This window comes from Mercenaria mercenaria, chromosome 18, assembly GCF_021730395.1.
Source record: "Mercenaria mercenaria strain notata chromosome 18, MADL_Memer_1, whole genome shotgun sequence".
In the NCBI taxonomy this organism is placed as follows: domain Eukaryota; kingdom Metazoa; phylum Mollusca; class Bivalvia; order Venerida; family Veneridae; genus Mercenaria; species Mercenaria mercenaria.
In genome coordinates this window covers 61,387,387-61,531,565 of record NC_069378.1, presented here as the reverse complement: position 1 = coordinate 61,531,565, position 144,179 = coordinate 61,387,387, and the positions used below count along the sequence as shown (strand labels likewise).

Genomic DNA, 144,179 nt, shown 5'->3' with positions numbered 1-144,179 from the left:
TACAAAGATATATCTCTTAATAATCAATCATCAATAAAGCTTATATCTGGGATGAAAATGACCTTTACTAGGCGGGTAAAGTGCACCCAGAGATAATTTGTTTCATCAAAATCCATTCAGTGGTTTTGAAGGAAATATTATTTAAAGAAACTGTTTTTGGTTCTGGTGGTCATGTATTTTGAGTCAGAAAAAAATAACAATATTTGTAGACGGTCACACAAGGACAATTTGTGTGAACTTATATCAAAATCGAGCTTACAGTTTTATACAAGCAGATTGTCTAAGTCTCTACTGCATACATATAGGGAAAAGTGACCATGCCTTCGTGAGCCATGTTATTTGAGGCATTGGGATAATTTGAACAATCTTGGTGGAGGGTAACACAAGACCATTTGTGTAAAATAATTTTAAAACCAGGCTAGCAGTTGATACATCTTTAAGTTTGCATAACATCCATAAATTTAGTAATTACTGAGATATATAAAATGGAAAGTGCGCAAAAACTTTAAATTCTTAGTAAAATGGGGACATAATTCATGGAATATTGGAGCAAGAGTTATGAACTTTGTGTCATATGATTCGAGTGATGATGTTGAACAACTACTTTTAGTTTGAATCAGATCCGGTAATAAAATAGAGAAAGTTAAATTACATTAAAAATTAGCATGAAAATTTAGGTAAAAAAGGGGTAAACTTATTATAAGGTATTGGCGCCAAATATTTGCCCTTGTGCAAAATGATGTGGTTAGTGATGTGGAAAAATTATAGTAAGTTTGAATTATATCCATTTTGTTATAACAGAGATATAATGAATAAGCAGCACAAATCAACTAAAATGCTGTCAAAATTTGATGAAGATCCATCAAGCGGTTCATGAGAAGAAGGTTCTTTAAGGTTTTTTTTTTTATTTTTTGGTAAACCGTTTGCATAAACTTAGAGGGCCAGGCTTGGATGCTACCGACCTGAAAAAAAGTTCATAAAAATTAGGTATTAAATGTGGCCTTTAGTAGAAAGAGAATAACTGTACTGAATTGACGAAATAATAGGTATTGACCTCAATTGATCCTGTAGAATTTTAACTAGAGTTCAGAAAAGATGTGTGATCTCTAGGCTGTTATCAATGCAACCCTTGATAACACCGTGGTTACCTTGAGCACATGTTATCAAAATAAATATGATATTTGATAAAAAATGTAAAATCCCGGAGATGTATGGTCTTGACCTATATACAAGGCATTTGAACCACATCAATATTTATAAGTAAGATAGTTATGAAACAGAATGTGTACAAAACATACACACGTATTATATACAGTTCAACGAAACAATTCACACTTATATAAACAGTCACACGCTAAGTAGACATTCATAACCATTATTAAGTTTGCCAAATTATGATTTATAATTAGGGACACATACTACTTTTCAATAACAGCAACGTATATGTTTGCACTTAATTGATAAATATAGGTATTCTACTATGCCAACGAAGCACTAAAATATCATCAACCCTGCTCTTTCATTTACAAACACACTCATTAACACATATTTGAAAACATTTGAAATTCGATTATCTTCATCTCCTAAAATTTGGATTTTATAAATACAGAAGTTACGAAAGTATATAAGCATGAGAAAGACATGCCCACTAGCGATATAATAGTGTTTTAACTCTGACTTTGCACCAGCATAAACATAATTACTACCAGCTCATAAAATTTGATGTTTTGCCACAACATCACATTTCAAACTAAAAGGGATCTATCTGCCTAGCGAAAACAGTGAAACATTTAAGGCGTCAGAACTTAGATAAACATATTTCATGAAAATTAAGTTTTGATATGTTATTTAACATGCTTTACATTTAAATGTAATAATGTGTTCCAATGTCAATTCTGGGATATTAAATTAAACATATTTTTAAGGAAGAGAACAAAGTATTGTTTATACTCTGGCCTTAACCCAGTCACTGGGCACTTCCTTTAGCATATCGACGGTGTCGGTCGAAAATCCCGAATAATGAAAATGCCTATTTTTTTCTTTGCCGAATAATGTTTAGTATTTTCCCGCGCCGAATGAATTCCTTGATTAAAAAAAAGCCGAATAGTGTTTTTCAATGTTTTCTGAAGTTACGAGGGCCTTTTTATTAGTCAAACATGTAGCACAACCAAATACCAATTAGCATTGCAAGTATGGATGTTCTGTGTTGTTTACATTTTTTCAGAAATTGATCTAAAAAAATCAATATTCGGTATATTTTGTTTGAACTAGAAAAGGCGGAAACACTAAAAATTAGTGTTTTTTTCTCTCTCTCCTGAAAACCACCATGTTATTTTTCGGGATTTTCGAACGACTTCTCTTAAGCTATTTGTCTGAGCTATTGCAAAACAATTTTGAGACAGCTGCGAGTTATTTTGGTTAAGTCAAGAATAAACACCATAAAGTGGCAAAAATACAGCATTAAGAATAACCATAAAAAATTCATAAAACAAAGCCTTTTAGAATTCTACACTTTCCTCCCTTCCCCAGGAGTCCTTAGCTAATTCACATTAAGAGAAATTCATTTAAGTGCTCATAAACAGGTGTTTAGTTTTGTATTTAAGCTCTGGCAGTTAAATCGAACAGAACTAATTACACAAGGCGATCGGTAACACCCCTGGATACTCCCCGAAATCACTAGAACATAAGGGGTTTCAGCTACGGAGGTCGTGTTAAGGAAAAATGTGGTCAGCAAGAGGTGTGGTTCTTTAACAATGTACTTTCTCTCACTGATCTCTATGGTTATGTAAAGTATCCGGTTTAAACCTTACATAGTATTCAAGTTATGCCACAGACAAGGTTTCAAAAAAGGGAGACAACTAAAAAATGGGACATCTTTAATCTATGTTTCCTAGTCACTGCACCCCCTCTCATGAACCTCAATCAATATGTAAAGTATCAACTCAATAATGAAGTGGTCAATATGTAGAATTCAAGGTATGCCCCAAACAAGGTTTTCAAACAAAGGGAAATAAATCAACAAGAGCACGTAGAAGACGAGGAACAGAAGTTATTTGTTCATTGTGCATTTGTCGTTTGACGAACTGACCTCAAATTAATAATTATACGTCATTCACCAGTGATAAGTGACCTCCGTATCAAATATGTTCTTAGATCAAGGCATTCTCTCGATATCTGGCCAAAAATGTTCTGCCGTTCTTAGACATAGAGACCTTTACCTTTGACCTACTGACTTCAAAATCAATAGGGTTCATCTGCTGGTCATTACCAACCTACGTAATAAGTTGCGTGATCAAAGGCTCAATAATTTTCAGTTATTGTCTGGAAACCGTTTAACTGTTCCGGGTCCCTGTGACCTGGATCTACTGACTTCAAAATAAACAGGGGGCATCTGGTCATGACAAACCTTGTCATTATTAACATCTCTATCAACTTTCATGATCCTCGGCCCAAACGATCGCGATGTCATTCGGAAACTGTTTTATTGTTCCGGATTATCGTGATTTTGACCTTTGACCCTGTTTATCAATCGGGATTATCTGCTGGTCATGACAAACCTCCCTATCAATTTTCATGATGCTAGGCCCAAGCGTTCTTATGTTATCTTCTTGAAACCATTTAAATGATCCAGGTCACTGTGACCTTGACCTTCGACTTACTAATCTAAACATCAGTTTGTTCATCTTTGTTCGGGCCGACACAATTATTTGTCATATGGCGACTTTCCAGCTTTGATGGTGGATGAAGACCCCAGGTACCCCTTCATGCGTTATTCCATCAGAAGCGGGCATCTTGGCAGAACCACAGACCTTTCGTAAGTCAGCTGGATGGCTTCCTCACATGGAGAATTGAACGCCCCGAGTGAGGTTCGAAAGGATCAAGTGATTTGAAATCAGCGACCTTAACCAATCGGCTTCGGAGGCCTCCATAAGACACCTGCTGGTGATGACAAACCTCGATATCAACTTCATGATCCTAGATCTAAGCATTTTTAAGTTGTCATCTGGAAACTGTTAAACTGTTCTAGGTCACTGTGACCTTGACCTTTGACCTACCAACTTACACAAATTAATAGGTTTTTTTGCTCCAAGCCCTCTTGAGTTAATGTCCGGGTCACTGTGACCTGGATCTTTGACCTACAGACAAAATCAATAGATGTCATCTGCTGGTTATAATGAACCTTCCTATCACATTTCGTGATCCTATGCACAAGAAATCTTGAGTTATCATCCGAAAACTGATTGATCTACGGACCGTTCGACCGGCATCTGCAAAACAATATACTCCTCCTTCTTCGAAGAGGGGAGGGGGTTGGGGGGGGGGGGCATAAAATGGGACCATCTAGAGTTATAAAAGTATAATGTTACTACTTGGTATATTCAATTCGTTTTGAGATAATCTCCAGACAAGAAGTGTGACAGACTGACTTAGTGGATACCATATCCCTCTTAGGAGAGCATAATAGTGCTTCATGGATGCAATCATGTAAAGAATCTTCTTGGCGAATATGACACCGTTCATTAAGGTTTTCTTTCTTAGCTCTGGCTGCTCTGTATCCAAGCTAACCAGTGTTTACAAAATTGAAAAAGGACTATGAAGTGATTAAAGTTAACTTGTGGTCAATGACCAGTTTTCTAAAGCTTTCTTTTTCATTTTAAACTTTGATTTAATCATGTTTTATTGCTAATCTAGAACATGCAGTACATAGTACATACATATTTGTAACACATTAAAAAAAAAACAAAAAACGTATGATGAAGACGATTTACGTAAAAAGCAAGTGGGTTGGATGCCTCTAAAATGTTTAAGTGGAAACATTTTAACAAATTATACGCAGGTAGGCCCTAGTAGACGAAACACAGCAAGTATGGTAAAATTCTGGCAAGTTTCTCCACTGTTCAAATATTGATGCCAGACCAAACGCCTTTACCAATACTGCATCTTGAATCTATTGTTCAGGTGAGTTTTAAAGCTTATTCTGCTCAAATGCAGTCAGTTTGGTTGCCTTCATGTATTGTTTTTAAATGGCTTCTTAAATGGTGTGCCCATTTAAATTTGAAACCACATATCTTGCATTCATGTTTTCTTAAATCTTCATGGGTTAGCAAATGACTTTTCAATTGATGCTTCAGTTTGAAAAACTTTGAACATACTTCACATTGAAATGTTTTCACATCTGAGTGACTTTTCATGTGCATAGATAAATTTTTAGATGGAACTGATTTTCCACAAACATCACACTGCTTGTAGTCCCTCTGTCTTTTATTGCCCCTTTTATGGGCTCTTAACAATATATAAGTTTTGAACGTTTTGCTACACATGTCGCATTTGTATGGTCTTTCATCGGAATGGCTGGCCATATGGCGATACAGGTAGGCAAGCTTAGGGAATGATTTACTGCAGATTTTACACGTAATGTCTTCCCTCCTGTGCATCTTCATATGATCTTTCAGTGCCTCCTTCGTGAACACTTTCCTACAAAATCTGCATGTCATAGCTATTTCTCCGTGAACATTTACAACGTGTTCTTTTAAGAATTTGTGAAATGGAAATGACTCGCCACATTTATTGCATGTAAACACTGAATCTCCTAAATGGATGCGACCGTGTACTTTTAGTCCACTGGCGTCTGCTAATGCCTCTTTGCAAATCTGACACTTGTACATTTTGATATCAAAATGTAACCTTATATGATACGCTATTTGCTGCTTAGATTTAAACGTTTGTCTGCAATCAAAACACGTGTACAGCTCTTCAACTTTCAAAGGAAATGCTTCTAAGTTATCTTCTGTTAAAGTCGTTTCTACCTTTTCATTTAATGCATCTTCCACAAAGTGATCCATGTCATTTCTTGTTGTGACATGCTTAATCTTATGACCTGTCTTATCATCGTCCACGCTTTTATGAGATCTCTCATGATTTACTAAAGAACTCTTATTAAGGCAGCTCCTACCACATGTCTTGCAATCAAAACGCCCGTTTCTTTTATGCATGCGTAAATGTTTTTTTAAATAGGAACCTTTAACGAAAGCCTTATGACAAATGCCACAGAAATACAGGCTATTTTCAATCTTACGATGCATTTTTCTCATATGATATCTCAAAACTTGCCTGCTACAATATTGTTGCCCACATATATTACACAAGTACTGCACTTTTTTTTTTCTACTATCTCTTTGATTAGTGTAAGTTGTTCTCTTCCTATTAAGACCATTCCTATCCACAGTAAGGTTCTTCATATCTGTTCCTTTAAAAAGTTCAACTTCTTGTTGGCTACCACGGCCACTCAAACAATTTCCCTGACTTTTTCCTTCACCTTCTTTCCTTGTTGTTAAGACCTTATGATATTCTCTTTCTTTATGGTATTATTTATATTCTCCAATATCATATAATGTAACTTTTTCATGTGTTCTATGAACGTTTTCTTATTTCTTAAACTTTTATGACAATATATACAGTTAGAATGAATGTGAAATCGTATGTTCTGAATTGCCTTCCTGAAAATTGCTTTCAATATCGCCATTACTGTTAACTTCCTTTACATTATCAAATCCAAGTGCAACTGTCATGACTGTGTTGTCCTGATTTGTATTGAAAGTGTCATCATGTTCCTTTGCTGTATGAGCTTCTTCAATATCATGCTCATCTTCTTGCGTTTTACGTTCATTTTCATACAATTTCTGATTCTTTTGGATATCCCCGTTATCCTCCAACATTTTAATGTGAATTATCAAATCTGCCTTCTGTTTGGAAACTTGACCACTTCAAATAAACAGGAGTTATAGAGAAAATTTTAAAATGTAATATCGTATGTATTTTCAATCTTACATCGGTTTCAAATCTTTTCTGGAATTTTCTGAAAATGTCTGAATCCCGCAGAGGTTCTACAGCTTTCGCATCTCAGTTCCCTTTTCTGAAGACACTGTTTAAGTACCTCATAATAGGAATGTGCATCAACTTCTTTTTCAAAGACTGCAGATAGAGAACCTGTAATGAAAAAACAAGATAACAAGAGCACCGCAATATGGAGCAATACACGCCCAAAGATATGACTTTTGACAAGTTATCACATTTCAACATAATGTGAACACAATAACGTTGTGATGATTAGTCACTTAAGAATCTGCGATAAACAAGATTATGACATCATTTATGATATGTTGCAATCTGACACCCTGTTCATTACCAAACACAAAATCTTCAACTTAATTTTTATATCTTGTTTGAATGGAAATGTTAGAATGAAAATAAAAAAGATCCTTCGCAAAATTGTTCCAGCTCATGTAATTTAGTTGGGTACAAATACGGATATACTTAGACTGCCCAGCAATATCTACTGCTGTTATAGCGAATTGGTAAAATGTGTGAGGGGTCATGGGTTCGAGTCCCGGTTACATTTTAATTATTGTATCATGTTGCAGCATGCATCTGTAGGTCATCAAACTGTTCCAGATGTTCTATACTTTTAGTGAACAATATAATGGATCATTATTCAGCAATCCCAATCCATGTTACTGCTGAACGTTAAATGAAATATATCCAAATAGAAAGTTTCGATTCAACAGTTGTCTTTGATAAAAAGTTGTTTACGAATTTTCTGACAGGTAGACCAAATCATTAAAAAAAGAAAACCCAATCAAGCACATGCATGAACACCAGAATAGGTAATTTAATCATAAGCACCTCGTCTGAGAATAATCAGAATATATCGGCTTAGTTTCTTAATCAATGCGAAAGTATCAATCCCTCAACGGAAGATATGAAAAAATAATATCACATAAGTAGAAAAACGAAATAGCACTAGCTGTTGCGCATGTGATATGAAATAATGGATTATACCGCATGCGCAGGTATTGAAAATAACGGTTTTGCGCATCAGATATAAAATCACTGGAGAATATGATATATTATTCGAGTTAAACTTATGGGTAATTTAAAAAGAATGATGAAAAGCATTTAGTTATAAAGAGTAAGGTAATTAGAAAGAGGAAGAACAGAGAAACCAGAGAAAGGTAAAGGGGAATACTGTCTCCGTAAGAAAAAGGAATCTTTTACTCTCAGATATGTAATTCCGAACATGCACGAATATTATAGTATTGGACATCCTGGTCGGAAAGAGATGGGTTTCTAAAGAGCACTATGTTAAGATCAATCTCATAATTTTGTAGATTATGAAGAAAGACATTTCGAAAAAGAAATGAAAGTTTGATTCAGTTTGTCCGCACGTGCATAAGGGGGATATGTCTTAGAAGCTGGGCATAGGCTGTCGATCACCAATGTCGCAATTTTGAGAATTAGGCAATAAATTATGCGAGTTGGAGAAACTAATGTGTCAGATTCTTTTGGGTATGTATGTGCGGTCGGCGGATCAATTAATTTAGAAAACGTCTTGCAACTTGTGTATGTGTGTGTCGAAGATCGGACAAATTAGCGCCTATTACAGGACACTTTTAACGACATGCTTGTTTGTAGCATACGTAATTAAAACAGTAAACCGTTCATAATAGTATACAGCTGTTTTGACCTTCATTACTTAAGTTAGCTGTTTTCGCAAACATTGTGTGGTAATCTTTAACTAAAATGATCCCCGGCATATCTGAACTCAATCTTTCACACTTAGAATTACATGTCAGGAAAGCCCATTCCAAATGCAATCAATATATGTTCTAACTAAAGTGAAATCTTCCGTTTTGTAGGTAAAATGCTTTTTAAGAGGTAGGTAAAATGCTTTTTAAGAGGCACCACAAAATTACAATATTCTTTTGTGTTTCAATTATGGCAATTATATACGAGTTGCATGAAAAATACGAGACATGCAAGAATTTAGTTTCATATTGACAGCGAGATATATTAAGCCAAGACAATGTGTTTAATGTCTTAAAATTGTATTGAAATAATGTAGTAATATGTACATAAATCAGTGTATTTAGTTAAATTTCATTCACATTTTGTTTCTACAGTGTAAGACAGTTAGGCCTATTTATCTATATTTCTAAAAATATACTGAAAAAATTTTTTTTTTTTTTTTTTTTTTTAGTTGGATTTAACGTCGCACCGACACATGATAGGTCATATGGCGACTTTCCAGCTTTAATGGTGGAGGAAGACCCCAGGTGCCCCTCCGTGCATTATTTCATCACGAGCGGGCACCTGGGTAGAACCACCGACCTTCCGTAAGCCAGCTGGATGGCTTCCTCACATGAAGAATTCAACGCCCCGAGTGAATACTGAAAAAAGACTGACTGAATAAGTTCGCAGATAAAGTTGTGAAAACACATTTATTCAGGTAGGTCCTAAATTGTCCACCTGAAAAGCTGTATATTACCGATATAGATCTAATATAAGAATGATTTTCATGAAGTTTTTGTGGGCGAAAAACGTAGGTCACTAGGTCGTGGTGGGTCTTTAAAGTCCATGTATACGCTGGAACAACTGATATTAGACCTTCCTGATGTATGTCAGCGTGTTTTCCTCTTACACCGTTAAATTTATATCTTGTGTGTATATCGATCGGTTTATTTTTAAACCCTGTTATACGCTCCAAGCAGTTTATTTGTTACACTTCATTATTCAGTATGTATACAAGACGTTAACAGGCCATTTCTTTTGGTGTTTTTAAACGACTGTTTATGTTTTCCTAGTGAACAATAACCACACCAGTGAAATGTGTATACATGTTAAACTATAAATCATGACGTTCAAGAATCGAGACAGTTTTGATCCTAATAACTTGAGACGTACAGGTAAATGTCAGTCTGTGGAATCGGTCTGCCTAACAGTCGGAAAATCGAGACTAGATATACATCTGTACTACCGATTAAGTAAAAACCCTTACTGGTTATTTTATTTACCTCTAGCGAAGAGTCAAACAAAATGCTTGTCTTGCATATGTTAAAAACGATAGAAAATCTTTGATTTCAAACTTTCCTCGCGTTGGTGTTTGCCGCCATCTTAGGTTGTGGGTAAAGTTGATACGAACGTATTATTCACAGTCATCTTCTACGCTGAACATCATTTAATCAGACTTATATATCTATTTTAAAGCAGATAACGAAATAAACAGACATCGAGTGAGAAGAGAAGTCTCTTTACCTAGACGAACCATTGATCTGATCTTCTAACTTAGACCACACTTGAATTAATTGAGTGTATTACTTTACATAAAAGTGCTTACTCAGTAAACGTATGACTTCGTCTGCGAAGCGGGCGATCTAAATTAAACATCTAACCAATATCATATTATCCACGGTGTCCAACAGACATTGATCAGATTCAGACATCTAGACGTTGGATTTAGCTTTGATAAGAAATATGTCCAATGCTGTTTTGTCTGTTTAACAACTAATTGGTATAATTGTAAATCTAATATAGATCTGTAAAGTCCTTTTCAAAAAGGCCTGAAAGGCGCTTATATCATTCGCATATTAAACAATTACCATCAAATATATGATTTTCTAAATTCAGAACTGGATATTTTACAGTAAATAAACTCTTCAGAAGGAAAAACAAATCTACCACGTATAAATTATTCTTAGATTCTTAGGAGTTTTCTTCTGTATACTTACTTAAATGACTAAAATTTATAAATGTAACACCTCTTCTTCTTCGGCTACGCGAGTGTGTGGGTGGGTAGAGAAAGTAAAAGACTGCCATGTTTCCTAGGCTACTCAATCCACCTTGTGCTTCAGGACTAAAGTTGCATAAAAAAAAACCCTTTAACTTTAAGTCTCTTCACTCGAATTATAGTGTGATTAAACCCCAAGACGTTTAAAGAGGGAAAAATAATATAGAAATAGAAAGTGTTTCACTAAAAACCTTTTTTTTTGGGGGAAAATACATTTTTTAATAATCGCTGTAGCAGAGGGAAATCTAAATTTGCCAAATGACTGTAGTGTCGGGACGTCTTGTGTTTTACGTTGAAACAAACGTACTGTTTGGATCACAATACAGGGGGATTGATTTTTTAAAAAACGTTTTGTAAAATAAAATGATTTACAATCCCATAATTTTGTCTTCCAACTTTAAATTTTTAATCTTTTAAGATATCATGGCAGACCCCGGGTGTCTGGAAAGTAATTATTTGTTACAAATTTGCGCTTGTCTTTGAAAGTTTTCTAGTTTACCTATATCCTTCTGATGATAAGGTTCATATACGCTAGAAAAGTATTCTAAGCAGCTGCTTTAGCAGAACCTTAGGTAGAAAAGTATTCTAAGCAGCTGTTTTTCTGAACCTTGGGTAAAAAGTTTTCTAAGCAGTTTGCTTAGTAAAAAGTTGGGTAGAAAAGTATTCAAGCAGCTGTTTTCAGCCCCTTAGGTAAAAGGGGGAATCTACAGTGCCTTTGTAGAACCTTAGGGGAAAGGTTTTCAAGCAGCTGCCTTTTATTAGAACCTTGGGTAGAAAAGTATTCTAAGCAGTGCTTGAGAATCTTAGGGGAAAAAGTATACTAAGCCCTGTCTTTCTAAAAATTTAGGTGGAAAAGTATTCTAACAGCTCCCTTTAGTAGAACCTTAGGTGAAAAGGTATTCAAAGCAGTTCCCTTAGTAAATCTTATTTAGAAAAACGTTTTCTAAGCTGCTGCCTTAGTAAACCCTTAGGTAGAAAGTATTCAAACAGTGCTTAGTAGAACCTTAGGTAAAAAGTACCTAAGCAGCTGCCTTATTAGAACCTTGGGTAGAAAAGTATTCTAAGCAGCTGCCTTAGTAGAATCTTAGGTGGAAAAGTATACTAAGCAGCTGTCTTTTCTAGAAAAACTTAGGTGGAAAGTTATTCTAAAGCAGTCCCTTTATTAGAACCTTTGGGTAAAAAAAGTTTCTAAGCAGCTGCCTTAGTAGAACCTTAGGTAGAAAAGTATTCTAAGCTGTTGCCTTAGTAGAACCTTAGGTAGAAAAGTATTCTAAGCAGCTGCCTTATTAGAACCTTAGGTAGAAAAGTATTCTAAGCAGCTGCCTTAGTAGAACCTTAGGTGGAAAGGTATTCTAAGCTGCTGCCTTAGTAGAACCTTAGGTAGAAAAGTATTCTAAGCAGCTGCCTTAGTAGAACCTTAGGTAGAAAAGTATTCTAAGCAGCTGCCTTAGTAGAACCTTAGGTAGAAAAGTATTCTAAGCAGCTGCCTTATTAGAACCTTAGGTAGAAAAGTATTCTAAGCAGCTGCCTTAGTAGAACCTTAGGTAGAAAAGTTTCTAAGCGCTGTTTTTCTAGAACCTTGGGTAGAAAAGTATTCAAGCGCTCCTTGTAGAACTTGGGTAGAAAAGTATTCTAAGCAGCTGTCTTTCTAGAACCTTAGGTGGAAAAGTATTCTAAGCAGCTGCCTTAGTAGAACCTTAGGTAGAAAAGTATTCTAAGCAGCTCCCTTAGTGAATTTAGGTGGAAAATATACTAAGCAGCGCCCTTTCAAAAAAAATTTGGGGGGGAAAAAGTTTTCTAAGCAGCTCCCTTAGTAGAACCTTGGGTGCAAAGGTAATTCAAAGCATTTCCTTAGTAAATCTTGGTGAAAGTTTTTTAAAGCTGCTGCCTTAGTAGAACCTTAGGTAGAAAGTATTCTAAGCAGCTGCTTTAGTAGAACCTTAGGTAGAAAAGTACTCTAAGCAGCTGCCTTATTAGAACCTTAGGTAGAAAAGTATTCTAAGCAGCTGCCTTAGTAGAATCTTAGGTGGAAAAGTATACTAAGCAGCTGTCTTTCTAAAAAACTTAGGGGGAAAATTTCTAAGGTCCCTTATTAAAAAACCTTTGGGTAGAAAAGATTCTAAGCGCTGCTTGTAGAATTTTGGGTAAAAAGTATTCTAAGCTGTTGCCTAGTCAAACCCTTTAGGCAGAAAATATTCTAAGCAGCCCCTTATTAAACCTTAGGCAAAAAAGTTTTTAAGCAGTCCCTTAGTAGAATTAGGGGGAAAAGGTATTCAAACTGTGCTTAAGGAACTTAAGTGGGGAAAGTATTCAAAGCAGTCCCTTAATAGAACCTTAGGTAGAAAAACTATTCTAAGCAGCTGCCTTATTAGAACCTTAGGTAGAAAATTATTCTAAGCAGCTCCCTTATTAGAACCTTAGGTAGAAAAGTATTCTAAGCAGCTGCCTTTAGCAAAACCCTTTAGGTAAAAAAGTATTCTAAGCAGCTTTTTTTTCTAAAACCTTGGGTAGAAAAGATTCTAAGCAGCTGCCTTAGTAAAGCTTAGGAAAAGTTTTCTAACAGCGTTTTTCTAAATTTTGGGTAAAAAGGGTAATCTAAGCGCTCCCTTTGTAGAACCGGGGGGAAAAGGTTTTCTAACATGCCTTATTAAACCTTAGGTAGAAATTTTCTAAGCGCTGCCTTATGAATCTTAGGGGAAAAATAACTAACAGCGTTTTTCAAAACTTAGGTGGAAAGTTTTTAAGCAGCTGACTTAGTAAACCCTTAGGTGGAAAGGTATTCTAAGCGTCCCTTTGTAAAACCTTAGGTGGAAAGGTTTTCTAAGACTGCCTTGTAGAACCTTGGGTAAAAAGTTTTAAGCACACCCTTAAGAACCTTAATAAAAAAAGATTCAACAGCGCTTGTAGAATTTTTGGGGTTTAAAAGATATAAGCAGTGTCTTTCTAAAAAATTAGGGGGAAAAAAGTATTCAAAGCGCTCCCTTAGTAAACCTTAGGTGGAAAGGATCTAACGGGCCCCTTATTAGAACCAGGTAAAAAAGTATTTAAAGCTGCTGTTAAAGAACCTTGGGTAGAAAAGTATTCAAAAGTTTTTCCTTAGTCGAACCTTAGGTAAAAAAAGTATTCTAAGCACCCCTTTTATTAGAACCTTGGTAAAAAGTATTCTAAGCGCTCCCTTTAGTAAAACCCTTGGGGAAAAGGAACTGTAGTGTCTTTCTAGAAACTTAGGGGAAAAAAGTTTTTTAAGACTGTTAGTAAACCTGGGTAGGAAAGTATTCAAAGCACTGCCTTGTAGAACCTTAGGGGGGAAAATTTTCTAAGCAGCTGCCTTAGTAAACCTTAGGTAGAAAAAGTTTCAAAGGGCACTGCCTTAGTAAATCTTAGTAAAAAAGTATCAAGCAGTGTTTTCTAGAAACTTGGGGAAAAAGAATTTTTAAGCAGCTGCTTAGTAGCCCCTTAGGTGAAAAGTATTTAAGCAGTGCCTTTAGAAACCTTGGTGGAAAGGTTTTCTACAGCTGCCTTGTAGAACCTTAGGTGAAAATTTTTCTAGCAGCACCCTTAGTAGAACCTTAGGTAGAAAAGTATTCTAAGCAGCTGCCTTAGTAGAATCTTAGGTGGAAAAGTATACTAAGCAGCTGTCTTTCTAGAAACTTAGGTGAAAAGTTTTAAGCAGCTGCCTTAGTAAAACCCTTGGGTGGAAAGGTATTTAAGCACTGCTTATTAGAACCTTAGGAGAAAAGTATTCTAAGCTGCGCCTTAAAAAACCCTTTGGGTAGAAATTTTTAAGCTTTTCCCTTAGTCAACCTTAGGTAAAAAAATATTCTAAACTGCCTTATAAACCTTAGGTAGAAAAGTATTTAAGCAGCTGCCTTTAGAACCTTAGGGGGAAAGGTATATAATAGCTGTTTTTCTAGAAACTTAGGGAAAAAGTTTTTAAGCACTGCTTTAGAAACCTTAGGTAAAAAGTCTCTAAGCAGCTCCCTTTATTAAAACCCTTGGGTAGAAAAAAAATTCTAAGCAGCTCCTTATTAAAACTTAGGGAAATTTTCTAAGCACTCCCTGTAGAATCTTAGGGGGGAAAAGATACTAACAGCTCTCTTTTCAGAAACTTAGGTGGAAAATTTTTTAAGCACTGACTTAGTAAACCTCAGGTGGAAAAGGTTTTTAAAGCGGCCCTTGAAACCCCTTAGGGGGAAAAGGTATTCAAAGCAGTTTCCCTTGTAGAACCTTAGGTAAAAAAAGATTCAAAGCGCTGCCTTAGTGAACCTTAGGTGGGAAAAGTATTCTAGCACTCCCCTTAGTGACCTTTGGGTGGAAATTTTAAGCAGCTGTTTTCTAGAAAATTTAGGTGGAAAATATTCAACCCCTTCCCTTATAAAAACTTGGGTGGAAAGGTTTTCTAAGCATGTCTTTCTAGAACCTTAGTGGAAAGTATTCTAAGCAGTCCTTAGGGAACCCTTGGGTGAAAAGTATTCTAAGAGTGCCTTAGTAAACCCTTAGATAAAAAAAGTTTCAACAGCGCCTTAGTAAAACCCTTGGGGAGAAAATTCAAAACCTGCTTTCTAAACTTAGGGGGAAAAAGTTTTTAAACACGCTTTTGACAGGTAAAAAAAGTATTTAAGCAGCTCCCTTATTAAAATTTGGGTGGAAAAGTATTCAAGCACTCCCTTATTAACCTTCTGGAAAGGTTTCTAAGCAGTGCCTTATTAGAACCTTAGGTGGAAAGGTATTTAAGCAGTCCCTTATAAAAACCGGGTAGAAAGTATTCAAAGCAGCTGCCTTAGAAACCTTAGGGGGAAAAGTATTCAAAGCGCTGTTTTTAGTAAACCCTTTGGGTGGAAAAGTATCTAAGCAGCTGCTTAGTAAACCTTAGGGGAAAAGGGTATTCTAAGCACTGCCTTAGTGAACCTTAGGTGAAAAGTACTCTAAGCACTGCCTTATTAGAACCTTCGGTAAAAAAGTATTCTAACAGTGCCTTTTTAGAACTTTAGGGAAAAAGGTATTCTAAGCAGCTGCTTATAGAACCTTAGGGGAAAGGTATTCAAAGCAGCTGTTGTAAACCTTGGGGGAAAATTTTTAAGAGCTGCCTTATTAGAACCTTAGGGGGGAAAGGTTTTCTAAGCGTGCCTTAGTAAACCTTGGTAGAAAAGTTTTCTAAGATGCCTTAGAGAACCTTAGGGGGAAAAGTTTTTAAAGCAGCTCCCTTTGTAGAATCTTATGTGGAAAAGTATTCAAAGCAGCTGTCTTTCTGCCCCTTAGGTGGAAAAGATTTAAGCACGCTTTAAAAATCTTGGGGGAAAGGTATTCTAAGCACTGCCTTAGTAGAACCTAGGTAGAAAGGGTATTCTAGCGCTGCCTTTGAAACCCCTTTGGGAAAAAAAGTATTAAGCAGCTGTCTTTCTAGAACCTTAGGTGGAAAGGTATTCTAAGCAGCTGCCTTAGTAGAACCTTAGGTAGAAAGGTATTCTAAGCAGCTGCCTTATTAAAACCTTAGGTAGAAAAGTTTTCTAAGCGGGTGCCTTATTAAACCCCTTAGGGGGAAAGGGGTATTTAAGCAGCCCCTTAGTAAACCTTAGGGGGAAAGGTTTTTCTAAGCACGCCTTAGTAAAAACCTTAGGGGGAAAAGTATTCTAAAGCAGCTCCCTTTTGTAGAAACCTTAGGTGGAATATTCTAAAGCAGCTGCCTTAGAAAAACCCTTTTAGGTAGAAAATCCAAAAGAGCCTCCCTTATAAGGCCTTGGGGGAAAGTAGTCAAAGCACCCCTTTATTAGAAACTTCGGTGGAAAGTTTTTTGCGCTGCCTTATTAGAACCTTAGGTAAAAGGTTTTCTAAGCAGTCCCTTTAGTAGAACCTAGGTGGAAAGGTATTCAAGAGTGCCTTAGTAGAACTTGGGAGGAAAGGTTTTTAAGCAGCTGCCTTTAGAACCTTAGGTGGAAAAGGTTTCAAGGGCCTCCCTTAGTGCCTTGGGTAAAAAAGTATTCTAAGCATTCCCTTAGTAAACCTTAGGTGGAAAAGTTTTCTAAAGCAGCTCCCTTTGTAGAATTTAGGGGGGAAAAGTATTTAAGCAGCTTCTTTCTAGAACCTTAGGTGGAAAGGTATTCTAAGCAGCTGCCTTAGTAAAATCTTAGGTGGAAAGGTATTCTAAGCAGCTGCCTTAGTAGAACCTTGGGTTTAAAAGGATTCTAAGAGCTGCCTTGTAGCCCCTTTTTAGGTAAAAAGGTATTTAAAGCAGCTGTTTTCAGCCCTTAGGTGGAAAGGTTTTTAAAGCAGTGCCTTAGTAAAACCCTTAGGTAAAAAAGTACTCTAGGCTGCCTTTTTAACCTTAGGTGGAAAAGATTCTAAGCAGCTGCCTTTTGTAGAACCTTGGGGGGAAAAGTATTTAAGCGCTGCCTTATTAGCCTTAGGTGGAAAGGTACAGAGCTGCCTTATTAAAACCCTTGGGTAAAAAGGTTTAAAAGCAGCGCCTTAGTAGAACCTTGGAGAAAAGTATTCAAAGCAGTGCTTGCAGAACCTTAGGTAGAAAAGTCTTAATCGTTGCCTTATTAGAACCTTAGGTGGAAAAGTATTCTAAGCAGCTGCCTTAGTAGAACCTTAGGTGGAAAAGTATTCTAAGCAGCTGCCTTAGTAGAACCTTAGGTGGAAAGGTATTCTAAGCAGCTGCCTTAGTAGAACCTTAGGTGGAAAAGTATTCTAAGCAGCGCCTTTGTAAATCGTGGGGGGAAAAGTATTCAAAGCAGCTTCTTTCTAAAACCCTTGGGTGGAAAGGTTTTAAAAGCAGCCCCTTAGAAAAAACTTGGGTGGAAGGTATTTTAAGCAGCTGCCTTAGTAAACCTTAGGTGGAAAAGTATTCTTAGCAGGTCTTTCAGAACTTAGGGGGAAAAAGGTATTCAAAGCCTCCCTTAGTAAATCTTAGGGGGAAAAGGGTATTCTAAGCAGGCCTTGTAAAACCCTTAGTAGAAAGGTTTCTAAGCAGCGGCCTTTGTGCCCTTGGGTTTAAAAAAAATATTTTGAGCTTTTTCTAGACCTTAGGTGGAAAGGTTTTTAAAGAGCTCCAGTAAAACCTTGGTAAAAAAGTTTTTCTAAGCAGCGCCTTGTAAAACCTTAGGTAAAAAATATTCTAAGCGCTTTTTACAAACTTAGGTAGAAAATACTCTAATCAGTTGCCTATTAAAACCCTTAGGGGGAAAAAGTTTTCTAACCCCCTTTAGTAGAACCTTAGTGGAAAGTTTCTAAGCACTGCCTTAGTAAAACCCCTTAGGTGGAAAGTATTTAACAGCTGCCTTAGTAGAAATTTAGGTGGAAAAGTATTTAAGCGTCCCTTTGAAAATTTAGGTGGAAAAGTATTCTAAGCAGCTGTCTTTCTAAAACCCTTAGGGGGGAAGGTATTCAAGCAGGCCTTAGAAAAAATCTTGGTGGAAAGTTTCTAAGCGTGCCTTAGTAGAACCTTAGGTAGAAGGTATTCTAACAGCTGCCTTTGTAGCCCTTTTGGGAAAAAAAGTATCAAGCCCTGTTTTTCTAAAAACTTAGGGGGAAAAGTTTCTAACCCGGCCCCTTAGTAGAATTCGGAGAAAAGTATTCTAAGCAGCTGTCTTTGTAGAACCTTAGGTAGAACAGTGTTCTATACAGCTGCTTTATTAGAACCTTAGTAGAATACTAATATGACTAACAATGCTTTAATCATCACAGCGTATTTGTGACTCAAAACTACGTGGGTATTTAGCCCCCTGTACGCATAAAAAAATAGCGCTTTCAAACTTCATTAAAATTTTTTAAATTAACAGTTTTAAAACGAAGTGTACAATGCACAAATGTCTTGTTTAAATTTACTACATACTGAGTTGTTATTCTTTTGTGAAAAAATCCATTTTTTTTTTCCCCCCGAATAGAACTCTGTTGCAAGTAATTACCTTTTCCAAACCCTTTTTAAAATAAAGAGGAAACAGTTCTAATTTTAAATAAAAATTTTTACATAAAGAAAATATAAATTAAAAATAATTTATGCAAAACAGTCCCTTTCCCTTTTATACACTATGGCATTTAAAAACTCGCCCGGGAATAAATTTTCGGGGGGCTGGCCAATTACCCCCCAACTATAACCCCCCCATCGTTTTAAAAACATTGTACTGACTGTTTTGCTATAAATTATTCTTAATTAAGATACTTTTAAAAAAACCCAAAGCCCTACTGCTTTATCAGAAACTTTATTTAAATTGAGGAGACCCCGACTTTAAAGAAAATCAGGCTCTTAGCATCCTTGAAAAAGCTAGTAAAGGCCAAAATTCATGCAGTTGGGGCCAATAAAAGCCTTTCTTTATGGGCATCTGCATAATTAAGAGTTTTGGTTTTACGGCGAATCAACACAAAATGGTCATATATCACCTGCATAAATTTATTCATCTGGGAAAAGGCGAAGCAAATCAGGCTTATAGTGCAGGAGGGTTAAAAACACACAAATTTCGGGTCGTACAAAATGACGCAGCCATGCTATTTGCCCCCACCCATAGCCCCTCATAAATGACAGTTGCAAAACAAAGAAAAAACAATCTGAACTTTGAATTTTATTATGTAAAAACTCCTGAAACAAAAATTCTAAGCCTCTGTTACAAAAACCATCGCTGCTTCGGAAAAACTAGATTTGTCAAAAAAGGAGTTTAAACCCCCCACAATATAGCTTGTCAAAGAACAAAGCCAATGCCAAAGTGAACTTGCTTGATCTTGAAAATGACCTTAAAATCCATTGGGCAATCTGGTGGTCATGATCAATTCCTATGAAGTTTCATTTCCGGCCCAAAACCCCTTCCCAATTTTATTGTCTGGAAAAGTTTAAATGACCTTGACCTTTGGAACCCCAAATATAATTATTGATCTTTCTCTGGTCATGACAACAAATTCATGACCTATCCCGAGCGCTGTGAAGTTACTTCCGAAAACCATTAATTTTCCCGGGGGTCACGTGACCTTTACCAATGCCCTGTGATCAAAAAACATTGAGATCATCTGTGGTCTAGCCAACCCCTATCAATTTTCATGCCCTTTGGGCCCAAGCTTTCTCAAGTCATACCTGGAAAAACCGTTCCGCTGCTGCGAGTACTGGCCCTTGCTTTGCCCTTACGACCCCAAAGCCCGAACTTTACTGTTTTATGTGTTACCCCTGTGTACACAATTTTATTAAAATTTGGTCAAGTCTTTCAAAGGTTTTCATCGAAACCATTTTAGCTGTTGTGAGTCACTGTGACCTTGACCTTTGACCTACTGACCCCAAAGTCGAACTTGACCTGTATTTTTTAATGTTACACCAGTGATTCAAAAAATATTTCAGTGAAGCCTTTTTTAGAGTTATCATCCGGAAACCATGAAACCAACCAACCGAAAGACAGCTGACAAGCTCACTCTTCTAACCCCCAACCCCCCAAACTTCGTTTTGTGGGGATATAATTAAAATTTCAAAAACAAGAAGCTGCGTTCAATAAACGCTTGATGCCCCCGGTGGCATCCTTGTCAATACACAGCAACACAAGTCCAAAACGAGGTAAAGTTCAAGGTCAAACTGAGGTCAGGTGACGACTGAAGATGAGGAATGGTCACAGGTTACATCTGCATTAGTATCAAGTCATTCGAGTAAGGGGTATTGATGATGCTAGACGAAACAGTCCCATTTGGTTAACCAAGAGATGGCCCATATAAAGCAACCTAAGTCAAAAATGAGGTCAAGGTCAAGGTCAAACTGAGGTCAGGTGATTTCTGAAGATGAGGAATGGTCACATGTTACATCTGCATTAGTATCAAGTCATTCTAGTAAGGGATATTGATGCTAGACGAAAAGGTCCCATTTGGCTAACCAAGAGAATGATGGCCCATATAAAGCAACCCATGTCCAAAATGAGGTCAAGGTCAAACTGAGGTCAGGTGATGTCTGAAGATGAGGAATGGTCACAAGATACATCTGCATTAGTATCAAGTCATTCTAGTTAGGGGTATTGATGCTAGACGAAACGGTCCCATTTGGTTAACCAAGAGATGGCATATATAAAGCAACCTAAGTCCAAAATGAGGTCAAGGTCAAACTGAGGTCAGGTGATGTCTGAAGATGAGGAATGGTCACAGGTTACATCTGTATTAGTATCAAGTCATTCTAGTAAGGGGTATTGGTGCTAGACGAAACGGTCCCATTTGGTTAACCTCGTAATGAAGGGACGGACGGACAGGTCAATCACTATATGCCTCCTGCATCAGTAGATGCCGGGGGCATAAAAATGTGTAGTAAAATATCTATACAAAGTGTAAATTTAATCTCTGGTGAATATCAAGGAATTTTGTGTAAAAAATATTCTAAACATATATTTTTTTAAACATATTCAATAAACAAGAGGGCTATGATGGCCCTATATCGCTCACCTGTTATCATTGCACTTGTGGACAAGAAGGTCCTCAGAAAAAATATCTAAGTCCAAAGGACAGGAACAACAAAGGGAAGAAATTTAAACAAAAAAAAAAAAAAAATCTTACAAGGTATAGATATGTTAAAATACACCTAAAAATTGGCGGTACCATCCATGTTGTACCACAGACAACTGGTCTCGAGTTTTCCCTACGGCCAATAATAAAAAAGTTACTAAAAATAAGTTATTTATAGTAACGTAAAAGGGAAGTAATAAAAAGAAAAAAATATTGTAAGTGGATAAAAGAAGGATCTACCAAATAAATCTGTTGACATAAATGAAATTTCAGATCAGTGTCTTCATTAGTTATGGAGATATAATAATTTTAATTTGAAATAAAGGGAGGTAATTTTACATAAAATCAGTCCACAGTTATCTACCCTGATTGTCTCAGTCCAACTAATAACAATAATGAAATTTCAAATAAGTCCTGTAAGTACTTACTGATATATTAAATCATAATTAAAATCCATTTTGATTACAATCAGGGGAGGTAATCAGATATAAAATAACTGGAACCTATGACTGGATCTGATTTGTCATGGAATCCAAGATTTATTGTTGTTGAAGATATTCTGGAAGTTTGTATCAAATAAAACCATAAATGAAGTCTCTATATGGCTGCAAAAGCCAAAATAGCCAATTTTGGACCTTTAAGGGGCCATAACTCTGGAACCCATGATGGAATCTGGCCAGTTGAAGAAAGGAAGCAAGATCTTGTGGTGATACAAGTTGTGTGTAAGTTTGGTTAAAATCAAATCATAAATGAAGCTGCTATTGTGCAGACAAGGTCAAAATAGCTAATTTTGGCCCTTTCAGGGGCCGTTACTCTGGAAACCATTAAGGGATCTGGCCGGTTCAAGAAAGGAACCGAGATCTTATGGTGACACAAGTTTTGTGCAAGTTTGATTAAATTCAAATCACAAATGAAGCTGCTATTGTGCAGACAAGGTCAAAATAGCTAATTCTGACCCTATCAGGGGCCATAACTCTGGAACCCATAATGGGATCTGGCCAGTTCAAGAAAGGAACCGAGATCTTATGGTGATACAAGTTGTGTGCAAGTTTGGTAAAAATCAAATCATAAATAAAGCTGCTATTGTGCAGACAAGGTCAAAATAGCTAATTTTGGCCCTTTCAGGGGCCATAACTCTGGAACCCATAATGGGATCTAGCCAGTTCAAGAAAAGAACCGTGATCTTATGGTGATACAAGTTTCGTGCAAGTTTGGTTAAAATAAAATCATAAATGAAACCACTATCGTGCAGACAAAAAATTGTTGACGGACGCACGGACTGACGACGGACGAAGGGTGATCACAAAAGCTCACCTTGTCACTATGTGACAGGTGAGCTAAAAAAGTAAAATCCCTGAGATGTATGACTCATAGGCATATACAAGACCTTTGAAACACATCAATACGAGACAGTTATCAATCAAAATCGATAAAAAACATACACTTAAATACAGTTCAAAAAACATTTCACTTATCGTGCATTAATATTAATGAAAGTAGTCCAGGCAAAGTGAATTTCCACTAGACTAGTGCAATACTGATTTTGAATTTTCTGGTAGGTTGTATTTATTTGTGCAAGACAAGCCATATTTTTCACATTTAATTTATACTTTGTATTATATATAGCCACTTGCTAATATACATTAATAATATAAATTTGTCAAAATCATCATTTATAATTAGGGATTAATACAACTTTTCAATAACAGAAATGTGGGTGTTCGCAAGCACTGAAATGTTTTATATTAAAAGTTATTAAAATATCAACTCTGCACTTTCTTTTACTAACATACTGTAGTAAACATATCTGAAAACATCTGACATGATGAAATCAAATGATCTTCATCTCCTAAAATTTTAATTTCATAAATGCTAATGAAATAAAGTTACAGAAATACATCAGTTGCTTAAACATACAAGAGGGACATCCCTATATCATTCACCTGTTAAACTTGGTCTAAGAATCTAAGAATTCTGGCCAAGTTTCATGAAGATAGGGTCATAAATGTGGTCTCTACAGTGTCAAGAAGCTTTTCCTAAGATTTGCATGGTGACCTAGTTTTTGTCCCCACATGACCCAGTTTTGAACTTAGCCTAGGAATCATCAAGATAAATATACTGACCAAGATTCATGACGATAGGATCATGTGGCCTCTAGGGTGTTAACAAGCTTTTCCTTTGATTTGACCTGGTGATCTAACTTTTGACCCCACGTGACCCAGTTTCAAACTTGGCGTAGAGATCATCAAGATAAACATTCTGAGCAAGTTTAATGAAGAAATGGGCATAAATGTGTTCTCTAAAGTGTTAAAATGTTTATCTTTCGATTTGCATAATGACCATGTTTTTGGTCCCACAATACCTGGTTTAGATCTTGTCCTAGAGATCATCAAGATAAACGTTCTGTGAAAGTTTGTATCAAATCAATACATCATTGGAACCTCTATATGGCTGAAGAGGGCAGAAATAGAAAATTTTGCGTCTTTCAGGGACAGTAACTCTAGAACCCATGATGGATCAAAGGGAACCGAGATCTTTCATGACTCAAGTTGTGTGTAAATGTGGTTAAAATCAAATGCAAAATGTGAATTCTATCGTGCTCACAAGGTAAACAAGAGCTGTCGGAGGACAGCAACGCTCGACTATTCAACAGCCTTGTCGATTGAATGAATACGAGTCGAAAAAGGGACATAATTTAGTAAAAAAGCAAAACAGGGTTATGGAACCTGCATAGTGCTTATCAGCTGAGGACAGTGGACAAGTGTGTGAAGTTTCAATCCATTCCCATTAGTGGGTACTAAGATACCAGCTTACATAATAGGAATTTAACCAAAAACTCCTAAGTCGAAAAAGGGGCATAATTTTGTAAAATGCGAAGTTGAGTTATTGACCCTTTGCATTGCATGTCATATCATGACAGTGAACAAGTGTGTGCAATTTCAATCCTTTCCTATTAGTGGATACTGAGATACCAGCTTACATACAAAAACTTAACCAAAAATTTCTATGTTGAAAAAGGGGCATAATTTTGAAAAAAAAGCAAAATAAAGTTATGGGACCTGCTTTGTGCATGTCAGATCATGACAGTGAACAAGTGTGTGAAGTTTCAATCCATTCCAATTAGTGAGTACTGAGATACCAGCTTACATACAAAACCTTAACCAAAAAATTCTAAGTCGAAAAAGGGGCATAATTTTGTAAAAAAGCAAAATAGAGTTACGGAACCTGTGCAATGTAAGTCAGTTTATCACAGTAAATAAGTTTGTGAAGTTTCAATCCATTCCCACAAGTGGTTACTGAGATACCAGCTTACATACAAAACCTTAACCAAAATTTTCTAAGTCGAAAAAGGGGCATAATTTTGTAAAAAAGCATAATAGAGTTATGGAACCTGTGCAATGTAGGTCAGTTTATCACAGTGAATAAGTGTGTGAAGTTTCAATCCATTCCCACAAGTGGTTGCTGAGATACCAGCTTACATACAAAAACTTAACCAAATCGGGACGCGGATGCGGATGCGGACGCCAACGCGGACGCCGACGCATGGGCGAGTCCAATAGCTCTACTATTCTATGAATAGTCGAGCTAAAAATTAACAGATTCTGTTTATTTCAAGGGTCAATTAGGGGCAGTTGACTCCCCAACCCATGACTGAATCCAACGGATTCATCATGGAATCCAAAATTTTATTGTTGTTTAAGATTTTTGCAAGTTTGTGTCAAGCCATAAATTAAGTCTCTAAATGGCTGCAAAAGCCAAAATAGCAATTGTGGCCCTTTCATAGGATATGGCCAGTTTTCCAAAGGAAATGATTGATTGGTTGGGTTTAACGTCGCACCGACACATTTTTAGGTCATATGGCGACTTTCCAGCTTTGATGGTGGAGGAAGACCCCAGGTGCCCCTCCGTGCATTATTCATCACCAGCAGGCACCTGGGTAGAACCACCGACCTTCCGTAAGCCAGCTGGATGACTTCCTCACATGAAGAATTCAACGCCCCGAGTGAGGCTCGAACCCATATCGATAGGAAAGGAGGTATTATGCTAATACAAGCTGGGTGCAAGTTTGATAAAAATTGATTACAAACTGTGGTCTTTATCGTGTTCCTGAGCCAAGAATAGCAAATTTTAGACCTTAACTGGTCCATAATTCTTGAATCCATGAGGGATTTCGGCCAATTTTTGAAGGGAACCGAGATATTATTGCAATTTAAGTTCTGTGCAAATTCATTTACAACTGATTGCAAAAGGTGATGTTTATCGTATTCACAAGCTTACAAGAGGATTATGATGACCCTGGATCACTCACCTGAGTAATATAAGCTACATGTATCAAATGTCAAACTGATGATAAAATATTAAGAAAGTCAGTAGGTCACATTTATGGTCAATGAAATTCAGTATTATAATTTGTGTGCAAAATTGTGTATGTCATCAAAATTTCAAGGCTGTATCTTAAACAAGAGGGCCATGATGGCCCTATATCGCTCACCTGTTATCATTGCACCTGAGGACAAGAAGGTCCTCAGAAAAAATATCTAAGTCCAAAGGACAGGAACAACAAAGGGAAGAAATTTAACCAAAAAGAAAAAAAAATCTTACAAGGTATAGATATGTTAAAATACACCTAAAAATTGAAGGTACCATCCATGTTGTACCACAGAAAACTGGTCTCGTGTTTTCCCTATAATTTTCCTACGGCCAATAATGAAAAAGTTACTACCATATTTTGGTGTGTATAGGTCGCGGTAATGTATAGTACGCATCTAATTTTTGCCCTAGAAATGGGCGGAAAATTGAAGTGTATTAGTCGCAGTTAAATTTCAGATTTTTACCGGCAAAAAAGTTATGGAGGCGGCCATATTGCTGCCGCGGACTGAATCATTATCAGAACCTGATTGGTGGAAATCGCACAGTGTTATTTTCGATCCCAACCGTTTCGTACCAACGGTAGTATTGGTAACAGACTGCACCTCAAATCAAAGAAATACGGCTTTTTGACACTAATTGGCAGCAGTCAGTTTGTGTTTACATTCTGCAATTATGCAAGTTAAAGTGTGAATTGTTTGCACAGCAATTATAACACCTTTCCGCATCATGTAATTAACCGCGTTCTTCTGATTCTGAGTAAAAAGATTAACAAAATATCTCTTTTTGGAGTTTTTTTTATTATTTAAAAATTAAAAGTAAAAAAAAAATATCTTTCAAGTTTTTTAAAAAATTACGCTAAAAATTAGTATAAACAATGTTTGGAACGGAGGACGATCTGTCCAGATTTTATCCAACCCGGAGTACATGTACCTGTCATGGCGTCCAGTAAAATGGAAGTAGAAACTAACGTAATTCAAACTGCAAAAACATCATTGAATTAAAGTCATTCGTAATTTTAATAGTCTATATGGGTTATTTACGATATATTTTATTGAAAATAACCGCTATTGGTTGAAAAGCCGCCGATATTGATATATTTTATCCATTTTGTTCGTTTGTAACAAATGCACGTAATTTTGCGAGAGCTACGGTCAGAAAATTGGCCCGAAACAAATTCTGCTGGCAATGTTCTGTCGTATAGGTCGCAGGAACTTTTTCAGGCAGCAAAATGGGTAGGAAAAGTGCGACCTATACGCACCAAAATACGGTAAAAAAAAGCTATTTATAGTAACGTAAAAGGAAGTAATAAAAAAAAATTGTAAGTGGATAAAAGAAGGATCTGCCAAATAAATCTGTTGACATAAATGAAATTTCAGATCAGTATCTTCATTAGTTATGGAGATATAACAATTTTAATTTGAAATAAAGGGAGGTTATTTGACATAAATCAGTCCATAGTTATCTACCCTGATCATCTCAGTCCAACTAATAACAATAATGAAATTTCAAATAAGTCCTGTAAATACTTACTGATATAAATCCATTTTGATTAAAATCAGGGGAGGTAATCAGATATAAAATAACTCTGGAACCTATGATTGGCTCTGATTTGTCATGGAATCCAAGATTTATTGTTGTTGAAGATATTTTAGAAGTTTGTATTAAATAAAACCATAAATGAAGTCTCTATATGGCTGCAAAAGCCAAAATAGCCAATTTTGGACCTTTAAGGGGCCATAACTCTGGAACCCATAAAGGAATCTGGCCAGTTGAAGAAAGGAAGCAAGACCTTGTGGTGACACAAGTTGTGTGCAAGTTTGGTTAAAATCAAATCATAAATGAAGTTGCTATTGTGCAGACAAGGTCAAAATAGCTCATTTTGGCCCTTTCAAGGGCCATAACTCTTGAAACCCATAATGGGATTGGGCTAGTTCAAGAAAGGAACTGAGATCTTATGGTGATACAAGTTGTGTGCAAGTTTGGTTAAAATAAAATCATAAATGAAGCTGCTATTGTGCAGACAAGGTCAAAACAGCTAATTTTGGCCCTTTCAGGGGCCATAACTCTGGAACCCATAATGGCCAGTTCAAGAAAGGAATCGTGATCTTATGGTGATACAAGTTGTGTGCAAGTTTGGTTAAAATAAAATCATAAATGAAACCACTATCGTGCAGACAAGAAATTGTTGACGCACGGACGCACTACGGACGAAGCGTGATCACAAAAGCTCACCTTGTCACTAAAAGCAAGAAAGTAAGTCAAGGTCACAGTCAAGTGACATCATATTACTTGGGGTCATCAGGTAATTATAATCAAACTGTCTTGGAAATAGGATCAGATGATTTTTTAAATATTTTTCCTATATAACTCACATAATAACTAAGTAACCTCAGGGCAGGGCCTCTTTTAACCCCAGGGGCATAATTTGAACAATTTTGGTGGAGGACTACTAGACAATGCATCATACCAAATATCAAAAGCCTAGGTCGTAAAAAATTGGTTTCAGACAAGACGATTGATTTTTAAAGCTTTTTCCTATATAAGTCTATATAAAACTTGGGACCCCCAGGGCAGGGCCTCTTTTCACCCAAGTGGTACAATTTGAACAATTTTGGTTGAGGACCATAAGATAATGCTACAAACCAAATAGCAAAGGTCTAAGTGTTGTGGTTTCAGACAAGAAGATTTTTAAACTTTTTTTCTATATTAGTCTATGTAAAACGTGTGACCCAAGGGGCAGGGCCATATTTGACCCTAGGGGGATAATTTGAACAATCTTGGTAGAGGACCACTAGATGATGCTACATACCAAATATCAAAGCCCTAGGCCATGTGGTTTTGTACAAGAAGATTTTCAAAGTTTTCCCTATATAAGTCTATATTAACAATGCGACTCCCGGGGCGAGGCCATATTTGACCCTGTGGGGATAATTTGAGTAACTTTGGTAGAGGACCACTAGATGATGCTACATACCAGACATCAAAGCCCTAGGCCCTGTGGTTTTGGACAAGATTTTTGAAGTTTTTCCTTACGGTTGCCATGGCAACCAGAGTTCTGCATGGAATTAAATTTTTTGAATAATTTTGAAAGGGGGCCACCCAAGGATCATTCCTATGAAGTTTGGTGTAATTCTGCCTAGTGGTTTTCAAGAAGATTTTTTTTTAGAAATTGTTGTCAGACGATGGACGACGGACATCAAGTGGTCACAATAGCTCACCTTGTCACTTCGTGACAGGTAAGTTAAAACAGCCATAACTATGGAACCCATGATGGAATCTAGCCATTTCTCTAAAGGAAACAAGATAATATACAAATAAAAGTTGTGTGCAAGTACTGTAAAAACTGATTGCAAGAATTGGTCTCCATAGTGTCCGCAAGCCAAAAATAACAATTTTTGTCCTTATAAGGGGCTGTTACTCTGGAACCTGTGTTGAGATCTGGCTAGTTTTCAAAACGAACCAAGATATCATGCCAATACAGGTTGTGTGCAAGTTAGATAACAAGAGGACCATGATGGTCCTGAATCGCTCACCTCTTCCCACATGACCCAGTTTTGAGTATGACATTGTTTTTTCTATTATTTGACATAGTGACCTAGTTTTTGAGCTCATGTGACCCAGTTTTGAACCTGCCCTAGATATTATCAAGATAAAAATTCTGACCAATTTTCATGAAGATCCATTGAAAAATATGGTCTCTAGAGAGGTCACAAGGTTTTTCTATTATTTGACCTATTGACCTAGTTTTCGAAGGTACGTGACCCTGTTTTGAACTTTACCTAGATATCATCAAGGTGAACATTCTCACTAATTTTCAAGAAGATCTCATGAAAAATATGGTCTCTAGAGAGGTCACAAGGTTTTTCTATTTTTATACCTACTGGCCTATATTTTGACCGCACGTGACCCAGTTTTGAAACTGACCTAGATATCATCAAGGTGAACATTCAGATCAATTTTCATGAAGATCCATTGAAAAATATGGCCTCTAGAGAGGTCAAAAGATTTTAATAATTTTAGACCTACTGACCTAATTTTTGAAGCAGTTGACCCAGTTTAAAACTTGACCTAGATATCATCAAGATGAACATTCAGACAAACTTTCATACAGATCCCATGAAAAGTATGGCCTCTAGAGAGGTCACAAGGTTTTTTTATTATTTGACCTACTGACCTAGTTTTTTAAGGCACGTGACCCAGTTTCAAACTTGACCTAGATATCATCAAGGTTAACATTCTGACCAATTTTCATGAAGATCCATTCAAGGGTATGGCCTCTAGAGAGGTCACAAGGTTTTTCTATTTCAAGACCTACTGACCTAGTTTTTGATCGCAGTTGACCCAGTTCAAATTTGACCTATATATCATCAAGATAAACATTCAGACCAACTTTCATACAGATCCCATGAAAAATATGGCCTCTAGAGAGGTCACAATGTTTTTTCATTATTTGACCTACTGACCTACTTTTTGACGGCATGTGACCCACTTTCGAACTTGACCTAGATATCATCAAGATGAACATTCTGACCAATTTTTATGAAGATCCATTGAAAAGTATGGCCTCTAAGGTTTTTCTATTTTTAGATCTACTGACCTAGTTTTTGACCGCACATGACCCTGTTTCGAACTTGACCTAGATATCATCAAGATGAACATTCAGACCAACTTTCATACAGATCCCATGAAAAATATGGCCTTTAGAGAGGTCACAAGGTTTTTCTATTATTTGACCTATTGACCTAGTTTTTGATGGCACGTGACCCACTTTCGAACTTGACCTAGATATCATCAAGATGAACATTCAGACCAATTTTCATACAGATCCCATGAAAAATATGGCCTCTAGAGAGGTCACAAGGTTTTTCTATTATTTGACCTACTGACCTAGATTTTGATGGCACGTGACCCACTTGCGAACTTGACCTAGATATCATCAAGGTGAACATTCTGACCAATTTTCACGAAGATCTCATGAAATATATGGCCTTTAAAGAGGTCACAAAGTTTTTCTATTTTTAGATCTACTGACCTAGTTTTTGACCGCATGTGACCCAGTTTCGAATTTGAACTAGATATCATCAAGATGAACATTCAGACTGACTTTCATACAGATCCCATGAAAAATATGGCCTCTAGAGAGGTCACAAGGTTTTTCTATTATTTGACCTACTGACCTAGTTTTGATGGCACGTGACCCAGATTCGAACTTGATCTAGATATCATCAAGGTGAACGTTCTGACCAATTTTCATGAAGATCTTGTGAAATATATGGCCTCTAGAGAGGTCACAAGGTTTTTCTATTTTTAGACCTACTGACCTAGTTTTTGAAGGCATGTGACCCAGTTTCGAACTTGACCTAGATATTATCAAGGTAAACATTCTGACCAATTTTCATGAAGCTCTTGGTTAATATATGGCCTCTAGAGAGGTCACAAGGTTTTTCTATTTTTAGACCTACTGACCTAGTTTTTGATGGCACGTGACCCAGTTTCGAACTTGATCTAGATATCATCAAGATGAACATTCTGACCAACTTTTATAAAGATCCCACAAAAAATGTGACCTCTAGAGTGGTCACAAGCAAAAGTTTACGGACGGACGGACGAACGCACGCACGCATGGACGATGGACGCTGCGTGATCACAAAAGCTCACCTTGTCACTATGTGACAGGTGAGCTAAAAATCAATTTCAAAATGTGGTCTCTATCATGTTCACAAGAAATTGTGGACAAACGACGGACGGACGACAGTTGATCGCAAAATCTCACTACATGACAGTTTTGTTTTGTTGGACGTCGCACCGACACATGATAGGTCATATGGCGACTAAACACTACATGACAGGTGAGCTAAAAAGGGAGTTAACTCAACAAGAGTGTCATGAAGGCCCTGTATTGCTCACCTGACCTATTGACCTAAAAATCATCAAGATTAACATTCTGACCATGTTTCATTAAAATATGACCCCCAATGACCAAATATAAACTCATCCATGATTTTACTGAGGGTATCTTTCTGACCAAGTTTCATTGGGATTAGGCCAAAACTGTGACCTCTAGAGTGTTAACAAGCTTTTCCTTTGATTTGACCTGGTGACCTAGCTTTTGACCCCAGATGACCCAATATCGAACTCGTCCAAGATTTTATCAAGGGTAACATTCTGACCAAGTTTCGTTAAGATTTGGCCAAAATTGTGAAATCTTGAGTGTTAACAGTCAAATTGTTGACGACGATGGACGACTGACGACGTACGACAACGGACACAGGGCAATCACAAAAGCTCACCTTGAGCACTTTGTGCTCAGGTGAGCTAAAAATGGTAGATTCATTATTTAGTGTTACTTGTCACTGCACACCCTCTCACGGACATCAATCAATATGCGAAGTATTAAGTCAATATCTCACATATTTTTCAAGTTACGCCCCACAACATGGTTTTAAAAAAGGGAGATAATTCAACAAGGGCTTTTAGAACATGAAATGCCCCAATGACGCATTCAGTAACTGCACAAGGAACAAAAAATATCTGACCCGTCACTGTACACTGGACGTTTGAAGTACTGATCTCAAATCAATAATTGTAAGTCATTAGTGACCTCATGATCAAATATGTTCTTAAACCAAAGCAATCTCTTTAGTTTTTTTCAAACATTTTCTACTCTTCTTGGAAAATGTAAACTTGACTTTTGACCTACAAGGAGGCTTGTTCCCTTCATGTACTCTTTTTAAATGGTTTCTCAGATTATGTGCCCATTTATATCTGAATCCACATATCTCACATATATGCTCTACTGAATCGTCATGGGATAACAAATGACTTTTCAACTGATGCTTCATCTTAAAAAACTTGGAACATACTTCACACTGAAATGTTTTCACATCAGTGTGACTTTTCATGTGCTGTCTTAAACTATTAGATGCAACTGATTTTCCACAAACATCACACTGTCTGTATTTTCTCTGATTTGTATGCACCTTTTTGTGGTCTCTTAAATCGGTGTAACACTTATACGTTTTGCTACACATGTCACATTTGTGAGGCCTTTCATCGGAATGGATAGCCATATGGTTATATAATTTGTCAAGCCTAATGAATGATTTACTGCAGATTTTACACGTAATGTCTTCCTTGCTGTGCATCTTCATATGATCTTTCAATGCCTCCTCTGTGAACACTTTCCTACAAAACTTGCATGTCACAGCCATTTCTCCGTGAACATCTATAATGTGTTCTTTTAAGAACTTGTGAAAAGGAAATGATTTGCCACATTTATTGCATGCATACCCTGCATCTCCTAAATGAGTGCGACTATGTTGTTTTAGGTTTCGGGAGGACGATAATGTCTCTTTGCAAATTTGACACTTGTATATTTTGATACCGAAATGCAACCTTATATGCTGCTCTATTCGCTGCTTATTTTTAAATGTTTGTCTGCAATCAAAACATGTGTACAGCTCTTCAACTTTCGAAGAAAATGCTTCTGCATCATCTTCTGTAAAATTCGATTCTACCTTTTTACCCGATACATCGTCCATTACATGTTCTGATTCATTTCTAAATGCAGTATGATTATTCCTACGGCCAGTCTCATTGTGATTCACACCTTTGTGAGATTTCTCATGATATAACAAAGTCTTCTTACTAAGACAACTTCTACCACATATCTTGCAATCTAAACGCATGTTTTTGTGCTCAAGTACATGCATTTTTAAATAGAACATATTAGTGAAAGGCTTATGACAAATGCCACAGAAATAACGAAAGGCATTGATCTTACGATGCATTTGTCTCATATGATACTTCAAAACTATCGGGCTACAATATTGTTGCCCACAAATATTACACACATTCTGCACTTTTTCTTTTTTGCTATCTTTTTGATTAACAGTTTCTTTTCGACTAACATTTTCCTTTAGGCGATCTATTTGATCAACATTCTCCTTCTGGCTATCTTTTTCATTAACATCCTCCTGTTGGCTATCTTTTTGACTAACATTTTTCTTTTGGCTATCTATTTGATCAACATTCTCCTCCTGGCTATCTTTTATATTTTCATTTTCCTTTTGGCATTCTTTCTGACTAAGATTTTCCTTTAGGCTGTCATTTTTATCATTCTCCTTTTGGCTATCTTTTTGATCAACATTTTCCTTTTGGCTATCTTTTTGACTAACATGTTCCTTTAGGCTATCTTTTTCAGCATTTTCCTTTTGGCTATCTTTTTCATTAACATCCTCCTTTTGGCTATCTTTTTGACTAAGATTTTCCTTTTGGCTACCTATTTGATCAACATTCTCCTTTTGGCTATCTTTTTTATTTTCTTTTTCCTTTTGGCACTCTTTTTGACTAACATTTTCCTTTAGGCTATCTTTTTTATTAACATTTTCCTTTTGGCTATCTTCTTGATTAACATTTCCCTTTTGACTATCTTTTTGTTTAACAGAAGTAGTTTTTATTGCCCTATGATAACCCTTCCTTTCCACAGTAAGGTTCTTCTTATCTGTTCCTTTAAAAAGTTCAATTTCCTGTTTGGTACCACCATCAGTCAAACAATTCCCCTGACTTTTTCCTTCACATTCTTTCCTTGTTACTAAATCCTGTTTCATCTTTACTATCTCTACGCTATTATTCAAATCCTCCAATATCACATTATGTAATATTTTCATGTGTAATGAGAACATTGTTTTATTTGTAAAACTTTTTTGACAATATGTACACTTAAACAGACAGTCTCTAGAATGTGAAATCCCACATTCCAATTTGCCTATGTAATAATTGTTTTCAATATTTTCATTACGATTATCTTCCTTTACATTATAAATAGTGTTGTCCTGAGTCATATTGACAGCCTCATCTTCTTCCTCTACAGTACAAGCTTTTTCATTCGCTTGGTCATCTTGTGATTCATGTTCATTTTCATACAGTTTCTGCATGTTTTGAATATCCTCGTTATCTTCCATCACTTCGAATTATCAAATCTGCCTTATGTCTGGAAAAGTTGTTCACTAAAAACTGACCTTTGAAGATTTTTTTAAAATGTAGTATCAAAAGTCCACTCCATTTTTCTACAAAGAGAACCTGTAACGAGAAAATGTAACGATAACAAGATTTTTGCAGGAGACAAAAATGCACTTGAATTCAATGTTAGAAGTTGAAATCGAGCATATCTAAATAATCTTAGGAAACTTGAATCATTAATATGAAGGGAGAGTAAAGCAGGGCTCTTGCGAGTGGGCGACTCGAGTGAAATAGGTGCTCTGGAACTTCAAACTTCGCTCAAATCTAACCTCAAAGTGAAATGCAAGTTGTCCGATTTTCCTTGATTTCCGCACCCACTAATTACTGCTACCCGGACTGTTGACAATTTGCATGGTGTCATAACGAGTGGTTTCAAATGTCAAACTGATGATTTTTAGAATTTTTTTGGAAGATTTTCCGATATACAATCAAGTAACCCCTGGGGCGGGGCCAATTTTACCCCGGGGGTCATGATTTGAACAAAGTTTGAGGAAGTCTACTAGGCAATGTTACATATCAAATATCTAAAATCTAGGCCTTCTGGTTTATTTTTAGCAAATTTATGAAGTTTTCCCTATGTACAATCAAGTAACCCCTGGGGCTGGGTCAATTTGACCCTGGGGGGTCAAGATTTGAACAAATTTTGTAGAGGTTCACTAGGCATGTAGGCAATGCTACATGTCAAATATCTAAGCTCTAGGCCTTCTGGTTTATTTTAAGAAAATTTTGAAGATTTTTCTATGTACAATCAAGCAGGGGTGTGGAAATGCCAATATTTTTCACTTGTCCACAGACAAATGAAACTTAAAAATCTACTTGTCCGCAGTAAAAACTTACTTGCCTGGATTTTCAACATTTAAGCATGCAAATAATTCTTTATTTTGGACAATAATCTACAAGTAGTAACAAAAGCAAACATAATAAAGTGTAATACTGTAGCTGTTTCAAAAACTAAGCTTTTGATACTTTAGCTTGTGTTCGTCCGCGAGGCCGTCAAACATTTAAAAGAAATACCTAAAAGACTGCCCATCATGCCATGTGAAGCAATGTGAGAAAGCACGAAACTTTCTGACTGTTAGAAAACATGAAACTTCCTGACACGTACTAGTGAGCTCTTTGTGCTTTGAGTGTTAACTTCCACTTTTGTTGGTAGACAAAGTTGCATGCATTTGTAACAACAAATTTGTCCAAAACTTTGTGATAATGTTTATGTTTCCGGTTTCTATTAGCTGAGTTATCGTGTGCAAAAATCACGCGAGATCGTGACAGGGAACCAATCAGAACGCAGAGAAAGAGATGCTAAATTTAGTCACATTACGGTTTTCCCAAACTGGAAAAATCAAGAGGTCTTTGGCCGATAAAACATCCGTTTCGTACGTCAAATTCTTTTATAAACTCCATAAACTTGGAGCACTGTTCAGCATTTCTAAATCATTCTTTCCTTTTTTCATTTCAAACCAGAAAATTTATGCCTGTCCACGGACAAACGGAATGCAAAAACCCACTTGTCCGCTGTCAAAAAGTCCCGCGTCGGACAAGTCGGACATAGGAATTCCACACCCGTCAAGTAACCCCATAGGGCGAGGTCAATTTGACCCCGGGGGTCATGATTTGAACAAATTTTGTAGAAGTCTTCTAGGCAATGCTACATGTCAAATATCTAAGATCTAGGTCTTCTGGTTTATTTTTAGAACAATTTTGAAGATTTTCCTATGAAAAATCAAGTGACCCCTGGTGTGGGGTCAATTCTAACCCCGGGGGTCATGATTTGAACAAATTTTGTAGAGGTCCACTAGGTAATGCTACATGTCAAGTATCTAAGCTCTAGGCCTTCTACTTTATTTTTAGATTTTTTTTAAAGATTTTCCTATGTAAAATCAAGTGACCCCTGGGACGGGGTAAATTCTGACCCTGGGGGTCATGATCTGAACAAATTTTGTAGAGCTCTAGGCCTTTGGTTTATTTTTAGAAAATTTTGAAGATTTTTCTATGTACAATCAAGTAACCCCATGGGGCGGGGACAATTTGACCCCGGGGGTCAAGATTTGAACAAATTTTGTAGAGGTCCACTAGGCAATGCTACATGTGAAATACCTAAGCGCTAGGCCTTCTGGTTTATTTTTAGAAATTTTTTGAAGATTTTTCTATGTAAAATCAAGTAACCCCTGGGACGGGGCCAATTTTACCCCAGGGGTCATGATTTTAACAAATTTTGTAGAAGTCTACTAGGCAATGCTACATGTCAAATATCTAAGATCTAGGCCGTCTGGTTTATTTTTAGAAATTTTTTAAAGATTTTCCTATGTAAAATCAAGTGACCCCTGGGGCAGGGTCATGATTTTAACAAATTTTGTACAGATCCACTAGGCAATGCTACATGTCAAATATCTAAGCTCTAGGGCTTCTGGTTTATTTTTAGAAAATCTTGAAGATTTTTCTATGTACAATCAAGTAACTCCATGGGGAGGGGGTCAATTTGACCCCGTGGGTCATGTTTGAATAAATTTTGTAGAGGTCCACTAGGCAATGCTACACGTGAAATATCTAAGCTGTAGGCCTTCTGGTTTATTTTTAGAAAATTTTGAAGATTTTTCTATGTACAATCAAGTAACTCCATGGGGAGGGGGTCAATTTGACCCCGTGGGTCATGTTTGAATAAATTTTGTAGAGGTCCACTAGGCAATGCTACACGTGAAATATCTAAGCTGTAGGCCTTCTGGTTTATTTTTAGAAAATTTCTGAAGATTTTCCTATGTAAAATCAAGTGTCCCCTGGGGCGGGGTCATGTTTGAACAAATTTTGTAGAGGTCCACTAGGCAATGCTACATGTCAAATATCTAAGCTCCAGGCCTTCTGGTTTATTTTTTTTTTTAAATTTTTGAAGATTTTCCTATAGAAATCTATGTAAAATCAAGTGACCCCTGGGGCAGGGTCATCATTTGAACAACTTTAGTAGAGGTCCACTAGGCAATGCTACATGTCAAATATCTAAGCTCTAGGGCTTCTGGTTTTTGAGCAGAAGATTTTTTAAGATTTTCCTATGTAAAATCAAGTGACCTCTTGCCGGGGGGGGGGGGGGGGGTCAATTGTGACCCAGGGGTCATGATTTGAACAACTTTAATAGAGGTCCACTAGGCAATGCTACATGTCAAATATCTAAGCTCTAGGGCTTCTGGTTTTTGAGAAGATTTTTTAAGATTTTCCTATGTAAAATCAAGTGACCCCTGGGGCGGGGTCAATTTTGACCCCAGGGTCATGATTTTAACAAACTTGTTAGAGGTCCACTAGGCAATGCTTCACACCAAATATCTGAGCTCTAGGGCTTCTGGTTTTTGAGAAGATTTTTAAAGTTTTTCCTTTTGGTTGCCGTGGCAACCAGAGTTCTGCATGGAATTCAATTCTTTGAACAAATTTTGTAGAGCTTCACCCAAGGAACATTCCTGTGAAGTTTGGATGAAATTGGCCTAGCGGTTTATGAGATGTCGTTTAAAGTAAAAGTTTACGGATGCTTGACGCCGGACGGTGAGTGATCCTTGTAGCTCACCATGAGCCTTTGGCTCTGGTGGGCTAAAAATTGGACCTTTTTTTTTTGTTTTTATGAGTTTGAAAACATTGTAAAAAATAAAGTCGTTTATGTGAAATTTAACAAGTGTTTTGTTAGTGATGTCAGGTTCCAATGTACTGTCTATAGATAAAACTTATTTTTTAAAAAAAGTTTTGGGAACAAAACATACAGGCATTGAACTGTGAAAAGCACATAATGCTCTTCTCTCCATTCACATATATTTCATCCACAAGATTAAAAATCACTGACCAGAGTTTATTACTAGGAAAAAAAAACTATTGGCTATGAATTATCAATAAACATCAAAAAGGCCCCAACTACAATTCCTATTCTATACCAGTAGTGCTAAAAGATTAACCATAAAAATGTCATGGACTGTTAACTTAGCAGTTCAGTAAATAAAACAGGAGTTTTCGAGAATTTTGGCAAACTGTGATTTTCTCTAGGTAAAATTCTCAACACTAACTTTTAAAGATGGCTAGACTTTTGGGTTTTAAACAAGCTTTGTAAATGTAAATTTTTTATGAATTTCATTACCCCATACCAGACGTTTGTCTTAGCAGTATTTGTGCCTTGAAGTTGGACACATTCTTCCTTCTAAAAAGAACCATAACTTTCTTTAGTTCGTATATATAGCATATTTGTAGAGTTTTCGCATGTCAAGATTTAATTTTAATGCATTCTAAGACATTCATTCAGAAATCATGAATTATCAACAATTCTTGAAATTTTAATAGATCTTAAAGAACATAATCTTCTTAAAACAGATCCATAATTCCGGATAATTCCAGCAGCACTCCTTTAAATTTAAGGGGCACTGGTGATTTTTCAAGGGAGCTCTGCCTTCAAGGTAGCATCTAAGTTCATATTATCAATAAAAATATCTGTCGATTAGCCTTGAAAAATGGGTTAAATCCTTACAGGCAGTGGTTGGGAAAGAAATTTTTGCAATGTGAAAAATCCCCCATTGGCCCTGAAATCAATGGGGCATTTTCAAACTCCATGGGGCTTTTTAATTTCAATGAAAAGTATTGACTAGAAAATAGAAAAAAATATGAATTACTAAAATATATTTGGCTATGAAAAGAGACAGCATGGTGGCCTGTAAAATCCACACGTGACAGTACAGCATACAATAATGACAATTGTAGTTATATAATATTAACAAAATCTGATGCATATCTAAAGCATGTACACTTTCTAAAAAAAATCTGGTAAGTCATCCAATAGTGATCTTTTTCATCATGCTTTGCTCTTCATTTCAAATGCAAATCAAAGAAAAACTCCTCATGGTAGTACTAATAAATATACATTTCTTACGATACCAAGCCAAAAATAAAATTCACATTTTTTACTGGTGGAAATCGTCAACACATTTCTTATTTTTATAATTTCTCAGTAACTACAGAACACAGAAAGGCCAACCTGTGATGTAGCAATTTTTCTAACAAACATTTTGATTGGATCGCTGCACCCATTCATAATTGGAAACACCTCGGAACGTGATTTAAATAGCATAGCTAGGTATCCCTGGAAAGTACCGCTACAACGCATTAATGACTTGGTCTCGATTCGGTACTATTAATAGTCCATTGCAGTCCCCTTGTCTATTGTAAAGTCGTCATGTGGTATTTCTACAGATTTTTGCAAGGAAGTGTCTAGGGGTACGGATCCGTACCTCTAGAATCTGATTCTAGAGGTACGGATCCGTACCTCTAGACAATCCTGTTAGGGGGTTTTCTAGGGGTACGGACCTCCTTTTTCCAGTGATTTAGGGTTACTTACATCTTAACTTTTGTTGTAAATAAAATAACAAATAAGACTTAACCAGTGTTCACTTAAAACTTGGATTTAAATGATGTACAGATAAGCGTTCGCCCGATTGTTTACCTTGTCTTCCAAAACCTAAATAACCGCGGAACTCTAAATGAATACACTGTTCCGTGTCGATTAGTTTATTGTAAAACAAACTGTTGATAACAAATTAATTAGTGAATCTAACCGCTGAATAAATTATATATGAAATTCAGCAGAAAAAAATACCTATTTTTTTGTTTGTTTTATTTTGTTATTTAACAAGATATAATGATAATTGGCACGGAACTGACTGTTTTATAATCAATAACATTAAGTAAAAGAAACTGTTTGTGAAAACGTTCCTTGTATCTCGTAACGGCTACCAAATGTGTGAAAAACATAAATACCCTAAGAGTTAATGATCATTAAATATAGTTTTTTCACAACATATCTAACATTCTTTTTTTAAAAAAATCTTTATTTATCTTTTTTTTTCTGCCAGTTTGAATCCTTGTGATGTATTTGGTGTTCCTCGGTTATTTACGTTTCGAAGGAAAATGTAACATATCGGATGAAGTTGTTATCTGTAAACCTCTTAGATCCAAGTTTAAGGTGAATACTGATGAAGTCTTACTTGTTTTTTTTTTTTATTTTTCATTTTCAATAAAATTTGAAATATAAATGACCCCTAATTTCTAGAAAAACGGAGGTCCAACCCCTAGAAAACCATTAACAGTCTTGTCTAGAGGTACGGATCCGTACCCCTAGAATCAGATTCTAGAGGTACGGATCCGTACCCCTAGACACTTCCTTTTTGCAATTTCTATAGTTCTTTTTCTTCCGGGATTTTCACGCATTTTATTGGAATTTCAATGGGTTATTTTTTGACTGAATGTGTGAAATCGTGCATTGCGCCCTCCTTCCCAACCACTGCCTTACAGGGGATTAATTTGCCTTTCAGTGAATGTCAGTATAATATTTTTGCAAGCTCCAGAATACGGTAATTATAGGTCTTAACTGCTTCGCAGTTTCAACCTAAAAACTTACGTAAAATTATTTTTTTAGTGACTTGCATGCTATTTTATTAAATGAATCACATTTAAATTATCACCTTAAAATATCTGGATATGTAAGAGAGTCAATGCTATTGGGAGTCAACCAATAGCAGTGCCAGCTCGCAATTTCTACATCGCGAAAACATATGATTTTTATTTTTCCGCTGCAATCTGCCATACACTGGCAAGTCAAAGAAATCAAGAACGTTAAAGAAAAAAGTTAGAGCTGACGTACTGGAATAATGAAGATAAAGACCAATCAAAAGACTAAAAATGGTAGTAATTTGTTCATTCCCGTCCGCCGTCCCTCAAAATGATCTTGGTCGCTAAGACGCTTCCTTTTAATGCTAGCAAGCGCTTGTGTGTAGCTTGTGATCCAAATCCAAGGTAAACAAATCCAACTGATTTATTTTTTTGTAATCTGATGATTCTAGTACTGTACCGTGCTGACAATGCCTGATAATGCCTTTTTGGCTCTACTGCGTAAATTCTGAAGCATTTTTAAGCATGTCAAATGGGCTGTGCCCTAGCTTAGTGCAAAATAATTGTACTTGAGAGTTGAATACAGATAATCAGTATCCCGGCACCACTGGCGCCAGATCAGAAAGAAAATGCCTCTGTACATGTTATACCCTACCCGTAGGTATTCTATAAGAACCATGGTCGTGAACGGGAAAATATACTAACCCATTTCAATCGCGTATTTCATAACTAAAACACGCAGTTCGGTAAATGTGTAATATGGATATTAAACACGCGATAATTTATCTTCCATTGTGTACCGGTCACATTTCTACAATACTTCTTGTCTTAGAAAAACAACGCGTAGTTTACAGTTTTTCAACGTTACACAAAAAACTTGCTTGAACTTCCCTGGTGAAGTTCCGTTCTAGATTACAAAACCATTCTGATTGGCTGATGTGAAAATGTATGTCAATCGTCATTTTACGACACGTGTATGCTAAAATGTGTATATGCAGGATAAATGTTCAAAATGAAATAAATAAACAGAACAGATGTTTACCAATGTATGATTTAAAATTCAAAATCACATACAAGATGAATTTTATTCATCATTTCGAGTTTTATTGTATAACTGTGAATATTTTGCATTCTGTTTTTGTTTGTTTACATTTCGCCTAACATGTGCACACTGCTGTGACCTCTAGACCGGATGTTCATTAGGGGAGTTCACGCAAGTTTTTTCTGTAACGTTTACAAAAGCATACTATATATGGAGCATCTCTGCAATATGGAATTTTAAGACAATGTGACTGGTGCACGGTGGAAGATAAATTATCGCTTGTTTAATATCAGTAGTACACATTTACTGAACTGCGTGTTTTAGGTATGAAATACGCGATTGAAATGGGTTTGTATATTTTCCCGTTCATGACCATGGTTCTTATAGAATACCTAGGGGTAGGGTATAACATGTACAGAGGCATTTTCTTTCTGATCTGGCGCCAGTGCCCGGCACAACCAGTTTTCGACCACTTAACAAGTTTATGTGCAGTTTTGTACAAATGCAAGTCCAGATCTTTGGTTTATTATCTTACCTTATATCATATATTTTTTGGACTTGTCGACCACAGTTTCCACCACAGTTTTGATTGTTTCTGGTTGAGACCTTTAGGTAGACAACGTAAAATATCAAAATGTAAAATCGGTCAACCCGAGGTCTCATTATTAGTCCCCTACTGGTTGAAAACCAGTTTCGGGGACTATAGGAATGCACTTTTCCGTCATTCCGTCCGTCCGTCTGTCCATCCGTCTGTCCGTCCGTCCGTCTGTCCGTCCGCAATTTCGTGTCCGGTCCATAACTTTGTCATCCATGAAGGGATTTTAATATTACTTGGCACAAATGTTCCCCATGATGAGACGACATGTCATGCGCAAAACCCGGACCCCTAGCTCAAAGGTCAAGGTCACAATTGGAGGTCAAAGGTCAACAGGGCTTTTTTCCTGTCCGGTCCATAACTCTCCCATCCTTGAAGGGATTTTAGTATTACTTGGTACAAATGTTCCCCATGATGAGATGACGTGTCATGCGCAAATCCCGGACCCCTAGCTCAAAGGTCAAGGTCACAATTGGAGGTCAAAGGTCAGCGGGGCTTTTTTCCTGTCCAGTCCATAACTCTCCCATCCATGAAGAGATTTTAATATTACTTGGCACAAATGTTTCCCATGAGGAGACGACGTGTCATGCGCAAAACCTGGACCCCTAGCTTAAAGGTCAAGGTCACAATTGGAGGTCAAAGGTCAACAAGGCTTTTTTCCTGTCCGGTCCATAACTCTCCCATCGATGAAGGGATTTTAATATTACTTGACACAAATGTACCTCATAATAAGACGATGTGTCATGCACAACTTTCAGACCCCTAGCTCAAAGGTCAAGGTCACACTTAGCAGTCAAATGTTAACATAGCATGAACAGGGTCTGTTTCGTGTCCGGTCCATAACTCTGACATTCATTAAGGGATTTTAATATCACTTAGCACAAGTGTTCCCCATGATGAGACGACGTGTCGTGCGCAAATCCCGGACCCCTAGCTCAGAGGTCAAGGTCACAATTGGGTGTCAAAGGTCAACAGAGTTTTTTTCCTGTCCCGTCCATAACTCTGCCATCCATGAAGGGATTTTAATATTACTTGGCACAAATGTTCCCCATGATGAGACAACATGTCATGCGCAAAGCCCAGACCCATAGCTCAAAGGTCAAGGTCACAATTGGAGGTCAAAGGTCAAAAAGGTTTTTTCCCTGTCCGGTCCAGAACTCTGTCATCCATCAAGGGATTACAATATTACTTGGCATAAATGTTCCCCATGATGAGACGATGTGTCATGCGCAACACCCAGTACCCTAGCTTAAAGGTCAAGGTCACACTTTGAGATCAAAGGTCAAGAGGATTTTTTTCCTGTCCGGTCTATAACTTTTCATGCAAAGCAGGATTTAGATATCAGTTGGCACAAATATTCCCCTGGATGAGACAACATGTCATGCGCAAGAACCAGGTCCCTAGGTCTAAGGTCAAGGTCATATTTAGAGGTCAAAGGTCAAATTCAAGAATGACTGTACAGAACATTTCTTCTTCATGCATGGAGGGATTTTGATGTAACTTGGACCAAATGTTCACCACCATGAGGCATCCTTGTTTTTAGAATTACGTCCCTTTGTTTTTACTATAAATAGATTTTATTGTAACTTTTTTATTACTGGCGGTAGAGAAAAATCGAGACCACTTTTCTGTGGTACAGCATGCATGTTACATCCAATTTTTAGGTGTATTTTGACCTATCTCTACCTGGCAAAGAATTTCTTGTGGACTTATATTATATAGATTTTTTTTTTTTTTTTTTTTTTTTTTTTAAAGATTAATTTCCCTTTGTTGTTACTATAAATAACTTACATGATAACATTTTTATAATCAGCCAAAAAAATTCAATATGAAAACAACTGTGGGTTTTTATATATGCACATTTTAATCCAAGTGTGTTGTTATAACATATTGTATATGTAGTACAATATTGTTTATACATCATTAACAGATATCAGTTCGTTATGTTATACTGCAGTAGAGAAAATTAGGTGCCTTCCAGTAGGGGACTTTGTATTGCATGGCAATACTTCATTCACTTGTTAAGACTATGCCCTAGCTAAACTCAAACTAGATATTATTATTTGGACTAACTGCTTACTCCAGTATAGAACTAAGTGTAGGTTCCATGGTCTCAGTTCATACAACAATATACCAATCTATATGCATATATGTGCCAAATTGATGCATGTGCAACTATAGCCCAAGACAAGTGAATTGAGTACAAATCAGGTGAAACATATACTGGCTGTGGGTGAATACTTGGTACACAGTTGAGCCCACTTTTTAACTTGTCCCAGATTGAACCCAGTGTAGTGAATACACAAGTGTCTAGGAGGTTTATAAACTTGTTTTAAGATTAGTAGAGCACTAAGTCAGTATAGAGCTTTAAAGTGACATTTTGAAGCCACAGGTTTTATACCTGGTCTGTTCTTTCCCTTTTCTTACTCATTTGCCACCCTTTGTGTGGAAAGACAGTGACTGTTTATGGTTCATGAAGTTATACAATTTACATAATGTTTCTCTTTCCCGAGTGTCAGTATAAAGATTTCATTTTAGTAGAGGGTCCTGTCACTGTACAAGAGCAGTTTCCCAATTTGGAGGAGAACTTGAATGTGTTAATTAGTGCCAGGCCCAGAAGCTAGGATAAATTTTGCGACAAGTTCATTTTTGCTAAAACTGGCAGACAAAACAGTGTGCAAAGTAGGCAGACATATCTCCAAATTTTAAATTGTAAATTCTTTGCTGTGCTGAAAATGCCTGTTGTCTGTCAAATTGCAAAATAATCTTGATGGGAATGTATTTATATATATTATAAGCAGAGAGAACCAATCACCACACAACAGACCAGACCTATATGGCGAAGTGCCTAGCAGTTCAAACGAGCATGCATATTCCACAGCAAGTCCACTAACCCAATAAAATTAGTCGATGCTGCTTTAAATACACACCCGAAGTTACTTGTGCACATTTGCACTGGTTCAACATTTGCATATATACTCAAATCTCTGTTATGTCACATATTAGAATCTGAGGTCTGAAGTTGGAGTATTGGTTATGCTGGTAGGCTGTACATTTTTCTCACCTACAGAATGCTGTATTTTTAGAATGATGATGAAAGTCTGTACGGAGCTTGATAATGAAACTGATAATAGTGTGTAATGGCTGAAATAGCGTGTAACAGCTGAAATAGTGTGTAACGAAAGAAATATCCGTATAACAGCTACAGGATGTCTCGGAAGAATGACGATCTTGTTTCTAACAGACCAGTGGGTAGCGATACCATGGAGGCAGTGCTGTCCGGATCTTTTTGCAACTTGCCAGATAAAGAATCTTCAGTGGTGCGAATATTTCTCAGCTCAACATTTACTGGTAAATATAAAATAATGAGGAAAGTAAAAAAGTATGTTTTTTCCCAATTCTGACTATAAAATTTTCAAATGAGTGTTTACTTTTAGGGTTTTTGCTGTTTTAAAATAGTTTTGCTAATTTATATGTTTATATTGGTTAGTAAAACAACAGTTATATTGTGGAACAATTACTGAAGTGCAATCCTTTAATATTTTACACCAAAAAAAAAATATCTTTACAGTCATAGATTTTGGTAATTTGCAAATTCTCCCAATTAAGACAATTTCCGAGCACATTTTCCCAATTCCACAGGTGTTGGTGGCATTCCCAAGATGATAAAAAAGTCCTGGAAACACTCTTGAATTATCATTGAGATATACTTCTAGTAAGCCATGTCAGTCACAATGTGAAGGGTTTTGTCAGTCACAATGTGATTGGTTTTGTCAGTCAAATTGTGATGGGTTTTGTCAGTCACAATGCGACGGGTCTACTTGCATGTACATTATGCATTAATTTCATTATGTTTTGCATGAAACAGGATGAAAATTTATATATATAATAATTGCACTTTATAATTTTTTCCCAAATTCATATAATGCTACTCAAAAGAATAACATAATGTTACGCTGCAAATAATGAAATGAAAAGGAACTTTTTTGTTGTTTGCATCTTTGTAACATCACAAGATATTCTGATGTCGTATTTGATTAGGGGAAATAAGAATAATGAGAATAACATTTGTTGCGAAGTGTATATTTCAATCTAAATTAGGCCCCAAAAAAATTCTTTGTTTCCAATAACATGCTCAAATAAATTAGGGTAGGTAGGATGGAAAAATATATTTTTTTTGAATTTTTTTATATTAAGGGAGACTTTTTAACCAGGTTTTCAACGAAAACCTGAGTTATTAGATTGGGGTATGTCGTTGGGCGAGCGGGCGGATGGGCGGGCGGCGGCGTCAAACTGGTGTTTCCGGTCAATAACTTTTGTTTCGGTAAATATATTTGAATAAAACTTGGTACGTATGTAGCGTAAATCAAGACAAAGGCTGGGATTGATTTTGGGGTTTCTGGGGTCAAGGTCAAGGTCAAGGTCACTGTTACTTAAAATAGAAAAAGGGTTTCCGGTCAATAACTTAACTTAGGAGTGAGCTATCATGATGAAACTTGGTGTATAGAAAACTTACATAAAGTTGTAGCTTGGGATTGATTTTGGGGTTTCTGGGATCAAGGTCAAGGTCATTGTTACTAAAAATAGGGTTAGGGTTAGGGTTTGGTTAGGGTTAGGGTTGTGCTTTAAAGTGGTGCACTGTGATTCAGTATACATTTTTATTCTTATGTTGTAGCTTGGGATTGATTTTGGGTTTCTGGGATCAAGGTCAAGGTCATTGTTACTAAAAATAGGTTTAGGGTTAGGTTAGGGTTAGGGTTAGGGTTAGGGTTGTGCTTTAAAGTTAGGGTTAGGTTAGGGTTAGAGTTGTGCTTTAAAGTGGTGCACTGTGATTCAGTATACTTTTTTATTCTTATGAAAAGTGTTGAAAACCTGGTTTCGTGGCATTTGCCGCGTTTCTTGTTGGAAATTATTTTTGTGTCAAAAAATGATTACAAATAAGGGGGTTATGCCTTTAGAGCACCAGTAAGTTGATTCCTAACATCACTGGCCATGTTTAAAGCAGAAAAAGTGCAGTTTTGCAACTTTTTGTGAAAAAGTTGAAATTTTTTTTCTCCAAGGCAATAAAAACATTTAGGGTCGGGCCAAAAATTTAGGGTAGGTCGGGATACCGGAAACAAACAAATTTTTTTTTTACGCCTTAAAGCATAGATAAGTAAATTTTTTTGGGGGGGGGGGGGGAATTTGGAATATATATCTCACCTTGAAGTGAGACAGTTTTTACATTTTCACTTACATTTCATGCTTGTGAAAATAATGTAAAAATTGTGCTAGTTCTTTGTGAGATACATTCCATATTTGCTCAAAACAAATAAATCTCATTTTATCAACCTATGGAAAATGATATTGAGGGAGGGTTTAACCCAAGGTTGATATCACTTTTCCCAGGTCAATAAATTCTGATATCCACTAAGCCTAAAAGGCAACAGTTGTTAGATCACCTGAGCACATAGTGCTCGGAGTGAGTTGTTGTGATCACTCACCGTAAGGCGGCCATCCAGCATCCAGCCGTCCACACTTCCATTAAACAACATCTCCTCCTAAACATCAGGCTAATTTTGATGAAACTTCACAGGGATGTTCCTTGGAAGCTCTTCTTTAAAACTTGTTCAAAGAATTGAATTCCATACAGAACTCTGGTTGCCATGGTAATTGAAAGGAAAAACTTTAAAAATCTTCTTGTTTTATTAATAAGACAAATATTCCATATGTTATCTTTGAAGTCATTTTGTAGAGGTTGGTAGAGTTATCTGTAGTAATCACAATATCAAGATGTCAGATTGTTATGACATCATTGACTTGTACCCTAGTAAGTTGTTTGTGAAGAGTTAAAACAGGGCAAAACATGCTTTTGACTCTGCTCCAGAATTAATACAACATTTCATCATTAATCATGTAACCAGGGAAATATGTATTTGTAATTCAGATATGCAGGCTGAGAGAAACTGGTTAATGAAGAATGCTTTTCCACAACTGAGACAGTTTTGCCAACAAAGAGGTCTTGACTTTCAAGTAAGAATACGACTTTCCAGCGTGCTTACATTGTGTGAGCTTGATTGGAAATTCTAAACAATAGAACTGGGAGAATTCTGATCTTGTGATCTAGAATTCAATTTTGTAACAGTAACAGTTCTGACACTACCGAAATTTTTTCATGATGTCAGTTTGCAGCGGCGGCAAAATCTGATTTTGACTTGCTTGTCCGTTTTTGTCAATTGCTATTTTGTACTTGTCCGTATGATAGTTATATAGTAAATTCTGGTCAAATTTCACTTGTCTGGACAAGCTTTGGGACAACCTGGGCAATACGGACATTTGAATTTGCCGTCCCTGGTTTGATGTTCAGCCTGAGCAATTTTATAAAAACATTGATGGCAGCTTGTCACAGAGTGAAAAAAGGGCAAAGAATAGCATGGTCAACAGAGAAAAAAATAAAAACTATACAGAGCTTATTTACTGTGATATTATATAATTTTTTGAGCATACCTTTCTAAGACTTTATTACAGATCACAGGCAGTATATAGATTACAGTGCAATCTCGCTAGAATAAACACCTTTAAAAAGACGAGAAACATGATGAAATGTTAGTTAGGTGGAGAAATGGCTGAAGGGAGGGGGGAGGGGTTTACTGGTTGGGGAGGGGTTTACTGGTTGGGGAGGGTGTAGAAGTTTTTGTCAGATGGGAAAAACAAGTCTTTGCCTATATATGTAGAGATGTGTTTACCCTTAGTCTGCTAAATTTCTAAAATGGACTGGTCCATCATTCAGTTTAGGCCATACTACTTATTATTCAAAGGGGTGTTCACTGAAAATTTACTGACTGAATAGTGAACTTTGCAGACTATGATGATCTTGGTCTGCACAGTGGTCGCAAAGGCAGAATCACTTGCCACCAGCAGGCTAAAGGTTAATAAAAGTTTTACCGTACATCTGTAAGTTTTCTATATTAATTTTGTTATGCTTGATTAAGTTTGTTTTATTTATCAGATAGCTGATATGCGTTGGGGTGTGCGTGAAGATGCGACTGATGATCACAAAACAACAGAACTATGTCTACACGAAATAAAAAATTGCCAGAAGCTATCAAGGGGACCAAACTTTGTGGTAAATGAATATTGTAAAAGTGTTTCAGTAGTTATTGAAATTAAAGTTATTATAATCTTTCATATGATTTTTTTAGATGTAAAGATGAATCTTACTGTGAAAACATTATCATTTATGGGGATTATTTTTTATGGATTTTTTGGGTTGCATCAATCAACAAAAGTTCAATCTCAACAGATGTCATTTAACCTAACTGGTGTTCCCAGATTCCATGCCTGAGCAACAAAATGAGAAATTATCCCTTCATGAATTGCCAGTAAAGGAGGAATGACTTCAGATAAACAATGTATTGTTTTCCTTGGTCTTGGGAGAATATTCAACTCACACAGGGGATAGATCTCTGTGCTCTACTTGCCGATTTAACACAAATTTTGAATAAGTGTTTTTCACTGTGCCCTTTCTTGAATTTGTTAACGTTCACATCTCTTTTATTTCACAGTTTGACAGACATTTGTATTGTTATGAATTTGTTAAGTTGTTTCTACTTTAGGAGATAATACTTGTTAATATTTTACAAGAAATTTGTTGTCTGATTGCAAGTATTAGCAAAAATTAAACCCTCGTGATTATAACCCATAGTGGAGCAGCTAAGTGAGAAAATCTAAGGAAATACTTCGCTTGATGATACAAGTATGAAATTTACACTAAATGTTCATCATATTGCCCAGATTCAAAAATGATCGAGGGCCACCTAAAAATCATCCATTTTCAAGATGGCCTCCAAATTTCAAAATGGCTGCCAGAATTAAGACGTTTTTCATATAATCAGGATCTGTAAGTGTCTAAAATATCCTATTTCTTGGGATATAACATGTTTTCCCCTATCAATTTGTTCCCATAAGCTGATAGCTTTATTTTTAATGTTGCCTTTTCCAAATATCAACCCATTTAAGAAGGTCGCCATCTTTAAAATGACCGCCAGACTTTTAGATAACGTTCTTATCACGGCCAAGTTTGAGTTTTCTACTTTCAGTGCTATAACCATCGACTATTGATTAGATCCTGGTCCCAGATAAACATGAAAGCATTTTATTATGATATTGGCCTGACAGAAGCTAATATGGTTTATATTGACGTCTCTTCTTTTTAATCTGTTCTCTGTTCTATACTTCATTTCTTGCTTCGTTTTATTGAGAAACAGTCTCAAAATCATGGCTATACAGAACCATTGCTTATCAGCTGAAACAAAATCTTTAATTAAATGATATGTGTAATGATTCTATAGAATGAACTACAAACACTACAAGGGCGCACTGATAAAGTTCATAATGTCATGTGACTCAGCATGGGGTTCAGTGATAACTTCAATACGTGTATGAAGTCTACCAAATATTCTTTGATCCGTCCTCATGATGGTTGAAGAGTGGTTTCCGAATAGACGGAATGTGCCTCTCGGGAAAGCCGAGCCAAGGAGAACGGTGCTTCAGTTCTCCAGATGGTATACAGATCGCACAGAAGTTACATGTCACTTGATGAACAATCGTTCTAGGTGTAGGAATAACATCAAAAAAAAAATCAAAACAAATCGTATCCCATACAGCAAAATGTTAAAATATATATTGAAAGCGGTAAAAGGATAGTCCCTTGGCCTTCAAATAATACGAGTACATACTTAGTATTAACAGATACCAAATTTGAATATATCATTGTAAATTTAAGCATCTGTGCTTTTGTTTATGTTCTGTTTCAAACTCTTGATAATGTCGAAAAAAGTTTAATAGAAGACCTTATAAACTATGGAATAGCTTTCTTAGATGCGTTGAAAATAAAACTAAACGATATAGTTTTCGTGCGGATAAAACAAGACGTATCACTAATGGTGATGAATACCCCCTGACATCAGCTTATTGTCAGAGGAACAGGGTTATTGAAAATATGATGCATTGCTTTGTATATTGTTCAGAGAGAAAATGTACAAAGACGCACAAAGAATGTTGTGCAAAACTGTATAAGATCTCCAAACTTCACTGCTGTACCTTAAAAAAAAGAAAGTAGGTCAAGATCAAGGTCACTGAAAGTCAGTTTTGAAATGTTTGTTCAAAACTGCACAAGTGGTTCGAATTTTATAGTAATATCTTAAAAAAGGAAGAAATTAAGTCTGTAGGTCAAGGTAAAGGTCAAGGGACCATGTAATCTGCTTTTTAATCTTGTCTTTTGGCAGTTTCTGTGATATGCAGGCTCCATAACCACAAATCAAATCAAGCCTGCAACATTTTCGTTAATGTCGTGTTTGGAGACCTGTGGGTTTCCACTTTTTTATTTATTTAACCACCAAGGGTCACAACTAATTATACTACACATATAAAGTATGTTAAAAAATCCAATGTAACTCTGTTCGTATTTGAGACAAATAAAGGGCCACAAGTTTGTCAAAAACCATTCAAATGGAACGTGTTTCGTACATGCATAACTACAATTGGTACCAATGATAATAGTAATAACAAGGTGTGATAAAAGTCTGGCATACAATGACTGATAAGTAGCACGGACATTTTTTCCGTATACATATATAGAAAAAAAATAATAAAGGGCTATAACTATGTAAAAAATCAATTCAAATGGAACATTGGAACACGCTTTGCACATGTACAACTTGACTTAGTACCAATGATAACTGCAAGGTTTGATAAAAGTCTCGCATATGATGATCGAGAAATAGCGCGGACAAAAGTTTTCCATATACATATAAAGAAAGAAAAATAAAGGGCCATAACTAAGTGAAAAATCATCCAAATAGAACCCGCTTCGCACATGCGCAACTTGGCTTTGTACTGATAATAATTACAAGGTTGTATTGAAAACTGGCAAATAATTGCTGAGAAATAGCGCAGACAAATTCCGTATACAGACGGACGGACCGGAATCCAGAATAGCCCCTAGATATCTCGGGGGATAATGATAACTGTGCAATCCAATAAAATGATCATAACAACAAAAGGTACCGATATTGTTTGCAATTTAGATCTAAACAGAAATGCGCTTGCTCCATGTAATCACGAAGAAGCCGATAATCGTATATTTGTTCATGCAAAGCATGCCTCATTGACAGGAAACCGAACAATTACAATTATTAAATAGTTCTTGCTATGGCAGTGTACTGATGTTTTGTGGCTTGCTTAGTTGGTCTTCACTCAAAGGCATTGCAATTCGATGGGTCAGTGCAACACGGTCGTAACTCATTTTTTGAAAACTTTACAGGAGAAGCAAAAAACATTTTTGTATTCAAATGATGTAATGAAAAACAATACAATCCATATTATTTTTATCAAATAACAATAATAACTACAATACTGTGGGAAAAAATGTCAAAAAAATGTTCACTGAGGAGTTATTTGAAAGTTTTTCAGTTACGACCATGTTGCGCTGAAATGTGTGGAAATTTTGTCAAAAACTTAGTGCAACAAGGTCGTAACTAAATGATAACAAATAATTTATTGGAGATAATTCATAACAGAGATGTTTATTCAAAAGTCTATTAATTCAATATTTTTAAGCATATCCATTTATCTTTTTCTGTACTTTCATTGACTTGTTTTACTCGCAAAAATGTCAAAAAAAAATCATATAATATGTAGAAATAAAAATGTACTACTACAAAAACACATTTTAAATTATTTAAAGTATTTTACAGTAAAAAGACAATAAGAGCTTGACTTGGTCCAAGATATTTGCATATTTTACTGAATGTAGGCTCTGAGAGTTTTAATATTCAAAGTTATTTCAGTATTTTACAGTAAATGGACATAATATAAGAGCTTGACTGATCAAAGGTACTTGAATATTTTACTGAATATAGGCACTGGGAGCCTTTATGGTCAAACTTATTTCATTATTTTACAGTAAATGGACAATAGAAGCTTGACTGGTCCAAAATATTTACATATTTTAATGAATATAGGCTCTGAGAGCTTTTATGGTCAAAGTTATTTCAGTATTTTACAGTAAATGGACAAAAAGTGCTTGACTGGTCCAAGGTACTTGAATATTTTACAGTATGTAGACACTGAGTGTCTTTAAAGTACAAGATATTTGCATATTTTACAGAATATAGGCATTATGAGCCTTTAAGGTCTAAGGTATTTGAATATGTCTGTGTTTAGTTATTAGATTTTCAACAAGAAATATGCACTGGTTCTGCAGCATGAATAACGCATGCCCCAGGAGCAAAATACTATTCTGCAAATAAACATGTGCATGCTTCTTGATACAAGTCTAAATGTCTTTTTATTACATAAAAATCTACACTTAAACAATTATCAATGGTATAAATTTGTTCTTTAGCTTGAGTAAAACTGAAAATGTTATAATTAAAGAACATGATAAACACAACAACACAGTCACATGAAACTAACATCAAAAATGATGCCATACACCTGATGTAAAATTTGAAAGTCAGTATGGTCTGTTCCTGGAAAATTTTGTAATATATGTATGAAGTGGCAGCCTCTGATGCATATTTTCTGTGTAAATTTTCAGGTATTAAGAGGGTCCCCTCTTCCTATTAGGTTGGTCAGCGGGGTCTCCCTCTGGAATATAGGTATAAAATAGAAGCCTCTAGTGCCTTTTTGGGTCACAACTTTGAGGTACATGATGGGATACCTCCCTCCTGTTAAGGGGGTCAGGTGGTTCTCTCCCTGGATTTTCTTTTTTAACATAGGTATGAAATGGTGGCCTCAGGTGCAATTGGGTTTAAATGTAAAGGTATAGAAGGGGTTCAGAGGGTTTCCCCCCTAGAAATATTTTAAACATAGTTATGAAATACTGGCTTCTTGTGCATTTTTGGGTCTGAATTTTGAGGTACAAGAGGTTAGCCCTCCCTACTGTTAGTAAGACTAAAGTGAGGAGAGAGGGGAAGGGCTCTCCCCTGGAAATTTCTGTAATTTAGGTATGAAATGGTTGCCTCTTGTGCATTTCTGGGCCTAAATTTCGAAGTACAGGAGGGGATAACGCCTTCCTGTTTGGTATAATACCTCCTTCCTATTTGGGGAGGGGGAATGTGTCTCCTCTGGAAGTTTTTGAAAATTAGGTATGAAACTAGAGCTGCTTTTGAGAAAAGCACATGTCTCCCACAGCTGCCAAGTCACCAGAATAGTAGTATGAGATCGGACGAGAAATGTTCAAGCGTAAACCTTTCTCCCTATATATTCTTAATTCCCAATCAGACTTCCAGTTCTTTGATTATCAAAAACAACCCAATCAGACTTTCAGAGCTTTGATACAACCTAATCAGACTTCCAGAACTTTGATTATCAAATACAATGCAATCAGACTTTCAGTGCTTTGTTTATCAAAAACCAATGTTTCAAGGGCCATACTTCCAAAGTGCCTGGGTTGATTTGGCTAGTTATCAAACTTGGATGAGGACTTATTGGCAAACACATTTTTTCAAGTTTGGGGAAAATTGGATGAGAACTGTTCGACTTAAAGAGTGTGGACAAGATCTGTGATAGACGGATGGATGGACAGACAGGAGTTAATCAATATGTCTCCCACCACACAGTGGTGTGGGAGACATAATAATGGCCTCTAGTGCATTTGCATCGGTCTATATGTTTAGGTATAGAGGGGATACTTCCCTCCTGTTATGGGCTCGGGAGCATCTCCCCTCCTGGAAATTTTGAAATGCAGGCATGAAATGGTGGCCTCTGGTGCAGTTTTGGGTCTATATATTGAAAAAATATTATTTTGTTTGCATGCAACTTCGATGAGTTTAAGTCAGTGTGGGGTGGGGGATATAGGGGAGCATGGGCTCTCTTGGCCATGGCCCTTGATCAGCCAGGCCTTTATGTTGGTGTTTTGCAACATAAAAATCAAGTAAATCATTCATTAAATTTAAATGTAAAATTATTAATGCTGATCATTTATGTTTTAGTGGTTTAACAACTTATACAAATATTCGATATACCTAACAAAATCTTCTGTATATCCAAATAAAACTTATCAGAATACGAGCTTTACAAGCAGAAGTCATGCTTCACTTATAGCACAGAAAAATTTCCACCTTTAATAATACCATTTTGTATTTTGCACAATTCATGGAAATATGCATACAAAAGGAAAAATGTTCATTGTTATCCTTTCACAGTTTTACATGAAACTTGCATAAAGGAAAGTTTATTTAAAAATTACAAGTATAAAAAGCATAGCTGTCAAGGCTCCACAAAGGCCACGAGTGTGATCGGGGTTCAAAGGGAAGGTTTTCCCTCATGGGGGTCTAGAGGGCGATAATCCCTAAAAGCCGGAAACGCCCTCACACGGAAAATATAGATTTTTAACACAAAATATATCTAGTTTTGAATAGTCTCCTTCCGTGTTTACTTTTTGTGACGTTTATTCATGAGGTAGAAATAACACGTTGCACTGGTGAATGTAAAAGCTGTATTATACGGTATGGAAACACCGTGTCAATGTCTCCTCGCATGTTTGATTCAGTATTATTATAAATTTTCTACGAAAAAAAAACAATTGATTTCTTTATTTCTTTAAAATGCGTGTGACCTTGAATAGAAGGCATGTGAGCGTGATCTAGGGCCGAAATGCGTGTGTCTTGACAGGTTTGAAAAAGGTGCATTTTTTCCTCTTAAAATTAAGTCAAGACATTATGAATAGGGCTTCTGATGCTAAAAACTACTGAATTTGGAAGAGGTTTTGCTGAGAAATAGTTAACAGAGTATTTTTTTAACAGAGCAAGACTTTTTAATGTTTTGGTAAAATCCTAAACATGTTGGTCAATAAATTCTTAACACCACTTTGCATTGATAAAATATGAAATATGGTAATAATATTAATTTTGTAGTATAAATACCATTTCTAAGTTGTTTAAAAACTAAAATCATCCTTATTTATCATTTAACTATTGTAATATGTTACTCTTTGTGAGTTACAACCATGTTGCACAGAAATTTCAAAGTGAAATAGCATACTAACTCTGTGCAACAAAGACGTATGTTGAGTTACGACCATGTTGCACTGACTGAAAGTGTCTTCCTGAGATACAACCTTTTGACAATTTTACTTTTTTCACTTTAATTTTAAGAATGTGATTTAGATATTTTAACAAGTGATGTATTTCTGTTAAATAAGGCAAATTATGTAAAAAAGTGTATTTGGTAAAAAAATCAAGTTACGACCATGTTGCACTGACCCATCGAATTGTTTCTTGCTTTTACCGGTTGCGACGCTGTTTCTGCATTTGTTGGCAAGGGCAGGAAATCTGCATGGTAGGAATGGAATGTTTATGAAACAGCTACAGTTCAAAGTATTTCATAGTCTCAGTGTTGCCAAATACACAATAACTGAGTAGAAAATGGATACATTAGAAAATTGTTTCAGTTATATTGTATGCTCGATCAAGCACGACATGCAAGATGAATGAAGCTCGTCTTGATTTGTTTGCCCGGAAACAAAAAGCGTATAATGCGATTCCACCAACAAAAGGTGCTCTGAAACAATTCATCAAATGAGCATTTTTTCAGGCAGGTCATGTCTGGGGTAAAGCAGCTGTTACCATGCAGCAACTGCCGCCTCCGTCAAACTGGGGATGGCTGAAGCAGAGCAATGTGTGGATCCCTTATCGGATGGAATTGTCGGTTATAGCTGAATGCTTCCAGGTCCTTCAAAAGTGTGGCTGCAAAAGGACTTCATGTACTGGAAATTGCAAGTGCCACCGCTTAGGTCTGTTATGCACAGCAATTTGATGTTGCAGCTGTTAAGAAAATGACTAAATGAAGTATATGCATATTTTATTTTGTTTCGGTTAGAACACGATTTCCGATGTGTATAGTTTCATGGGTATAGTATAACAACAGAGATAATTTCTTAAGGTTTGCATTATAAGAAAATGTTGCTCTTGACTGTGCAAGTGCTCACGCTGTCCTATTTCTTTATCCCCTCGTGGTTTATAAGGCGCATTTTCTAACGATGTTAATTTATTGCATTGAATGTAATCTGAGTGTCATGTATATAAAACATATATTGGTTGGTGTGCTTCAGATTTTATCATTGTTCGAAAACAAAACTGCAAGTTATAAAAACTTAAGTGTTGAGATGTCTAAAGCCATGAGCTTAGTCATACAAAATTAATTACAAATTAAAAGTATATGAATACTCAAGATTGGTATTCTGTTCTAAACTGAAACGAAAGTGTATAAATAAAAACAAGGAGCTGCGTTCAATAAACGCTTGATGTCCCCAGTGGCATCCTTGTCGATAGATTTTGCACCTAAGTCCAAAACTAGTTCAAGGTCAAACTGAGATCAGGTGATGTTTGAAGATGAGGAATGGTCACAGTTTACATCTGTATTAGTATCAATCCATTCTTGTAAGGGGTATTGATGCTAGACGAAACGGTCCCATTTGGTTAACCAAGAGATGGCCCATATAAAGCAACCTAAGTCCAAAATGAGGTCAAGGTCAAGATCAAACTGAGGTCAGGTGATGTCTGAAGATGAGGAATGGTCACAGGTTACATCTGCATTAGTATCAAGTCATTCTAGTGAGTGGTATTGATGCAAGACGAAACGGTCCCATTTGTTTAACCTCGTATGGACGGACGGACGGACGAACGAACGAACGGACGGACGGACAGGACAATAACTATATGCCTCCCACATCAGTAGATGCTGGGGGCATAAAAATGCTATCGTTTTAATGTATTTTATGCTTGCTTGAAATAAAGTACTGAAAAGTAAATACAAAATGGCGGCCATTTTGTTTTTGCGGCGGCCATCTTGAAAACAACATTATTTCAAGTGGCCCTTGATCTTATGTTAAAGCGCATGCCAGGTAGTTACTGTCCTGTAAATTTGATGCTTGTATCATCAACTGAAGTATTTTTGCAACATCCTGCTCCACTACCAATCTAAAGTAGTATGTTTTTGATATTTCTACCTGCTAATTATTACCTGAAAGCATCCTTATTAACACTAGGTTTGACAGTCTAAGATTTGTGTATTTTTAGGCATTTCTTGGTGACAAGTATGGATTTAGACCTATACCATCAGAAATAGAAGTTTCAGAGTTCAAACTGCTGAAAAATACAGCCATAAAATTGGGTCATGATATTTCCCTGCTGCTTACCTGGTATCTGTGTGATTTTAATCGGGAACCAACCATGTACACACTACAGCCAATCAGCTCACAGTATCCACAGTATTTTGATATGACGCCAGCAAATGCTGGTTCCCGACAGCAGGTAATGAAATCATAAAATTTTAAGAAGAGATTTCAGTCAAGTAACGGGCTGAAATTTCTGGTTTCAAATTTCAGAAGGTTGTTCAAAAATAATGTGAGCTGCGCATGAGAAAACCAACATAGTGGGTTTGCAACCAGCATGGATTCAGACCAGCCTGCGCATCCACGCAGTCTGGTCAGGATCCATGCTGTTTGCTTTCAGATCCGATTGCAATTAGAGAAACTGTTAGCGAACAATGTGGATCCTGACCAGACTGCGCAAATGCGCAGGCTGGTCAGGATCCATGCTGGTCGCAAACCCACTTTGTTGGTTTTCTCATGGCATGGTTTCTCCCTTCAAATGTTTATTATTTAAGAGACATTAAATTTCGCATTAACCTAATTTTTCAGGTTTTATTGGCAAAATAAAGACAAATAGACTGGATATACATGCAAAATTTTAACCATGACAAAATACAAAATAACCTGAAAATAGTTATCAAGTAACATTCCACTTTTTTTTTTGGAGATGCCACTTGTAAGATACTTACCACTATTAATGGACAAATTTTTAGCATGACTATTCAAAGAACTGACTGAACAAAAAAAAACACATTCTAGTCACCCGGTTGAGGGCATCTGCATTTGTGTCACTACTCGGTTCAGGTTTTGCAAAGTCATGTACTGTAAAAGTCTTGTATTTTGCAGGTTGTTTTTTTTCACGATTTTCCGATTCCCAATATTTTGGGAGTTTTTGAATTTGCGATTTGCGACATTGGTCTTTTCGGCCAATATTAAGATATTAAGGTTCATTTGCAAAATTTCACGAAAATAAAAGCCTCATGAAAAATAGACATTACAGTATGTCAGTAACCATTGCATGTACTGGATTGAAACTTTGTACAAAACATCAGACTTACTGAAATAACCAAGTTAAATAACTTCTGATTGAATTGATAGCTCTAGATGTGTAGATGATCATAAAGGAAGGAATTTTTTCTGTGACTATTTTTACCACAGTTATGGCCCTTTGATAGTTTTGCTATATAGAATATAGAGAAAAATCTTGTGTGTCCAACTCCTACTTAATTAGCCTGATTTCCTTCAACCTTTCACAGATGAACAAGTTGATGTGCAGATGACCATAAAAGAAGGAATTTTTTCTGCTACTATTTTTACTGCAGTTATGGCCCTTTGATAGTTTTTGCTAAATAGAGGATGACACAGTATGTGGGGGCATCCATGTCCTATGGACACAATTCTAGTATTACATTTTTTTTTTAATTCACATGTTGACTAACAGATACCTTTATACCAATGTTAAACCTTTATAGTAAGATAAGACCTGAATATACTTAGACTGGAAAGTTCATAAATGACTAATCTGTGAGCTATATTTTAGAACACCTACCATTACCTGTTTTGTGTTGTGTTAACATAAAGAAGTAATTTGATATTTAATATAAGCAGTGAACCCAGGAAACCTTCGTTCAGTTACATATTCTCTGTAAGTGATTTCGGCCTTCTCTGGTATAAAAGGGAAGTCAGGTACTTGTTTGAGCTACATGATTGTCAGAAGAATACTGAAAGCACACATCAGAATGCATAGTCACAAATTACCAACTGCCATTATGGTTCCAATTACTTGGTATCCAGTTTTGAAAACACACATTAAAATAAATATATTTGTTTTAAATTAGGCATTTGTAGGGAAAATTGATATTTTTCGCTACCCTGAGCACAAAGTGCTCATGGTGAGCTATTGTGATCATGCTGTGTCCGTCATCTGTCGTGCATGCGTCAAGCCATCCGTCATTAACAACTATGTTTAAACGACCTCTCCTCCAAAACCACTAAATGGATTTTGATAAAACTTGGCTTGGATGTTCCTTGAATGGTCCTCTACAAAAGTTGTTCAAACCGTTCTGCTTGGTTGCACATAGAGGCCGCCAGAGCTAAAAATAGAAAAATCTTTAAACTACATCTCCTCCTAAACCGTTGGTCCGATTTTGAAATAATTTCACAAATGGTCCTTATGTCACCCTATACCAAGATATTGTTCACATTATACTGATTGGTCAAAAAACATGGCCGCCAGGAGGCATGGTCACTTTTCCCTATATGTATATAGTGGAATCTTTAAAAATCTTCTTGTGTAAAACTGCAAGCCAGGTTTTAAAATAATTTTACACAAATGGTCCTTGTGACTGGCATCAGTCGTTAGAGTCATTAAATGTAAAGCACCTGGCCATAAAATCAATCTTTTCTGATAGCACTTTCTGAAAAAAATTACAGTATCTCTTGCCTCTGTCTGAGATGAGCCTAGAGAGAAAATGGTTTTCTGAGAAAATATCAGTGTCAGTTTGAAGAAAGAAATTAACATTATTACAGATTATTAAATTGATCTCAGCAGGCTTTGTAAGTCTAAAATGGTCCATGTGTGATCCTTTACCAAGATTGTTCAAATTATACGGATTTGTCAAAAAACATGGCTGCCAGAGAGTGTGCCCATTATGTAAATAGTGGAAACTTAAAAAATCTTCTTGTGTGAAACTGCTAGCCCGATTTAAAACTAATTTTACACAGTGGTCCTTGTGTGACCCTTTACCAAGATTGTTCAGATTATTCTGATTCATCAAAGAACATGGCTGCCAGGTGGCATGGTCACTTTTCCATATATGCATATAGTAGAAACCTAGAAAATCTTCTTGTATAAAACTGGTAGCCCAATTTTAAAATAATATCACACAAATGGTCCTTATGTGACCTTCTACAAATGAGCCTCGCCATGAGAAAACCAGCATAGTGGGTTTGCGACCAGCATGGATCCAGACCAGCCTGCGCATCTGCGCAGTCTGGTCAGGATCCATGCTGTTCGCTAACTGTTCCTCTAATTACTTTAGGCTTTGAAAGCGAACAGCATGGATCCTGACCAGACTGCGCGGATGCGCAGGCTGGTCTGGATCCATGCTGGTCGCAAACCCACTATGTTGGTTTTCTCATGGCGCGGCTCAAATATTGTTCTTCTTTTTTTTTGATTCCTTAATAAACATGGCTGCCAGAGGGCGTGGTCTGTTTTCATCAACAATTTCTTTAAACAACATTTCGTTCAAAACGGCTGAATGGATTTTGATAAAACTTTACACAAATGATCTCTGGGTAGCACTCTTTCACAGTTGTTCAAATGGTTCCAGTTCATTGAACATATGGATCTTTTTTGGTAAGAAATAAGTTTTCAGCTAGTTCTATCAGACTTTAAAAGTCTTTTTCTCTAGAGCTTTGATATTTGGCATGTAATAAAAAGGTGTGACTCTCTACCATAATTGACCAAATTATTGCCCTAAGGTCAAAAATGGCCATTACTTGAAGCCTATATATAAGAAACTTCAAAAATCTTCCTCTCTGAATAAATAAAAGCTACAGCCTTGATATTTGGCATGTGATATGAGAGTTATACTGTCTACCAAAATTATTCAAATTATTGCCCTAAGTTCAAAAATGTGTGTGACAATGTATATTATATAGGCTAACATAGAAGAAACCTAACTTTATACTTGTAACATTACGTTGCACAAACACACTTGAAGCCTTGTACACAGGTGAACTTTCTTGTTATTAGTTTTGACAGTTACTGGAAAGTTGTAGAAGTTATTGGTAGATTGACCTTAAAATTTAATGTTAATTTGCTTCTTCTTCTTCTTGGCATTCACCTGCTACTTAGAACATAAATTTTGTTGATTTTGAAATTAAGTTCAAGATAATGCGATTTAATTAATATTTCTTACTCTTAATAAGGCATTTGTAAGGAAAATTGATACTTTTATAAACTATGACAGTTACTGGAAAGTTGTAGAAGTTTAATTGATAGATAAGTTTAATTGATAGATTGACAAATATTAAATATTAATTGCCACTTATAACATAAAATTTGTTGATTTTGAAATTAAATTCAAGATAATTGATAGAAAAACATGCATCCAGACGTGTGATGGGGTGTGATGATATTATTTCACATGTTTTCAGCCACAGCAATTGTGAGTTCAGGTCAGAATTTTTAGGAAGACTGGGACCTGCTGGGTAATATAATCTTTAGTGGTGCTTGACTGGTGTTGTGATTCTAATTTATATACTGTAAAATCATTTAATTTCGTGGGCATGAAATTTCGTTGTTTTGGTCAAAACGGCCATTTCGTGGGGATATGAATTGGTGGATATCAACTTTTGAACATAAAATGAATGGGAATTTTACCTGTTCGTTGGGATTAAATTTCATGGAATGACTCAACCACGAAATCCACGAAAATACGTCCCCCATGGATATTAATGATTTCACAGTATCTATCGTAACACAGACATTAATTTAGTAATTTGTAAATGTTTGACTGTTGTGTAATATAATGTTCACATAATCACACAAATTCATTCCTTGACCCCATAAATGAGCCACACCATGACAAAATCAACATAGTGGCTTTGCGACCGGCATGGATCCAGACCAGCCTGCGCAGTCTGGTCAGGATCCATGCTGTTCGCTAACGGTTTCTCTAATTGCAATAGGCTTTGAAAACAAACAGCATGGATCCTGACCAGACTACGCAGATGCACAGATGCGCAGGCTGGTCTGGATCCATGCTGGTTGCAAAGCCACTATGTTGGTTTTGTCATGGCACAGCTCAAATATTGTGTTCCATATCATAAAAGGGGGTTTAAAAGTTAAGATGTTTGAACTCTTATAAATCCCTTCATTTTTGCATTTTTCAGAAAATGTTGTCATGGTAAGATGGACATTTATTTTTGGACTGATTTTTAATGAAGTTTTCAATTTTGTACAGCTAAATTTAAATAGATAGCTAGATTTGGACTGTATTTGGGGCTGTAGAGTGTAGAGGTCAGTGCTGCTAAAAACAGAAAAGTTTGGCTTGCCTTACTCTTGCTTAATAAATGCTATTTGTACAAATCAGTATGAGAGGCAGTACAAGCTACATTCAGTTAACATAGTGTTCATTAACATAATGGTTTTCATGAAATTGCAGTTGCCACTTACAGTGAAATTAGAATAGAAGTGAAAACAGAACTGCAGTGCTTGATCAAGTTTTATGGCATTGCCATTTTTTCGGCGGGCAGTTAACCTAACCAGTGTTCCTGGATTCTGTACCAGTACAAACCTGTTCTCCGCAAGTAACTGCCAACTTCCCCACATGAATTATCAGAGGTGGAGGACGAGTGATTTCAGATGCAATGTCTTTTATCAAATCGTCATGGAGAACATACGCCCCACCCGGGGATCAAACTCGCGTCCACGCGATCCGTAGACCAACGCTATCCCTACTGAGCTAAGTGGGCAGGCTCCATTTTTTCTTGTTTCACTCTTGAAATAGTGTTTACAAAAAATTAATTTTTCTCTAATAGAAGAAACCTGTATGCATGTCAAGCAAAAAAATCAATCTGTCCATCATTTATGTTATTGACAGGAAACCATTGTTGCCTTTAAACTTTATATGACAAACTGTTTGTGGTATTATAAATGTAACACAACAACATGTATAAATAATCGGTGTATATATGTTTTGTTTTAAAGGCACAGAGAGAGTGGTGGGGTGTAGTGGAAAAATTAACAACACTGCTGAGAGAATCAGCTGATTATCTCTGTAAGGAGGGTAAGATGTCAGAGGAGGATAAACACAAATATTATCAGTCTGGTAAGTCACGCGACCGATGATGTAAAAAACGCATTCTTTGTACTCCATTGAAGAATCCAAGAACTCTAATTATTGAATATTCAAAACAATGTCTTTTGTAGGCTGTCCTAAATAAAATTTGGTGGACTAGTCTTATTCATTTGATTTATTTGGGTGATTTTATTTTACGGTCTGATATTTTATACCCTTGTCTTTAACCCTCACCATGCTAAATTTTGATAATGAACTTGCCCATCTTTCAATTTGGACAGTACCATTAACTGTTAAAGGGGGTGCCTACCAAAAAGATACTGACTGAACAGCAAACAGTGCAGATCATGATCAGACTGCACGTATGTGCAGGCTGATCATGATTTACACTGGTTGCAAAGGCAGAATCAATCATGTCCAGCATGATAAGGGGTAAGGATTAGGCCATTAGAAAAGTTATCACTATGTCCTTAATTTCAGTTGCTTGGACTACAGGTTTAAATGATGAATTTTGTTTAACTTCTGTTAATGTTTTCAACGGTACTTTGGATATAAATTTCTCTCACTTTTCTGGATTCCTTATGATATGTAAACTGTATTTTTACTGGAAAGAATTTTTTCTAGATTAAATTTCTTTCCAGAACTTTCTTGATTAAATTTTATTTCCAGAACTTTCTTGATTAAATTTCTTTCCAGAACTTTCTTGATTAAATTTCTTTCCAGAACTTTCATGATTAAATTTCTTTCCAGAACTTTCTTGATTAAATTTCTTGATTAAATTTCTTTCCAGAACTTTCTTGATTAAATTTCTTTCCAGAACTTTCTTGATTAAATTTCTTGATTAAATTTCTTTCCAGAACTTTCTTGATTAAATTTCTTTCCTGTTCAAAGGGTTAAGCTTTATTATGGCTTCCCATTCCATTGGAGACATATTGTGTTTTGCATTTGCTGTCTGTCTTTCTGTTGTTCCTTGCACATCTGCATTTTTAGCTTTAGAGCGCATATAAATTATAATGTTCTTGAGGTGCCTATTATTATATGCGTTATGGAAACAGATTATGGAGGTCGCAAATATCCTCTTGGATAATCTTTGTATCTGCCACACATGATGATTTTAAATATTAACCCTTAGCCTGCTGGCGGCAAGTTATTCTGCCTTTGCGACCAGTGCAGACCAAGATCAGCCTGCACATCCGTGCAGTCTGATCATGGTCTGCACTGTTTGCTATTCAGTCAGCAAATTTTCAGTGAACACCCCTTGGAATAATAAATGATATTGCCCAAATTGAATGATGGACCAGTCCATTTTAGAAGCAGGCTAAGGGTTAAAAGAAGCACCTGAACTTCAGTTGTCAATATATTTTACAGCAACAAAAACGTTACACTGAAAACTTAAGATGTTAACATAAATTGTTACACCATACATCGAGAAACCAAGCAGAAAGTCTTTGTCAATTTAATTTACAGTGACAGAAAATGAGGTGAATGCTGGAATATTGTCAGCAGATGACATTACTGACAAGGTGCTTTGTTTTGAAAGAACACTTATTGACATCAACTTACAAGACACTCTGGCAGGTAGGGTAGAAATTAATGACTCATTGTACTTTACTTAAATTTTTCCATGAAGCTGGCCAGCAGATGGTTGAAGGTTAACCTCAGTTGCTTATCTGTGACTGTGGTACATGTACTGTCCACAGAGGCCCCTTGTGTTTTTCTCACCTCCCAGACTTTGTGAAGTCCCCATCTCCAATTGAGCCGCACCATGAGAAAACCAACATGCATATAGTGCATTCACGACCAACATAGATCCAGACCAGCCTGTGCATCTGCGAAGTCTGGTCAGGATCCATGCTGTTTTGCTATTGGTTTCTCTAATTGCAATAGGATTTGAATGCAAACAGTATGGTTGGATCCTGACCAGACTGCGCAGATGCACAGGCTAGCCTGGATCCATGCTGGTCGCAAATGCACTATTTTGGTTTTATCATGGTGTGGCTCAATTGTTTTACTGCCCATTAGATTCTAGCGTTTTCATTGGTTAAAAAGTGGTCACATGGTGACCTGCTATATTTCTGTGGAGGGTCAGTAGATTTTCATGTTGTTCTAGGCTAAAAAATAAGTTGAGCCATGCCATGAGAAAACCAACATAATGGCTTTGCGACCAGTATGGATCCAGACCAGCATGCGCATCCACGCAGTCTGGTCAGGATCCATGCTGTTCGCTTTCAAAGCCTATTGGAATTAGAGAAACTGTTAGCGAACAGCATGGATCCTGACCAGACTCCGCGGATGCGCAGGCTGGTCTGGATCCATGCTGGTGGCAAAGTCACTATGTTGGTTTTCTCATGGCATGGTTCAGTTGTCAATGAAACAGATCAGTTATTGGGTTTGTTAGTGACCCTCCATGGAAATATGTGGGGTCAGTATGATAAATTATGTAAACTTTGTTAATTTTGATAGAACTTATTCTGGACAAAGGCAACTGTTCATTTAGAGGGCTGTCTGCTTTTCAAGGGCTCATTGTAGAAGGGGTTTGACTGTACTTCATCGTATTTGATACACACAAAAAATGTGTCTGTTCTTCACTTGTATTAGGAAGGTTCACAGACATGATAGAGGGTGCCAGAGATACAGAGACAGACAAGTTAAGAGAAAATCTACGCATGATGAAAATTCCGACCAAAATGACGTCTGCTGGTTTATTCAAATATAACTTACAGTGGGATAAAATTGGTGTCAACATCTTCAAGAATCAAGAACATATCAGGTATTCTTTCTGTCAAACTATTATTAAACTAATAATCCATTGGTGTTATAATATATGAACTGTTTCAAACTTGAGGAAGTTGTCACTATTTTTCACTTTGGAATCAGTATTTTTCTTTGGGGGATCAGTTTTTGTGGATTTCTTGTTAGCATTAATTCTTGAAATAAAATCCCAATGAAAACACAATATGTGGCTATTTTAAAGTGATTCAAGGTTAAATTTTAAAGTGATTCCATATGTTTAGGAAGTTTATAATCTATGGAAGCACTCATCAAAAAGCATTAATTTGTGTCTGCTCTGTGCCTTCTAAACCTTTTTAAGAATTTTCATAAGACTAACATCAATTGTTAACCTTTAAAATTTCAAGATGTTGTGCCTAGTGCACAACCAAGGTCACTATTTCCAAGGTCAAGGATATTGGGAGGTAATAATTTAATTACAAACTTTTTAATAGATTTTCTAATAACTACACATAAAATTACCAACTCCATCATTTTTAGAGAATCGTGCATGATGAAGGCAACTAAGTCAAATAACAAGGTCTCATTTGGGGACCAATGGCCATGATTGCAGCATTTTATTTTCCCTGTATCGAAGCAGCGTCTTGGAGCCTTAATCACTGTGATAGTTCCACTTATTAATGCTGTCTTGCTGTTTATGTTTTTTCAGTTACATCAAGCAGTTTGGTAGTGACTTCATAAGAAGCATACAGAAAATGATAACAGCTGCTTCTTGTGACGAAACTTCATCTGGCTACAGATCTCCATTATTTGATGAAGTTCTACATCATCTTCATTTCTGCCAGACCAAATGCAAGTCTTTTTGTGGCAGAGAAAATATGCTGGCAGAAATTCAAATGAAACTTAAAACTTTACACAAAGTTGATAATGGGAAAAATGAAAATGAAACAGAAGAGATTGCAAATAAAGCTGATGCTGAGGAAGTTATTAGAGAAAATCAGAAGGCTGCATCAGAGAAAAGGAAACAGATGCAAGCAAGATTAAAGAAGCTCGGTTTAACATTAACCATTGGTGATGAGTTTAACGACTTGGAATCTGATCCAAATTTCAACCTGCAGGACAGGTTGACCAGGCTGCCGGAAATTATGGAATACACCAAGCCTTTGATAGTGTATGGGAAGTCAGGTTGTGGAAAAACAGCTCTTATGGCAAAAGCAGCCGAAATGTCAAAAATTTGGTTTCCTAATTCGGTTTTGATGATACGTTTTCTTGGAACATCGACTATGTCAACCACAATAAGAGAGGTTTTAGTAAGTCTTTGCTTACAGGTTAGTGAAGTGTACAAGATACAGAAAGAAACCGGGATAGACATTGAAACAGATTACCTGTTTCTCGTCCAATACTTTGCCACGCTTTTGTGGAAAATTGACACCAGGGAAAAAAATCTTGTGATCATTTTGGATTCTGTAGACCAGCTGAGTCAAGCAGACCATGCTCACATGTTTAACTGGCTACCTCACAAGCTGCCACCTGGTGTTTACATGATGATTTCGGTCGTTAGCGACAGACTCGATTGTCTCAATAATGTCCGTCTGCTGTTTTCCGATGTTGGTCAGTATGTGGAAATTGATCAGCTTGAAACTGAAGCAGCAACAGAAATTATTAATGCTCTTTGTAAAAATATGCAGCGCCATATATCAAAGAAACAGAAAAATCTTATTTTGGATCATTTCTCAAAGAATAGCCAGCCCCTGTATCTGAAATTGTTGGTAGATATGTCATTTTCCTGGAAATCCTACTCACAAGTTGATGAAAGTGCTCTAGGTATTACAGTGAAGGAGGCAATTAACCATCTGTTTGACAACCTTGAAAAGAATCATGGTGAAGAGATTGTGAAAAAAAGCATCGGTGAAGTATCATTGTTTATCATTACACTGTAGATGTAGTATTCTAATATGGCTAACAATGCTTTAATCATCACAACGATGTTATGTTGACGTCACGTCAACGTGATATTTAGCACCATGTACGCATCAAGAAATAGCCCTTTCAAATTTCATGAAATATTTTACTTTATAACATGTTTTAAACGAAATGTCACATTGCACAAATGTTTTGATTAATTTATACACATACTGAATTAGTTATTCGCATTGCTGAATAATTCGCAATAATTTTCGCTCGAACTGAATTCTTCCGCAAGACGTATTACCGTTTCCGGTCCTGGCGTGTTTTAACAAATACCTACTATTGGCGCCATGCTTGCACGAAGAAACAGTTCCATCATATTTGATATAAATTTTACAATAAAAAACATTAGAATCGAAATAATATATAGCAAAACAGTGCTTTATCACTATTTATACACTCGGGCTGTTATACGTGGTCCGAATTATTAGACCCAACGTATAACCGCCCATCGTGTATAAATAGTGATGAATCACTGTTTTGCTATAAAGTATTTCTCGGGCTGTTATACGTCGTCCGAAATATTTTCACTCGGGCTGCGCCCTCGGGGGAAATTATTACGACCAACGTATAACCGCCCATTGTGTATAAATAGTGGTAAAGCACTGTTTTGCTATAAATTATTTCTTAAATATCCACAATGGTTTTACGAGTGGGGACAAAGTCAACTGTGAAATCAACACACTGAATAATTTTCAAGCAGCATTTATTTCAAAAGTATTAACATTTACATATTCAATATGTACAAACAAAACATTCTTGCAAACACAACTACTGTGAAATCATTAGATAATTGCTTGATATTTGCTAAACTGATTTGAAAAATTTTTACCTCACAAAAGTTTTCATAATGAGTGTCTATGGGAAAATCACAATTTTGATGACTTTTTCGCAGATATAAATGTTTCTGCTATGTAGGTTTTAATTAAATTCCCAGTGTCGTAAATAGATATGTGATCTCTGATATGGTGAAACGAAATGTATAGGTCTGTATGCTTGTTTTTGAGATATAATATGCAATGATAAAAGAGATCCGCATACTAAAAACTGATGTTACGACAGTATTTGGAATTATTTAATGTTTCATACGTAAAACTGTTTAACATTTAGTCATGAAATTATTTAAAGTTTCATATACCGAGTCAAGGCTTTATTATACGTTATCCAGACAAGTGACATTTTGCCACTACTTTCAGTTTATCAAACTTGCAGAACTACCTTAACATGGCTTATTGAGCTATCTCTGATTGCAAGTATTACTTTATTATTAAAACATATTTTGATAAGAATATCATGCTTGAGAACTGTGGCATGTTGTAGCAACATATAGGCAAAATATTACTTGAAAGGGTTTTAGGTGATTGTAATATGATTGTTTCAATAAGATTAATTATGTATATGTTAGGTTATCTGTGTGCAGCAAAGGAAGGGTTGACTGAGGCAGAAATGGAAGATCTTCTCTCCTTGGATGATGAGGTACTGTGTTTCTTATTTAGTCCTTAAAATCCCAAGTAAACATGTTTCTGCACATATTTCTAAGTTTTCAGTCATTTTGCGCGCTGCACAAAATTTTTTTGAAAACAACTTTTTATATAATTTTGAATTAAAACCGTGATGATCTAACTTAAGAAAAGGGTACTCAGACATGTTTCGTTTAGGAATACAAAATTTATCTCCATTTTTAGCTCACCTGAGCCAAAGGCTCATGTTGAGCTTTGTGATCGCTCAATGTCCGTCGTGCGTCGTGTGTTGCGTGTCCGTCAACATTTTCTAGAAAAATCTTACTAAATGAATTTAATCAAACTTAAAATGGTTGTTCCACATCATCAGTCACATCATACAACGCAAGGTTAATAATGCCGGCAACAGTACATTCTGAGTTATGCCCTCTTTTTACTAATAGAATTTCCAGTTCAAGTTGCGATGCACTTTTGCTGTATCTCCAGTATTACTAAATAGATTTGATTAAAACCTGAATTATTAGCCACATGATATGACACATGGTGCATTACTTTTACAGAAGTTTTCCATGAATTTTGTTCCATTTATACTGATTTAATTTTTTGAGACTTAAGCTATTGTCCAATATCTTCATCCTCATTTGAGTCATTAAACACTCCAGTGACAGCTCCAGCTTCTTCAGATGTACCCAATGTCGCTATCTAGCATCGAAAGTCGAGGGCGCTGTCTCCTGTGACAGCTCTTATAAAGGGACAATCCCCAGCTTTATAAAATTTAGAAAGTACTTATAATTAATATATAATTTCTGACTTAGGAATTACAAATTAAACAATATCCTCTTAACTTTTTTCGTCATATTTAGAACATACTGCATAGTTGTTCATTAAAAGAAAGAAATCATTTTCCTCACCCCAGGTGCTGCAAGATACATACATCTACCATTTACCCCCTGATCCTGAAGTCATCCGTCTTCCACCGTTGCTATGGAAACGTGTAGAGTACGACATCAGTGAGTATGTTGTTGAGCGTCAATCGGGTGGAAAAAAGGTGGTCACATGGTATCATCGGCAGTTTTACGAGGCAACCTCTGAGAGATATTTAACAGAAGGTGTGAGGAAACAGTTTCATCAAGTGATTGCAGAATACTTCCAGGTACATGACTTAATTACGGCGTACAGTTGAATCTGCCATAGAAGGCCGCCTTTATTTAAAAATCCTATGTCTTTAGCAGCCAGTCTGCTTACTTTCAAAATTGGCTTTAAACTCTAAATTCAACTTGTCTTAAACAGCCAGATTGGCTGGCTGCTGCCTAACAAGTACCCTGCTAAATTTCTATAATGAACTTGTCTATCTTTCAATTTGACAGTACCATTAACTGTTATAAGGGGTGCTCACCAAAATGATACTGGCTGAATGGTGAACAGTGCAGATCATGATCAGAATGCATGGATATGCAGGTTGATAATGATCTACACTTGTCGCAAAGGCAGTATCTGTTGTGTCCAGCATGATAAGGGTTAATCAAAGAGCTATAAAAATAAATAGGTCGTTAACTTGAAAGGCATATAGATCAAATCTCGCTAACATCCCGTGACAACTGAATGGGATCTCGTTTACCGGAAGCGATGCGTTCTACACGCGCCATTTTGTATGCACAGTCAATTATTCATTGGCAAATTAATTATCACCGTATGACTACGCTTTTTTTATGGTAATAAAACGTTTATTTTGTGTCTTAAGATTATTTCACATTAAACTAAGGTTGTTTTAGAAGTTAACATATATTTTAAATATAGTTTTAAAGGTACAAAGTGTAACTCCATGCTCGCCGATGTTTGTTGTGACTAAGATAACGCCGATTCACGCTCTGACACGAGATCACGCGAGATTACAGCCAGTTGCCATTCTGTGTATTTTATACTTCTTTGGGTTAATGCAGGTTCAACTATATTATTTAATTCTTTTTGAAGATAGAGATGTTCTAAAAGAGTCATTAGCTTGACTTTACGAAGTATGGAGAATTGTACTACTCGACCTGGCGTCGGTGTCCTTCCGCTTCTACACTTTGGTTAAAGTTTTGATGCACTTTCTCTTTATCTCTGTAATTACTTGATCAGTTTGTTTCAAACTTAAAACAGTTATTCCTCATCATCACCCACATCAAATGGCACAAAGGCCATAACTCTTGCACCAATATTTCATGTCCCCCCTTTGAGTTAGAATTTCAGGTTAAAGTTTTGGCGCACTTTCACTCTTATAATCTCAGGTATTACTAACTGGATTTGATTCAGATTTGAAATAGTTGTTTCACATCATTACCCACATTATATGACACAAGGTCCATAACTCTGGAATCAATTTTCCTTGAATTATGCCCCCTTTTTAGCTCGACTATTCAAAGAATAGTAGGTTTAGGTTTTGTATGTAAGCTGGTATCTCAGTAACCACTTGTGGGAATGGATTGAAACTTCACACACTTATTCACTGTGATAAACTGACCTAATTGCACAGGTTTCATAACTCTATTTTGCTTTTTTTACAAAATTATGCCCCTTTTTCGACTCAGAAATTCTTGGTTAAGGTTTTGTATGTTAGCTGGTATCTCAGTAACCGCTGGTGGGAATGGATTGAAACTTTACACACTTATTCACTGTGATGAACTGACCTACATTACACAGGTTTCATAACTTTGTTTTGCTTTTTTTTTACAAAATAATGCCCCTTTTTCGACTTAGAAATTCCTGGTAAAGGTTTTGTATGTAAGCTGGTATCTCAGTACCCACTGATGGGAATGGATTGAAGCTTCACACACTTGTTCACTGTCATGATCTGACATGCACTGTGTAGGTCCCATAACTCTACTTTGCATTTTTTTTTTAAATTATCCCCCTTTTTCGACTTTGCAGTTTTTGGTTAAGTTTTTGTATGTAAGCTGGTATTTCAGTATCCACTTACGGGAAAGGATTGAAACATCACACAAGTTCCATTTTTTTAAAACAAAATTATGCCCTTTTTTCGACTTTTGTATACATTCAATTGACAAGGCTGTTGAATAGTCGAGCGTTGCTGCGTTGCTGTCTTCCGACAGCTCTTGTTACTTATAATTTCAGGTTAAAGTTTTGGTGCACTTTCACTCTATCTCTGTTATTACTAAATGGATTTTATTCAAACTTAAAATATTTGTTCCACACCATCACTCATATCATATGACACAAGGTCCATAACTCTAGACTTAATTTTCCTTGAATTATGCCCCCTTTTGACTTAGAATTTCAGGGTAAAGTTTTGGTGCACTTTCACTCTATCTCTGTGATTACTATATGGATTTTATTCAAACTTATAATAGTTGTGTCACATCATCACTTACATCATATGACACAAGGTCCATAACTTTGCCTCCAATTTTTCATGAATAATGCCCCCTTTTACTTAGAATTTAAGATTAATTTTGATGCACTTTCAGTATATCTCTCTTATTACAGAGAGGATTTTTTGTTTCAAACTTAAAATAGCTGTTCAGCATCATCATTCACATCATATAACACAAGGACCATAACTCCAGCACCAGTTTTTCATCAATTATCTCCTCTTTTGACTTGGAATTTCATGTTAAAGTTTTGGTGCACTTCAACTCTCACTCTTGTACCAATATTTCATGAACTATGCCCACTTTTTAGCTCGACTTTTCGAAGAAAAAGTAGAGCTATTGCACTCGTACCAGTGTCGGTGTCGGCATCGGTATTGCCGTTGGTTAAAGTTTTTGATAAAGTCAAATATCTCTTTTACTATCAAAGCTTTTGACTTGAAATTTAAAATAGTTATTTACTATCAAAGTCTACACCAGGATAAACAATCCCCATAACTCTGATTGGATTTTGACATAATTATGCCCCTTTTTAACTTAGAATTTTTTGTTAAAAGTTTTGATAAAGTCAATTATCTCTGTTACTATTAAAGCTTTTGACTTGAAACTCAAAATGTTTATTTTCTATCAAAGTCTTCACCAGGAGACACAATTCCTATAACTCTGTTTTGAATTTTTACATAGTTATGTTCCTTTTTAACTTGGCATTTTTCTGGCAAAGCTCTAATTCAGAAAAGTTGAGCGCGCTGTCTTATGGACAGCTCTTGTTGCTTAGAGTTATACTTATTTGATGTTTTGATAACTTTATCTTTATCTCTTTTATTACTTACATCTTTTGACACAAACATAAGTTATTGTCCAATACTTCAATCCACATTGGAGTCATTAAACACTCCAGTGACTGCTCCAGCCTCCTCAGATGTGCTCATATTCACTATCCAGCATCGAAATAGTCGAGCGCGCTGTCTCCTGTGACAGCTCTTGTGTTGCTATTTCCTACAGATGAAAAGGGTTTTTATTAAGAACATAAGTGGAAATGTAACTTGAGTACATAGAATCTTGATTAAACTGAACTTCATTGTAACAGTAAAGTTACGTTTAAGGGATTATGTTTTAACTCATTTTTGCACACCAGAGATCATCTTTGTCCTTTCTGGTCTCTGTAGCCGATGGTGCTGATTGCCAATCACTTTTGCCTCACCACTGTGGGTTCGAAACCTTACTTGGATTGTAGAAGTTTTTCATTGCTTAAGCCGCTGGCTAATTGAAGGTTGGTGGTCCTATCCAGGTGGCCATCTGTACATGAAATAATGCTTGGGAGAGCACCTAATGTCTTCCTCCACCATGAAAAGCTGTGGAAAACTACCATAATGACCTATTTTTGTACTGGTGTGCCATTAAACTTGACCCCAAAAAGTACATTGGTTCAGTTAACCTAACTAGTGTTCTTCGAATCTGTACCAGTGCTAACCTGTTCTCAGCAAGTAACTGCTAACTTGCTCACATGAAATAGAGGATTGAGACTATGTAGGTGGACAAGGTAAGATTAGTGTTTGTTTGTTTGTTTTGGGTTTAACGCCGTTTTTCAACAGTATTTCAGTCATGTAACGGCGGGCAGTTAACCTAACCAGTGTTCCTGGATTCTGTACCAGTACAAACCTGTTCTCCACAAGTAACTGCCAACTTCCCCACATGAATCAGAGGTGGAGGACTAATGATATCAGACACAATGTCGTTCATCAAATAGTCACGGAGAACATACGCCCCGCCCGAGGATCGAACTAGCGACCCCGAGATCCGTAGACCAACGCTCTTACCTATTGAGCTAATCTGTACCAGTGCTAACCTGTTCTCAGCAAGTAACTGCTAACTTGCTCACATGAAATAGAGGATTGAGCTATGTAGATGGACAAGGTAAGATTAGTGTATAAATACTGAGAATAATGATGTAATTTTCTCTTATCTACAGGGTATTTGGAGTGATAGTTGTAAACCACTGCAGCTGACAAAGGGAAAGAAGGGCAGTTACCCAGCCGCTATGAGACAGGTTCCAGCTCAGCCAATCAAATTTGGCCCGAACATGTACAACACTCGTAAACTCAGTGAGTTGCCGTACCAACTTATACACAGTGATCAGTTGCAGAGAGCACTGGCAGACCTTTTCAGCAATCCTGATTGGCTGTTTGCCAAATGTTGTACTATGACCTTGACCTCCCTCATGGAAGATTTGAGACTAGCAGAAAGGAAATGTGTAGAAAATATAGACAGGAAAAGAGCGGAATTGTTGGCAGTTCAGAAAGAAGGGAAGAAAGTGGAGCCCATTAATGCTGCAAGGTTAAAAATTGATGAAGAGGTGTTCCAAGCGATAAAATTTGTTACAAGGATGGTCCTATTAGCTGCTGATAACACACGAAAGGATCCAGTCAACTTGCCACTTATGGTAAATGATAACGTACTGAATTTGTTGTATCAAATAGTCACTGATATAGTTTTTCTGTTTCATTCCATCACATTTTCCTTGATGCAAGTTGTGCTATATTAATATTTTTGGAGATATCCAGTTTGCTGTTTAATACATTGCAAAGAGTAGAATTTAAAATATTCTTTAACCTTGACTTTTGAAAAGCACATTAATGGTATTTTATTAGCCCATCAGATGGTGGGCTATTCAAATCACTCTGCGTCCGTGGTCCGTCGTCCTTCCGTCCGTCAGTCCGTCCGTCCTTCCGTCCGTTAACAATTTCTCGTTATCGCATCTCCTCAGAAACTACCTGGGGGATTTTGACCAAACTTTGTCAGAATGATGTATTGGTACCGTAGTTGTGTCCCCCTGAAAATCAGACTGGTTCAACAATTTTTTAGTGAGTTATGGCCCTTTGTTTATTTCTATAATTTATATAGATTTATATAGGGAAAAACTTTGAAAATCTTCTTGTCCAAAACCACAGAGCCTAGGGCTTTGATATTTGGTATGAAGCATCATCTAGTGGTCCTCTACCAAGATGATTCAAATTATTTCCCTGGGGTCTAATATGGCCCCGCCCTGGGGGTCACTTGGTTTATATAGACTTATATAGGGAAAAACTTCGAAAAACGTCTTGTTCAAAACCACAGGGCCTAGGGCTTTGATATTTTGTATGTGACATCATCTAGTGGTCTTCTACTAAGATTGTTCAAATTATCCCCCTAGGGTCAAATATGGCCCCGCCCCGGGGGTCACATGGTTTACATAGACTTATATAGGGAAAAACTTTGAAAATCTTCTTGTCCAAACCACAAAGCCTAGGGCTTTGGCATTTGTATTGTAGCATCATCTATTGGTTCTCTACCACTTTTGTTCAAATTATCCCCCTAGGGTCAAATATGGCCCCGCCCTGGGGGTCACATGGTTCATATAGACTTATATAGGGAAAAGCTTTTAAAATCTTCTTGTCAATAACCTACAACATACAAATTTGTATGGTTTTGAGTGGCAAGATGAACCTTGACATGAGTTGACTTTGATTTTGACCTAGTGACCTACTTTCACATTTCTGTAGCTACAGCCTTCAAATTTGGACCACATGCATAGTTTTGTGCACTGAAAAGAACTTTGACCTTGACATTGACCTAGTGATCTACTTTCACATTTTTGAAGGTATAGGCTACAGATTTGGACCACATGCATAGTTTCTTGTTCCGAAATGAAATTTGACCTTGATTTTGACCTAGTGACCTACTTTCACATTTCTCAAGCTACAGCCTTCAAATTTGGACCACCTGCCTAGTTTTGTGTACCGAAACAAACTTTAACCTTTACATTGACCTAGTGACCTACTTTCACATTTTTGAAGGTACAGGCTTCAAATTTGGACCACATACATAGTTCTGTGTTCTGAAATAAAATTTGACCTTGTTTTTGACCTAGTGACCTACTTTCACATTTCTTGAGCTACTTTATTTTGTTGGGTTTATTGTCGCACCGACACAATTTTAGGTCATATGGCGACTTTCCAGCTTTAATGGTGGAGGAAGACCCCAGGTGCCCCACCGTGCACAATTTCATCACGAGCGGGCACCTGGGTAGAACCACCGACCTTCCGTAAGCCAGCTGGATGGCTTCCTCACGTGAAGAATTCTACGCCCCAAATGAGGTTTCGAACCCACATCGATGAGGGGCAAATGGTTTGAAGTCAACGACTCTAACCACTCGGCCACGGAGGCCCCGCTTCTTGAGCTACAGCCTTCAAATTTGGACCACTTGCATAGTTTTGTGTACCGAAATGAACTTTGACCTTAAGATTGACCTAGTGACCTACTTTCACATTTCTGTAGCTACAGGCTTCAAATTTAGACCACTTGCACGTGTACCGAAACAAACTTTGACCTTGACATTGACCTAGTGACCTACTTCCACAGTTTTCAAGCTACAGCCTTCAAATTTGGACCACTTGCATAGTTTTGTGTACCGAAATAAACTTTGACCTTAAGATTGACCTAGTGACCTTCTTTCAAATTTCTCAAACTGCAGCCTTCAAACTTGATGCACATGCATAGTTTTGTGTACAAAGAACTTTGTCCTTGAAATTGATCTAGTGACCTACTTTCACATTTTTCAAGCTACAGCTTTCGTGTTGTGTACGGAAATGAAATTTGACCTTGAGCTAGTCAGTAAGTCTTGAAATTTGGAACACTCAAAAATGGCACATTGGTGGGCGCCAAGATCACACTGTGATCTCTTGTTAACGCTCTTGGTAAACCATTTTGTGGTGATGTAGTGAATACCGTATAGCGGGTTAACTCTGCAGGTTTTTATTTCTGCTAAATCTGCGGGTTAAGGCTGTCACGCAGAAATAAATTCCGCACATTTAAACTATCAGCAGAATTTTTTTTGATGCAGAAATAGACTTTGATATTTCGCTTAATATTAATGACCCGTTATCTTTATCTCACAAGGTTTTCGTCTGCTGTCAAGTTATTCACACCGTATCAATTGTGGTTAATTGCTTTTGTTATTATATCAATCTATTGTCCAGGAATGAATGGTTACCGTTTCGGGCGTGTAATCTTTACAAGTGTATATCACAAAACACTCCAGGTTTATGAAAAGTTAAACAAACTCATTAATTAATGTGTGTTGTAACTGTTGTAACTGAATGGGCTATGAATGGACTATGTACTAGATTTTGCATTTGTATATATTTGTAAATAAATTGTAATTTTTCTACCAGCAGTGTTACATTTTATGAAAATGTCTTTCAAAATGAATTACCAGTACTAGACCTACAGTATTTATTTTTAACTCTGATTTTTGATCATGCACGGTAATGAAAAGAAATCAGATTTAAACATAAATCAGCTGCGCCAAATTCACTGTCCTAGATTCCGACCTAGATCATGCCACCAAGACATAACTAACGTGAACAATATGCATTTGAGTCGTTAATTATGACGCTGTAAATACGGTAGCTATTTCCCATGCACAGAATTTACTTCTGGTTTATGAAAACCGTAAAAAATAATTCCTGCTTTTCTCGAGGGTCGCAGGAATAAAAAACGCAGAAATAAACTAGGCCCATTTTAGGACAAAACAGTAGAATTTTTTGCCCCCAGAATTAACCCGCTATACGGTAGTTTGCAGTAGCTCTGCCAATAGGTCATAGATTGAAACCTGTTGGGTTCACATTTGCGTAAGTGTCTAAGGTACAGCGTGCATATTATGAGTTCTGAAATTCATGTACAGACCATACATATCAAAAAAATTGTTATCATATTTTATCCAGTTATGATTGAAATAGTTACATATACATTGTTGCAATATTAACAGCTGTTGTCTCAGTTGGGACCTAACTACAGAGGGAGTGTTTATATTGAGAAACTCGTGCAACGATGTGAAAAATGGTGCGAGGACTCCGATATCCCATTACTCGTGCCAGCCAGGGAGTGTATGGCCAGGCCTGAAGGAAATCTGCTCTACACATTAAATGTTGATGTTGCTATAGGTATTTTATATTCTAAAATGTACTATAGACATAAATATTGATTGTTGTTTTTATTTCACTGTTACTTGCAAGCAGTACACCCGGCTGTCAAAATTCCAGAAGTTTCCATGGAATGTCTTCGAATTTTCATGGAAGTCCGGACTCTGGAGTATTCGGACAAACTTTCCGGAGCTTGATATGGAATACTGCGGAAAAATGTCCAGGGATTTCCGAAGAACTTTCCATGGACAATTTTCCGGAGTGATTCCACTGCCGTCCGTGAACAATTTTCCGGAGTTATTCCGCAGTCGTCCAGGAAGTTCTGTTGACAGTATTATACAATAGCAATAAATGTGATTTATAGACTTTTTTTGCAGTACATGTACAGTGAGCAATAACACTTCAGTACAAGCAATATGATTTTATTGCATGTGATCACTTTTGCAGTTTCAAACACTATATGATATATATGAACAAGGAAAATGAATCTTTGCCAGTTAAAAGTGACTGATCAGAATATTTTTTAAGCATATACAAAGATTAGTTACACTTAAAGGTGGATAATCAGATTTTGGCCATGTAACGGATTTGTTCGAAACTGTAGCATCTGATCATTTACACTCATTTATGTTTACTTAACACTTAATACAAATTAGATTTTCACTGGAGGTATTTTTAAAATTCATTTTCCTATCCTGGTTGCCCAACCAAGATAGAGTTATTTTATCATAAGTATAAATTTGATAAACATACTTTGCCTAAGGAAATGTATAAATATTAGACATATTGTAATATATTTGTAAAATATTTGCATTAAAAATTATGTGTTTAGATGGAATTCATTAGACACGCAAGTTTGAAAATTTTTTATTACCTCCCTTTGCCTATCTTGGTTGCGCAACCAAGATAGATTGGAAATAAATGAATTCAGAAGCTACACACAGCTTTTAAACTTGCATTTTGGTTCAGATTGTTCAATAGTTGATATGTCTATCAAATGCAAATGTAAAACTAGACATTATATCGAAATAAAAAGAAATACCCAGCTTTTTATATACTTTCATATTAAAGGGGAGTAATTATAAAATTTTATAAAAATAATAAAATATACATTTCAAATAGGAATCTAACTCTATGTAAAAGGTCTTTTTGTTCCTTAAATAATTCTCTACCAGAATATACAAAAAGTAAAAAATGTCATTAAATGTTGTTTAAATGTGATTGACCACCTTTAAATAATAATGAAAGCACTCGAAGAAAGTACCTAAAGATATCTGTTTTCATATATGCATATTATTTATAAAATCTTTGTGAAGCCTTTGTTTATACTTTAGCATTCATTGTTTTATGCTATATAATGACTGATGTACAAATATACATGCATGTGTTAATTAGCATAATTAAAAATGTATGTATTGTTTCATTGGTCAATTATGTAAACAAACTTACTTCAGCAATTTCTATAATCCTCAATATTAACTTTGAACTGAATTACTTCATATAATAAAGTTTCACTAATTTTTACACAACTTGATTACATCAGACTTCCAGTTACACATTTTGAAAATTCCTCTGTAAGATCAGTTGATCTAACTGGCTGAGCTTGATGACATGGTATTCCCAGTCTGATGCTAATTGTTTTCTGATGTGTTTAAAATCCCTTAGAAAATGACAGAGTTATTTTCCAGAGTTAAATGACCAGAATTTTTTCAAAGTGCTACATTTCCACAATGTCGGTGAATATTCCATGAACATTTTGATAGATGTCCAGAGTAATTTCCAGAGATGTCCGTGGAAAACATTTGCAATCACTCTGGACATGTTATATAACAGGTGACTTTTCTGGACTATTCCATGGAAAGTACCTACTTTCCATGGAAGTTTTGCATTTGTCCGCAATTTTTTCACAGTTACTCTGGAATATGTACACCCGGGCAACTAGCAAACTTTATGGAAAATTAGTCATAGATATTCTCTTCATTTACTTTTCAAAATATAATCGGCTATGCAGTGTGAATATGTAATAACAAAAATTTAGTTTAAACGATCAAATGGTGAAATAAAAGCAAAATGGAAATTAGCATTATATATGGAAATTGAGTATGGAATCTCAAAATCACTGAAGGACTTATTTTTGAATTCACTCAGTTTAATATGGTTTCAGGACATTTAGATGATACTTTAGTTTGAGGTAAACTCGCTCCATTTCTAGACAAATGCTTTGTTAGAATTACAATGTTTCCATGATAATGATTTATGAAAAACAATACAGCAGTTTGATATACAGTGCAACCTCTGTAGAGCAACACCCTTTGGGAAATACAAATATTTTCTGTTATGTAGAGGTTGTAATTTTGGAAAGATAAATTTGATAGTATATTTCAGCTTAGGGAAATTTTGATGATGTTGTTATAGAGAGACTTTTGCTTAAGAGAGGGCTGCTCTGGAGAGGTTGTACTGTAGATATAAAACATGAAAAGTGGATAGCAATGGAAAAAATATGTAAATCCTTACAGAGAAGAGAGATAAGCAGAGCAGTAGGACATACCTATGCGAGGACACAATGCAGTTGTATGTAGTGCGTCAGCAGAGCGCTCGGCACGACCAGATTTGCATTCTGGATCTACATGACCATGGATCATGTATTACGAAAGAGGATGTTGGTGTATATGTTAGAAGCATTAAATTTGTTGGTGATAACAGGTAAAATGTTAATACCATGTTTTGTTAAAGGCAAGATGTTTATGAAGTTTTAACTGATTGCTCGGACAGATAATAGTGTTTATAGGTTTATATGCCTTTGATATAAATGATGACAAAATTTGACCATATTAATTTGGGATTTTTTTTCAACATAGAAAATCCAGTTAAATTTTTGCATGCAGCGATCATGCTGTATCTCAGTAACAAGTACACATATTGGATTGAAACTTTTCATCCATTTATAACCAAGGTAGATAAATCTTGGTTGAATATAATTCAAAGTATGGCCCTTATTCAAATCCGTTAGCCGGTTGCGAGCAAAACAGTAAGTGGTGAACAAAACAGTTCTCCGATATTTTTTTCCGGCATCTATATTGGGGAAAGTATTTTCCATCCAAGAATTGTTTGATGCAAAATATGTTAAATATCTTTATTTCTATAAAAAGGAGCATGAACAAAGAACATGTTGGGTGTTTTTCATAAAAGTAATGTATATTCAGTAAGTTATGGCGAGTTAAAAGTGTGTTTTTGTTCAAAAAATGCAAAAACGAAAGTTTATGGGGTTATATTTTAATCACTTTTTAACTAAAGGCTATAGTATTAACGCCAACCTTTAAAATAATGTTTACTCTGAATATTGTCCAACTTTTAATTGACAAAACGCAATATTCAACGAGTTATAGACTTTCAAACATGACATTGTCGAAGGAAAGTGTGGCAACATTGCACTATTCAAAATTATTTGTGTTGCGAGACAGGGCATGTCTTTTGTGATTTTAGTTTGATAAATGGTCTAAGAAGTAATATCAGGCTCGTTACTCATTGTAATCTGACAAAAGCAATCGGTACTAGCTCAGCAATGTCTCAGTGAGTGAAAATTTGGACAGACGTAAGCCTTGGATTTAGTACCTTTATCTGTAGACATTTGCGTAGTTTTAATAGCCACGGTAAAGCAAAGTGTATTGTGTCTGTTTAAGGATTTATTATTTATAATGTTTGAAGAGTACAGCATAGATGATATAAAGCATTTCTTATGCATACACTGATGTAAAATACACAAATGTTAATTATATACATCGCCAGTCCATAGTTGATACTATTTTACAAGTATATTTTGAAAAAGAACGTAATTTTGGATTTTCATATAATGCCATGCCGGCCGGTGGCATACATCTACTGAATAACTCGGGGCATGTCAGTTTTGCTCGAGGTCTGAATGCAACCAATCCATAAATAGTTTATTACATGAGATCAGAAATAGATTTTCAAGTTTTGTTAAATACGGAACACCGCTTGTTCGCCCACCATCATCAGATGGTGGACTGTTCAAATCACTCTGCGTCCGTGGTCCGTCGTCCTTACGTCCGTCCTTCTTTCCGTTAACAATTTCTCGTTATCGCATCTCCTCAGAAACTACTGGGGAGATTTTGACCAAACTTTGTCAGAATGATGTATTGGTACCCTAGTTGTGTCCTCCTGAAAACCAGAGTGGTTCAACAAATTTTGAGTGAATTATGGCCCTTTGTTTATTTTTATAATTTACATAGATTTATATAGGGAAAAATCTTCTTGTCCAAAACCGCAGGGCCTAGGGCTTTGATATTTAATATGGTGCATCATCTAGTGGTCCTCTACCAAGATTTTTCAAATTATCTCCCTAGGGTCAAATATAGCCCAGTCCCGGGGGTCACATGGTTTATATAGACTTATAAAAAAAACCTTTTTGTTCAAAACCACAGAGCCTAGTGCTTTGATATTTTGTGTGTGACATCATCTAGTGGTCCTCTACTAAGATTGTTCAAATTATTCCCCTAGGGTCAAATATGGCTCTGCCCTGGGGGTCCAATGGTTCACATAGATTCAGTGTTGTTATATTTTCTGGTCCTTTGGGATCATGGAGTCCATTCAAATAATGTGTAATAGAGTTCCGCTTAAGCCGGTGCTAGAGGGCGTGAGAGGTGTTGCATATTTCATTACCTCTCATGAACAGACTTAATCAAACCGAGACTGCTATTATTCTGCTTGGTTGCATTCTTTGCTTCCAAAGGATCTTTTTACAGATTTTATTACATTGACTGATATAGGGAAAAACTTTGAAAATCATCTTGTGCAAAACCACAAAGCCTATGGCTTTGATATTTGTAATGTAACATCATCAAGTGGTTCTCTATCAAGTTTGTTCAAATTATCCCCATAGAGTCAAATATGGACCCACCCGGGGGTCACATGGTTTATATAGACTTATATAAGGAAAAACTTTAAAAATCTTCTTGTCCATTCAAATTTAAATTTGGACCACGTATAGTTTTGAGTGGCAAGATGAACCTTGACATGAATTGACCTTGATCTTGACCTAGTGACCTACTTTCGCAATTCTGCAGCTACAACCTTCAAATATGGACCACATGCATAGGTTTGTGTACCGAAATAAACTTTTACCTTGACATTGACCTACTTTCACATTTTGAAGTTACAGGCTTCAAATTTGGACCACATGTTATTTTGTGTTCCGAAATGAAATTTGACCTTGATTTTGATCTAGTGACCTACTTTCACATTTCTCGAGCTACAGTCTTCAAATTTGATGCACATGCATAGTTTTGTGTACCGAAATGATCTTTGACCTTTACATTGATCTAGCGACCTACTTTCAAATTTCTGTAGCTGCATACTTCAAATTTGAACCACATGCATTGGATTGTGTACCGAAATAAACTTTGACCTTGACATTGACCTAGTGAACCGCCTCGGTAGCCTAGTGGTAGAGCGTCCGCTTCGAGTGCGGGAGGTCATGGGTTCGATCCCCGGCCGCGTTATACCAAAGACGTAAAAAATGGTACTAGTAGCTTCCTCGCTTGGCGCTCTGCATTAAGGGGATAGTGCTAGGACTGGTCAGCCCGGTGTCAGTATAATGAGACTAGGTGGGATATCATGCCACGTGTCTACGGCATGATATTCCAGTGAGGCAGCACTATAAAGTTGGGCACTGTGCTCAGTGCTACAAGTAGACACCGTCGTTTATATGACTGAAAAATTGTTGAAAAAGACGTTAAACCCGAACACACACACACACATTGACCTAGTGACCTACTTTCACATTTTCGAAGGTACAGGCTTCGAATTTGGACCACATGCATAGTTTTGTGTTCCGAAATGAAATTTGACTGATTTTTACCTAGTGACCTACTTTCACATTTCTCAAGCTGCAGACTTTAAATTTGAAACACATGCATAGTTTTGTGTACTGAAATGAACTTTAACCTTGAAATTATTCTAGTGACCTACTTTCACATTTCTCAACTACAGCTTTCAAATTTGGACCACATGCATGGATCACATTCACAGTTTTGTGTACCGAAATGAACTTTGACCTTGATTTTGACATTGAAATTTGGAACATTCAAAAATGGCTCAGTGGTGGGCGCAAAGATCACTCTGTGATCTCTTGTTTACTTTTTAGCGTCACATATACATTTCATATGAATCTCTGCATAAAAAAAGTGTCTTGAAATTTCTTTTTCCTTTGTGTTAGACTTGAAATTTCCACTTCTGATGTTAAAAATTTTAATTTCAACTACTGTTGTTTTAGACTTTAAATTTTGACAAACGTTCTTTAACACTTGAAATTTTAACAGATTTTGACTTCCATTGTTTTATATGAAATTTTAGGCTTGAACCTACAATGTTTTACATTTTGTTTGATGTATATTTTTTTCTCAGATATATGCTGCTAGATGTCTACACGAAAAACGATCAGTATGATCCAGAGTCAGAGGAAAGATTGTATGAATCTTCTACTTCCTCACCTGTTACCTTTGACCCGAAACCAAACCATATAGCAGTCTCTTCTACTGGCAGGATCATTGCATGTTCGACAGGTAACATATACAATGAAATCATTCAACCTTTAGCCTGCTTGTGGCAAGTGATTCTGATGATGTAGGTGGTGATGATGAACAACTATTTTAAGTTTGAATCAAATCCCTTGTGAATTAACAGATATAGTGAAAATGCACCAAAATCAACATAAAATTCTAAGTAAAAAGGGGGCAAAATTCATGAAAAACTGGTGCTAGAGTTATGGACCTTGTGTCATATGATGTGGGTGATGATGTGGAACAACTATTTTAAGTTTGAATCAAATCCATTTAGTACTAATTGAGATAAAGCAAAATGCACCAAAACTTTAATCTGAAATTTTAAGTAAAACGGGGGGATAATTCATGAAATATTTGGACCAGAGTTATGACTCTTGTGCCATATGATGTGGGTGATGATGAGGAATAACTATTTTAAGTTTGAAGCAAATCCATCAAGTTATAACAAAGATAAAGAGAATGTGCATCAAAACTTTAACCAAAGTGCGGACGCGGAAGGACGCCGACGCTGGGAAGAGTAAGATAGCTCTCTATACTTTGTATAGTCGAGCTAAAAATGGTAATAGTAGCTTCCTCGCTTGGTGCTTAGCATTAAGAGGATAGTGCTAGGACTGCTCAGCCCAGTGTCTGTATAATGTGACACATCTCCTGGCCCAAAACATTTTGTCTTTTCAACAGAGAAGGTTCACATGTAAGTAGGTTTCTCATAAACAACGGGACTGGATGCTTTCAAAGTCTGCAAAAGTCTTTGCATCTTTAAAAACAACAAGCCAGGTTACATTATTCTAGCTTACATTTGTCAAAATTATGTTCCTTTTAAACTTAGAAATTTTGGTGAACGTTTTACATAAATTTTTGTTCCTCAGAAACTACTGGACCAAATCTTTTCATTTGTATAATGAGATAACCTCACATGACAAGTTGCAGAAACCTAGCTTACATTTTCTTCAAATTATGCACTTTTTATTAGGTATTGTTGTGAATATTTTGCATGTAAGCAGTTTTCTCACAAATTGCTGGATAGAATGTTTCCAAACTCTACACAAGTCTTTGGCATCATCAGTTGACCTCAGGGCAAGTAAAGTAACACTGGCTTACGTGTACAAGTCTTTTGCATCATATATCACTGTTCTGACAACTTACAGTCCCTATTCTTTATTTATTTCCCTTTTCCTTTTGTTTAGACAGTGGCATTTTTATTATTTTCAGCTTAATGCTTCATTTCAGGAAATGTGGTAATGCTGTACAAGAAAGATAAGCATTCCAGACCTCAGTCATTTTTCAAAGCTAAGGTACATGAGCATGATGTGACTGCCCTTATTATCTCCCCAGATGAAACTCTTCTGGTTACCACAGATATGGAGAAAACTATTTTTGAGAAAAAATTTGTCACCATATCTGTGGTAAAAAAACAAAAATACACTAGAACAACTTGTGTGTATGATTTAAAAGCTAAGAAGAAAATACATGACATTGCTACAACGATAGATGTAAATAGATGGAGTTTGGTCAGTCGAAAAAATCTTCTGGTTACAAGAATGTCAGGTCACAAAAATAAAGGGACCATAATTGTCTGTGACCTAGCAGATGGGAAAGTCATACAGGAAGTGGTCGTGAATGAAACATACAAGTTAGAAAAGTTGCAGTTTCATTCATCAGAAGAGTTTGTTTTTATATACTACCAAGACAGAATCAGTAATGGAATCAACAGTCAATATGCAGAGCTTGTTAATATCAGTTCCGGTAAAAGGTTCGGCAAATGTCCAGAAGAGTTCAAAGGACCATACTCGGGTGGACAGGTTTTTGGATCAGACAGTTTGTACTACACTATTTGCCACTGGAATAGCAGTGAAGTTTCTGTCCTTTTTGCAGGTATATTTGTTTTCAATATTGCTGTTAAATGGTTATATTGTCTTCATGAAAGATGTAATATAGCTTCTGATTGTATGTAATTGCCTTAATGTGTCAAGATTTTTACATGATTAAAGGCGTGATTATGTGTAACAAATATACAATATATGAGATCTATGAACGAAATGTGTTCCAAACAGCTATGTACTCTCAGATTATACAGAAAATGTGTTTCTCTTGTTAACATGGACATGCATTTGTATTTATGTATGGGGGACTATGTCAGCTCTTTAAGCAAAAAACCCCACCAGCATCAGGTATAAGACAGAAGTTTGGTTATCTCAAAGTACATGTAAAATACATGGCACCTTGGAAATTTAGATATAGAGTTACAATTGTATGTACCTTTCAAAGAAATGTGATTGCGTAATGTCAAAAGTTTTTTAGTGTGTTCATTTCTAAGAAACAAATATTTTAGGTCAAGTGAGCAACCCTCTTGATGAAGCTGTTGTTATACACGTTTTGACTGGTCACAATCGGCCTGTCACAGAGTTTGTTGTTCCCACCAGTTTGGACATGCTACTTACGGTCTCACTGGATAATACAATCAAGGTACAGGATTTTGAAAGTTACGCCAATGCTTCTTCATCTTGTTGGTGTTCTACAGGTTAGACAAAACATGTCATTGCAACAAATCCGAAAATCTGTGCTATGATTGTATAAAGGGTTCTGTTGATGTATAATCGGGGAAAAATCATGTTTTGTCAACGTGTTATTACGTGAAAGGCTGTATAATGGATTGTGAACTTCTTATACGTCAGGAAGCCATCTTTCTGCCATTGTACCAAGGTACCTCCCCCCTCTACCTGAAATAGAGTTAAGAGATGCACTTTGGGTCTTCTGCATTACTGAAGCTGAATAGCAACCTTGACCTACTGACCTTCTTTCTTATTTTTTTAAGATACAGGGGTGAAATTTGGATGACATGTACAGTTTGGCACACCGATCTTAAGACTGATTTTCAGTAACCTTGAATTTGACCTACTGGCCTACTTTCTTGTTTTTTAAGATACAGCCTTGAAATTTGGATGACATGTACAATTTTGCACACCGATCTTAAAACTGATTTTTAGTAACCTTGAATGTGACCTACTGACCTATTTTCTTGATTTTTAAGATACTGCGTTGAAATTTGGATGGCATGTATATTTTTGCATGTCGATCTTTAAACAGACTTTCTCTGATCATCACTCTGACCTACTGACCTACTTTCTTGTTTTCTAAGCTACAGCAAAAGGATTTAGTCCACCTGTAATATTTTTTACAGATTTCAAAAGTAATCTTACATAATCTTAACCTTGACCCACTCTCCTAATTTTCTTGTTTTTGAAGCTTTAGCTATATAATTGTTCAAGCAAACAACTCTACTCAGATGAGCGGTATATGGCCATCATGGCCCTCTTGTTTAGTAACTGTTTTAAATTTTGCAGGTATGGGACTTAAAGACCATATTAGGACATTTTCACTCGGAGTTGTCTGCGATAGAGCTGCAGATGGCAAAGAACAACTCGCCTATATATGGTCAGAGCCATGTTGGTGATGATCAGCAAACATTTAACCTCTCGGATATAGTGACACATTTTAAACCTGCAGATACTGGAGCCCGACTAGAGACTACAAGGCTCGCATTTAACAGGTATTTTCTTTAATATTAACTTCAGTCTGTGAAATCATTAACCATTAGCCTGCTGGTGGCAAATGATTCTGCCTTTGCGACCTGCACAGACCAAGATCAGTCTGCACCTCTGTCCAGGCTGCTCGTGGTCTACACTGTTCACTCTTCAGTCAGTAAATTTTCAGTAAACACCCCTTCGATTAATTAATGGTTATGTCCAAATTTAATGATGAACCATTCATTTTAGAAATTTATTAGGCTAAAGGTATATGTAAATATTCATGGGAGACTTGTTTTAATGGATTTTGTTGTTTGGTCAATTCACGAAATCAAATCTTATGAACAAGTTAAATCCCTATTCATTTAACCTTGAAAAGATATATATTCCCAAAAAAATTGACCAAAACCAAAAAATGCCAAGTTTCAAGGTATGTGAATTTTGTGAATACTGTATAGAGTGTGTAACACTAACATGTAAAGGACTAAATTTCATGGATTTCATTAAAACAACAAAATTAATTTCCAAGGAAAACTCGGAATGTCCTGAATAGTGCTAAAACTTTATTTCAAAGCTTAGACAAATTAAGTATGTTCACTTTTAAGATATCTGGTCCACAAATAAGTAACATTTCAATGCCTGGTGACCCCATGTTGTTTTGGTATTATTTGAAAGAGTTGTGTCTACTGAACAAAAATAAGTGAATAAGATGGCCATAAATAATATGCATGAATCATTATTGTCATGTTTTTGTTGTTGTTTTTTTGATGGCGAAATGATAAATCTTACACTATAGTAACTGGATTTCAGTTAAAGTATCATTGAAGATTACTGGTTATAAAGGAAAAAAGTAAAGTCTGTAACATTTTTATGTATATATATATATATTCTTTTTCAGTAGAAAATACACTTTCAAATGATACCAGTTATATGAGCTTAATTTTACCAGGCATCAATATTTGATATATTTTAATAGCACTGTTATAATAGAACTTGCTTATTTGTGGATTGGATATTTAAGTTTTGACTCGGCGGCCCTAGGTTGTAGTTTCAGATGCTCTTGTTTACCAGTCCAGAGGTCTTGAGTTTGATACCCTGTAGTGGTGGATATTCACTACACAAATTTAAGAGAACACAAGAAAATTATTAATAAAGGCTATAGCCAATAGGTTAAAGAAAATACTTGCAAAACTAATAAACCCAGATCAAACTGGTTTATGAAAAGACGATACATTGAAGAAAATGTTAGGCTAATTTTTAGAGTTATCGATTACATTCAAAACAACAATTTGAAAGGGTTTATTATTATTTTCTGATTATGAAAAGGCTTTCGATACTTTAAATCATTATTTTTTAATACCGTGTCTTAAACATTTTAATTTTGGGGATAGCTTAGTGAGATGGATTGAAACCTTTTACGGATGTTTTGTACAAAAGTGGAAAATTTTAATTTTATAAGCGATTTTTTGCGGTTCAAAGAGAATTTACCTCTGAATCAGGAGGGGTAGAGTTAGACATCTTTAAAAATACCGAGTTACATGCGGTAAAAGTTCTCTATTTTGCCTTCATTCTTTAGATTACATATTGTGGTAGAAATGCAGGTATGTCTTACTTCTGCCTCAAAGTTATTTTTGAATGAAGTGAGCAAAATTCAAAACATACCCACAGGCACCCTAGAAAAAATGATATTTACAGTTTTATTTTGTGTTTTATAATTGTTTAACAATAGTTTGAGGTTTCTTTTATCAAAATTAATGCTGTAATGAATTCTCTACAAACGTTTTAGATAGTGGCCATCACATTGAAATTTGTCTCTTCTTGAGCTTGAGGAAATACCATAAATTATACAAAATTTACAAAATGGCACGGTAAAAGATGTTTAAAATTTGCAACACAGTGCGAAACATGGTCAACTTTAAGAATATACCAAGCAAATGCCAGTTTGTAAACATTACTATTAGGGGTCCAATACCTTAAGAGAGGTGTACGACAAGGATGTATCCTTTCTACTACATTATTTATTCTCTATATGGAAATATTATCAAATTAAATCTGAAATGATGATAGTATTAAAGGAATCATTGTAAATAGTTCAGAAATGAAACAAACTCTGCGCCGATGATGCAACGTATGTTAATAATGTTGATGTTTAAAAAGAATATTTTGAAAATCTTGTTACTGTAGTTACAGAATTTCGGAAAATATCAGGATTGCAATTAAATTTAAAGAAATCGGTAGTATTAAGACTTGGAACTTTAAAAGAAAGTAACTTAAAATTTTGTGTAGATAAACATTTCTTACGGACCTCAGAAAGTGCAAAAACTGTGGGATTTACATTTACTGCAAATCACCTAAAACATGTGTTGTGATAATTTATATGTATATACATATCAGTGATATGTATATACATATAATATAGGCTAACATAGAAGAAACCTAACTCTGTACTTTTACAGACACACTTGAAGCCTTGTACACAGACCTGTGAACGCTTTAGGGTCAATGACCCTCTTGTTTTGTATGAGTTACTTCTCTTTTATATGATAAAGTACAGTACATTTGATTTTATATCAGTTTTCCCACTGTTTTTAACATGAAATTATGTTTTAAGTAAGATGATTGGTATTGATAGATATATAAAAGCAGTAAACAATTGTAAACTTGTAGAATGCAAACCCAAGCACAAGTATAAGTTAATGGTTTATATAGGTAAATGCAGCATTACTATGGTTACAACACTTTAGGTTGATATGTAATGCAGCACTGTATCAACAGTAGAATAAACTTTTTCTGGTGTGTAATTGACTAATTGTTATTTTAGTATCTTATAAATGTCATGCGTTGTAAATTAATTACCTCCCTGTAATATGACAAAATACTTCACTACATTTTTAATAGCTCACCTGAGGGTGAAATTTTGTGGTCAGTGATTGTCCGTTGTCCGTCAACACCTCCCAGCCTAAACCACTAGTCCAATTTTGATGAAACTTTACAAGAATGTTCCTTGCATGATCCTCATTAAAAATTAGTCACAGAAATGCTCTGGTTGCCATGGCGAACGAAAGGAAAAACTTAAAAAATCTTCTTGTCCAAAACCACAGTAGCTATGGTTTTGATATTTGGTATGTGGCATCATCTAATGGTCCTTTACCAAGTTTGTTGACCCCTAGGTCAAATATGACCCCGTCCTGTGGGGTGTGGGTCATATGGTTTACAAAAATTTATTTAGGGAAAACCTTTGAAAATCTTCGTCAGAAACGCAGGGCCTAGGGCTTTGATATTTGGTATGTAGCATCATCTATTGGTCCTTTACAGAGTTTGTTCAAATTATCCCCCTAGGATAAAATATGGCCCCGCCCTGGGGGTCATATGGTTTACATAGATTCATATTGGGAAAACCTTTGAAACTCTTTTTGTCCAAAACAACAAGGCCTAGGGCTTTGATATTTGATATGTAACATCATCTAGTGGTCCTCTACCAAGATTGTTTAAATTATCCCCCTAGGGTCAAATATGTACCCGCCCCGGAAGTCAAATGGTTTATATAGACTTGTAGAGTAAAAACACTTTGAAAATTTTCTTGTCAAAAAACACAGGACCTAGGGTTTTGATATTTGGTATGTGACATCATCTAGTGGCTCTCTACCAAGATTGTTCAAATTATGCCTCTGTGGTGAAAAGAGGCCCTGCCGCGGAGGTCACAAGTTTTACATAGACTTGTATAGGAAAAAAACTATAAAAATCTTCTTGTCTTAAACCACAAGACCTAGGACTTTGATATTTGGTATGTAGTATTGCCTGGTGATCCTTTACCAAGATAGTTCAAATTATTACCCTAGGTTGAAAAGAGGCCTCGCCCCGGGGTCCCAATTTTAAATTTGCTTTATGAATTTTTTGTTGTTTTAAATTTAAAAACTTTGAATTTAAGTATGAAGGGTTTTCTCATGTCAAAATCTTAGTTTACATGTTGCCAGCATTGTAATGGCAAAAGCATGTAGTATCTTTGATTTATTACGACCTCACAACATTGCACCATTTCTATACACCCAAATGGACATATTATGTTAGTCCTAGGTGTATGTCTGACTCTCCGTTAGCAGTTTCATATTTCCTCATAACTTTTGAACCCGTTGATGGATTTGAAAGAAACTTGACACAAATGTTAACCACATCGAATAACATGCAAACACATGTTTTTCATAGCTCACTTCAAAGCCGAGGTCACACTTGCAGGTCAAACGTCACATTAATGTATTTCATTTCCACTTTGTGGCTATTAAACTGCTAGAAATCTTTTAAAAACCTGACACTAATGTTCACCACGTCAATACAATGTGTGTAACTCATGTTCTGGATCACTTGCTTCGACGTAAGATCACACTTAGGGTCAAAGATCATTCCTTTCTAACTGTTTAACACCTTGAAAGATTTCAAAGAAACTTGACACAAATATTCACCACTTCCAGACGGTGTGTAAATTGCATGTTCTACATGGCTAGCCAGAAAATTAATGTCACACTTAGATATCTAAGGTCGTACCTTCAGGCATATATTGCTCGGCATTACTGTGCTTTTTTATATCAGGTATATATTTAGTGCTACTGTACATTGTGTCTTTTATGCACTGCAAATTTTAAAAGAGAAGTCATTCTATTCACGTTTATTCATCGCAAAGAAAAGTTGGGTTTTTTGCAGATTTGATAATTTTTCAAAACTTACTTCATTATTAGCTCAGCTTAAAAATACATTTGTTATAAGCTCAACTTAAAAATATATTTGTCTTGTTTTGTTCAAATACATGCTTTGATAATAATATAACTGTTTTAGATTACAATATGAACCTGTGGCCTGTGTTGTCATAGTATCTTATGTTACATCTTATCCATAGAATAATAGAATTGTTTACTTGTACTCTTCAAAAATATATTTACTTGAATTCTTTTTAGATTAATGCAACTTCTGTGTGTTTAACTGAACTGTTTAAACACTACTCTGAGCTATTTTACTCGCCTCTATCCCCCCCCCCCCCCCTCAAAAAAAATATGTATGTTGCATCATATAGTTCCTTCGACACAAATATCACTCAGGTGAGCGATATAGGGCCATCTTGGCCCTCCTGTTTAGTTTTCTTTACCACTTTAAAATAGAATCACATTAAATCATTTAAATACATATTGCATTTGAAAGCATTCACCAATTGTAGATTTCCATACATTTTCAAACTTCATAATGTCTTTATGAATTATATGTTATATAGTTATGACTTACGTACATTGTTCATATGTTGCCCTGTTACTTAGAATATGTTGTATTGGCATGCAATATGTTTTGTGAAAAATGTTCCTAGGCGGGGGATGTTGGTAACTCTGTTACAGATTTTTGTTTCTCTTGTTCACGATGTATGATCTTAATGAAACCGGTCAGGGTAGCCAACAGCACATCACATCCACCTTTGCTCATACCCTGTTAAATGGTACTAAAACAAATATTATAGGTTTTGTGACAGCGTGTATGTTGGTACTGATAATGGCAAGCTGCAACTGTACGATGTCGACACAGCCGAGCTCAAGATTACCTCAGATCTTGATGTAGGTTGTGTTCAGTTGATACAGCTCTCCAAAAATGGTAGATACATGTTGGTGGCCGGAAGCAAGAAGAAAATACATATAGAGGACCTGTTGTGTAAGTAACATGATAAGTGGCATTCTGAAGTTTAGACACTATTTTCTTTTCAGTGTAAACACAGGCTGTAGTATCATATCCTGCTGAAACATCTTCTAATGATGCAGTTCCACTTTTCACAGCTGAATTGTATATTTATTATAAAAAGAGTGGAATGATACAACTATGACATCCATAAAATTTATACCCGCGCAAATCGAATCATTTTGATTGCTGTTGGAAATGAACATTAGGGTACAAAAGAAGTATATGGATGTCTGCATGTGTCACTGTAAAATCACTATTCTTGCTGGGTCAAATTTCAGATTTGAAATTTGAGTATGTTTGCGATGTTTAATATTTGCGAAATTGTTAAAATGGTATCCTACTTTAATTTGAATTATACTAATGGTACGGTAAATATTTATACGAGGATTAATTTTTTATGAGATGCACGGCTTCGCGAATATAGCGAAAATTAAACCCTGGCGAAAATTTCTGCTTTTACAGTGTATGGAGATGCACTTTGGGACAATGTCCTGATGTCATTTAACAGTTGGGGCAGATATTGGATACAGCATATTTTCACATTTTGAGTACTGTAAAAGTCTTATATTTCACGTGTTTTGCGAATTCTGATTTTTCGCGAGTTTTTTCAATTCGCGATTTGCAACATTGGCCTTCTCCGCCAATATTTAGACAGACATTTATTTAGACAGATGAATTCGCGGGAAGGTTCATTTGCGAAATTTCGCGAAAAATAACAGTCTCGCGAAAAAATTATGCTTTTACAGTATTTAGACTGATGATGTTGACTTCTAAATATCATACAGATAAGTGTTTTTCTTTCTTAGAATATAACTAGGACTGAAATTAATTTTTAGCTCAAAATCAGTCGGTTTTAGAGGCAAGAGGGGGAATATCGTGCATGGCAGAGAGTAATAATATACTTGTAGCAGGATCAGCGGGTATGGCGGCAAAAGGACGTGTTTGGAATATAGAAACAGGTATTTCAAACTTTTTTGTTTGATAGAAATGTTTATGGTTAGTATTAGTTTTTGATTATTGCTATTTTCTTAAATTGCAGCACCCATCAATTTAAAAGAAATGTGCTGCTGTTAACATAATTGTTACATCAAATTTCTGTAATTGTGCTAATATTTGCATCCTTTACATCCATAATGAATGTGCATATGTCAGATTTCATAACTGAGGCTTAAATAGATGGGTTTTTTAGCTCACCTGAGATCACGCTGTGTCTGGCGTCCGTCCGTCCGTCTAGTCGTCCGTCGTTAGCATTTGTGTTTAAACGAAATCTCCTCCAAAACCAATGAATGGATTTTGATGAAACACGGCTATAATGTTCCTTGTGTGGTCCTCTACCAAAACATTGTTCAAACGGTTCATATTGGTGTCACATAGCGACTGTCAGAGTTAAAAATAGAAAAAAAAACTTCAAACGACATCTCAACCGGTCCGATTTTGAAATAATTTCACACAAATGGTTCTTATGTCAACCTGTACCAAGATTGTTCAGATTATACCAATTCATCAAAAAACATGACTGCTGGAGGGCAGTGTCACTTTTCTCTATATGTGTAATATTATAGTGGAAACTTTAAATTTCTTGTATGGAACTGCTTGCCCGAATTTAGGTTAATTTTACACAAATGATCCTTGTGTGACCCTCTACTAAGAGTGTACAGATTATTTTGATTTGTCAAAAAAACATGGCCGCCAGAGGACGTGGTCACTTTTCCCTATATGTATATAGTGAAAACTTTAAAAAATCTTCTTGTGTGAAACTGCTTGCCCGATTTTAGAATAATTTTTCACAAATGGCCCTTGTGTGACCCTCTACCAAGATTGTTCACATTATTTTCATTCGTGAAAACTTTAAAAAAAATCTTGTATGAAACTGCTTGCCCGATTTTAGAATAATTTTTCACAAATGGCCCTTGTGTGACCCTCTACCAAGATTGTTCACATTATTTTGATTCGTCAAAAGACGTGGCTGCCAGAGAGCGTGGTCACTTTTCCCTATATATTTATAATGGAAAGTTAAAAAATCTTCATGTGTGAAACTGCTGGCCTGATTTTAGAATATTTTTTTTTTTTGGTTGGATTTAACGTCGCACCGACACATGATAGGTCATATCGCGACTTTCCAGCTTTAATGGTGGAGGAAGACCCCAGGTGCCCCTCCGTGCATTATTTCATCACGAGCGGGCACCTGGATAGAAACACCGACCTTCCGTAAGCCAGCTGGATGGCTTCCTCACATGAAGAATTCAACGCCCCGAGTGAGGCTCGAACCCACATCGATGAGGGGCAAGTGATTTGAGGTCACTAACGTTAAAACACTTCATTGGAAACTGACTGGCCTGATTTTAGAATAATGTTACACAAATGGTCCTTCTGTAACCCTGTACCAAGATTGTTCAAATCATTTTGATTCATTAAAAAAACATGGCAGCCAGAGGGCGTGGTCACTTTTCCCTATATGTAAATAGTGGAAACTTTAAAAATCTTCTTTTGTGAAACTGCTAGCCCGATTTTAGAATAATTTTACACAAGTGGTCCTTGTGTGACCCTCTACCAAGATTGTTCAAATTATTTTCATTTGTCAAAAAAACATGGCCGCCAGAGGGCGTGGTCACTTTTCCCTATAGCGCTTTAGGGTCAATGACCCCCTTGTTTGTTTTTAAAGCTTTAGCAAAGAAACTCAGGTGAGCGATATAGGATCATCATTGCTCTCTTGTTTTTATTGGATTTATCTTTTATAGGGGAGGTTATGAATGACTTTAATTTGATGTATTCTTTCTACTGTGTGGCTATAAACAGCAAGGGAACACAGGTAAGGCATTTAGATACATGTTTGAAGCCATTAGTTTAATTATTGAATGACAAAATCATTTACATGTAGGCAGGACAAAATCCCCTTTTTTATACATATGCAGGACAAATCTTTTCATTTGGACATAGGCAGGACAGAATCCCTTCTTTTGGAAATAGGCAGTATAAAATCCCTTCTTTTGGACATAGGCAGGAAAAGCCCCTTCAGTTGTTCATAGGCAGGACAAACACCCTTCATTTCAACATAGGCAGGACAAACACCCTTCATTTTGACATAGGCAAAACAAAATCACTTCTTTTGGCGTAGGCAGGACAAAATCGCTTCATTTGGACATAAGCATGACAAAATCTCTTCATTTGGACATTGGCAGGACAAAATCATCCCTTCATTTGGACATACGAATGACAAAATCCTTTCATTTTTATATAGGCAGGACAAAAATCCTTCATTTTGACATAGGCAAAACAAAATCCCCTCTTTTGGACTTAGACAGGAAAAAATCCTCATTCATTTGGACAGAAGCATGACAAAATTCCTTCATTTTGACATAGGCAAACAGAAAACAACCTTCTTTTGGGCATAGGCAGGACAAAATCTCTTCATATAGGCAGTCCATCTTCCATACTAGTACATCGTCTGTCCATCCGTCCAAATTTGTGTCCTGCACATCTCAAAAGGTATTTGGCCCAGAGTCATCACACCTCGCTGGATTGTTATTCAGCATGTGAAGTTGTGCATCAGATGTTTAAAAGAGATCTCTCACAGCCAGAGCAGAGTTACGGTCCTTGACTTAGTGAAAATATACATGAAATGGGCCTAAACGTTTGTGTTGTATGTATCGCAAAAAGTATTTGACCCAGGACTATGAAACACTACAGGTATATTATCCAGCATGTGAAGTTGTGCACCTGGAATAATTTTGTTAGGGATTTCATTAAAGTTATAATACTGGCCAGATAAGATTACGTAGCGAAAGTAATAGAAAGGTCATTTTTCTACAGCAACGCATAAGTCATCCGTTCACGAATACATTGGCTGGATAAATTTACTTGTAAATTGATAGATTCCACCGATGGAGACGGATATCAAAAATGTTACTTTCGGTTTCAGTGACACAACCGCCATCACTCGGATACATCCGTGACTACGATAAAGGAAGTGGCTAATCGTACGGTCCAGTATGAATAGTGGAATAAACCGCAGGTGGTTATTCGTACGGCAGTTTTGTATAACATTGTACTGAAGTCATTCAGCTGATATGTTTTCAACCGATTTCTTTAGTTTTCTTTAATTTTCAGTCGCACATAAACATGAAATGATTTCGAATATAGAAAAAGGCTAATTTTATGTCTGCATGCAGTATTGTTGTCATCGTATGACACATGTGCAATAAGTGTGAATAATAAAAATGTCATCTATAGAAGTTCACAATCATCGTTTGAATATGATGTAATATGCTTACTTTTTCTTTCATATTTCGGTTGGTAAGACTGGAACTAATTATTGACAATAATAAGTCCTCTCTCTCTCTCTCTCTCTCTCTCCCACACACACACACTGAATACTAGAGACGCTGCTAAATATCTGAGCGTCACACTAAGTAAATACATGTACCTCATTTGGTCAGAATATGTTGATAACATCACATCAAAAGCACAGAATTCACTTAGAATCATTAAAAGGGAAAGAAACAAAAACAAAAACAAAACAAAAACACAGGAAAGTAAAAGAAACAGCTTACAACACAATGTCCGCCCACAGCTTAAACACTCCTACTCTATAAAAATGAGACTAACATTTACATGTCTACACTTGGTACAGGCAGTGTTTCACAAGATTGGAGGACGGCTATCGTTGTCTCTGTATACATAAAGGGTCCACGAAGCAAAGCCAGCAATCACAAACCTATTCTCTTACTTGAAATTGCTTCCAACTGATGGGGCATGTTTTAGAATCAAATATAATTAATCATCTAGATAATAAAAAATGCTTAATTCCTTCCAACATGGCTTCCGCTCAAAGCACAGTTGTGAATCTCAATTATTGAATTTTAGTCAAGATTTTTTGATTACCTTGAAGCTAGTAAATAGATAGACCTAATAGTAATGGACTTTATCAAATCGTTTGACAAGGTCGATCACAATCGTCTGGTCTACAAGCTATTTCAATTAGGTATATATGGAAAAACATCCATGTGGATTAAATATTTCCTTTAAATACGAACACAAAAGGTCTTCAATGTGATATACCACATTTGGTATCAGGGGTACCGCAAGGGTATGTCCTTAGGCCTTGCCTTTTCTTAACATGTCAGTCACCTGCCAGGATCACTTACAAGCACCGTAAGACTCGTTTTGATGATACAGTAGTTTATCTCTATAAATATCATGCATGATTGTGAGACTCTCTAGCAGTACATCCATAAATTAGAGCTTTGGAAAAAGACCCGGTCAAAGGATTTGAATTCAGATAATGCGGAGTGATTAGGATATATAAAAAGAAATTTAAAAAAACAACATTGCTTTTCGCTATAAGCTACATATCCATGAATTTAAAACTATAAAAATGCTTAACATTTAGGCGAACCAGCAGTGTTAGATCACAAAAAAGACAAACAAGACCCTAAATTACATGAAAAGAAATGATCAAACAAATGATAAATGTACAAATTTAAGAAACTCCGTATAAAACATGAGCAATCATAATTGGAATATTGCTCAACTGTTTGGCATTCAACAATCTCTAACATATGGAATTGAAAGAGTACGAAAGGCTACCTCCAGATGTGTTCAAATCAAGTATGTCTGTAGATGAAGCATCACAGAAATGTTAACTGTATTGGCAAACGTTGGAAACAAGGAGAAATTTCACATCCTTACATCCCTGATTCTTTTATATAAAATCCGTCATTCTATTGTTGTTGTTTTTTGTAGATCACCAGTACCGGCTAGACTCTCAGGACCTTCATTTTTATATTCCCTCCTCGCACCCACCCATTATCACAAGAACGCAATTTTCCCCCAAGAACCATTAGATTCTGAAACAACCTATCACATCATGTTAAATCTAGTGCTACTCTTAATGAGTTCAGGAGTGGCCAAGATTATTGTTCAAACCTGAAATATATGTTTTATCATCTTTTAACCTGTAACTTGTAATATAATAGTGCTGATTTTAATATTGCACACTAATTTGTGTTTTCAATAAAGGCTTAATCTCAAAGTGTCGACCAGACAGTTGCCTATCTGTCACAGTAAGTCATTGACAATGGGGACTATCTAGTTCTGGCTATCATAACCTAACTGACACTGGTTTTATTTTCTGATGGTCGCATTCATTTAGTTATGGCGAAACCCCATTTGTTTAACTAATCAGTATCAAACCGCAACATCTCGCAAATCTCTCGTGAGAAACTCATGTCATGCAACAGTTCAGAGCACGTGGTTATTCTTGAAAATCAGTTTCAAAATTTTACCTATTTATGAATTTAATTTAATCACATAAAATCTATAAAACAACATACATTTTCTCAGAAATTGTCAATAAAGAACGATTCTCTACTGCCTATTGGTTTTTCAAAATGAAGAGTACCCTGATCAGGTGACAACTGCAATGACGGACAAAATATTGCAAACAGGGTACCAATTGGAAACTTGTGTTCAAATTATGTTGCATGGATTATTTCTGCCAGATCAAAAAGAAATGCGATTAGAAATATTGTATAGTAAAAGGTGAGTACATTGCGTTTGATAAAATTATAGCCTGAGAGACTTCTGGAACGATTCCTGGTTAGATGTCAGTACGGGATTCATTCTAGCTCAGAGATCCGTAACAGCATATTATATAAACATCTCTGAGCTGAACGTTTAGCTAGGGACTACTGTGCAGATGTAGACAAATTGATTGTGAAACGTACAGGACCGTAATACGAGCCACGCTAAATGATTGTTCGTACGGGACCGTACAAAGAGCCACGCTAATCTATTTTAAGAAACAAATCAACAATCTAGCACATCTTCGTTTGTTTACGGAATTCGGCGAAGCCTGGCGAGTGAATTAGTGACCAGCTGGTCATTAAATATTTCATGGTTTTATATCCAATCGTATCTCAACAATATTTGGTCATCCAAGTCTAACTAACGGGCGAATTTGTTCACTAGACTGTTTTCTACAAATCTACAAAGTTATTTGCTTTATTTTAACGGTGATTTTTAACAGTATTATAACTTTAAGCCTGACCAGAGTTATGTCAATCCATCTTGCTAAAGATATGCCTAAAAAGCATTAAAGCTTGTGTCACATGTATCTTAATAAAAGTTGTATAATATAGGGTTATGAAACATACATATAAGAATATCATTCAGCATGTGAAGTTGTGCACCTGGGGTTTTGTTTGGGATTTCTGTTGGTTAGACCAGAGTTAATGCCCTTTATTAAGTAAAAAATATGCATAAAGGGTATGCAAGTTTGTTTCACATGCATCTCAAAAAGTATTTGACTTAATCACTTGATGAGTCATAAAATATTAGGGGATTGTTTATTTAGCATGTGAAGTTGTTTGCTGTTTGGGATTTCACTAGAGCTAGACCAGAGTTAAGGCCCTTGACTTAAAATAAACATAAAGTACTTTAAAGTTTGTGTTGTATATATCTTAAAAGATCACCTAGAGTTACAAAACGATGCACAGTGACAGGAAATGGGGACACATGTGTCCTATAACCACACATTTTGTTCAACACTACTTTGGTTGACAATATTAAATTTTGCCAGAAGGTTCAAATTTTGCTGTTCCATTGAAAGCAATGTGACATTTATGCCCTGCTTTGAAGAAAAAGGGATATGAGCCGTGCCATGGGAAAACCAACATAGTGGCTTTGCGACCAGCATGGATCCAGACCAGCCTGCGCATCTGTTATTACTAAATGAATTTGATTCAAACTTAGAATAATTGTTCAACTTCATCACTCACATCATATGACACAAGGTGCATAAATCTGGCACAAAGTTTTCATGAAATTCACCCTTTTTACTTAGAATTTCAGGTTAAAGTTTTGATGCACTTTTACTCTATCTCTGTTATTACTGAATGGATTTGATTCATACTTGAAGTTTACTCTATCTCTGTTATTACTGAATGGATTTGATTCATACTTGAAGTAGTTGTTCGACATCATCCCCCACATCATATAACACAAGGTGCATAACTCACAGCAATATATATTTCATGAATTATGCTCCCTTTTACTTAGAATTTAAGGTTAATTTTAATGCATTTTCACTATATCTCAATTATCAGAAGTGCATTTGATACAAACTGGAAGTAGTTGTTCCACATCATCACCCTCTTCATATGACACAAGGTGCATAACTCCTGCGCCAATATGTTATGAATTATGCCCCTTTTAAACTCACCTGTCACATAGTGACAAGATAAGCTTTTGTGATCGCCCTTTGTCCGTCGTCCGTCTGTCTTCCGTTCACAATATCTTGTGAACACGATAGAGACAACAGGTTGCAATCAATTTTAATCAAACTTGCACACAACTTGTATTGGCATAATATCTCGATTTCTTTCTAACACTGGCCAGATCCCATCATGGGTTCTAGAGTTATTGCCCCTTAACTAGTTTTGGCCTGTGAACACGATAGAGACCACATTTTGCAACCAACTTTAATCAAACTTGCAGACAACTTGTATAGGCATAATATCTCGGATCAGTTCGAAAACTGGCCAGATCCCATCATGGGTTCCAGACTTATGGCCCCTTAAAGGGCCATAATTTGCTATTTTTGGCTTGTGAACACGATAGAGACCACATTTTGCGATCAACGTTAATCAAACTTGCACACGACTTGTATTGGCATAATATCTCGGTTCCTTTTAAAAACTGGCCAGATCCCATCATGGGTTTTAGAGTTATGGCACCTTAATCAGGCTGGTAACATTGCCCGATCGGGCTTAAGGCATAAAAAGTAATATTTCATGAAAACTAATGATGCTATTTTTTTCAAACTTGGTCCATTTATTAAGCATAACAAATTATACAAATTAGAATAAAAATAACTTGGTTGCCTTCACTTTTGGTAGAATTATTTCCCCTTTTCAGATTTTTATGACGCATAATCTTTGAAGTCCAAATAATATGTTCTAATGCTAAGTTTAAAACAAAAAAAAAGGGTTCAATGGCTTTCTAATACCCTAAATTATTGCGCTAATACATGAATTTTTACATTTTACTCTGCTTTCACTTACATCATAGAGAAATGTTAATAGTTTAAAAAAATGCTCATACATCTGCACTAGAAACGAAGTATTAATCCTAATATTATAGAAAAAGGGTATTGGCGCACAAGTTTGGAGCAATAGAAAGCCATTGAACCTTTTCTGTTTTAAACATTGCATTAAAAACATAACTATTTTGGACTTCAAAAATTATGCATCATAAAATCTGAAAATGGGAAGTATTCTAACAAAACTGAAGGCAACAAAAGTTACTTCTATCTGATATGCATCATATGTTATGCTTAATAAATGAACCAAGTTTGGAAGAAATATCTTTATTATTTTTCAAGAAATATCACTTTTTATGTCGTAAGCCCGATCGGGCAATGTTACCAGCCTGTTAATGGGTCTGAATTTGCTATTTTTGGTTTGTGAACACGATAGAGACCACATTTTGCAATCAACTTTAATCAAACTTGCACATAACTTGTATTGGCATAATAATGGCCTTTTGAAAACTGGCCAGATCCTGTCATGGGTTCCAGAGTTATGGCCCAATAAAGGTCCAAAATTTGCTATTTTGGCTTTTGCAGCCATGTAGAGAGTCGAGACTTCATTTCTGGTTTGATTTGATACAAACTTGCAGAATATCTTCAACAATAAATCTTGGACTCCATGATGAATCCGTCAAATCCAATCATAGATTACATAGCTACAGCCCCTTAGTGACACCTAAAAGAGCCAAAATGTGCTGATATTTACCTTGTGAACATGATAGAAGTGACATTTTATATTTGAATTTAACCACACTTACACACAACTTAAGTCACAATCAGATCTCGGTTCCTTTCAAAAACCGGCTAGATTCCATCATGGGTTCTAGAGTTACTGTCTCTGAAAGGGGCAAAATTTTCTATTTTGGCCTTTTCAGCCATATAGAGGTTTCATTTATGCTTTGGTTTGACACAAACATGCACAGAATGATTATCTTGATGAGCTCTAGCCCTGGATCGAAACTAGGTCATGTCGGGTCAAAAACTAGGACATCAGGTCAGATCAAAGGAAAAGCTTGTAAACAGCCTAGAGGTCCTATTTATGACCCTATATTCATGCAACTTGGTCAGAATGTTTATCTTTATGGTTCCTAGGCCAAGTTTTGGGTCATATGTGGTCAGAAGCTAGGTCACCCAGTCAAATCGAAGGAAAAACGCGTTAACACTCTGGTTCATTTCATGTGCATGAAACTTGGTCAGAATGTTTGTCTGTATGAAATATCTTATGAATTTTTAATTGGGCCATGTGGGGTCAAAAACTAGGTCATCGGGTCAAATCAAAGAATAAGCTTGTTTACACCCTAGGGGGCACATTTTTGTTTTTATCTTCATAAATTTTGGTCAGAGGGTTTGTATTCATGAAGTCTTGGACAAATTCGTATCTGGGTCATGTGGGGTAAAAAATTAGGTCATTAGGTCAAATAAAAGAAAATGCTTGTTTAATCTCAAAATGTCACGTTTTTTGGTCCAATCTTGGTCTCCATGTAATCACTAGGTAAAACATGTTTACACTGTTATGGTGTGTTACTCAGTTGAGCGACCTAGGGTCATCTTGGCCCTCTTGTTTGCTTAGAATTATGTCTCCCACCACACAGTGGTGTGGGAGACATATTGATTTACTCCAGTCTGTCTGTCTGTGTGTCTGCCTGTCTGTCTGTCACAAAGCTTGTCCGCACTCTAAGTCGAACATTCCTAATCCGATTTTCACCAAACTTAAACATAATGTGTTTGACCATGAGACCTCAGATAGGTTCGATAACTATCTAAATCGGTCTAGGCGTATTGGAGTGATGGCCTTTGAATTACCAAAAACCGGCCGCTCTTGTCCGCACTCTAAATCGAACATTTGTCATCCGATCTTCACCAAACTTTTGAACAAAATGTGTTTGACCATGAGACCTCGGCCAGGTTTGATAACTCGCCAAATCGGTTTAGGCATTTTGGAGTTACGGCCCTTGAATTACCGTAAAATCGGCCTTTTCACTCTTGTCCGCACTCCAAGTCAAACGTTTCCCATCCGATCTTCACCAAACTTGAATAGAATGTGTTTGGCCATAAGACCTCAGCCAAGTTCGTTAACTCGATAAATCTGCCCAGGCACTTTTGAATTATGGCCCTTGAATTACTGATTGGATCCACTCGTCTAAACCATCTAGAGAAACTAGATATTTTTCATAGGGGCAGTTCTGGGACACATGCGCTTTTCTCTAAAGCATCTGTAGTTAAAGTTATGTAGTGTTTTGATACACTTTATATTTACCTCTCTTATTACTTGATATTTTTGACACAGACTCAAGCTATTGTGCAATATCTTCACCCACCATTAGAGTCATTAAACTCTCCAGTGACAGCTCCAGTGTCATCAGATATGCCCAGTTTCACTATCCAGCATCGAAATAGTCGAGCGCGCTGTCTCCTGTGACAGCTGTTGTTTATGAATTATTCCCCCTTTTTGCTTAAGTTTTGATGCACTTTCATTCTATCTCTGTTATTACTGAATTTATTTTATTCAAACTTAAAAAAATTGTTCAACATCATCCCTCACATCATATGATACAAGGTGCATAACTAGAATTTAAGGTTAATTTTGATGCATTTTTACTAAATCTCAGTTATTACACAATGGATTTGATTCAAACTTGAAGCAGTTGTGCCACATCATCACCCACATCATATGACACAAGGTGTATAACTCTTGCACCAATATTTTCGGAACTATGCCCCCTTTTGCTTAGAATTATACTTATATAGTGTTTTGATACACTTTATCTTTACCTCTCTTATTACTTAATATTTTTGACAAAGACTGAAGCTATTGTGCAATATCTTCATCCGCCATTGGAGTCATTAAACACTCCAGCGACAGCTCCAGTTTCCTCAGATGTGCCCAGTTTCATTATCCAGCATCGAAATAGTCGAGTGCGCTGCCTCTTGTGACAGCTCTTGTTACTTTTCTCATTAGAACTGTTAATGCATCACTTTAATTGTTTTGACAAATTTAATTACTTTTTTTCATCAAACAGAAATAAATTTGGGCAGCAAATCTGACAATGAGTTTTTCATTATTATTTGATTCTTGTATAATGGTAACGATATAATTCTAGAATTTTAAGATAATTCTGTTTTTCTGTTATAGATTGTTTCAAGTTTGTCTGATTTTCCGCTCGTTGTTGACTTAGTCGACCCAGGAAACATTCCTGCAGTAGAATATGAAAAAATGGATAGAATGATGAGTGTAGCTAGATGCTGCGAAATAAGCCCAAATGATAAATTTGCAGCAATGGGTTCGAGCAATGGAGCTGTTCATGTGATCACCATGAAAGGAAACTGTGTTTTTCGACTTCAACAAAAGTCAGCAGCTGTCGCACTGGTTTTTTCACCAGATAATACAACTGTTTTGTCGGCTGGTTACCGATCCATGTATGTCTGGTCCTTGAAGGATGGTTCCTGCAAGTATGTGCTTAGAAATAATCATAACCTCGTTCTTTTAGACTGGTATACAATGACCTTGACCTCATTCCAAAAGGTCGATTTGCCACTGCATTTGTATATTTAGGAAACTTTCCTGTTCGGACCTTTAACATATTTCATGAAGATGTTATAGATTATATTCTGTATGAATAGCATGCTGTAGGCCTTCAAACTTAACCGTTTATAAAATCTATCTATATTTGCTTGACCGTTCAGCATCAACCTTGACATTCATATTCACTTAGTGTTTATTGGAAAATTTTTGCGTAGGCCTTATCTAGCAATTTCATGGTTAGCAACCTCATCTATGGTGTTTTATGACATTGTGTAGAAAAAATATTCATTGATATTATTGTGTTCACGATTTGCGTTATTATTTTGAAATATTAGGAAAAATACCAACGCGATTGTTACCAAAATTACAGTACCTTGAGTTAAAGGCTGTTGCACGCGCCTGTTAGTTACGATTTTAAATTCTGACCATGCATCGTTAAGCAACGTGAATTTAGGCCATTATGAAAAGCACTGGTTTGGCTGTTATGAGATTTTAATAAAAAAAAAAGAGTTAAAATTATCAGTTTATAGCTGAATCATTTAAACATCTTTTAAGATGGTATCACGTTTTCAATTTCTTCTAAATGACAGAAAAACAGAATATTCAGTACTTTCCAAAAATCGTTATGTAATAATTGAAATTATTTTAGAATTAAAATAATTTAATTTATTTTTTCTCAAATTGTCGCCTGTTAAATTACCGTCTGCTAGTATGGGAAAATGTCGCCTGCTATTGCTAGATAACGAGTCGTCGATATTGCTACGCTTGGCTGATCTGAACTGGTTCCTATTGATACTAGTACCCATTCGATATAATATAAATACCAATTATCTCGTGCAGTTCTCGCACATTTGGCTAGCTACACCGTCGGTAATGTCAGAACTATTTACACGTTTGAATTATTATCACAATGCTCGAAGGCGGGAACTGATACTTCGGAGGAATCCTCTCAACAGAAATATTCAGCAGTATGATCCTTAAGACAATGTTGACAGAGAAACTAGATGCAGTCATGGGCGGTCGATCAACTCCCAAATTGTCAATAACATACCTTTATCTAATTTAATTCAATAATTATCATATGTATGTTTAACTATCGTTATCAGTATCAGTGCATATCCTTGATAATAAAAGAGTATTGTATTAGATATTTGGTTTTTATTTTGAGTAATAAAATAATTCAACCAAATAGTTTCCTTTTCTCATAAGAAAGGAACGATTCTTTATCTTAATAATGAGGTTTCCACTACCGTCCATGAACAGGCTCAATCAACCCGAGCCTGCAACATTTTCGTTTTTGTCGTGTTGAGCGACCTGTGAAGTTTTCACTTTTCAATATTTTGGTACCTTTATTCGCTACTGGATGCACATACCATTAAACATGGTTTAAAACCCTGTAAAATATCCATTAAAATAGGAAAAACCGTTAATTAACCCCATTAATTATTGCATCACTTTATTTAACAGGTTTCACAATATTAATGGGTTGCATGTTAAAATACCATTAAAACACCCATTTTAGCTCGACTATTTGAAGAATAAGTAGAGCTATCCTACTCACCACGGCGTCGGTGTCGGCGTCGGCGTCACACCCTGGTTAAGTTTTTCGTACCAGTCCACATTTTGACAAAGTATTTTGAGATAAAGCTTTGAAACTTTCAACACTTGTTTACCATCACCATGGCCAGTTATAGGCAAGAGTGCATAACTCTGTCAAGCATTTTGACTAAATTATGGCCCCTTTTGACTTAGAAATCTTGGTTAAGTTTTTCGTACCAGTTCATATTTTGACAAAGTCTTTTGAGATAAAGCTTTGAAACTTTCAACACTTGTTTACCATCACCATGTCCAGTTGTAGGCAAGAGTACATTACTCCATCAAGCATTTTGGTTGAAGTATTGCCCCTTTTTGACTTAGAAATCTTGGTTAAGTTTTTCGTACCATTCTACATTTTGACAAAGTCTTTTGAGATAAAGCTTTGAAACTTTCAACACTTGTTTACCACCACCATGTCCAGTTGAAGGCAAGGGTACATTACTTCATCAAACATTTTGGCTGAATTATGGCCCCTTCTGACTTAGAAATCTTGGTTAAGTTTTTCGTATCAGTTTATATTTTGTGTAAAGTGTTCGACATATGGCTTTGAAACTTTTATATCTTGTTCAGTATTATAGTCTCTATCAATAGGCAAGAGTACATAACTCTGTCATCTTTTCTGGCTGCATTATGGCCCTTTTTAATCGTGGAAATTGGTTCTGTTTTCGTATATGTCCATGTTTTGTGAAGACTATTTGACATATGGCTTTTAAACTTTAAACACTTGTTTATCATTATGATATCAATCTGTAGGCAAGGGTACATAACTCTGACAACTATTTTGGCTGAATTATGGCCCTTTGTGGACATATAACTTAAGATATTTGCCACCATAGTCACACATTGCCATTTAGTGCAAGACTAATCGAAATCCACAAATACAGGAACATTTTTGTTTAATCCATTTTTTTTCTTTTTTCTGAAAATCTGTGGAAATATTTTGACCCCATTCTTCAATCAATTCTTCTAATAGTCGAGTGCGCTGTCATCCGACAGCTCTTGTTTACCATGAATCATGCCGTTGAAAATTTAGTTTGGTAGATAAAAAAGTTAATGGCTTTGAAAAAATAGTGAAATTCTGTATATTTTGAATTTAACAGGATTATTCATGACCCTTAGATTTGATTTAGTGCCCATTAAATGTCCAGGTTCTGTACGATTTCATTTAAGAGTAAACTTAATGGCCCTTAACAGCAATTTGATGCCCATTAAATCCTACATTCTGTAAAATGTGATTCGTATACTTTCAGAAGCACAAAAACTATTATTTTGTTTGTTTTTGGCTTGCACTCGTCCCATTGAATGCTTAAATTCCAGTTCCATATTGTTCTAAAATGGACTTTAATCACAATAAATTCATACTACGCACACATCGTCTATAACATATCATGATGTTATATTTAGTTGCATTAAAGTTATTTCCCCTTGATGCAGTTACGCCATTTTTTCAAATGTTTGCCAAATTGTGTTCCTACAAAAAATCGGATTTATTTCAATGAAAGTCGGATGAAAACATATTCATTTATTTGGTAAGATCAACCTACATTATTTTGGTAAGGGTAAATACGTATTGATGCATGCCACTTTTTCTGGTTTTTTGTTTTGTTTTTCCTGTCCAAATAATCAGCATTTATATAAGAAAGTGGGTGGGGTAAGGAATATACATTATAATATGTGTTCAGACCAGTTTAGATTTCCAAATTTTCCTTGAGTAGAAACTAAGGATTATAGAGAAGCGAACAGTACAAATAATTTTGAAGATTTACAGTCTGATTTAAATTCATTTGGGGCATGGGCAGATCAATGGCTTCTTCGTTTCAATGACTCAAAGAGTGTGGTACGCTTGATTAGGGGGAGCTACTTGTGATGCATTCCCTCAAACATTTGCTCTTAGTTGTTCAAGTGCATGCACCTAAGCACAAAGTACTGAAGGAGAGCTAAATTGTGATCGCCCATTGAGCGCTGACATTATCATCAACCGTTGCTTCTTGAATACACCTGACGGCTAATGTCTGCACCAATAAAAACATGATCGGAATGTTTGTCAATATAAAAATGTTCAATAGTTAAAACTACTCACATGGCCACTTGATCTATTAAACCGGTACCTGTAAACCCTTCTCAGTACAACACAATACAAAATAATATCCATTTACATGTATTTTCTCATTTCATATGACCATATGACAGAATGAGGATACAATATGACAAATGTTTGTACGAGGCTGTTATTCTTCTAGCGTTTTACAAAACAGTACATATGTATAGATACTATTACGTGTGTAGTAATACGTAGTTTAAATAAATCCGGCAAATATCAATATGAAGTTGATTATCTTAAGATGTCTAATTCTGATGGCAAATTTTCATGGCCCTTAATTTGATATGCCATTAAAATATAACGAACTCATTAAAATTGAATCATACATATTAAATGAGACCATTGATCAATTTTAATAATTAATGGCCATTAACAGAGTATTAAAAATATTAATGGCCCAATTAGTATTAACTTATTAATGTGGAATTAAGGGGTACTTTTTAATGACACATTAATTTCATGCCAATTAAAATTTTCAAGGAGTTTTAAGCAGCCATTTAACTTATTTTAATGGTTTATTTTAAGCAGCTTTTCATAGCCATCAAAGCCATTTTAACAAGGTATATTTTACCAGGGTTTTAATATACTTATTTCATGGCTTTTTAATATATGGCATTAAAACTATGGTCATGAAAATCTCATTAAATAGTAAGAAGTAATGGGTGAATTTTAATGATGACCTGTTAAAACTCTGTTAAAAACGTTTGAAAAAATTAAGGCCAATTTCATGGCCCTTTTAATGGCATGTGCATATATTACAGACAATAAACTAAAACAATAGAAATTCTTACGTGACTTCAGTGAGCTCAACCAAGCAATTTCCAGCACAGATATTTATAGGAATGTTAAGTAAGTTACACACTACAGTGTCCTACCAAAATACTTACAAAGAAAAATGCATATGAAGAATGGAGAGATAAAAATAATTTTGACAGATCAGGAAAACTAATGACAAATTTTGACAGGTGTATGATGACGCATGACGTAATTAAAAGTTTGCTGTTATTTCTATCTTCCAGTTTGATTCTCTTAAAATGGCTCTTCTATATTGTAGCTTACAAATCATAAATTAAAAAACTAAAAGAATATATTGTTACCTTAATTACTGTCGTTTTGTCTATCCAAATCACGTAAGAATTCCTATTGTTTCAGTCATTTGTCACTAATAAGAGCAACTCACAGCGTTGAAGTCATACAAAACACACCACTTATTTTCACATAGATATTGAGGATTTATCTAATGAGCACTTGTATTGGAAACACAATTTTAATACCAACTGTGTATTGCAATAATGCTAAAATATCTCAGCCGTGACGTGTCCTTAAAGACACTTTGACATAAAATTAGTTTTTCATGTGTCATTTCTTACACAACTGTAACTGTTAACTTGTAGTGCACATTGTATATGTTGTACTTTTATACTAAATTTCAGAGAAGTATGCAAAGTAAACAGAGTCTTTCTTCTTTTCAGGTTCAAGCTGACGAGGCACATGGATTTCGTTAACAGCATAAAGTTTGATGTGTCAGGAAAATTTATCCTAACTGTTTCCAGGGATAAACAACTAGTGTTATGGGACTTTGAGAGAGTCGTGTCGATTGCAACATTCCCGACAAATTGCCAGATTAATGCCGTAGATATGTCCCCGAAAATCGGAACAGTCGCATATGTCCCAGAGGGTATTTCAAACGTCGCCATTTTAAAACCGAACCAATCACTGCGCAATGTAATGGCAGGAAATACAAAAGCAGTGACCTTGACCCCACAGGCACAAGCAGTTGTTTTGGCTTTTAGCGGTCAAAATGTCAAGCAAGAGTCTAACAGTCGGTCTTGTTCTCTCATGTAAACTTAAAAGACCACGTCTCCAGGTTCATAATATTTTTTTTTGCAAAATATAAAAATTGCTTTCAATAGTTGTAATAGTACATTTTAGAAAAGGTAACGATTCAGTGAGTTCAAGGCATTAATCTGAAACAGAAGGGTTGTAAAATATGTAGAAAAGTACCCAAAAAGAGTTATGCAATGTATAATTTATTATATAAATAGGAGTGTGATGTAAAGTACTGGATAGAAGTTTGTTTCATACTAAAAAATTATCAACCTGAATAGTGTTGATAATGATGTCTGATATTTAAGAGATGTTACTTCCTGTTTTTGAGTATTTTGAAATTTTTATGTTCACCTGGAGGTATTCCTTTTGAATACAGTTGAACCTGTGATAAAGACGACCTCAGAAAAAGGTCGCGCCTATAAAACCACATAAAAGCCACTATATTTTTTCTTTCTGTTTAACCATTAACAGTGTAACATTACCTGTACTGGAGAGACCACCTGTCAAGAAAGTCTGTTCCATTCCTCAAGGGCGGTCTTTACATACAGGTTTGACTGTATAGCTACCGATATAAAACAGCAAAGTTTGGGAGACAATATTATTATGTTTGCAGCTGATATGTTAACACACACGTATATACATTTTTACATAACTGATTTTATATATGCTTTACATTTTTACATTGATGTTTTTAGATATGTTTTACATTATTCATAGTGTTCTATACATTATTACATAGATGTTTTTTGTTACGCTTTACTTTTTTACATCAATGTTTATGCTTTACAGTTGGCGTTTGCAGTATGACTTCTTGGCAATATATGACTATTTTGTGTCAATTCGCCGTAACAATCACTGGAAACGTAACACCAAAATCTCACTTTCTTGCTACTTGAGAAAAGACAGATATCTGTAGAATACCTTACTTTTCCTATGGAAAATGAGTTAAATGTGCATATTATGACATCATTACGTGTATCAGCTATTTAAATTTACAGTATCTTTGAAAATGTTACTAATTGTAGGCAAGAAAGTCAGGTGTTTTCCAACCCGCAGAACAGTGTGGATAAATAAATCAAAGCCTTGAGACGTCTGGTAGTTGCGGGTTTAGGTAGATTTACTTTCTGTTTAGTGTGAAAATCGAAACAGAAAGAAGAATAAAATCATCTTTTTTAATAGCACACTCCTGTATGTAAGGATCTGTGACGTCATCTATAAGGTCTGCTATCTAAATATAGCACAGGACTGAATTTGCGGACAAACAATCAGTGCATTCATTGTACAATAGCATAAGTAAACCATAGATTTATTTCGTTATTTTTGTTCAGGTCTCTGGCCTGTTCATCGCAAACAAATGTTTTTTCTTCACTTTTAATTTCAATAAACTAGCCGAGAAACTCTTAATTTTATATCCATGTTATAAATAACATACCGCTTTTTCATCAATATAATTATATGTATGAATGGATGATGTTACTATATTTTTCTGTTCATTTTGTGACACATCCAGTATTAAAAAGAATATTTAGAAAAAATAGAATCACTCGGAAAAAAATGTATTGATACCAAATGGAAAGCGTTAATTAAAACAAAAATGTATTCACAGAACAATAAAAAAATCGACATTGTTCTTTTTAGTTACCGTCGTATATTAACATTATATTTTTGTAAAAAAAATACATTCTTCCGTAAATGTTTATGAATTAGATACATTGTACTTGTGAATGTAAAAAGAAATCTTACGATCGCATGATTTAGATTTATTGAAATTTCGAAATGGGATGAACAACATATAAATTATAAAGTAAACTGTCACACATATTATTATTTTCGGCCACATATTCATTTCTTCGTTGAAACAATTAACACCTCTGTGATATACATATATTTTGTGTTTAATTACAAATGACCCTTTAATGTGACATATAGATATTTGACTTTTGGTAGTAATATTTAGATGTTATCTGATAAAACATGTTGCTAATCTAATGCAACACCATTCTTAGCTAGGCTATTCATAGAATAGAAGAGCTATTGGACTCGCCCATGCGTCCGCGTCCGCGTCCCGATTTGGTTAAGGTTTTGTATGTAAGCTGGTATCGCAGTAACCACTTGTGGGAATGGATTGAAACTTCACACATTTATTCACTGTGATAAACTGACTTACATTGCAAAAGTTCCATAACTTTGTTATGTTTTTTTACAAAATTATGTCCCGTTTTTGACTTAGAAACTTTTGGTTGAGGTTTTGTATGTAAGCTGGTATCTCAGTACTCACTAATGGGAATGGATTGAAACTTTACACACTTATTCACTGTGATAAACTGACTTTCATTGCGCAGGTTCCATAACTCTGTTTTGCTTTTTTTTTTTTACAAAATTATGTCCCGTTTTTGACATAGAAACTTTTGGTTAAGGTTTTGTATGTAAGCTGGTATCTCAGTTCTCACTAAAGGGAATAGACTGAAACTTTACACACTTATTCACTGTGATAAACTGACTTACATTGAACAGTTCCATAACCCTATTTTGCTTTTTTACAGAATTATTCCCCTTTTTCGACTTAGAAATTTTTGGTTAAGGTTTTGTATGTAAGCTGGTATTTCAGTACTCACAAATGGGAATCGGTTGAAACTTCACACACTTGTTCACTGTCATGATCTGACATGCACAAAGCAGGTCCCATAACTCTATTCCTTTTAGTTTTCAAAATTATGCCCCTTTTTCGACTTAGCAGTTTTTGGTTAAGTTTTTGTATGTAAGCTGGTATCTGGGTATCCACTAATGGGAAAGGATTGAAACTTCAAACACTTGTTCACTGTCATGATATGACATGCAGTGTAAAGGATCAATAACTCTATTCGCATTTTACAAAATTATGCACCTTTTTCAACTTAGAAATGTTTGGTTAAATTCTTATATGTTAGTTGGTATCTCGGTACCCACTAATGAAAATGGATTGAAACTTCACACACCTGTCCACTGTCATGAGCTGATAAGCTCTATGTAGGTTCCATAACACCGTTTTGCTTTTTAGCTCACCAGAAGCAAAGGTTTATGGTGAGCTTTTGTGACCGGTCAATGTCCGTCGTGCGGTGTCAGTCGTCCGTCGTATGTCCATCAACATTTTCTAAAAAAATCTTCTTGAAAACCACTGGGCAGAAGTACACCGAACTTCACAGGAATGACCCTTGAATGTCCCTTTTCTAAATTGTTAAAAGAATTTCATTCCATGCAGAACTCTGTACAAATCTTCTTGTCCAAAACTCTAAGGCATAGAGCCTTGATATTTGGCAAGTGACATCATCTAATAGTCCTCAATAAAGATGATTCAAATTGTGCCCCTGGGATAAAAAGAGGCCCCGCCCCGGGGCTCCCAAGTTTTACATAGACTTATATAGGAAAAAAAGTTTAAACGTCTTCTTGTCTGAAACTACAAGACCTAGGCCTTTGATATTTTGTATGTAGCTTTGCCTTGTGGTCCTCTATTAAGATTGTTCAAATTATGCCCGGCCCCACTCCGGGGATCCCAAGTTTTATATAGACTTATATAGGAGAAAACTTTAATAATCTTGTCTGAAACTAAAAGGCCTAGGATTTTGATGATATTTGGTATGTAGCATTGCCAAGTGGACCTCTAACAGAATTGTTCAAATTATGCTCCTGGGATAAAAAGAGGCCCCGCCCTGGGGCTCACTTGTTATACGAGTTATGTAGGAAAAGAATTAATAAAAAATTTCAGATCATATTTCCTAGAGTGTTTAATCATATTTACCTGATGTACCCAAGTGATTACGGGTCACCTTACTCTGACCTTGACCTACTGACCTACTTTCTTGTTTTTTAAGATACAGCCTTGACATTTGGATGACATGTACAGTTTTGCATACCGATCTTTTTGTGACCATGAATTTGACCTACTGATCTTCTTTCTAATATTTTAGCATCAGTTTGCCATTTGAAACATGTGACTCCTATTACTCAGGTGAGCGATTCAGGGTCATCATGACCCTCCTGTTTACTATATTATGCCCATTTTTCGACTTTTGTATTCATTCAGTTGACAAGGCTGTTGAATAGTCGAGCTTTGCTGTCCTCCGACAGCTCTTGTTTTTCTACCAAATCATGCATAAATATATATTTTTGATAAGGAAATGTTTGACGGACACCGACCACAGCTGACATCTCAACCACCTCATTGGGGATCATCATCAAGTTTGCGTCTTGTGTTGTGTGAATTACTTGTTTAAATGAAATGCGTGTAGGTATTGTAATTATGATTATGTCTCCCCCAGGAGACATATTGTTTTTGCCCTGTCCGTCCGTCCGTCCGTACGTCACACTTCATTTCCGAGCAATAACTGGAGAACCATTTGACCTAGAACCTTCAAACTTTATAGGGTTGTAGGGCTGCTGGAGTAGACGACCCCTATTGTTTTTGGGGTCACTCCATCAAAGGTCAAGGTCACAGGGGCCTGAACATTGAAAACCATTTCCGATCAATAACTAGAGAACCACTTGACCCAGAATGTTGAAACTTCATAGGATGATTGGTCATGAAGAGTAGATGACCCCTATTGATTTTGGGGTCACTCCGTCAAAGGTCAAGGTCACAGGGGCCTGAACATTGAAAACCATTTCCGATCAATAACTAGAGAACCACTTGACCCAGAGTGTTGAAACTTCATAGGATGATTGGTCATGAAGAGTAGATGACCCCTATTGATTTTGGGGTCACTCCGTCAAAGATCAAGGTCACAGGGGCCTGAACATTGAAAACCATTTCCGATCAATAACTAGAGAACCACTTGACCCAGAATGTTGAAACTTCATAGGATGATTGGTCATGAAGAGTTGATGACCCCTATTGATTTTGGGGTCACTCCGTCAAAGGTCAAGGTCACAGGGGCCTGAACATTGAAAACCATTTCCGATCAATAACTAGAGAACCACTTGACCCAGAATGTTGAAACTTCATAGGATGATTGGTCATGAAGAGTAGATGACCCCTATTGATTTTGGGGTCACTCCGTCAAAGGTCAAGGTCACAGTGGCCTGAACATTGAAAACCATTTCCGATCAATAACTGGAGAACCACTTCACCAAGAATGTTGAAACTTCATAGGAAGATTGTACATGCAAAGTTGATGACCCTTTTCGATTTTGGGGTCACTCCATTAAAGGTCAAGGTCACAGGGGCCTGAACATTGAAAACCATTTCCGGTCAGTAACTTGAGAACCACTTGACCTAGAATGTTGAAACTTAATAAGATGATTGGTCATGCAGAGTAGATGACCCCTAACGATTTTGGGGTCACTCTATTAAAGGTCAAGGTCACAGGGGCCTGAACATGGAAAACCATTTCCAATCAATAACTTGAGAACCTCTCAACCCAGAATGTTGAAACTTCGTAGGATGTTTGTTCATACAGAGTAAATGACCCCTATTGTTTTTGGGGTCACTCCGTTAAAGGTCAAGGTCACAGGGGCCTGAACATTGATAACCAGTTCCGATCAATAACTTGAGGACCACTTGACCCAGAATGTTGAAACTTCATAGGATGGTTGAACATGCAAAGTAGATGACCCCTATTGATTTAATAGTCAATTAAAGGTCAAGGTCACAGTGGCCTGTTCATGTAAAATCATTTTTTGGAAATAACTTGAGAACCACTTGACCTACAATGTTGAAACTTAATAGGATGATTGGACATTCAGAGTAGATGACCCCTATTTATTTTGAGGTCACTTGATCAAAGGTCAGGGTCACAGGAGCCTGAACAGTGACTTGAGAACCACTAGGCCCAGAGTGTTGAAATTTAGCGGGATGACTAGACATGCCAAGTAGATGATCCCTATTGCAGCCAACCATCAGTGTCTCTTTGACTTTCGCTCCTGACCCCTATTGACTTCTTGCCTATAGGACTTTGCATTTGGGGAGACATGCGCTTTTTTACAAAAGCATTTTCTAGTTTTAATTGTGCTTATGCATTCTTTGAACGACACAAATCAAAATGATTTAGCATTAAAAGTTTTAACCACAAGTGCTCGTCAGTGTGTCGCATTCGAAAATATAATTGTAATTTATTAAAATTTTAACAGTTAATATTGCAGAATATGGGGTAATATGCATGCAACATGCTTTTAAAACAATGCTCTTTATTTGCTTAGTCGGCCCGTTTTGAATCGTCTTGTTAAAATAATATGTCTGTATATTTTGTATATATTCCTTGCATTCATTCCAATATTTTTCTTTACTTAGTGATTGTTTCATCTCTTTTATTTATTTTGTTAGCAGGTGTGACAATTTTATACAGGTGGCATGCTACATTTTTTGATTCCCTTCGAAGTTTACTGAGATAGTTGATGATTCATTATACCTATATAAAAACACTCCCTTGTCCGCAATTCGCGCATTGCATTATGGTATAACTGCTGTATGTTCTATTTATAGTACCGGTAATATAAGATCCTTAAAGTTTACCTTACTCCAGTGTTTCTTGTCAGAGGTTATATTGTATTTAATTTCAAATATTGAAACAGAGGCTGCCAAGTTAACTATCTCATAGTTTTAAATTAATAATGTTTGGAAAATAGTAGTCAAAAAATTAAGTGATGTAATTATTAGAAAGAATAAATAAAGTAGGTAGAGTCTAAGTGTCAATGCACCTCTTAGCTGAAACAACCAATAGGCTGCTGGGTTGTTGAGTCTGGTCTACAGACTCAGATAAATGGTACATTGATAAAATTTGTAATTGATACAGTCAGATGGTTACATCCTGTTCATTGTTCAGAAGTTGAACCGGTTATATATTAAATAAATACTATTAGACAAATGCAGTGTAGCATACAAGGGGAAAACCGCAATTCATGTTAATTAGTATCTGCAAAAAATTAATTGAATGTTTCTTGGATTTGGGTTTTGTTGCCGACTCTGTTATAGGTCATATGGCAACTTTTCAGCTTTACATGACGACGGAAGACCTCAAGTTCCTCTCTGAGCATTGTTTAAGGTACAGGCCGGCACTTGGATAGAACCACCGACCTTCCACAAGGCTGCTGGATGGGCTTCTTCACATGAAAGAAATACTACACCTAAAGAGAAGTTCTGAACCCACAGAGGTGATGGGCAAGTGATTCAAAGTTAGCGACCTTAACCAGTTGGCCATTGAGGTCCCAACTCAACGTCTCAGTACATATAAATGTACAATGAATATTTTTACAAGACCATTATTAATGTACATGTATATTTGAAACTTTATTTCATTGTTCAGCTTTTGCAACTCAGGCACATAGGAAAATGAATAAAAACTCTTACATGTATTGTAAGCCAAAGCATGGTACCTTAACTAAGACAATAAAGGCCAAGTTTAAAGGTAGGCCAAAAGAGCATGACTTTTTTTTATGAAAAAACGGGCTATTGTAAGACAGTGTATATTCTGTATAATCTTTTATGATACTGCTTTACATTGTTTCTTCAGAATATTAAATTTTTTGCTTGTTTTTCTTGTTGAACAAAAATCTATTTTCATTCTGTGTACACCTACAATCTCAATTCTTTACCTCAGCTAGAAACATGTATGTCTAATTTTATATAGTTTAGGTGCCAAGTTGGCATTTAATTTGTTAACACTAAGGTGGACTGTGAAAGTCTGTGATATATCTTTTGTTATTAATTTTCGTGAGTTGTATTATTTACATAAATGATCACCCTAACATTGTTGAGTGTATTTTTATCTTGGTACTCAAAACTTAAGTATGTGCTCATAAAACTTTGAGTTTGGAAACCAGTCTGAGATTGCAAGCTTGCTATTGATCAGTTTGAGATTGTGTTAAAAACCAACCAATCAGCTGTTAGAGATTACAGACTGGTTTCCAAACTCAGGTTAACAATCTCAGGACCAGGGGTCAACATTTTGAATCTGAAATAAAGTCAGATGTAAGCATGCTTAATATTTAGTTTGCAACAGTTTTGCTTGAAATTTTGCGGACCAGTTTGTGGCTATATAGGAGTTGTATGCATGCAAAGTTTCATCAAAATATTTTCAGAAAAGCAATCTGATTTCAGACTTGTTGTGGAGGTGAAATCTGACCCAGGTCTTGACTGTGGTTTTATTGTTTTGTCTTTTAATTTCTGTTCAGTTCTTGTGCATATTGAAAATATGTTTTTTGTCTGCTTTCATCATATATTTTTTTTAATTTTTTAACAGAATCTGATGCTCAATGTTCTTTTCCTATAGTGCAACTCGATTGATCTCTACTCCTGTGATTTACATTTTTTTCATATTATATATATATTTCTGTATGGTTCATATTAACCAAATCGCTTTCAAATTTGATATAGTAATCATCCAGTTTGTCTGCCTGTATGCAATTAATTATTTTTCTTTGTTTTTCATACGCAAGTTTGATACTTTGGGAAATTTATTCTGACGTTTTTGTCTAATTATGCACTGTTAATTGCTTTTTAATGCTTTTATAGGATTAGACAACTAATTAGAAATTTTATTAGGGGATTATTACATTTTACTGGAAATTATTTGAAACAAGAGGGTTATTGTGGCCCTTATCGCTCACCAGAGTTGATCTGGCCTACTGACCTAGGTTTTGACCCCACATGACCCAAAGATCATCAAGACAAACATTCTGACCAAGTTTCATAAAAATTGAGTCACAACTGTTGCCTTTAAAGTATTCACAAACTTTTCCCTTGATTTGACTATGTGACTTAGTTTTTGACCCCAAATGACCCAGATTAAAACTTGACCTAAGGATCATCAAGACAAACATTCTTACCAAGTTTCTTAAAGATTTGATCACAAATGTTGCCTCTAGAATGTTCACAAGCTTTTCCTTTGATCTGGCCTACTAACCTAATTTTTGATCCAACATGACCCAGTTTCGAACTTGACCTAGAGATCATCAAGACTAACATTCTGACCAAGTTTCATAAAGATTGGGTCACAAATGTGGCCTCCAGAGTGTTCACAAGCTTTTACTTTGATCAGGCCTACTGACCTAGTTATGTCTCCCACCACACAGTGGTGTGGGAGACATATTGATTTACTCCAGTCTGTCTGTGTGTCTGTCTGTCTGTCACAAAGTTTGTCCGCACTCTAAGTCGAACATTTCTCATCCGATATTCACCAAACTCCAACTAAATGTGTCTGCAAATAAGTGCTCGGCCAAGTTCGATAACTAGCCAAATCGGCCTAGGCACTTCGGAATTATGGCCCTTGAATTACCAAAATCACTCAGATTTCTTGCGTAGTTTTACCTCCAAACCGACCCCTATACGTCTAGTAGTATAGGGGTCCTTTTGGTGTCAAGAAAGCGCATGCACATGTGGATTCAGTAAACAGTATATAAAGACTGACTTATTATTTAGATGATTAGGCAGTTGTGGGAGACATGCTCTTTTCTCAAAAGCATCTCTAGTTTTTCACCCAACATTACCCAGTTTCGAACTTGACCTAGAAATCATCAAGACTAACATTCTGTCCAAGTTTCATAAAGATTGGATCATAAATGTGGCCTCACAAGCTTTTCCTTTGTTCTGGCCTACTGACCTAGTTTTTGACCCAACATGACCCAGTTTCGAACTTGACCTAGAGATCTTCAAGACTAACATTCTGACCAAGTTTTATAAAGATTGGGTCACAAATGTAGCCTGTAAAGTGTTCACAAATATTGACAGATGACGCACGAAGCACGACGCACGCCTTGACTGTCAGCTCCATTTATGGTACAATGTCTTAAGAATATCTAATTAGCTGTATACTTTTCATCTTTTGACTTTTTTTCTTTGCTTTTTTTTTTGGTGGGGGTGGGGGGGAGAGGCTATTTTATCAATCCTGCACAAGTGGTGAAATTTAACCATTTCCTACTATCATGTGCAACAGAAATCAGCAGACATCAGAGTCTTTCACTGGTTTAAGGTGCTGATGGAAATATCTGGCACAATGGTAATTGTTTAGGTGGTAACAAGACTGCAAGCTACAGCAAAAACATTTACCCAAAAGCCCAATGCTTCCACACACCTGCAGCCAGTGATAGATACTTTTTCTTGCATTCTGTATTCTTTAAAATAAAAGAAGACATAAAATAAAATATGCTTTCATTTCAAGCACTGTTTTATTATCTTTTTATTATAATAGCATAATGATATCAGTTTACATGTTCTTTCAAAATTACAACACAAGTGTCATCTTATATGTCAGGGTGTAGCATCAGCGTAAACACCAGAAAGTCTTATCGGACATGCACGAAAACATCATCTGATATCCGTTTATCAAGTGTTTAGATGGTTTCTCCATAACAGCTGGTTTACGAATCCCTACCCAGATCTTTGTTACGGGGGATATAGTTTTGGCGTTGTCCATCCGTCCGTCATAACTTGTGAAATATTTGACCTTAACTATGAAATTAATTTGAATTTAGATCACCAAAATGTGATAGTGCACACACAATTTCGTCAGGATCTCTTTTGTAACTTCAGAGTTATTGCCCTTTGTTTAAAATCCACATAATTGTTCATAACAAACTAACAAATTGGTAGAATTTCATTAAACTTCTTTCATTTTTTCATTTTTTTCCATGACTCACACCCACTCCATCCATCCCCCCCCAACACACACACAATTTTTCCATTCCTTTTTTATTTAAATTTTTCAAACCTTCTATGTTTATCTACATGCGAAGTTGTTACCTTACCCCCACGTTCCGATTTCTTACTTGATTGTGTTCTCTTAAGGAGATCTGTTCTTTTAAGTTCAAATGTACATGTTAAACTGCCAGACTTGGTGCCAAACTACTAGAATACAATATTTCGTTCTAGTAAAACTTCAAGCTCACATTTTAAATAACTCCATATAATTTTACAAGCTAAGCTTGTTACACATAAGTCAGGATCAACATAACATACATTTATTATGTACACTTAAAACATTTGTTTTCTGTTAAATTGTTCTTGACAAATGAAATTATTTGCTTCTAAGTAACATCCTTAACTTTATGCCGGATATATTTCTTTGCCATTCCTCACCACAAACCCTTTTCGGCGGGGGATACCATTTCATCAAATTTGTTTGTTTTCACTTCACTTAACCCTTACCCTACTAAATTTATATAATGAACTTGTTCATCATTCAGTTTGGGCAGTCACCATTAATTATTAAAAGGGGTGCTTGCCACAAAGATACAGACTAAATGACGAACAGTGCAGATCTTGATCAGACTGCATGGATGTGCAGGCTGATCATGATATACACGGTCGCAGAGGCAGAATCAATAGTGTCCAGCATGATAAGGGTTAAAGATAAGTCTATGGTTTGTTCTTAACCTTAATTATGTACGTAAGTTGTCCGTTACTTGCAGAGGATAGGCCAATACCAGTAGTGAATTAAGGTGCACTTTTTGGCTAAACTGACTGTCGTACATTAATGAAAATTACTGCTAGAATTGTCTGTTAAGCCCGACAAAGCAAACAAATATGACAGATGACTGATCCATATCTGGGTGAGCAACTGGAACTGTTTGTCCTTTTAATTGTGTTCTGTATCTGCACCTGCTCAAAAGTGCAACAACTGTGTATTTTATGTGTATTTTAACACAATAAATTACGTCCAAAATGTCCACATGAAATTTTGCTGCTTTACAGGCTTTTAATGTAACAAGAAGGCCATGATATCCCTGTATTGCTCACCTGAGTAGAGTTGTTTGCTAGAACAAATTTCTTTGCTAAAGCTTTAACAAGAGGGTCATGATGACCCTGAATCGCTCACCTGAGTAATATGAGCCACATGTTTCAAATGGCAAACTGATGCAAAAATGTTAGAAAGTAGGTCAGTAGGTCAAATTCATGGTCACTGAAAGTCAGTTTTTAGATTGGTGTGCAAAACTGTACATGTCATCCAAATTTCAAGGCTGTATCTTAAAAAACAAGAAAGTAGGTCAGTAGGTCAAGGTCAAGTGACTCCTAATTACTTAGGGTCATCAGGTAATTATAATTAAACAGTCTAGAAAATATAATCTGATAATTTTTAGTATTTATTCCTATATAACTAATATAACAAGTGACCCCCAGGACGGGGCCTCTTTTAACCCCAGAGGCATAATTTGAACAATCTTGCTAGAGATCCACTAGGCAACGCTACATACCAAATATCAAAGGCCTAGGCCTTAAACATTAAGAAAAGAAGATTTTATGTTTTCCCTATATTCTTTGCGCACCTGGCCAATTTTTACAGCGATTGCCTGTAGCGTATTGAAACTGGTAAAAAAATTCCTTGCCTCAAAACCGGGCCAGTCTTTACAGCGATTGCCTGCAGCGTTTTGAGACAGGTGCCTTTTTTGAAGGTTTAAATCCGGACGCGAGATTTGACGTTTTTTCAAAAAAGGGTACGTTTATCAACGTTGAAATGAACCCGAATACGGTTGTAGCTGTTTCTTCAGCTCAAGAGCAGATTTTCATTATAATGACTTCATTTACCGTATAAAATAACCATATATACGTTCTTCAACGATACAGTGCTCTTTCGGGTAAGAACCAAATATACGTTCTTCAACGATACAGTGCTTTCGGGTATTGCAAAAACTGTTAACATAGAACCCACTTATATAGGCTACAAGCAATCCATGTATTATTTATTATGATTATATAGTATAAATAAAGTAGGCAGTATTATAAAACATGTATGTGAACCATCCTATTATATATTGCGTATTCACGTTCAAACAAATATTGTCATTTCTGCTGTGTTTTAGCAACAATTTGAACGTCGATAGACGTAATAAATACGGTTGAGAACGTTACCGGATGAAGAGTCCTAACTTTTGCCAACATGCCCACAATGTTCAAATGCGTATTGTAAAAATAATCAGTAATGATCGATTTTAGAAGCATAAATAATAAACGTTTCAATTTCAGGAATTAAAAAATAAAAGTTTCAGGGTTCCTACGCTAAAATGGGGTCAGGTTTTGAGCATAGAAAAATTTACCCCGTTTAGAAACGTTAGAGGCATTCACTGTAAATATTGGCCCGTTTTTGAGGACTCAAAAATTTTACCTGTTTCACTACGTTACCGGTGCGCAAAGGATATGTGGATATCTTTGTTGGAATAAAGGCCAAATTATAACAATACTGTCTTTCATACTTAATGTGAAGAATATGGAACAAAACATAATACTTATAGTTATTAGGAGCGAAGCGAACGAATGTTTTGTTTAATTATCTAGGATATTCTTTAATTACTTGTTGCCAGATTATAACATTTTTATTGCAAAGAGGCAGTAGTCAGTACATCTTTTAAAATGCTGTAATATTCATTGAGAGAACAGCGAGTAAAATGTCATATGAGATTTTAGATTATTTCCTGAAAGTATTTTCTTTATAACTGCGACAAGTATACTAATGTGATATTTATAGGTTATTAGATTTGTATCTAGAAATAATTATGCATGAGCTCTGCAGCGGAAATATTGCGCGACTTAAGGAGCGCATGCGCAGTATCATTCCGCAAAAGAACGAGTGCATGTTTCTCGATCGATGCAAATCTAATAACCATTATATTACATACGTGTCTACACTCAAAATTACACTTTAGGATTTTGCCGCTGAAAGAGAAGTTATTAAAATGTGACAATGAAAAAATGATATTGTAAATAACAGAAATATAAGGCAGTTATTGAAATGCTTACATAAAGGAATTAGGAACTGAAAACTGCATAAGATTTTTATTATTTCAAAATATTTTTAGGAAAATAGGAAAAATGAAAGAACTTATCCCTATAAATAAATGAATGTCTGCTAGAGATTTCCAGCGAGCAATGATTGGCTGAGTCTTTATCTGTCTACGTCACGCTGCGTATATTTAGAATATACTACTGCAGACGAAAAACAAATCTACATGAGCGCATGTAAGACAAGGGAAGTAACACAGTCTTAGGGCATAATTTCTGACTGTCTCTTGTCTGTAGGAATAAGGTCAGTAATTCGGCCGAAAATGTGCTTCCGTGGTGTAGTCGAATGAAGTCCATAGTAAATAGATCCTAATTTTCCCATATCTAGAAAAGCGCAAATTCGTGTAGAACGAGTGCTTTAATTACACTTTTTTCACTGCTAGAATGCATGTTGCATGAAATGAGACTGTTTTCATGTTTATACACCCCACATGGCAAGCTTTGCAGATCGAAACCAAAAGTAGGGGTTTATTGTGCGGACAAGAGCAAATATGCGCCATTTTTAGGGTACCAGACCAAAATTGACTGGCATTTCACTAGGAACTATTCAGCCACCTATTTTCTTTTCATTTTTGTTGTTAATTTATGATAGAACACTTTCATGAGAAATAGGTGTAGGAAAAAGTGATGTTCTATAAAGATACGTAAAGATGACCTGACAGTTGTCGTTTTTTATACGAGACAAAATTACTGACCTTTAACCTGTAAAAACAGTCTATAAATTTCTCGATTTCTTTTTACTTTATTGTCAAACTATGTCCTTTCATTAGAAGATATATAATCATATAATTTGTTGAAATGTTTCGGTTACAAGAAATCTAAAAAATGCATTCATTGTTTGAAAATGTGGGGAAAAAAATGCCGTCTTAGATTTCCGTTCTTATTCGTGAGGATGCTGGCGCGTGGGTTTCAGAACGAGGCTTAGCGTGGGTTTTGTAAACAAAGAATGAAAATTAAGATGGCAAGAGGGTAACAGTTTTTGGGTAACTGTCATCAAGGATGCGACGTTTTTCAGCCTTCCAACGGCATGCAGTGCACCGCAACAGCAGTTATAGCTTTATTAGCCTTTTTTTCCAATCCAATCTTCAAAATATTAGCCGACAGCTCTCCGGCGACTTGACGCTCTGCATCAAAATTTTACTTGTAATTAACTGATCCAAGAATAATAATTTACACAACTACTTTTGCTAATAGCAGAGCTACCGGCGCCGCAAAGCGGCGCCGACAGCGTCGCATTACGGTTAAACGTGTGAAAAAGAAAATGAATAAAACTGTGTATAGAATTACTATCGAGTTGAAAATTCGTGGTACTTTCTTGGAATCGGTGTTGTTCGGGTTTCTTCCAGTACACAATGCTCATAGTAATTAATCAGTAAGACGTCAGTAGACGCTTGCTGTTTACGGTTGACAAAAGCGTTTCGCTTACTGCTTTGAACGTTGAATAAAAATGTAAATGAGCGTCTGATAATAAGAATTTAGTGCTAAATACATTTTCTACGAAGAGAAAAATTATAAAATACAATATTTTCAATGGGAAACGATTTTCGTCACGCTACCATAACCATGATAACTGAAATTTAGTATGTATACTTATATTTGTAATGGTGACGTCATACTTCCACATGGTGCAGTGGTTAGCGAGTTCGCGTTGAAAACCAAAGGTCGGGAGTTCGATCCTCATCAGAAGCAATTCTTGCAGAAATGATAAGTATATCCAAAACATAGCTATATTCCCATGCGGTTGCTATCCTACTTAAATCACGCCCAAATCAAATAATCTCGCGAGATATTTTTTTTTCGAAAATTTGTTAGTTTTGTTAAATTCAGTGTATGGTGTAACAAGTTCAGATATGATTGTCATATCATTACTTTATTTTTGAACGATTATAAATGATTAAAAACAATTGCTGGATACATGAACATACACTGTCCCAACAGTCACGATAGCAAATATGTGACCCATATGGGACCCTTCTGCGATTTTTTTTTGAGACCAAAGAAATATACAGTACTAAAATTTAAACAAAACGTACAATGACTATTTTTTATACCAGTGACAATACTTATATAAGATTAAAATCAATACGATTGTGTATCATATCGCTGAGACATGTGTCCAATGTGGGCAAATACTTAACAATATGGGTCTCATATGGTACATTTACCAAGGTACAGCCAAAATGGGCCCCGTATAAGCTTGCTGTATCTACCAATGGAGAAAAAACGGATTATCCATATCAAGAAGCGTGATGAATTATTATATGCACTAATATTGTCTACCTGCGTATCTTGAGAAAGGCTCAACAAAAAATCTTTCATAAGAATATAAAAACAAATCTTCACAAAAGGAAAACAACATACCTGGAAACTTTCTATATACCCAAATAATCCTTAAAATGAAAACAACCAAAAAACGATTCACCATGTCTGTACACTTTCGATATCAAATAAACAGATAAAATATTTTCCATGTTATGAAAGAAATATTCAGGAAGTATTTCCGACAGACTGTTCTCAGAATAATAAATTATGCTTTCAAATTTATAAAGAAAAAATATATAACTAAGTTCAAAATGTTTATTTTTACTTGACTGGAGCCATTTGTATGCCAGAAATATGTAGAAATCACTACAACTCCACAAAAGAATGTGATGAAAATATTTATTTTCAAATGTTTAAAGGAGGTTTATGCTAGTGTACCATTTGTGTACTTGTCTCACACATCATAAGTGTTTTGGATTTTGTATACTGAAATAGTTCTAGATAGAAATTAACATTTTGTTAAAGGCATCATCCCTAGATAACAACGAAATGGTCCTCAGTTTTGTATTTTCTGCGGTGCAGTTTAAAGGTCATAATGGAAGTCGAGAATGCACGATAATATCAATATATAATGCACCATATCAGGTGCGATATACATGTAATATTATACTTTCGCATACATCTTACCAATCGCATTGGGTGTTCAACCCATATCATAATATCCCATTTCCCTTTAGTTCGAAGGAGCGATGGCACAGAAAACATACTGTGAAAACGTAATATGAATATAATGCCCTCAAATCGAATTATCATGCCTTCGCATTGTAATTTCGTGCTATTACACGGTGTTCTCGCGTCAGCCAATCGTATGTCGAGCTGACGGACAGTGATGACCCAAAGGTAAAAACACACTGAATCCTGAAGTTCCCGCGGAAATGATGGCGATGAACAAAGTTTGTATTTTTATTATTGTACATTTAATGTAGGTAAATTTGATCTACACTATAGAAAGTGTGTTTGATCACTTTTGAACAAAAGAAATCGTACAGCAAAAGCGACCGTTTAACAATAAAAAAAGGGATGATGCTGGGGGTTCGGTATATACTGTGACAAAGAACACATATATACATCATTTATATAATATCAGTAACAGTAGGTGCTTAAGTAATAAAAACTATTTGCTCTCAATTGAGAGAGATATACATTTGCTCTTTTGCGGAACAATAGTATGTTGCTAAAGTCGCACATTAACTCGTCTGTATAACTTGTGGGTATTTCTCGGTACAAAGCAAATAACAAATACGTCCTAGATTTCTGTTCTATTTCTTCCAAAATATAATGATGAAAGTAACTATATTTACACATTTGCATGATATAAATCAAATATGTAAAGAAATAGTACAATTATAACTTATTAAAGTTTGGTCAAGTAACTGATTTGATCGGAACTTTAGCATCTGATCATTAACACTTATTTGTATTCCCTTAGCACTTAATACAAGTTAAATTTTCACTCGTTGTGTTGTTGTTGTTGTTTTTTTTTGTTGTTTTTTTCAGAATTAGAGTTCTGTGTCCTGGATGTCATAAGAGCTATTGTGTCATAAAATGATTGCATTAATATTCCATAAACTTACCTAAAATTTCAAAATGCTTATAATGGAAAACAGAAACAACCTGAACAACTGTCATCTCGTTTGATCTTATTAAGATTACACTAAGAAGATATATATTAAATAAAATCTACGATGACATACTATTTTCCCTCTTTAACATATTTTATATATCGTATAATAACAACACAATTCCAAACGTAATCAGTTACATTTAAGCATCATGTTCTCACAGCTTTCAATTTTTTGTGTGTATATTCGGTTACATATTTATCAAGGAAAATTATTATATCATCATTACAGACGTAGTATTTAACGATTTTTTAATGAAAATTAGTGTAAGTGTTAGAAATTGAGGTATGAAATTGTTATGGTGGTGTATGACCTAAGTTTCCACGATGAGATTCTTCGTAGTAGTCAAGCATAAATCTGCAAGATATTGGCACTTTAAAGAAACTTTACTGAGTAATTACAAATTTGAAGGGAAGTGCCTCCAAACTTTAACGGTATACTAAACAAATATAAATGGGCAAAAAACTCCAGCAAAATGGCTAGTTTAAAGTTAGATCAAATTATTCAAATAAAACAAAGATTATCCACTGGGTTCTTGATGTTGCTCACCAGAGAAAATACTAAAGGAAATCTTTTGAACATTCAATATCATATCCACTTTAAAATGCTAGCATCAGAAGCAGTAACTTTGCATCGGAAAAAGTTAAAGTAAAATCCATAAAGAAATATTATCAGAAAATAAGCACACAAGTCTCTAACGTAGGACCAGGTGGAAGAATGAGATCTACCATTATCAAAAGCATCTGCCTTTGATGGGGAATAGCAAACGCTTGGTAGTACAGAATGTAATGGGTCTACAAAGAAGCTATCTTGAAATTTTTGGTTTCAATCTTAGATAAGAAGAAATGCGTTCAGATGCCTGTTTTGACATCTGAACTTCAAATACTTAAATGGGATCTGTGACCAAAAGAAACCCCGATAAACTCGGAAATATGACCTTTTAGGAATTAGGAACATAACATATGAAATCAAGTAGAACTCATCAGAACTAAGTAATTGTATCATATTGTTCTCTTTATCTCTATGAATTGAATACAGCAAGGAGTAATTTAAACAAATCTCGAGTATAATATAGTGTGGCGCTTACTGAGGATGATAAAAATGAAAATATTTAGATTCAGCAGATTTACCTGTAGCAATCTCTGTAATGGGCATAAGAATAATTAATGTAAACGCTCTTTTCACATAAGTGTAACATACGCCACAGTAATAGTTTAAAAAGGAAGAGGGCTGCAGGCCCCAGTAGAATACACACCGCGAGCTTTATGCTATATTCAAAGAAAAGAATATTTTTATTCTTTAAATAGTTATCAAAAATTCTTCTTGGATTTCAAGAAGAACATTTTGAATCTATAGTCTGTCATAGAATTTCTTAAAACAAATGGGGTTTTCGGGAATCATACCGCATTCACGATTGACTTTCAACTTGTTTGTAGAATACATCTTAACATCTTATTGCTTAATATTTGCTCATACGTATGCGGTAACAACAGAGAGCAATAAGGTCACTGCAAATGCTGACTCGGATATGAACAAAACTATATTTTCCTTTACAGAAAAGTTTATAGAAAGACGAACAGGAAAACACGTGGATATCAAGAAACTTCTAACAACCTTTTCCACAATATGTCCATTGCAGGAAACATGTGGTGTTGATATTGAGAATATATTTTTATTTTCTAATGAACTACTTCCGCCTATTACAGGTAAGTAAATTGTATAATCATTTTCCCTACACGAGTTAGAAAACGTTAGTGCATACTGCGCAGTTGACTAAATAAAAACTTTGGACAACATAATGTTCAACATTTTTTTTTCATTTAACCTTTAGCATTTGTCTATGAAAGAAAAATGCCAAAAAGTTACGACAGTACTGTAATATGATACTTGAATGATATTCACATGTGAGTAAAATCTTAAGTATATTAAACGATTACTAATGGGTTGTAAGGATTTGTAAGAAATGCGGGTTATGATGGGACGGGACATATTGATTTCGGACATGACACGTTCCAAACATCAGTCCTGTGAGGAACATTCATTTTTACCACCTACTTTTATGGTGGATTTCATGTAATCTTCCACTTTATTTTATTGCTTTCATAAACATATTTCTTTGATACCCCGGGTAATATTTTATTTTAAATTATTGTATAGGGTGACATAAATTTCGATCTTCCATGCTCTGTATGTTTTGCATACTTGCAGGCTGTAACCGGTGCACATGTAACCCGAGCTGTTTCTATAGTGGCAACTGTTGCCCAGGAACACACTATGGATATGTTGATTATAGTTGTATAAATATAAACCTTTATCCAAACACAACTGAGCAAGCGTCTTATATGGTAGGAACGTGTCGATAATTATAATGAAAACAAAACAGTTATTGAACTTTGTAGAGAAAGGGTTGAACCATGCTCTGGGACAGAGTCTAGCCTTATTTATAAAAACAATTACTGCGGAGAATGTAACAAAGAGATTGGCTGCATATCTTTTAAAATAAAGGTAGAATGTGCAAGTGCAATGGCTTTCAAGGAGATGATGCCTTCATTTTCATCGATCTTAGATATGAAGAAAGCGCTTGATTCAAACAACTGTAGAATTAGTTTTCAACTTCCTAATCAGTGGATTGCATGCAACGCTTCAAAGGTAGATAAATTTAAAAGAATTAGTGTCGATAGGTGTAATGTTTCGGGATTTTGGGAAATGTACGATGAAGATATAGACTGGGCATGCACTAATTTCATTACCCCTTACAGGAACTTCAAAAATATTTTTTGCTACATATGTAACCCTAGTCATGCCCGAATGCAAGATGTATCTTTGATTGACAAATGTAGACCGGCAAGGAATCGTTTGGAGGCAGAAGTGAATAAAGCTTGTGAAACATTCCCAATAGCTGACAGATTGGCACCTTTTAAAAATATATACTGCTTTATGTGTAGTGAAGGATATAACATGCTGTTTGATAAAAATTAATACTTTCTGCAAAATGTTAAAGAATTTAACTCTGTAAACTTACAAACCCGACTTGATATAGCTATTAGGTTTGCTGGAGAACACAAGTTAAAAGATTTTAAAACATTTGTTGAGAATATACTTTCTGAAACATTCGATGGAAAAGAAGACGGCAACGCGCGATGTAAGTCACAACAACTGACTTACAAGTCTTCAGACATCATCGAAATTGTAAATGAGTACACATCTGTTTGTGGAGCAGAAACGCTTTGCAATGTAAATATTGCCAGAAACAACAAAGAGAAGGGTTATGGAAATCCAGTGTGCAAGAGCTGTGAATGTAACAGTTGTTGTGCAGAAAATAGAACTTGTTGTCTTGATATATTATTAACCAAAGAGCCATATTCCTGCTACAGCCCAAGAATGTTTTCTTCGTTTTATAAATATCATGATGAAGTATCAAAATACGTACTAAACATCAGCTCTGATATTTTAAAACCTGATACCTACTTGACTATAGATAGATGCTTAAACAACGATAATACATCCAGTTACAACAAATGCTCAGTTGTTTGTGATACAGCTGATCGTTTATCTCGAATTCCTGTTAGCACGAACAACGGTATGACTTACAAAAATATCTACTGCTATGCTTGTAATAACAATAAATCTGCAGTAACACTAAAATTCCAAGCACTATGTAAAACATATATTGAACACAAATTATTTACATCTACAGTCAGACTACTGAATGTTATTAAACATTATTGTGATGAATTGTCATTTGTTCCAATAAAAAATAAAATATGCCTGAAAACATTTAATTCCGAGAAAGCTTCAGACCCACAAGGAGAGAAGTTTGTTCGAAGAGAACTTCATCCATCTCAGTTTGAAGTAGAAACAATTGAAACTATCTATAGTCCCAGCGATTTAAAGCCAGTGAGAAATGTTTTTGACAAGTGTAACAAAACAGGCATGTACAAGCATGGGAAAAGTGATCTAATTACAAATATATGCGAAACAGACAATGAAAATCTCATGTCACTCCTCGAATATCGAGTGGAAAACAATGTATATAAAAACTTTGCTTGTTTTCTTTGCAATCCGGAAAATGATTTATCTACCATAGATTCTAATACCGTTACTTCACGTTGTTTATCTAATAACTCTGTAGACTGGTATATACCTGACGAAATTCTGGAAGAATTATGCAATGAGACAGAATTTCACCCAAGATGGTATCCTTACAAAAATATGTATTGCGCTGAATGCAATCTTCCACCGTGGCAGCTGGTGAGTAAAATATCTCCTATCTTTGTATAACCAATATGCATTTCCTAAATCTTAAAACTCGCTGAACAAAATTTGATTGAATAATTAGAATTTGCCAGATTTTGAGAGAAATTGTAAATTTTTGTTTTGTTTTTGGTTTAACGCCGTTTTTCAACATTATTTCAGTCATGTAACGACGGGCAGTTAACCTAACCAGTGTTCCTGGATTCTCTACCAGTACAAACCTGTTCTCCGCAAGTAACTGCCAACTTCCCCACATAAATCAGAGGTGGAGGAAGAAACTGTAAATAGATGATAATAATAATATTCACATCAATATTGAAAGGAGAAAAGGTTCATTTACTCTATTTTTTTAAAGTCTTTTTTGTTTGTTTTGGTTTTACAGTATCCAACCTAAATAAAACTTCATCTTACTTTCAAAAATACTCGCTAATTCTCTCTATTTCCTAAATTAAAATAAGATAAACGGCAAATCTATTATGTTTATCCTTAGGTTCTTGTGAACGTGTTTATCACCGAAATGTTGCCGGCAGCCGTGTACCAGTACATTTTCTCCCTATCATCGGCAGACTTTGAACACCTAGACGAGGTCACGAAGGGAGAACCTATTCCAGATTGTATACGTGGAACATACGATTATGCTTTGGTAATGGTTTAATATTTTGACAGTGTATAACATCAAAATGATTTCGTGATGTAATTACGTATCGTTTCTGCATAATATACCGATATAAAAGGCTTTGCTTCTAAATATTACGCTTATATAAATTCTTGATTTTTCTATAAAAGGTAATACTGTAAACCTAGAAATGTTCGCGGGTACTATATTTCGCGTTTTGCAAAACGTAGACAATTTCGCGGATACAAATATTCGCGGAATCAAATCCATCGCGAATCCCGCGAAAATGAAGTCGCAAATGCATATATTTAGTATACTAAGGTAAGTATCACGGCATTATTGCATTTATAGTATTATCGAAAACATACAGTTTTATTGTACCCCTTAATTATTATTCCACCCAAAGCCTTAAAGGCAAATCATGTATGCATGAAAAGTTTCGTGAACACGTACTTCTTCCAATTGGTCATATTCAACGGAGCAATTGATATTTTATTTCCCACGTTGAATCATTACTAATTTTGCTGGCATAATGTCCATACGTAGCTTTTTTACACCTGAAAAATCTGAAAGACCTAGTGATCCTTTGGAAAATATCTTACCTTCATGTAGCACGAGTGAGGAATCTGTGCAAATTGCGAATGAAAATGGGAAGGATGTTATTAAGAAAACTGCCAAAAGAAAAAGAGGGAATTACATTCATTACGATGATGAAACACGAGATGAGATCTGCGAATATGAGACCCTTCATGGAAACGCGAGTGCTGTGAGACATTTTAGTAAAAGACTAAAACTTGAGAAGCCGATGAATGAAAGCACTGTAAGGTCCATAAAATTATCATACAAAAAACAGCTGACAAAGACTCCAGATAAACCAATTCTATCACAATAATTCAGGACCGTTTTGTAGCGATCTATTTAAGCTGAAGCTAGAATCTTTCGCGTTTTTGTTAGATCAGAGTTTTTCGCGGCTATTTAATTTCACCGTTATATACCACCCGCGAAAGGCGCTAGTTTAAAAAGCGCGAAAACATTTCTAGGTTTACAGTACGCAAAAACGTTGTCCTGCTCTTTCAGGAAGCAACTAGATGTATAATTTTCCTAGCAGATGATTTATGATATGAAATAAATGAATTGATGTTGATGAAATATAATATACATTATGACACGCATTTTACTTTAAAGGGACTTACCCACATATTTTAGGCGAAAAAATGATTTATCTAAAAAATCCATAAAAAGTTAGTACTCTGAAAGTGACTAGTGGTACAAACTAATTGGCATTCGATTTTGCAAGATATTCTTATAAATAACAAAAACTGTTGTGCAGAGGGTAGTAACGCGTTGCAACGCTTTTGAAATAATTCAGAAAATATAGACCCAAGTTGTTAGCAAGAGGCTTTAAACAAACATCTGTTTAATTTCAGAAACAGTGTCGATCTCTGTGCTGTAATGTCGGATTTCATCTATTTAATACCACGTGTAAACCGATTTTAGAATCGGCAATACGGCATCAGTACACTCTTTCACTTGATCTTTACTATTCGCCCGACGACAATATAAACATTTATGACAACAATGAAACTACTGGACCTGTTAGAACCGTTATTGTCCATTTTGAAACTCTTTGTTCAAAAATTGAAGACATCATTACGAATTCGTTTGGAGAAACGACAGAATATTTGATCAAGTCAAAGGGATCCGTAGCCTCACCATGTGTGGCATTCAACAACGCTTACTTCGTTGATCTCGTTCAGACATTCACATTCAGCATTCAGTTAACTATTTTGATAATAAAAACTGAGACAATAAGCATGGTGCATACAGCACTTGTTAATGCACAAAATAGACAATTCGTCGTTTCGGACATCCAAGGTAGTGATGGACTAGCGACAACGATTATCATCTACTCAAATCCAAAAATGAAGAAGACAAGTGATATACCTGATTTAAGAGAATGTCATCACTTCCAAGCCTTCGCATATCCTGAAATAGAGTCGCTGCCATTCAGCAAGTTTACTATTGACCAATTCTTTACTTGCGGACAGGTAAACCTAAATATGAGCGAAGTTTATTTAGACATAGATTCAAATAATATAAGTTAAAAAAATATGAATGCTACCTTTTCGAATTGGGAATATAAAATAATCAACAAACATGTCATAATTTGTGCAGATGTTTATAATACGAGGACCTATACTGAACCAACTGTGATTATTTACGTTTTAACAGATCATGTCAAATCCGTCTTTATTGTTTTCTCTTTTGTTTGTACAATAGTTTCGCTGTTATGTCTTTTTCTTACTTTTCTCACATATTCCTTTTTGTCACCCCTTCGCACAGTTGCGGGAAAGAATATCATGTCTTTATGTATTTCTCTTTTCTTTTCACAAGCTTTGCTACAGTTTGGAATAAATGCAACGCAGATAGCAGCATTGTGTGTAGCTATCGGGATATCAATGCATATGTCTTGGCTAGTTTCGTTTTGCGCAATGAACATCTGTTCATTTCATACATTTAAGGTTTTAAATTTCAATAACTTTGAAAATCGGCCTGCATGCAACAGATCCGATGCATCTTTATTTCTACAATATTCACTTTACATGATTTGTCTCCCAGTCTTTCTTGTGTTTGCAAGTATTTCTGCAAGTCTCATCAAATCAGATGCTTCTGAAATTGGCTATGGAGAGTACTATTGCTTCATTTCTGACTTTTATATCTTTATTTTTACATTCGTTACTCCAGCTAGCTTAATATTTTTATCAAATATCATAATTTTCTCAATGGCCTTTCATAAAATAAGGTCCACACCGAGTGTACAAGGCACACTAGATAACAACCATTTTTATATTTGTGTCCGCCTTTGTACAATTGTTGGCATTGCTTGGCCTTTACTCATCATTGACAATTCTTTCGGGATTACTTGGTTTTCTTTCATCGCTGCTGGTGTGAATGCGTTACAAGGCGTTTTTATTTTTGTCTCATTCGTTCTAAATCAAAGGGTTGCTATGATTTTGCGTTCAACCATGATAACGAAAATAGGAAAAGAAAACATTGGCTTGGATATGACTGGTACTACATGTAGTCCGGGAAAGTATAGAGTAAAGATCGAGGAAACTATGTAAGGATTTTGTAGGCTCCATGTTTGAGTATTGTCTTTTCCTTTGGAATCATTGAATCCACTATGTATATATTTGTGCTTTATAACAGAGTGAGTTCAGTTCGGCATGTGATTGAAAGGCGTTGCATTTTTAATAACCTGTCTTGAACAAATTTAATACAGCTGAGTTTGTTATGATTTTGTTTGGTTGTGTGCTGCGCTTCGACATAGATTTCCTGCATGTATCCTTCACTTCAGGTTTGCATAATCAACAACGTGGTACAAAACTGGTTTTATATGACAAATTAAAATATCTTGAAGTTGGGTAATATTTTTTGTTCTTGTTTGTTCATCTGTTAAGGAAATAGTGAAGGTTTTTGCTTCATAAATATTAATTACATTTCTCTAATACGATTGTTAATAATACTAAAAGCTACGTTTTTATTATTAATGCATTAAGTCGTCTTTGTCCTACGAATATATTAATATATGATAGATTTAGTGTTAGATTTAGGTCATAACTTTATACAGATTGATGAAATACTTTGTTTTGTCAGTGAAGTATATTCCATATTACTCATCTTGGAAAATATTTTTTTTGTACATTTTGTATATATACATAATTTTGCTTGCTTCCATTTCGTTTGCATAAAATAAAGGAAAAAATTGTTTGATTTTCTTTCTTACCTTGTAGCTTTAGATATATTCCATATTCACAAATAAACCCCGATAGAAGATGACAACCGTTATACACTACCTACTTGTAAATTGGGTATAAATGAATTAGTCAGTAATAAAGTGGTATTCGCACTGATTCATGTGACTGCTAGTTCAACCATGAACTATCTGCTTTGTGAAATTTAAACCATTGACAGTAAGCTATGCGTAGCTGGAGTAGAACAGTAGGAAGCTATCACAATAAAATTACTAACTTCTATCCTTGTTGTGTCCAATAGCATCATGGAAATTAAATAATCATGAAATCATATCATAAAAGCATCATCAAAATGGCATCATTCTGGACAGTTTATACTATTTTCTAATCCAAAAATATACATTGGCACAAAAGATAAATGTCGGCATTCGTTAAATAAAGATACATGTTCAATCAAACCGAGCCTGCAACATTTTCGTTTTTGTCGTGTTGGGCGACCTGTGAAGCATCCACTTTTCTCTATTTTATTATCACAGCAGCGTTGTTTGTGCCGTGTGGCGGCCGTAAAATGTCTCCTCGTACATTCAATCAGGGCTGTTATATTTCGATCTTCTCAGATCGTTCAGCACGACTTTTATGTCATGTTATTGGTACTGTTTAGTTTCTCAACATGACCATTTCGGCATGGGTGGTTCCAATACTCCCTCTTTCATAGCCTTGGGTATTGTATAATCACCCCTTGGATATGGTGCCTGCTTTTTGACTTTTGACAGTTTCTGTGATACGCAGGCTCCATAACCTCAGATCCGCATTCAAAATTCCAGTTTTTTTTGTTCTGCCCATTGTTTTCTCGTTTGGGGCAAACCCTTTACTTTATCTGGGGACCAAACGCCGCTCTTCATGGAATTACACGCCTCAACGCGTGTATCATTGAAGGTTCCATGTTCACCTCTGTTTGAATACATCTGCGGATGTCTCTAAATTGATATTTTTACCTTTAGCATGTGTAAATGTTGAGTTCTACTCAACCCTGGGCTAGAGTGCGTGGACGGTAGCATGCATTTCCTCTACCGTCCATGAACAGGCTCAATCAAACCGGGCCTGTAACATTTTCGTTTTTGTCGTGTTGGGCGGCCTGTGAGGCTTCCACTTTTTTCTATTTTGAAAACTGACCAAGTTACCAGTGCAGTAATTGGATGTAATTGATCACATGCAGGTATTCCAGTTATTTCTCGTTAAGTAGAAAAAGCATCAATATTGAAGGCCCATACTGTCAAAACTTACTGTAACTGGACAATAACAAACAAACGGAGTATTTTCAGGATTTATTCGTACACTACGACAATGTATGAGAAAATGAACTACTATCTGAAAGCTACATTTCAGTAACAACATACTGCTTTATCTATATTCTAAAGTGAATAGTTTTAGATTTAATGGATTGTAAATGATTGTATTTGTTCACACTATTCAGTATTTGATTTGTCATACGATAATCTGAGCGAAGAAAGCATATAACGGCTTGTTGATGTCAGTAGAGTTATCCACTTTTAGCGCTTAGGTGATGATAATTATATCACCGAGCTGTGTTTAGAGGCCAGTGGTTTTAATATCAAGAAAATGTATGATGATGTGTACTCGTTTATGTCAACATTAAAAAGCAAACGCACCGAGAGGCAATGCAAAACCAGCTTACGGTCCAACAGCAAAGACATTGGTTTGCTAATTTGTATAATGCTTGAGAAAAGAGCTATTCAAATTCGGGAGTACGTTGTCTGTTCATCAAAAATATAAGCTACTTTGTCACACAAACTCCAATTGTCAGCTCATTAAAATATAAGCTACTTGGTCACGCAAACTTCCGTCGTCAGTTCATTAAAATATAAGCTACGTGATCACACAAACTCTCATTGTTGTTGGTTGGTTGGGTTTAACGTCGCACCGACACAAACTTAGGTCATATGGCGGCTTTAACTCCCATTGTAAGTTCATTAAAATATAAGCTACTTAATCACGCAAACTCCCATTGTCAGTTCATTAAAATATAAGCTACTTGATCACTCAAATGCCCATTATCAGTTCATTAAAATATAAGCTACTTAATCACGCATCTATTTAGAAATAAATAAAAAAAAATTGCAAGCAATACAATGACACAAAAGGAGTGTGTAGGTAAAACTTTTGATATGTGTGAAAACTTAAATTTTGATTTTATCTTTCTCAATAGTTTGTTTTCATTGTCCCAGCGACGCATACTAGTACGTTTAAAAGGACTTCAAACATATACGGCACTTAAGCGACATACGTTCCATTTTGCGTCATAGGCAACGGTCGGAAAACTGCTCTCTCATGTCCACTTTACAGTTCTTTAAAATGCTGGACAAATTGTAAGTGATGATAATCATGTAGAAGCAAATGGAAACAATATTGACAATGCCATTGAATCACATCATTCACTTTATCTTTATCAGATAAATATATTAATGAATAATTTATGAAATACGCTTAGAATCTGGTATTTCACTAATGGACATTAAGTAAATTTAATGTAAACACTGGGATGTTACAATTGTTGAAACAAAATAAACAGAAATTAACGTGAATGTAAAGAAGCTTTTTACAAATTATTCCTCAATATTTTCATTGCAAGAGAAATATGGTGTTGAAACTGGCACCTATTGAAATATTTCCAAATGTACTATGTATATAGTATTCAGAGTATTCTGCGTTTTAACCCGCCCTCTTAGCTCAGTAGGTAGAGCGTCGGTCTACGGATCGTGGGGTCGCGAGTTCGATCCTCGGGCGGGGCGTATGTTCTCCGTGACTATATGATAAACGACATTGTGTCTAAAATCATAAGTCCCCCACCTCTGATTCATGTGGGGAAGTTGGCATTTACTTGCGGAGAACAAGTTTGTACTGGTACAGAATCCAGGAACACTGGTTAGGTTAGCTGCCCGCCGTTACATGACTGAAATGCTGTTGAAAAACGGCGTTAAACCCAAAACAAACAAACAAATTCTGCGTTTTTGTAAGAAACTATTTGATACTGGACACGATCACTTACTACGTAATATTTAAATTTTTCAGCAATACCTTCATGTCATAACATTCTAAGCTTATGAAATAAAGCAGTTAGGTAAGGATACGGGAAAAGCTTGTCTCTAGCGTAAAGAATAAACGAGATATTCTAGATTATTTTTTTTAACTTCAGGAGAAGTCAGATGAATTCATATATCATTCATTTTTTTTCGCGATTATGTATGAATCGTTCAATATTGATAAAAACTTAATAAAACCCATAATGTACTTTTAAATTTATGATTGATAATTCGGTAATAACAGGGAGGAAATGAATACGTAAATATTCACTTTTTCTGTAATGTCGCCCAATTCATTGAATTTCACGTAATGACACCCAATTCAGTGACTTTCACGCAATTTTACCCAATTCAGTAAATTCCACGTAATTAAACCCCATTCATAGAATTTCACGTTATCTCACCCAATTCAGTGAATTTCACGTAATTAAACCCCATTCAGTGAATTTCACGTAAGTACACACAATTCAGCGAATTTCACGTAATTACACCCAATTCCGTGAATTCAACGTAATTACACCCAATTCCGTAGATTCAACGTAATTTCGCCCAATTCAGTGAATTTCACCGATTTTATCATGCTGATCAAAAAAGTTTTACTGAACAAAAATAGAGAAAAGTGGAAACTTCACAGGTCGCTCAACACGACAGGAACGAAAATGTTGCAGGCTCGATTTGATTGAGCCTGTTCATGGACGGTAGTGGAAATGCATGCTACCGTCTTGAGCAGAAATCAACATTTACATTTACATTTAAAAGTACAAAAGGCAATTTAGAGACATCCGCAGATTATTCAAACGCCGGTGAACATGGAACCTTCAATGATACACGTGCTGAGGCGTGTAATTCCATGAAGAGCGGCGTATGGTCCCCAGATAAAA

The 144,179-nt window shown here is 35.8% G+C and overlaps 2 protein-coding genes across 3 annotated transcripts; one reads left to right on the top strand and one right to left on the bottom strand.

The window, feature by feature from the left end:
• Window positions 1–31,272: 31,272 nt before the first annotated feature.
• LOC123539031 (zinc finger and SCAN domain-containing protein 12-like) lies at window positions 31,273–41,253 on the bottom strand. The gene is made up of 2 exons (XM_045323497.2): window positions 41,124–41,253; window positions 31,273–34,531 (listed from the first exon to the last, which is right to left on the bottom strand). Exon 2 carries the CDS (start codon window positions 34,411–34,413, stop codon window positions 32,071–32,073), a length of 2,343 nt encoding a protein of 780 aa, XP_045179432.2. The 5' UTR covers window positions 34,414–34,531; window positions 41,124–41,253; the 3' UTR covers window positions 31,273–32,070.
• Window positions 41,254–45,572: 4,319 nt separating this feature from the next.
• On the top strand, window positions 45,573–114,730 carry LOC123538788 (NACHT domain- and WD repeat-containing protein 1-like). 2 transcript variants are annotated; one of them, XM_045323166.2, is made up of 22 exons: window positions 45,573–45,858; window positions 48,434–48,519; window positions 49,496–49,612; window positions 58,572–58,805; window positions 64,362–64,482; window positions 65,920–66,030; window positions 67,051–67,222; window positions 67,892–69,090; window positions 70,556–70,626; window positions 71,527–71,763; window positions 75,945–76,415; window positions 79,782–79,956; window positions 82,452–82,638; window positions 86,359–86,516; window positions 87,744–88,388; window positions 88,846–88,979; window positions 89,858–90,063; window positions 95,535–95,722; window positions 96,586–96,708; window positions 98,488–98,558; window positions 107,971–108,287; window positions 113,530–114,730. In XM_045323166.2, exons 1-22 carry the CDS (start codon window positions 45,717–45,719, stop codon window positions 113,900–113,902), a joined length of 5,538 nt encoding a protein of 1,845 aa, XP_045179101.2. In that variant the 5' UTR covers window positions 45,573–45,716; the 3' UTR covers window positions 113,903–114,730. The 2 variants fall into 2 exon arrangements, with proteins under 2 accessions (XP_045179101.2, XP_053386344.1); XM_053530369.1 differs by lacking the exons at window positions 107,971–108,287; window positions 113,530–114,730 and adding an exon at window positions 99,669–101,053.
• Window positions 114,731–144,179: the final 29,449 nt, after the last annotated feature.

What these genes read in the sequence shown, in the direction of transcription:
- LOC123539031 (XM_045323497.2), bottom strand. Translation starts at nt 34,413, where the DNA reads ATGGAAGATAACGAGGATATTCAAAACATGCAGAAACTGTATGAAAAT.
- LOC123538788 (XM_045323166.2), top strand. Translation starts at nt 45,717, where the DNA reads ATGTCTCGGAAGAATGACGATCTTGTTTCTAACAGACCAGTGGGTAGC. An exon ending in CAAGGGGACCAAACTTTGTG is followed by an intron (nt 49,613 to 58,571) that starts GTAAATGAATAT and finishes GTGTATTTTTAG; the next exon opens with GCATTTCTTGGTGACAAGTA. An exon ending in ACACAAATATTATCAGTCTG is followed by an intron (nt 64,483 to 65,919) that starts GTAAGTCACGCG and finishes TTTAATTTACAG; the next exon opens with TGACAGAAAATGAGGTGAAT.